Here is a 144,179-nt window from a genome sequence, read left to right as displayed (position 1 = left end):
CAATCTACTTACCACATTTGCACACAATCATTTATATGCCCTGGCAGTATGTGTGTGCCTGTGTGCGTGTGTGTGTGTGTGTGTGTATCCTCTTGCAATTGTTTCCCCACCAGAGATTTCTGCATGTTGGTCCTTGCAAACTGGGATTCCAGTGCCTGCTCCAGTGCAATGCTGCAGTGGCCTCAGGCAAAACCTGTCTCTTCCTCTGGACTCAGTGTTCTTGTTTGTAAAGTAAGAACCAGACGACTCTCAGGCCCCTTGAGCCCTGGAGCCTGTGCCTTGCTGGCCGTCCTGCCCGCCCACGCAGCCACGTGAGCGCCGAGACTCACTCCCCCGCATCACCAGGGAGGGCTGCCCAGTCGTAAGCCTGTCTGGCGTCATAAAGAGTTTCTGGATCAGGATCACAGCCTGAACACATTTCCCCTCAGCCAAAGCGTCCCACCTGAAATTGAAACTGATGTACACAAAATTGAAGGAATGATTGCATCGCTGAGGTTTCGATAAGGAGAGAGAGTGAGAAGTGAAGGAGACAGAGGCTAGGGCCTGGATGAGGAACATCCAGTGATTCACAGCCATCAACGCAGTTTCTAAGGCAGGGCTCGGCACCCTGCTCTGGGCCTCAGCGTCGTCCCCAGAGAAAGGTGGAGGTGCAGTCTCCTGTCATCAGCCAGCCACCTGGCCACCTCTGCTCTGAAACAGGATGAGGCCTGGGGACCACGCATGCTCAGTGCCTGGTGACCACACATGCTCAGTGTCTGGTGAGACAGCAGGAAATGTCCTACCTCACCTGATAAGATACCACCTTCCTGATAAATAACTCCGGGGCCCAGCGGGAGAGGCTCGTGAAGCGTGGGCAGGAGCCGTCCATGAGGAAGGGTAGTCCAGGATAGAAAAGCTAGTTCCCCCTGAGCCCTCTGCACTATACAGAATTCCAGCACGCCACCTCCTTGATGTCCTCCGTCCTGACCCGCAGCTCAGGCCCAGCCCCCGTGGCCCAGGGAGGGGAGCTCAAGGCTCTGCATCAGTAGGTATCTTGCCCTTCATGTGTGCTGTCTCAATTCTGCTGCTCCGTGTTTGTGTACAAGGATTCCCTGAGCAACGTGCCACCCGCTGTGTGCTCTTTACGGTCCTGTCCCCATGGCCACCTTGCCAGCGTCCCTGGTGCCCACCTGCTCTCTTGAGCATCTCTGGCTTGTACATCTTGGCTCGCTCTTGTGTTCTTAGCCTCTGGGCTGTAGACAGCACATGGTTGGTTTGCTTTTTTTCATTGAGTTTGAGCAATGTGTAAAAGGGTATGGGTTCATTTTTTATCTTTATACTTCCTTGCGTCTATTTACATTTACTGACATGACAAGTATGCCTCGTCTTCGTTCTACCATTTTATGGTCTCATTTTTATCTTTGAAGCTTCTATTTTTATGCTTTTGCTACTTGATCTATGTTTGTTTTACGGATGGATGCTGGCCTGTGTCTGATTTTCTGAAAAGCGGGACGTCATCTGTCCACCTCTAGTTCCTCATTTGGTTAACTGACTGCCTTCCTGAGAACGATGGAAGCCTCAGTTTCTTGTTGTAACTCAGGATATGTCTGAGATGTTTCCTGACTCTGTAAAAGATGAGGAAAATTTCTAAGAATTCCACTCCTTTCTCTCCCCATCACTTCTGTGTTTTCGTTAGCTATATGACAATTTTCACCCTCTGCTATTTCACAACATTCGCATTTCCTTCTGTGACCACAGTTCCCATGCAGTTTACTGGAGCCCTGTGGCCCTGTCTTCTTACACGGCTTTCCTGTTCATCTCTTGGTTTTCTGGAGTTCCTCCCCACCACCCAAAAAAAAAAGGTTCCATGCTAGCCAGTATTTGAGTTTCTCTCTGTGTAAAAATTTGATTTGGGTCATTTTGTGTGTGTGAGGTAAATGACAGGTAATCTGGGGGTAATAATCTGGATCAACTCTTTCTTTTCCTAAAACTCCTCTGTCATGTCCATTTCCTTCACTGGAAGTTACTGTGTGGAAAGTGCGGCAGCCTCAGAGCCTCCGTCAGGTGATCCTGTTCTTGTGGGAGGAGGAGGCCTGGGTGCTAATCACATCCTCAGACTCTTTCCTTATATTTAAAAGACTCTTACTATTAACACTTGTGTTCCAGGTTAACCAGTCTGTGTCCACCTTTCCCAGGACATGTCGTGTCCTTTAAATATGCGGATTTAGACGACTTGCGGCAGAGAAAATGTTTTCATTACATCTTTAGTAGCTGTTCTTTTTGGTTCCGTTTTTCTCAGAACACCTAGTATGTGGGTGTCCTCTCTGTCTTCCATATTTTTCCTTTTCGCTGTATATGGTGGGCAGGCTTTCAGTGGCAAGAAAAGAAAAACCAACGGAAAATGATGGAGCGTGATGACACACATGGCTGCCCCCAAGAGCTATGGGAATTCTTCTTCCAGATTGCATTCACCTTGGTGCCCACTCTCCTCCTCCTCCGCTCCTCCTGTGGTAGCTGCTGAGACCCGTCTTGTCCTTTCTACTGCACTCTGGTGCAGGTAGAGCTGTCAGCCGCAGGAGGAGCTAGTCCAGAGGGGAAGGTCTCGGAGAGGGAGGGCTGATCCTGCAGAGGCACAGCTTCCCTCCACCTTCCCTCCACCTACCCCATGTGCCCCCAGCACAGCCCACTGCTCCTCAAACTCATTGTAACTGAGGAGAGAACGGAAGAGAGACCCTCCATTCTTCTCCCAGGGCAAAGGTGGGAAAGATGATTCCAGTAATACCACAAATTCAAATTATTAAATCACTCGTGGTTTTCAAAGCACCCTTTCTCTGGAATCCTCTACTGGAACTCTGCATGTATTAACACTTAGAAACAGCTTGATGAGCATCCTTTATTATGATGTTAGTACATTATGTAAAATATATGAACATATGAGAGCTATTGCTCAGGTACACACTGGTGTGTTGGCCTGGGGGCCTCACCTATTTAGGAATAAACTCTGGTAGCGCAGCTTGGTCAAGTGCTGGACTCACCTGTATCTCCAGATACTCAGACAACTCTGAACATTGGCTTCAGCAACTGATATAGGCACCAGAGTCAAGCAACACGAAACTGGGAGTTGAGGTTGACTTTCCCATCTTCCTAAGCACAGTCATGAAGATAGCCCTTGATTTCTAGACCTCTTTTCCAAGTTGATGCTAAATTTAATAATTATATGTCTGAACACTGTCACAATAGCTGAGATTCCTTGTCACAATCTCTAGAATGTTATTTAAGAAAAATATATTCTGGGGCCAGCCAAGTGGTGTAGTGGTTAAGTTCAGCACACTCCGCTTCAGCAGCCCAGGTTCACAGGTTTGGATCCCGGGCACAGACCTACACCACCCATCAAGCCATGCTGTGGTGGCATCCCACATACAAAATAGAGGAAGATTGACACAGATGTTAGCTCAGGGCCAATCTTCCTCACCAAAATAAAAAGAAAGAAAAATATATTCAGAGAGTAGTGTAGGGAAAACTGATCTTGATTCCAAGCAGCCTTAAATAAGTAACTACTTAATGTTCAATTTTGCTCTCACACTGGTGCCATCCAGTTTTGGAGGTGCTGTCCACTTATAGCTTACACCACACAAAAATCAACTCAAAATGGATTAAAGACTTGAACGTAGATCCTGAAATAGCAAAATTCTTAGAAGAAAATATAGACACTAAGCTCCTTGACATCAGTCTTGGTGATGATTTTTTGGATTTGGCACCAAAAGCAAAGGCAATGAAAACAAAAATAAACAAATGGGACTATATCAAACTAAATAGCTTCTGCACAGCAAAGGAAACCATCAACAAAAGGAAAAGACAGCCTATTGGATGGGAGAAAATATTTGAAAATCATATATCTGATAAGGGGTTAATATCCAAAATATATAAAAAACTCATACAACTCAATAGCAAAAAAAAAAAAAGATTAAAAAACGGGCAGAAGATCTGAATAGACATTTTTCCAAAGAAGACATACAGATGGGCAACAGATACATGAAAAGGTGCTCAACATCCCTAATTATCAGGGAAATGCAACCCAAAGCCACAATGCGGTATCACGTCACATGTGTTAGATTGGCTATTATTGAAAAGACTAGAAATAACAAGTCTTGGTGAGGAGATGGAGAAAAGGAAACCCTTGTGTGCTGTTGGTAGGAGTGTAGATTAGTGCAGCCACTACGGAAAACATTACGCAGGTTCCTCAAGAAATTAAAAATAGAATTACTCTATGATCCAGCAATTCTATTTCCTGGTATTTATCTGAAGAAAATAAAAACACTGACTCAAAAAGATATATACACCCCATGTTCATTGCAGCAATTCCAACTTTATGCCATTCCGGAAAAGACAAAACTGTGGAGACAGTGAAAAGTTCAGTGGCTGCCAGGGCTTGGGGGGAGGTGGGGGGAAAGAATAGACTGAGCACAAGGTAGTACTAGAGCAGTGAAAATCCTCTGTATGATACTATAATGACGGATACATGCTGTAAATTTGTCCAAAGTTGTAGAATGGACAACACCAACAGTGAACCCTAAGATAAACTATGGACTTCAGGGGATTACAATGTGTCAATGTATGTTCATCAATTGTAACAAACAAAGCACTCTGGTGAGGGATGTTGATAATGGAGGAAGGAGTGTATGTGTGAGGGCATGGTGTATATGAGAAATCTCTGAACCTTCTGCTCAATTTTGCTGTGAACCTAAAACTGCCTTAAAAAATTAAAGTCTTAAAAAAAAGCCAATCTCAAAAGTTATAACAGTTGTATATGTTTCCATTAAATATCATTCTTGAAATCACAAAATTACAGGAATAGAGCACAGATCAGTGGTTGCCAGGTGTTAAGGACGGACTGGGAGCAAGAGAGGAGTGTGTGTGTGGCTATCAAACTTCAACACAAAGAAAACTTGTGGTGATGCAAATATTCTGTATTTGTCTACATCAATGTCAATATCCTGATTGTGATATTGCACAATAGTTTGGCAAGACGTCACCATTGAGGAAACCAGGTAAAGGGTACTCAAGGTCTCTCTATATTATTTCTTACAATTGCATGTGAATATACAACGATCTTAAAATAAAAAGTTTGATTAAAAAAATCTGTCTCCTGAATTTTTATGTTACTATTTGTGTCAAGGATGATATTTTCTTTTCTTCTCTGTTTAATTTCAAATTTTGAGTTTTTCACCATACCACATCTTTTCTCGTGAGTATGTTAGTCAGTGGCTTTGCCTTTTTCCCACGTAGAACCAAGCCTTAGAATTAGTTATAATTTCATTCTTCTAGTTTCTATTTTATTAATTTTCCATTTTTAATTTTTTTTTAGTATTTCCTTCTTTAGGGGGATTTGTTTCCTTTTCTAACTTCTTAAATTAGAAGTTTAATTTATTTATTTTCATTATTTTTCTCCTTAGCTTTAGCTCAGAATTTTTATTATGCAGAATTTTGTCAACATTGTTTTCTAAATGTTCTATAATTTAGGTTTTTGTTTTTTTGACACAAAAATTATTTGACAGTTTTTTAATTTCCATGTAAATGAGGTTATTTTGCTTCTATTATTGTTCATTCTAGTTTACTGGATTGTGTTCAGAGATTATGGTTTGTGGGTCTTTTTAATATTTTACAATGTATTAAGATATTTTTGCCCCAAAATAGGGTAACCTTTATAAAATTCCATGAACACTTGAAAACAAAGTGTATTCTCTTTTATGAGGTATGGAGTTAAACATACATTTATAATTTCATTCCCCTTGTTAATTATATTATTTGTATTGCTATTTCCTTTACTTACTTGAGTCAGTCAGTAGTCAAGTAATAAAGAAAACTTGATCTTAATATTATGTTCAGTTAGGTTCCTCCTTGTATTTCCTGCTATTTTTGCTTTGTTGATTTTGGTGCTGTATTGTTTGGTGCATAATGATTTACATTACCAACAGTATAAAAGTTTGTCATTCTGAAATACTGTTTTTTCTCTTCTTTAACAATTTTTCCTTGAATTCAAACTCGTCAAATAGGATTATCAAGATCTCAGGTCTCCTTCTCCTTCTATTTCTTCCTCCTCCTTTTCCTCTTCCTCTTCCTCGTCCTCTTCTTCCTCCTCTCCTTCCTCCTCCTCCTCTTCTTCCTCTCCTCCTCCCCCTCCTCCTCCTTCTCCTCCTCCTCCCCCTCCCCCTCTGATTTTTTTTCTCTGTTTTTCTTTCTTTAGCATTTCTTTGGAATGTTGTTTTTCACCTTTTCAATGGTTAATGTTTTTGCATACCCCTTTTCTTTTATAAATTTTTTCTCTATAAAATAAATAGTAGGGCTTTTTTTTTAACCCAATCTGAGATATTGTCTTTAACTGTGGTTTATCCCAATTATGTGATTTTGATACGACCTTAATTCACTCCCTTATTTTACTTTATACTATAACTGCATCTTTGTTTTGATATGTATTTGGCTCCTTTTATTATGATCACGCATGTGGGTATGAGTGCATGTGTACACCCATATAAATTTGGTGTGTGTGTCTTCTGTGAATTTAAAGCTTTATAACCTTGTCTCTTTTTTTTCCTATTAATTATCTTTACAACTTTGTATAGTGTACATAAACTTCTGAAAATTTAGTAAGGTTTGAGGCTACTGCCTCTCTAGGAAAGATGAAAAAATTAGCACAACCATATCTTTTCTTTTCTTCTTTACTTTGCAATTTCATTTTTAATATTATCATTTTTAGCTTTAGTAGTTGCTTTTAGAATACTAAGATACTTAATGTTCTTCCATTTTTATCCTCTGTTAACATAGACAAGTAAAATAATGTATTGATACTTAGACATCTTCCTTCCCTGCCTCCTGGCTTTTGTTTATACTGTCAAATATTTAACACGTTTTCTTTTCAAGAATTTTCTTCATACATTTTTGGTTTTTACTTCTTTATCTAAATGAATGTTGGGGGACTATTCTCTATGATTCCCTCACATTTATGCTTATCTTATGAGCAAGGCACTGACTATCCCTTTTCTTGAACTATTTTTTCCAAGAACATTTGTGTAGCAAACAGCCTTAGAAGATAAAGGCTGGCTAGGGACATCAGGACCCAAGGAACAACCCAACAGTGAGTTCCTTGGGTTTTCTTTTTGGCCTCATGTGTCTCAGATTAAATGCTGAAGAAACCAGCAATCAGAAACAGTAATAGTGCAAGCAAAATCCTACCAAGAAGTTTGTAGTCTCTAGCTAAATGTCCAGAAAAGAGGAAGCCTAGCAATACAGAAAACTTTCAGATAATAACCACTCTACTCCAGCCAAACACCACAGAAAAAATCTGCTCTCCCATGTCCAAAGTTATCGGCAAAGTCTACCAGGAAGCCTAGATGTCAACTCTCACCTGCTGTAATGAAGAGTCTCTCTCACCTTCACCCTTCCTACCAGGGTGTGGTCAGAGGAGGCCAAGTGCAGAGCCTAGACTTCCACCCCTACCTAGTGATAATGAGGCACCTCTCTCTTCAGTGTCAGTGGAGGATACATCAGGAGCAGCAACAAGGCAACCTAGTCCTCTCAGTCAGAGTGATATCATCAGAGACCTAATTCAGAGCCTGCGCTCCAGCCCCTGTCCACAGTAGTGAGGCACTCCATCCCCAATCGGGGCATCAGTGGAGAGCAGTAGGGAACTTGGACTGTCACTTCCAGCTGGCTGAACAAGGCAATGTCTTTCTCCCACTGCTGGTACAGTATTAGAGAAGACCAGCTAAAAGAGAAGATTTAAATAAGATCCAGAGTCTTATAATATAATGCCCTAAATGTTCACAATTTAATTAAGAAATCACTCGTCATACCAAGAACCAGAAATATCTCAACTTGAATGAGAAAAGACAATCAACAGACACCAATACCAAGACAACATAAATGATAGCATTCTCTGATAAGGATTTTAAGGAAGACATCATAAAAATGTTTCAATAAGCAATTATGACCATTCTTGAAATAAATGAAAAAAAGAAGGAATACCTCAAAAAAGAGATAAAAGATATGAAGATGAACCAAGTAGACATTTTATAAATGAAAAATATAGTAATCTAAATAAAAAACTCAATGGATGGGCTCAACAGCAGAATGGAGATGAAAAAATAAAGAAAATAAAGTGAGAAAACAAAAACCAGAGGCTTAAAGATCTGTCAGACTTTTTCAAAAAGGCCTAACATTAATGTCATTGGAGTCCTAGAAGGAGAGGAGAAAGAGAGTGGTGCTGGAAAAGTATTCAAAGAAATAGTTTCTGAAAACTTTCCAAATTCAATAAAAGACACAAATCTACAGATTCAAGAAGCTGATCAAATTCCAAGCATGATAAACCTAAAGAAATCCACACCAAGACACATCATAATTAAACTTTTGAAACTAAAGAAAAAGAAAACGTTGTAAAACCACCTTACCTATAGGGTAAAACAATTCCAATGAAAGCAGAAAACAAAGAGGTCTGAAGGAAGTGTCACTCATTTTTCAAGAGCTGAAAGAAAAGAACTGTCAACCCACACTTCTATATCCAGCAAAAATATCCTCCAAAATGAAGGGGAAATCAAGACATTCTCAGATGATGAAAGACTGGGAAAATTTGTCTCCAGTAGACCTACTCTTTAAAAATGGATAAAAGCAGTTGTTTAAAGAACTGCTACCGTCTGGCTAAAGGAAATGATAGAATTAGGAAATTTGGAATATCAGGAAGGAAGGAAGAACAAGAGAAAGAGTAAAAATATGGTTGAATGCAATAGACTTTCCTTCTCTTAAATTTTCTAAATTATGTTTAATAGTTGAAGCAAGAATTAGAACACTGTCTGAAGAGGTTCTCAATATATGTAGAGGAAATATTTAACATCATTATAATATAAATGGAGGAAAATAAAGAGACCTCATGCCAATGAGAAGATGAATGCAGAAATTAGGGGAAAGCCACTCAGCTTTGTAGGGTAGACCCTGATGGTGTCTGCTTTATTCACTTGGTTAGGGTGAGACCCCCAAGGCATGGCTGATGTCAATATTGCAGTCTGACATCATCCTTCTATTTAGAGTCCTATTAATGGTAGCCTTGACTAAATGTTGTATGAGAAAAGAAATAAGTGGATTGGGTTCCAGCCTCTATCAATCAGATAAATCAGAGTGGTTAAAGGAGTAGACTACTAGTGGAAAAATTATCTGAAAGTCAATCCAATGTGGAAATAAGAGGTGGATATTCCTGGGAGAAACTCCTCTGTGTGTCTCTCACCTTTGTGCATATCCTGCAGGTGATGTTATAATTACCCTTTGTTCCAGACTATCTTTTCAAGGATGTTTGCATAGCAAACAGTCTTAGAATATAAGGATCACATCTCCTTCCAGAGCAATGAGCATGCATGCTTATTGCATATTATGAAAGATTTGAGTTCCCTAAGTTCAGAGTTCCTCAGTTATAATGCAACCCACTATGTTGGCAGGTGTCACCAGACCCTCTTCATGTCACCCTGTGGATTTGGAGCTCAGTGAATGGGCACAAATGCCAATACTCTGGCTACTGCTCTTGATGAAGTAATAAACTGTCTTTTGTCTCTGATTTGGAGTCTCGTATCTTCTGCTAGCACCCACGAAATTTTGAAAATCTAACTTGTTAGCTTGCAAGGAGGGTAAAATCTCAGAGCTTAACAACCCCTTCTGCCTTTATAATCAACTTTTCTTTTTCATTTAAAGTAGTTAAAGTTGGTTTCTATTATTTGCAACCAAAAGGTTGTAAGGAACCAAATTTGACTCCAAAGCTTCTCATCTAAACATTATGAATGACCTGTCAAGAATATCAATATACCACTTTGCATGGCTTATTCTTAGAGGTGGAATGTATCTACTCTCTGGCTAAGGAAAGACTGAAATCCATTGAAGTGGATGCAAATAATATTGGAATAGAACTCAAAAAGTGATATGTTACAGCTGAATGTGAGGGGGAAGTTGTTACATTTTTATTGAGAACATAGAAGTAAACTTAGCCTAGACATACTTGTGATAGGGTAGTGATAGTTCTCAAGGAAGTGAGGAGGCAAATTCAGAGCATGAAAGGAGTGGAGAAAATCAGTAGGGCTGGTCCAATTGTAATTGCAGATAACATATATGCATGCAGTTAAAATACGGTTCTGGATATTGATAAAAGCCAAATTGTAGAGACATTTCAGTACCTGGTGAAGAAATTTGAATTATACCCGGTAGGTACGAGTATGGAGAATCACTGATGAGATTTTTTAAAATGGAGTAACATCATGAATGTGATGACCAGGAGAATAAATATGATTCAAGTATAGAGAATTTATTAAGATGGAGTGAAGGAAGACAAGGAGATCACAAGTAGTCATTTAACAATTCTAACATGAGATGTCTTGGGCTAGAAGTTAAAAGAAAGGGACAAATTGTATTACATAGGAGTATTTCAAAAACAAATGCACTTTTCAAAGATACTTACATATCAGTGTCACTTAAAGTTCCAACATTTGTGCACTTGAAGGAATATTTCAAACACAAATGCAGTTTTAAGAATCAGGCTTTGCAAAAGAATTGCATTTTGCATTTCTAAGACAGATACACTTCAAAGACACAATGGTGTGTTTCAAGATAGGTGTATTTAACAGACAAGCAACTTTAAAAAGAAATTATTTCAATACTCTACAATTTGTAAACTGCATATTTCAAATACATGTCTTGATGTCAAAGATACATGCTCTTGAGAGGAACATACATATTTCAAAGGCAGAATATTTCAAGAAAATCTGCATTTGAAAGGCACGAACATTACATACACACGTGCATTTCAAAAACAGTTGCATTTGTTCACATGAATCTTAGAAGGAAGTCAAATAAATGTGACTGATGAACCCAGAGTTGCTCTCGTATAAGTGGGTGTGGCAGCCTCGGAACCTAGTCCTTCGAGTCCCACTATCTTTTCTCCATCAACAGCCCCAGTGGTCTTTCGTAGAACACTGATGATTCTATCTAGAAGTCTGAGAGCTATAAATCTACTCCAGGCTCTTCCTTCTCCACTGGTGAGTTTCTTTCTCAAAGTCCCCCGTTGAGCTACACCTTAGAGCCCTGACGAGGACTAGAGTCTTTTGATTGCTAGTTCAGTTTTCCTTTGTGGAGTTGGGTCTTTCAGACTTCTTGTGTTTAAAAAGTCATGGGATATCTAGATGGAAATTTCAAGCATGGCTGAAGAGATGCTTAGGAGAGAGGTAAGGGCTGAAGGGCAGGTTGAAAGTCAACATTGTAAATGTGCCAGTTGAAGTCATGGAGATGGTGAATTCTGCTAAGGAGAGTGTGAGAAGCATGAGGTCTGAATTTTGAATCACCCTCACTCTTAGTGTTGCAATCGTGGTATTAGGAGAAAGGTCATTGTAGAGAAGGATCACAGGAACCAAGGATGATTTTTTTTCATAGAAAATGGTCGGCAATATCCAAAGGGTGTTAGCAGTCAATAGATGAACTCTAATTCCCGGAAACTGAGCTAAGCCACGCTTGGTGGGATAACAGATTCCCTAAAGATGGGTATCATAAATGTGTAAAACTCGTATGGCCCACTTTACCAGATTGGGATACAAATATAAACATTTCTCATTATTTATGCAATTGTTTTCTTAATACCCACATGTTGCCATTAGCAAGAAACTCAGTAGCTCCCTTTCAGGCTTTTCTCTTGCACTATCCCTACTAGTCCAAAAACTCCAAGGACAGATTAGATTTGGACCTACTCAGTTCAAAAAGGAGAGAGACCTACCTCAAATTCCAAGTGTAGAGGGAGAACTAAGAAGTCCAATCTACCCACGAGCCCTGCAGCTGCCGTCACTGCAAGCGGGTTGCCTTGCAGAGACCCACAACACTTGCTCGCTGCTGTGGGGTCCTTGTTATTCCAGATCCCTGAGGGGCCCCATGCTTAGACTTCAAGGCTATAACTCCTCTAAGCCCCACTTGTGTGCTCAGCATTCTACCAAAGCTTGATAGCACAGTAGGGTGGGTGGTGCTAAAAATTCACACAGTGGGTAGTAGCCTGCCCCTCAGGGTCCAGTGCCTGATATCATTCCAGAAACTTCTTTTCTTCCTAGAGCTCCATGTGGGGCATTTCACTCCACTCACAAGGGAGTGTTTCAAACTTCTTATCTCCCAGGAGCGTGGGTTAGTCTTGGACTTGTTACACTCTTTACGTGTCATATGCGGTAGGCAGAATAGTGGCCACCCAAAGACGACCACATTCTAATCCCCAAAACCTGTGAATATGTTATGTTACATGGCAAGGGAGAATTAAGTTTGCTAATCAGCTGAAATTAAGATAAGTGAAAAAGTGGAAGAGAGAGGCAGTAGGGTCAGTGTCAGAGTGATTTGATGTGAGAAAGATTCATCCAGTTATTTTCAGATTTGAAGATGGAGATAAGGGCCGTGAACCAAGGAATGCAGGCAGCCTCTAGAGGCTGAAGAAAGCAAGGAAATGGATTCTCCCCCCTAAAGACTCCAGAAAGGAATGTAGTCCTGCCAATACCTTGATTTTATCCTCGTGAAACTCTCGTCAGACTTCTGACCCACAGAACTGTAAGAAAATAAATTTGTGCTTTTTAAGTCGCTAAGTTTGTGATAATTTGTTGCAGCAGCAATAAAAAACTAATATAGATTTTGATACCTGGATATAGGGCGCTGCTGTAACAAATACCCAAAAATGTGGAAGTGGCTTTAGGATTGGGCAATGGGCAGAGATTAGAAGAATTTTGAGGAACAGGATAGAAAAAGCTTAGATTCCATTGAACAGTCTTGTAGAAATACAAATGTTAATGACTGCTAGTGAGCACTCAGAAGTAAGTGAGAAGTATGGTAGAGAAAACATAAATCATCATAGAGAATACCTAATGATGATAAATAGATGGTTAGTAGAAATATGGATGTTAAAGGTGCTGCTGGAGAGGGCTCAGGAGAAAATGAGGAACACCTTATTGGAAACTGGAGGAAAAGGAGTTCTTGTTGTATAGTGGCAGAAAGATCAGCTAAATGTGTCCTGCAGTTATGCGGAAAACAAAACTTGTAAGCAGTGAACTTGGACAGTTAGTTGAGTTTCTAAGCAAAGTGTTGAAGATGCAGCCTGGTTTCTTCTTGCTGCTTACAGTAAAATGTAGGAGGAAAGAAATAAATTGAAGGAAGAACTGGAAAAAAAAAAAACATCCATAGTATGATGGTTTGTGAAATTCTTAGCTTTTCAAAATTGCAAATGATGCTAAAATTAAGTGATTCACTCTTGGGAAATAACTATAAAGTGCTAGAGCAAAAGCCAGAGGTGTCGCTGGACAACATTTTGCTGGTACCTGAGAAAGAGCAAAAGATCAGAATATTTAATCACACAAAAGACGCTTTGAAGAGATTAAGAGAATGACTGCTAGATCCCCTTAGTCATCTGAGCAGAAGCCAAAAATAGAGAAGAGATTACCTAGGAATTAGCTGCAGAGGAACCTCTGTTTAAGGGAGTGAATCACCATGACATACATGAGAGACCCATGAAGTTCTTGAGAATTTTATATCAGTAGAAACACAGCCATCTTAGACCCAAAAGTACAGAGAGAAAGCAAAATAAAGAGTTGATGGACTCTTAAAATTCTACAGGCAGGAAACAGGCTGATAAAACCACTGAACTGCCAACACGTGCTACTTTTCATGACAAAGACGGAAAGACGCAGAGGGCAGACCAGCAAGCCCGAGGGCGCAGCTGTGAGCCCAGAAGGAGGAGCCGGGAACTGCAGGTGATTATTCCCAGGTCTTGAGACGGAATGGAGTTTGCCGGGCTGGATTTTGAAATTGCTTAGGACCGGTTACTCATGTTTCCTTCCATTTCTCCCTCTTGGAATGAGCATGTATATAATTGCTATCCTATGTCTATCCCATCACCACATTTTAGGAGAAGATAACTTTTTTTTCTTTAGTTTCAAAGGTCCACAGTAGGAGAGGAATTTTGCCTCAGGATGACTTATAAACAGAGTCTCACCCATACCTAATTTAGATGATGAAATTCGGGATTTTTGAGCTAATGAGACTTAGATGAGATTTTGGACTTTGAGTTGAGTTTGTACTGGTTTGAAAATGTGGGGGAACTTGAGATGGGGTGAGTATATTTTGTACATAGATGTGCATCTAAAGGGGCCAGCAGGCAAACTGTCATAAGTAGAACAATGGCTCCCCCCAAAGTTGGCCATGTCTTAGTCACTGAAATATGTAAATATGTTGATACCAAATCTCTTAATCTCAAACTCTGTGCCCATGTGCAGTAAGCCAATCACTGAGACATCAGTGCTTGGAGGTGGAGAAAGGTTTATTTGAATTGGCCAAAATGAGAAGGTGGGAGGATAGATTCTCTCAAATTCTCCTTAACAAGAGAAGAGAGCAGGGGGTTTATAGAGCTAAGGGGCTTGGCAGGAGGAGTTTTGGAGAAACAAAGGGGTAATCCGAGTTTCTTTCACTCCAGATAAGCCCTTGGGCAATCTGACTTCTGGGCAGCTGGGGGCTGATTATCTGGTGATCGTAACTTCCTCAAAGTCATTCTTTTTCTTCTGTAAAAAAACTCATAAATCCCTGTGACCCCTGAGTCATCCCTCAGCTTAAACAAGAAAATAGCAAATTGGCAAGGTTAACTTCTTTTCATCTATGTCTGTGTAGGGAACAAGGTCAAAATGTAATCTTATTGAATATTTACGATAACCCTCAGGTACCCAGCTTCAGTGTTACGTCAAATGGCAGAGGATGGCTAAGTTTGCTAATCAGGTGAATTTAACAATAGGGAGAGTATCCTGGGTTACCCAGGTAGGATCAATGTCATCGGTATTGTCCTTAGAGTGGAAGAAGGAGGCAGAATTCAGAGTCAGAGTGATGCGATGTGAGAAGGATTCCACCGGCCATTGCTGACTTTGGAAATGCAGGAAAGGGGCCAAGGAATGCAGGCAGCCTCTGGAGGCTGGGGAAGGGAATGAAACAGATTCTCACCTTAGAGACTCTGAAAAGGAATCAGTCCTGCCCACACCTAGTCAGAGTTCTGAACTGTGAGACAATAAATCTGTGCTCTTTCAAGTCACTAGGTTTGTGGTAATTTGTTGCAGCAGCAATGGAGAACTAACACGCCTTATCTTTGCATAGTTGAGAGGCCGCAGAGTGCCTCCTTGCAGAGCAGAGAGGACTCCCACAGTGCCTTGCCACCTCTGCCTACAGAGAGGCAGCCGGCAGATAATTTACACTGAAAAGGGACCCCTTGGTTTAAATGTGGTAGTAAAGTGATTATTTTTGCCTGTGAGCACAGCTTCTGGCTTCCCTACATGTGCATGCATGCTTATGTTGGCGTGATGCAGACTCTTTTTAGACTAAGCCTTGAAAAAAGAAAACAAAAACTTTGGAGTTAAAGTCCCAAGTTTCACCTTCCTAAAAAACACTAAAATTGAATTTTTCTTCTCGGGATCCTGTGATCCTGTTGGACCTACTTCCACGTGACAGCTGCTAAACCACTTAGGACGGGTTATCGTTTTATTCTGAAAACTTCTTCATAAGAGTCTTCAGCTGAAGCAACCAGAGCAGCCAGTTCTCACCGCCCTGTATCTTTGTTATTCAAATCATCCCAGTGGGCAGAGAGGAAGTATTTACCCAGCCAAAATGCAAAAAAATTGCATGGTAAAAGGATGGCAGCCTTGTTATTACCATAATAATATAGAATTGTTCTGCAAATATAAGTGGAGTTGTGAATCTAGCAGGATTCTCAGTCTGGAAGGGTCACTGTAGACACCCAATTAGCATAGGAATTCCTGGGACTTCTGGGAAAAACTGAGAAGTTCCTTCTTACAAGAAATGTAGTTTACCAGAGAAATCAAGGGACTTTTTTTTTCAAAAGTTTTGTATACAAAAGCATAATTGACAGCCATGAACCTCTCCCTGGATTAGAATGCAAAATGTGAGAAATATTAGGAAAAAACTAGTGGCTGCAAGCAACACTAGAAGTTATCAGTTTTTGGTTTTTTCTTGATTGGAATAGTTAGGAGCTCCTTGTAAATGAGCGTAAGATGAGTAAAGAGGGGTGAGATGTGAGGTCTGGAGCAGCTCAGAGCTTCTTCATAAGAGCATGCTCCACCCAACCATTTCAGAGGAGACCCAGGGGGAGGAAGAGTTACAGAAGCAGGGAGCTGTAGGAGGGATATTTCAGAGAGGAATTGTAAGCAGATGAAAAGGCCAATGTTGACTCAGAGCAAAGGAGGAAGAAATGGAGAGAGAAAGAAGGAGGAGATGAGCTGCAAAAAGCAAGGAGGAAACTGGCAGCCATCTCATCTCCACCCTGCAGACCCCCTCTCAGGGCGGTGACCCCCTCTCCCAGCCCGGCCTCCTGTCCAGCAAGGCTACGAAGGACTGTCCAGCAATGTTTGCTGTCCTGTTGCTCAGATTGAGGGGGGTCTGAAATATGCTAAGAGCAGCCCCAACAGGATGGGGGTAGGACCATAGGCCCCCTCTTCAGGGAGACGTTAACCTGGAAGAAAACATTAATAATCAGGGGTTCAAAGCAAGTTGCAATTTATTGCGTCCAGTTACAGTCTGCAGGCTGGGGAAGCACTGACCCAAGGAGGTCCTGAGTGGGGGTTCCAAAGGCAAGGGTGGGACGAGGATGGTCTAGGCTGGAACCACAGGCTGTTGGCGTCAGTTCAAATTCCATAGTGACCGTTGGCGAAAAACAAAGTCTGCAGATGTGGTCTGGTGGTCTGACCACTGGCGTTAGTCTGTCTTCATCTTTATTTTAATCAAAATACCAGGAACACTGCTAAAAGGCCAGCCGTAAAATGACACGTCACAAGTCAGGGATCAATGGTTACATGGACATTGCTCGCGTTTCCATTTCTCTTGAGAAACTGACCTGGGGTCAACAGAAAAGACTTTAGGCCTCAGTTAGCAAGAGAGAGCCTATTTTCTTTTATCACATTTAACAGAGAGATCTAGGTCTCTGCATCTCTCAAAACCAGTAAAATTTGCGGAGGGAGGAGACGTCGCAGCCTGTGCCTCTCTGGCCTCTGAGAGAGAGCGTCCTTCGTACCCCATCTCGGTTACCTCTCTGTGGATACTTGGGATTTCCTCAGAACTTGTGCGCCTGAACAGGAAGGTATAATGAGGTCCCAGGTCTGGGGTCATCAACAAGGGACCATGTGACCACAGAGCACCAACAAACAACACCCTTCCCTTGGAGAGGTTGGAAATTTCGTCTTTTTCTTCTTTTCTCCAGCTCTGAATCTCTCTTCTTGTGGGTTGTAAGCCCTTAGGGGATCTTTTTCCCCTTCCATCCAGAGCCAACAGGATGTAAAGCCTCAGGACTTGGCCACCAGTCGGCCGTGGGTGAGGCCCAGACCCCCATTCTTTGCTTGGGGGACATTTACTAAAGTCCCAAAACCTCGCATTTCAGGTCCCTCGTCTCTAAAATGGAAGTCACGGGGGTTGAGAGGATTAAATGAGAGAACATATGTAAACCCCCCAGACACAAGAGCATATGGCCTACGGACAAAACATCAGAGGCTTGGTGACGGCGCTGTATGGGTTTCCTGCTGTTGCCGTAACAAACTTAGTGGCTTAAGACCACACAAAATTTATCATCTTGTAGTTCTGGAGGTCAGAATTCTGAGAGGGGCTCTCTGGACTAAAATCGAGATGGTAGCAGGGCTGTGCTCCTTCTGGAGCCTCTAGGCGAGAATCTGTTTCCTTGGCTTTCTGGCTTCTCGAGGCCGCCTGAGTTCCTGGGCTCATGGCCCCACACCACTCTGACCTCTGCTTCATCACAACATCTCCCTCTCTGATTCTGACTCGCCTGCCTCCCTCCTTCCCTTATAAGGACCCTTGTGCTGACATTGGGCCACCAGGATAATCCAGGATAGTCTCCCCAACTCAAGATCCCCATCTGCAAAGTCCCTTTGCCGTAGAGGGTGACATACTCACAGGTTCTGAGAACTGACACGGACCTTGCTGGGGACCATTCTTCTGTCTACAACACGTAAGAAAACAAAATGTGAATGTGATGAGGCTTGATAAAGCAGGTGCAAAGACATGGTTGGAGGAAATGAGCAAGCCCCTCATCTACCTGGGAGGGGGCATGTGAGGCATGTCTGGAAATACGTCTAAATGGACCAAACAAGAAACAGAGTCTGGGGGCCAGCCCAGTGGCGTAGTGGGTAAGTTTGAGTGCTCCACTTTGGCGGCCCGGGGTTCAAGGATTCAGATCCTGGGGGTGGACCTACGCCATGCTGTGGTGGCGTCCCACGTACAAAATGGAGGAAGATTGGCACAGATGTTAGCTCAGGGCCAATCTTCCTTAGCAAAAAAAAAAAAAAGAATGTGTAGTCAATGCATGAAATCTAAAGGAACAAAAGGAAGAACTCAAGAAACAGGGCAAAACTACAAATACTCTTGCGTCACATTATTCCCTCTCTTCCTCGCTCCCTCTCTCTCTCTCTCATTTTTTCGTTTGCTTGTTTGCACTTACGTTTTGCTGGAGTAAAACGTCCAGAGAGAGGAGGCATCTCTTGGGATTCCTGCTTAGTGAAATTTCCCCTTTGTTTGGCTCTCACAGAGCAAAGTTGCATCTTCTGGAAATCGAAGAAGCTTGAGTCTGCCGACGATGCTCTTCCAGAGGCCTCTGCCATCGTGTATGGTTCCCTCTCTTCACATCGTCATTAGCGGGGTCTTTGGAGGGGGGGCGTTAAGCACATGTGCTCGGCCAGCTGCAGTGGAGCAGACTTCCTGGAGGTGATCTGTGCAGGCCTGCAACGCTCTGCCGGAACCAGGGGCACACACCTCGAAGACGGCAGTCATGTGAGTCACTGCTCTGGCACCTCCGTGTGCTGTGCTCTGGGGGTGCACCTCTAGTGAGGGAGTAGCTCCTGAGGCTGCACTTTTTAAACATTTCTACTATTGGTATGCATTGATTTGATTTTTAAAACCTATGAGCCCAGGTGTTTTGCTGGGGAAAGAACTACATAAAGGACATTGTCAGGCAGGTTACTGGAAAGAGGCTGAGCATGAATGAGAAAAAGAAAAAGTAGGGAATTTCTGCCCCTAGTTACATTCCTGCTGCTGGAAACTGAAGCAAAAGGTGGTGGAGAAGTGGTGACAGCCCTGGGATCTGACACAGGCAGCCTGGGTGTGAGGCCCAGCGGTACCACTCGCACCATCATGGATGGAAGCAAAACACTTGTGTCAATGCCTGGCCCAGAGCAAGCCATCAGTCAGTGCCATTAGAGGGACACGGTGCAGAAAATCGGTGGATTAACCACGACCGTAAACAACGTGGCCTCCCCCGGGCAGAAAAGTGGTCATTAAAGGGTGCAGTCTTTTCAGTTGTGAATGCAAGCAGAAGATCCTATCCCCCATCCAGCATCGTCCGTCAACTGCATCCCGGTCCAGGAAGGCGGGCCGCAGAGGCGAGAATAGGGACCACGTGTGCGGAGCAGGGCGACGGCTGCCGCAGCAAGCAGCCATTCCCCCGGCCACAGCACAGACAGAGGTGGTTCCAAGATCCAGAATCAGGCGCAGACGAGGGAGGGGGCGAGCCCAGCAAATGACCACAAAGGCCCTTAGGACATGAGGAAGAGGGTCCAAGTGAAGTGACCCACCCCCACGCCCCTAACCACTGGGACGGGGGAAAGCACCCACTTCCTGCAGAGGATCCAGAGACCCTGACAACCTTCACCAGATTGTCTTTTTGTGTGTGTGTGTGTGTGAGGGAGATTAGCCCTGAGCTAACATTGTTGCCAATCCTACTCCTTTTTTTGCCGAGGAAGATTGGCCCTGGGCTAACATCCGTGCCCTCTGCTTTCTATGGGATGCCTGCTGCAGCATGGCCTGACAAGCTGTGCATATGTCCAAGCCCGGGATCTGAACCTGTGAACCCTGGGCCACCAAAGCGGAGAGCACTGACTTAACCACTACCCTGCTGGGCCAGCCCCCAGACTGTCATTTTTAGTAGTGTTTGTTTAACTGATGCTAGCTCTCATTCCAGAATGTGAATTCAGTCATTCCAACAAATCCTTTGATATCTTCAGAAAGTCCCAAGTTACTGTTAGATGTGGACACTCAAAACAGCCCTTACATCTTCTTTCTCCCGGAAGGAGAGATGAGACCCCAGAGGAAGACACTTATCCAGCAGGTGCAGGGCACCCCAGGCAGAAGCAGGGACCTGAGACAGGGAAGGAAGGGCCTAGAAGGAGCAGCTGAGGGGGCATAGTGAGGCCAGCATCCTTGCAGACCGCTGGCACTCCCACCCACCAGGAAACTGGAGCCCACAACTCGGAGGGGCGGGGAAGCTGGGCGTCTACACACCAGCCTGTCAGTCGTGTGGAGGCCCTGCCACGGCTACTAATTCTTGGCCCTCAGACCACGTGGACATGAACAGGGAGGCCTCTGGAGGTTTAGGAGATGGCTCTCAGGCAAAGAGGAGATGCAGATAGAACCAGGGCAGAGCCCACAAGCCAGACAGGTGTGTTGGTGACCCACCAACAGCTTCTGCAACATTTATGTTCAGGGAGAAGATTCTGGAACCCCCCACAGACAGATCCAGGTAGACACCATCCCTCCAGAAGGTGGCCTGGATGTAAACCTCACAAGCCTTGCTGGTGCTGACCTCCATGGCAGGAGACACAGGAACCAGGAGCACAGCTCTGCAGGCAGACTGTCTGGGGCTGAATCCCCACCCTGCCGCCCATCAGCTCTGTGATCTTGAGCAAGTCACTTAGCCTCTCTGTGCCTCAGTTTCCCCTCTGTAAAGTGGGGATGATGCTAAGCCTTCCCTGATAGGGTCATTGTGAGGATTTAATGTGTTCATATAAAGTATTTAAAAAGTGCCGGGCCATAATAAGTGCTCAAACGTTTTTTATTCTCTATGTTTTGTGAATTGCTTTTGTTTATAAATGCTCTGACATAGTGGGCACGCAAAGGTTTTAACAATAATTTACTCACTATAACTAACCCAGAATTGATGGAGGTGTTGCTGTGAAAATGAAAACGAAGCATCTACTCTATCAGTAGCTGGTCTCCAGAGAACCTGGGGAAGGAGTGTGGGCAATGGGTGGGCTGTGGAAGTCACCTGTAGAGTAGCTTTATCACCCGAAGAAACCCCTACTAGTTTATTATGATAATCTGAATTCAGTTTCATAGCTTGTAGATAGAAAATAATCTAGAAAAAAAAAATAAGGTTTTAAAAACAACCTGTGACATATACACAATTCTTTAAATATGTAATTTTTGAGACATTTGACCCATCTAATGCTTGGCAACAGGCACCCCTGAGCTCTGTCATTTAGCATCACCGTCAGTTCCAGCAAAGCTGAAATGGCTTCTATCACAGGCACGGTAATAACTTCCATAAATAGAGGTGAGAAAAAGCACAAAGCCTTTATCACTGTTTTTCATGCATGGAATAAAACGAGAACTCGCTCTATTTTTTAACGTCTTTCTATCACCTTCCGAGGAGAAATGCTCAAATTGTACCTCCTAATGAGACAGGATCTCATTAGACTTTATTGCTATGCACTCTTCAAAGTCCTCTCCAGGTAGATTCGGCCCTTTCCAGCTGAGACTGGTTTTTGCTAGAAGCGGTTAGATGTCCACAGTTCCACCCAGGGGAAGGAAGGGCGCTGGCCTGAGACCACATTGCCATCTGCTGGATGATAGAGGCCAAGACCGGCAGGGAAATTTTCAGAAGAGTTATTCTTCATTCTTAATAAAGTTTATGAGGGAGCTTTGCATGGAAAGCAAAGTGAAGCTGATACAGTTGCAAAGTCTCGCACTGTTGAGAGGCAAGTTTAGGAGGTCAGTGGTGTATTTTGAGCTGGAGGGACCACAGGGGTTGCAAGGACGGCTGGGTCCCAGCTCTGTGGTCCCAGCTGTGCCATCTTGAGCAAGTTGGCCAAGCTCTCTCAGTCTCAGTGTTCTCATCTGTGAAATGGGAGGATCCACAAGGATACCCAAAGGTTACAGAAGAAAATGTATGCAAAGTCGTTTGTTAGCGGAGTGTGTGACACTTAGTTTATCTATTATCATTCTTACCTCAACCTCCTCCTTAAAGATGAAGAATCCACAAACTTGACCAAGGGTCCCAAAGTCATATGTCTGCTTAGGGATGGAGGAGGGGATAATCCCAGGCCAGAACCTCCCCTCCTTCCCCCAAGTGTCCTGGGCTCCAATGAGCTCCTTGAACTCCCCCACTTAGTTGCCCCCAGCTAGTTAGTTGCTGCCCTGGCAGATGCCTGGCCTTGAGCCCTTGCCTGACCAGCCCCATCACCCCACACAAGGGAATGCTGCCTTCTCCCTCAGTGGGGCAGTTCACCAGGAGGTACTACAGGCCCTGTTCTGCAGAGGGCAAAGGGAGCCTCACCCAATTCCCCAAGTGGGGATGGAATTCCACATGTGGTGAGCAATTGGGTTGGGGCACTGGGGTCCCAGAGCAGGGACCATCAACTGACTGAACTTACTGAGCCATAGGAAAGTTCATTAGCTCTTTTCATATTCATTTATTCGCAAGTATTTACTAACACCACTTGCCAAGCAAGTCTTCTCAGCACTCATGTTGAAGAAAACAACAGAGTGTGACGATGGGGCTCCAGATGGCCCTGCAACGCCCTTGAGCACCTGGTGGGTGGACTGGTTCCCCTTTCTTGTGGTTTGTCACTCCCCCAGGACTGCGACTGAAACCCCTACTAGGGCATTACCATAAGATCCTCCTGATGACCAGTAAACAAGTTTGAGCAGGTGAGGGTTCATTGTGGCTTAAAATCTTATACCACCAAAATAACATATGGTCTGGCAGGGGCCATCCGTGCATCGTCTCAACACCATTGCTGTCCTTTTAGTAGGTCCCACAGGCATAGCTGCCACCGAGCATCGGGCCCTCAGAGCACCCCGGGTTCATTGCACAAGGATGGATCTGAATCACCACTGCTAATGGGTTTGGGTTGGAATTCCAGAAATAATTCCAACTGGGCCGTCTTCAGTAGAGTGTTTAACCTTTCCTGTCTCCAACTTCTCATCGGATCATGGGAATGATGATATTCATCTTGAACACTGCTGTAAGAATTAGAGACAGTAAGTGTCAAGCCCCTGGTTGCCTACCTGGGAAGGAGACAGGAATGTCCACTTTCACAATTCTATTCACCGCTGTATTAGAGGTCTTATTAAGCATTGCAATAAGGCAAGAAAAAAATTTTTTTAAAAACCATAAAGATAGGAAAGGAAAAAATAAAACTGCCTCTATTTGCACATAATGTATCGTTTACATCAAAAATCCTAAAGAACCTGAGAAACTACCATAACACACAAGTGAATTTACTAAGTTCTCAGGACACAAAGTAAATCTATAAATTTCAACTGTATACCTATGTATTGTCAACAAAAATTGGGAAATAAAATTTACAAAAACCTGTACCATTTTACAATAGTATAAAATGCTTAGAAATACATAAATAAAGTTGTGCAAGTCCTGTTTGCTGAAAACTACAAAACACTGCTGAGAGAAGTAAAAGAGAACCTAAACTAATGGAGACATACTCTACATTCATGGATTGGGAGATTCAATATTGTTAAGGTGTCATTTCTTCCCAGACTGATCTATAGAGTCAATTCAATACCAATCAAAAACCAAGGAGGAATTTTTGTAGGAAATAATAAGCTAAATTCTTATATTTATATGGAAATGAAAAGGACCTAAAATAGCCCAAGTAGTCTTAAAAAAAGAAAAAACAAAATCAAGGGATTACAATACATGATTTGTCTCACTGCATGTAATACAGTAAGCATGCAGCATGGGATTTGTGTAAAGATAAATAGATCATTAAAACCAAAGAGAAAGTCCAGACATATACAGTTAAGCAATTTTTGACCAAGTCATCAAAGCAATTCTAAGAGGAAAAGGAAAATCCTTTCAAGAAATGATGTTCAAACAACGGGATATTTGTACAGACGAAAAAAAGAACACCTCAACTCCTATCTTACAGCATACATGAAAATTAATGTAAGATGGATCAGAGTTTTATGAAGCCTAAAAGCTATGAATTTTCATAAAAAAATAAGAGAATATCTCATGGAGTAGGCAGAGTTCTTAGACTGGTCAAAAACAGCACTCATCTTAAAATAAGAAAATTGATCAATCTGACTTAATCAAAATTAACATCTTCCATTCATTAAAAGACAACAATAAGAAAATGAAAAGGGAGAAAAAGTTTGCACGTGTATATCTGACAAAGGACTTGAATTCAGAATATATTTTTGAAAGTCCCATAAATTAATAATCAAAAGATGAATAGTCTAATATATTTTAATGGGCAAAACATTGGACAAGTCTTTATAAAACAATAGTGGAAGGGTCAATAAGCACATAAAATATGTCCAACAATCATTGGCCTTCAGAGTAACTAAAATCACCGTGAGATATCACCACATCCTCACAAGAACAGTTGAAAGATAGTCAGGAAACATCAAGTGTTGGATGTGAAGCACCTGGAACTCTGCGCAAATCTTGTACATAAAATGGTATAACCACTTTGAACTTTTTTGGTAGTTTCCCTTAAAGTTAAACAGAACCCATAATTCAACAATTCCACTCTAGATCCTAGGAATGTACTCAAGATGAATAAAAACATAAATCCACAAAAAAGACTCACAAGATGTTCATAGCAGCTTTATTCAGAACAGCCAAAACCTGGAAGCAGCTCAAATATCCATCAACAGGAAAATGGACAAATAAATATATATCCAATACAAATAAATGAGCAATATGAATGAATCTTAAGAGCATGATGTTGAGGAAATAAAACCAGACACACAAAGAGTACACGAGTGCATGATTTCATTTAAATAAAGTTCAAGAACAGGGAGAACTAACCTAAGGTGATAGAAATAAGAACTGTAGTTGACTCTGGGAGAGCAGAGATTTGCTGCAAGGGGGCAATTTTGTGGTGATGGGAATTCTCTGTATCTCCATAGTGGTGGTGGTTACCTAGGTACGTACATTGAGATACATTTGTCAAAACCAATCAAAACACACACATGAGATTTGTGCATTTATTGTATGTGAATGATGCCTTAATTTTATAAATAGATCAGGGTCAACCCAGTGAAATTAAAATTTTACAGTATCATAGTTTTCTATGCCCAATAATTTAAAAAATATTGATCAGATGAAGTCCTTCCCTTCATCAAAATCTTCTCATGGCTTTTCCTTGACTGTATAACAAAATCAAAGTATTCACTGTGATTTACCAGGTAGACCTGGTCTGGCCTCTGTCCTCTCCACATTCGTCTCTATCACTCACCCTCAAGTTCACTCCATCCCGTGCACCCTGGCTTGAACATTCCAGATCCTTGGCACTTCCCTTTCTCTCTCTTTAGAACAATCTTGCTCCACCTCTTCCCATGGATCATTAATTCATGAGTCTTTACGTTCATTCACATTCCAGATGTCTTTGCTTCAGAGACACCTTCTCCAACACTCTCTCTCTTCCTTCCCACTGTCTACAATGCCTCATAGCACTAATTCTACCTGAAATTAAACTGCATATTCATCAGCTTACTTGTTGATAGTCTATATGCCTGCTGAACTGTTAGCTTCTGGAGACAGAGACCTTGCCTGTCTCATATCCCCATGGCTAGAAGTGCCTGGTGCAGAGTAGTCGTGGCATACATACATATATGTTGAATAAGGAGCGTGGGCAGAGCCGTGTAATGACCACTCCTCACTGGTTTGTCAACATAAAGTACTTAACGTTTTCTACTAGAAAGCTGAGATCTTGTGAAACTATATATACATCTCTGCAGGTAAACCTCTTTCTCCATATGGGACTTCCACTTTTCACATCACAGAAATATGCTAAGCTAGATTACACAGTGTTTTGAGGATAAAGAAATGTGCCAAGTTCATATGAAAGTTCAGCTGCTGTCAACCTCAACTGGGAATAAAAATATTTATTGGCTAAGAAACATTTGACTTGGGTCATTTTCCTTGAAAAATAAAAAGATTGTTTCAATTATACCTCATTTTAAAAATAAATAAATAAAAGGAAAAAAAGGATGGTTTAATTTGTAAGAATTCATCTAGGAAAATTAGACAGTAAGTTGTAAAGATGCCAAATGACATGTTAATTGGCCTGTGGGCTAGTTGATCCAGAGTTCAATCAGTAAGTCTTATCAACCCTACATTAGTAATAATACCCCTTGTCAGGAATACCCAGGACATTTTCCAAGGCCGAAGTTATTGGATTTCACAAAGAAATAGCATGCTGTCAAATAATACTCCCAGGGCTTGATAAGAATATAAGAAAATTTAGTTCCCAGGCACATTTCCAGATAGATGGGAAAATAGCTACAGAATGTGAACCATGAATGTGGCCATCATTCTGATTTGGGGGTGTTTCTCTGATCCCACAAGAAGAATGATAATAAGCTCTCTTCCCCTTAGCTCCTCTTACCCCACCCAACACGTCCCCTGGCCCTCAAGAACCATTTCTGGCTCCTGCATCCAGATGGAGGAAGTACAATCCCCGTGTCTGGTGTGCTCAGGACAAGGTGTCTTCCCCAAGGTGAGAGGGTCAGCCTGCGTGAGTGAATGAGTACCGCGGTGACATGTCTTTCCTCGTTTTGCTGGGATTACAATAACATCCTTATTATTTGTTGAACTAATACAAAGTGGTTAGTCTGTGTTTTGAACTGTGAAAATACACGACATGTTCTGAAGCAATTGTACGCTTACTCTCGAAAACTGTTCTCTGGGTTGGTACGAACACGCTCTTGGGTCCCTGGAATGTTAGAGAACAAAATTCGGAGAGCTGGATTCAAATCCCAGCTCTACAGCTTCCTGCCTGTGTGACCTTGGGCACGTTGTGCACCTCGTCTTCCTCCCTGTCTTCATTTATAAAATGGACATAACAGTGGTACCCACTTCACAGGCCATGTTAAAGAAAGAATTAGATAATACATGTAAAGAATTTAGCAAAGTGCCTGGAGCTTTCGTAAATATTTATTTAATATCTCTTATAACCAAAGGGCCGTGATAGGTGCTCTAAGAACACTGAAAAGAGAGAAGTGCCCCGTCTTGAGTAAAAGAAGCTCTAGAAGTTGTTATGTGTGCTAGAAAAAAAAGAACTGGCATCTAGTGAGGTAGAAATAGAATAAACTAATATTCACTGACATCAGGGATCTTCCACAAGCTATCCCTCTTAGTTTTCACAATAACAGAATATAGTCGCACACTGTTCAGGATACTTTCAACTGCTAGAGGTGTAAACCTAACTCAAAATGAGTTAAGACAAAAAGAAGAAAGAAAGAAAGAGTGAGGAATGGGGGGAGAAAGTGAAAGACAGAGCCAGAGAGGAAGGATGTGTTGGCTTCCACAACTGGAACACCAAGGAGGAGATGGAGTTTTAGACACAGCTAGAAGACCCACAGGCTAAATGATGTGTGAATGTTTTTCTGTCTCTTTCGTGTTTTATTCTCCCAGATACATCCTTCTCTCTTTCTCCTTATTTGTTGACTTCATCCCCTGCTACTTTAGACAGGTTTTCTCTGTGAGACAGAAATATGGCGTTGGAAGCCCCAGGGCTATATTCTTACAGCACAATCCAACAGGGGGACAGAGCTTCCCTTTCCATGATTCCCAAGTCAAATCTCAAAGAAGCATCTAAGTGGCCCTAGTTGAGCACCATGCCGAGTATTTGCCCAGTTATTGGGCTTAAGGGCATGGGGTGCCCTGATTGGCACTAGAAAAAGAAGAATAAACCAAACCCAAAGTTAGCAAAAGAGAGGAAATAATAAAAATAAAAGCAGAAACAAACTACATAGAGGATAGAAAAAAACCAACAAAACTAAGGGCTGATTTTTTGGAAAAAAATCAACAAAATTGACAAACCTGTATCTAGACTAAGAAAAAAGAGAGAAAACTCAAATAAAATCAGGAATGAAAGCAGAGACATGACAACCAATGCCACAGGGGGAAAAAAAGGATTATAAGAAACTACTATAAACAATTATATGCCAACACATTGGAAAACCTAGAAGAAATGGATAAATTCCTAGAAGAATACAACCTACCAAGATTGAATCATGAAGAAATAGAAGATGTGAACTGACCAGTAATGAGTAAAGAGATTGCATCAGTAATCAAAAGCCTCTTGAAAAGAAAAGCCCAAGACCAAAGGGTTTCACTGGTGAATTCAACCAAACATGTAAAGAGCTAATGCCAATCTTTCTCAAGCTCTTCCAAAAAATTGAAGAGGAGGGGACACTTCCTAACTCATTTTACAGGTCTGGCATTACACTGATACCAAAACCAGAAAAAGACACTACAAGAAAAGAAAACTACAGACCAGTATCCCTGATGACGTAGATGCAAAAATCCTCAACAAAATACTAGCAGACTGAATTCAACAGCACATCAAAAGGATCACACACCATGATCAAGCGGGATTTACCCCCGGGATGCAAGGGTTGTTCAACATACACAAATCAATCAATGTGACGCACCACATTAATGAAATGAAGAATAAAAATCACATGATCATCTCAACAAATGCAAAAAAAGCATTTGACAAAATTCAACATCCTTTCATGATAAAACCACTCAACATATTAGAAATAGAAAGAAATGATCTCAACCTAATAAAGGCTACATGTGAAAAGCCCACAGCTAACATCATACTCAATCAACAGTGAAAAACTGAGAGCTTTTCCTCTAAGATCAGGAAGAAGACAAGGGTGCCCACTCTCACCACTTCTATTCCACACCATACTGAAAGTCCTAGCCCGAGAAATCCAGAGTCTATGCTCTTGACTTCACCACTATGCTGGTGACAGCAGTCTCCAAACCAGACTGTTGTGACAATAGCGGGTTAAGTCTTAGCTCCAGAAGGCAGCCTTAACACCAAGGAGAGAAGTCTTAGGAAGTGAAAGTGTTCATCAATATGAGAAAGAACTTTATAAAAATCGGAGTTCTCAAAAAATGGAACGGAGATTCTGGGACTGCTCTGATCCTAGAGGCAGCCCCCTAGGAACAAAATCGCTGGATGCACCTCTGCCTCCATGGATGGAGCAAACAGGCCCCAGAGCAGAGCTGAGTTCTCAAGGGGACCCCACATGCATCCATGTGGACACACAAGCTGGGATGCAGAGTGTCCACCACCAGGCAGAGCTCAGAGGCGATCCTGCCCCACTCTCTAGGTAGAAGCACAAATGCTCCAACACAAGCCAGCTTATGGTGGGCTGGGCTTGGAGTTCCCACAGGGAAGTGGTGTCTCCAGCTAAGCCCAGGCCCTGGGAGACTGGTTTGGAGGCAGAGATGAGGCTCCATTTTGCTCCCCTGACCTGGCACACTGGCATTTTCCTGGAAGCAGAACCAACATCCTAATGGAGTGTGAGTGAGTTCAACTGTCTCTCCCCACGGACATCGACAGAATGGTATGTCTGAAGAAACATGTGGTTTCTTCAAACCAAGTTTCCCCCACTGTTTTAAAAAGGGAAACAATTTTAAATACAAAAGCGCACGCTCACTGTGAAGGCTCAGCCGGCTCGAGGAAGCTGGTGAGCTCCCTGTGGTTTAACTGCCACTTTTTCTGAGAGGTTTTTTGGGAGATTTTTGACAAGTTTTTAGGTTTTTGGCTCCTGACTTCAATTTCCAGGCATCTGCAACTAAACAAACTCGGGTGCTTTACTCACCCTCCCAAGACTGTGCTGAAGGGGAGACGCTGCCAGCCACGCAACGGTCTTGGCGAAGCCAGGGGCCAGCAGCCTCTGGGGTCTCACCCCACGCTCACAAGGTGAAAAGAGAGGGTGTCCTGGCAGAGCCAGTAGCCTTGCCCGCAGGTGCCCGCCTGCCTCTCCTGACACAGCTCTTGCCTTTGTCTCTCTTCTCCGATGGCCACCAAGCCCCTGCCGGGTCCCTGATTCTCAGGACAAGTTAAACCAAACAACCAGTGATTATATTTTTAACAATTACAATAATAAGCTGTTTGTCATTTCTGCTGAATTCGACTACCATGGAAGGGATTTAATTTGGAATTTAGGAAGAACTTTCTAATTATGAGAGTTTTGAGCGTCTAAGAAAAATTACTAAAGGTTTCCCTCTGCCAGAATGGGCTGGGCGTCCATCCAGAGATCCTTGGTGATTTAAAAGCACTTCAGTGTAAGCAGGGGAATTTTTCATCTCCTGCTCTCATGTGGTTTTTCTGTTGTAGAATCAAAGAAAGCCAGATCTGAAAGGAAGCTGCAGAAGCAGAAGGTCCAGTCTTCTCGCTATAGAAGCCCGCGACGGGATGGGCTGTTGTCGGTAGTGAGGTTTAAACACGAAAGGACACTGAGTGTGGCTGGCACGGGGTCCTGGGCTGGATCTCGAGACAGAAACAGGACACTAGTGGAGGAGCTGGTGACGTCTGAACAGAGCCTGCGGGTCAGGGAACCGTATGGTACTGGTGATAACCGTTCCGTCTTGATGAATGCATCGTGCTTATATAAGACGTTAACATCGGGAAGCTGGGAGAAGGATACACGGCTGCTATCTGTACCATCTTTGCAACTTTTCTGTAAATCTAAAATTATTCCAAAACTAGAAGTTTATTAAAAAATAAAGGACAGATTTCCATTTGTTAATATACTTCTTTGAATCAAATGTGCTTTCTATATTGAGTAATAATACATTTTTAATCCTTTAATGTGCATTTAAGTCAGGATCTACATTCCAGATTTCCAAAGACTAAACAAATCAACAAACGTCTTTCTCAGTATCATCCATGAAATAAAGTGAAAAAGTTTAAAACAATTAAAACCTTTATCTAAGTTATTAAAGTGAACACCACATATAGATATAAAAAATAACATTTGAACCCGATACTCCTATGTAAATAAACATACACCATAATTTTTTGAACATAAGCATCCTTTTAAAAAGTTTACATAGTAGCAATACCTCCAATGAAAGAAAGCAGGACTGTCTGCTTGCCTTTGATATTTTTACGTTTCCTTTCTTTCATTATCATACGTGAAAGAGCAAGAGTGGGCAAGCCTACCACAAATATTTCGTGTTTAAGATAAGATTTAATGTAACCCAAGACATAACCTCTGGCTTCTGAGGGGTGGCGGGTGGGGAGGACCAGGTCCCTAGAAGGACCACGTGGCAGAAGAGGCAGGGACAGCAGACTTGTGACCAGAGGCAGCCTCGGTGGGCTCGCAGGGCAAAGAGACCCGAGTTTCTTCTTCCTTACTGTGACCAGGGTGACCCAGCTCAGGCCCTGTCTCTGACTTTGGGTGAGGAGTGCACGCACTGAATGGAACGATCATGATACTCTTACTTGATAAGCCCCTTGAGTAATTTAGATTACCTACGTCAGAGGTGGGCACACCTGTTCAGTAGAGACCCAGATAGTAAAAATGTTAGGGTTTGTGGGCCACGCAGAATCTCCAGAGCATAGTCTACTTTGTTTAGTTTTTGTGTGTGTTTTAACAACCCTTTAAAACTATAAAAACCATGAGAGGGCATATAAAAGAGGCCACTGGCCAGATTTGGCCATGGCACTGGTTTGCCAATCCCTGATCTCTGTTGACAATATCTTTAAATTTTTATTAAAATGTCTCAAAGGAAATAAAGAATTAAAACCCTTCCCTGAGATGGCAAAACATCCTTAGATTGGCAGGGCTATTTCATGGGCCAGGGCTTGTTCAGACAGCGGGCCTCTGCAGGGCCCAGGCGGGAGGGTTGTGGGTTTGTGGGATCTGTGCAGGGAGCCAGAGGCTCACACAACAACTGCTCAAGGATCTTCCTCATGGGCACCGAGGGTCCCGAGAGCTCACCGGGTTCTGAGGCTCCAGTCCCCAGAGCCTGGAGGACCAGTCACCTCCTGTCTCAGGTGTGACTCTGAGTCTGGAGGCACTCACCTAACGCTCACTCACTTGAGCTTAATGGCCAGCCCCCTCCCTTGCCTCCCCTCCCCAGCCTTTTATGCCCCCCCTCCACCAACCAGCTTGGACAGCACATCCAGGAAGGGCCTTCTGGCTCTAGTTCCTGCTTCTCCTCTGAGACCCACCTACGCGGATGTGAGACCAGGTGGACAGCAGAGGACCATCCAGCCCTGATGGACCATCGTCGGCTCCTCACTGATCATGAGTCACCCTAATGCTCTGCTTGCTCGGGATGGTCTCAGCCCTCAGTGCAGCCCCTGACGAGGGAGCAGGATGCAGAATGAGGGACGTGTTTTGGGAGGCCCCAAACATACTTTCCAGGTTACCAAGGTTGATGCCCTCCATCGCTGAGAGCTCCAGGGAGCTCCCAGTCACACGGCAAGAACGTAGGACACTGACATGTCCCCTGCTCCCGCTGCTTCAAGCTGCCCATCACTGATGGTGACCACAGACACAGCCCCTCAAGGGTCCCAGCCATATTCTAAAATTTACCTTCTCTAATACAGAAAGTTCGAGGAGGGAATGTGTCTATATGTTGCCTTGCAAGCTGTAGTCCTCTTAACTGCAGGAGAAATAAACAGCAGAAGCTGGTAAGTACTTAGTTTCTGTGTAGTTCGTGTGTCTGTTTTATTTTACAGAAAGGTGACTCCAATGTATACTTCCTATTAAGGAGTCTCTTCATATTGTCAAACAAAAGGAGGGAAAGTTAGTTAAATCAGTTACTCAAAAAGATGCAGACAACAGATCAGCCTCGGAATGATAACGCGAGCTAACATGAACACATTCTACATCATACAGTTGAAGGAATTCATAATGAATATGTACGTGTCCAGCTGTATCTGTGAAAGGTGACAGAGCCCAGAGGGATCTGCATTAGTTTTTCAGCTGTTCATCCTGCCGCAGGTCACCATCAACGTCAGAAAAATGTGACACTCAAAATGGATCCCTATTAGAGAACTGTGGGGTGTCACCACATCAGACTCCCTTGCCTGCTCAACAGCTGTGAACTGGAGGACAACGTCCCTCTGTCTTCCTCCTTTATCTCCTCAAAACTGAATCAGAGAATCTGTGATCTAAGAATCCACACATACAGATGTTTTCTCAGTCTACTGATAATAAAAGTAAAAATCCTATCATGTTGGGGGAGGGGCTTTTCCCATCAAAGAAGAGTTTTTCAAATTCTGAAAAAGAATTATAATGAAGCAAAATTACAAAGCTATAGCAGTTAAAGCTATAGCAAATTAGAGAGATAAATGAAACAGAAGAGAAAAGCCAGGGATAGACCCAAGTGTTTATGCAATTCAGTATTTGATAAAGTTTAATTACCAATCGGGGGAAGACGGACTGTTGAATGGACAGACTAACCATTTGGGGAAGAGATTGAATATCTATCTCACTCCTTAGGACCAAATAAATTCCAAATGGATTATACAGCTTTAAATGCAAAAATATGGGAGCATTCTTATATATTTGGGGATAACAGAGTCCTTACAGCTACATGTCATAAGTAATTTTTCTATATAAGAAAATGAAATCTTATTTTTGGCATAAATAAACAAATGAACTACAGAAAGTTGAGCAACAAAGAACGAATTGGAGAAAATATTTACAACATAATTAAACATAGATAGGAACAAGATTTATGATCCACTAAAACTTTTTATAGATCAATAAAGAAAAATTAGCATCTGGTGAAAATATTGGGAAATGTGGTGAAAGGCATTTCACAAAAGAAGTAAATATGAACAGTCAATGAACATATAAAGTGATATTCAGTCTCCCCAGTTAAAATGACACAGACTAGGAACAAAAACGAGATTGCCTTCTCCTCTCATGCTACATGAGACTCAAGCATCCATAGTGCTTGGAGTTAATTACTGCAGGGAGCAGGAGAGGGCACCCTTACAAACTGCTGGCCGGCACCAGGGCCTTGTTTGCCCATGTGTAGGGAAGGATCAGGCACCCTTCCTCTGGGCAGACACAGCTCCCTGCCATTCCAGCAGAATGTGGTCCAGACTGCAGCCATGCCTGACTCATGCTGAGCACCACCCGTGCAAGGTGGAGGTATGAATCAGAATCACGTCTTTCCAGAGTGCAATTCAACAACAAGCATCACAGATAAAGCTGCATCCCCTTTCATCCTCTAAGTCAGCTTCTAGGAACTGATCCAAGAAAGATCCATCAAGGATCAAAGATGTATAAACAGGGGTGTTTGTTGCAAGGTTGTTCCTAATAGCAAAACCCTGGAAACAATTAACTGTGTATCAGTCAGAGATTGGTTATAAATTATGGTTCAGCATTCAAGAGAATACTATGTAGCCAGTAAGAAGAGAGTATAAAAGCATTTCCACAGAACACTGTCTAATCCAGTACTCAGGTGACACAACAACATATACAACCACGTTTACATGTTTATATGTCTCTGTGTGCAGACAGATGACTGAAACCACACGAAGAGTAGTTTAAGAGTAGTTGCCTCTAGGGTTGTGATTTGGGGTGACTTTTATATTTTACCCTCTTTATTAAATTTCCTATTAGATATGTATTATCTTTGGAAAACCAGAATTCTTTATTGAGCCAGTTCTATTTATAAACTCTGTCCTCATTTATCCCCACCCATCTAGCGGCTCCAGACTTTTGTTGTAATCTATTTTGTATTTGACTCAAATTAAAGAGCCCCCATTTGGAGAGGAGGGACCTGAGACTTGAGGACCCACAGACTCAAAGGTCAAAGTGTGTAAATAACTTAGGTTAATAACTCCTTTCTTCAATTTCTACTCGGCAATCAAATTTTACAGCAAACTGTATTAATAATAACAAAAGATACATTAATTTGAAGATACATTAATTGGATATACAAAAGATATATTAATTTGATTTAATTTTAAAAATAAATACAACTTATTTAAACCAAAAACAACCACTAAAAACAGTTCACCCATTCCCCACCCCACCTACCACCTCTGGCAACCACCAATCTGTTCTCTGTTATCTAAAAGTTTGGTGTATATATATTTTAGATTCCACATATAGGAGAGATTATATGGTATTTGTCTTTCTCTGTCTGACTTATTTCACTTAGCATAATGCCCTCAAGTTCCTTCCATGTTTTTGCAAATGGCAAGATATCATTCGTTTTTATGGCTGAATAACATTCCATTGTATGTATATATCACAATTTCTTTATCCATTCATCCATCGATGGACACTTAGGTTGCTTCCATGTCTTGGCTATTGTAAATAATGCAGCAATGAACATGGGGGTGTAGATATCTTTTTGAGTTAGTGTTTTTGTTTTCTTTGGATAAATACCCAGAAGTGGAATAGCTGGATCATATGGTAGTTCTATTTTAATTTTTTGAGGACCCTCCTTACTGTTTTCCATAGTGGCTGCATCATTTTACATTCCCACCAACAGTGCACAAGGGTTTCCTTTTCTCCACATTCTTGCCAACACTTGTTATTTCTAGTCCCTTTGATAACAGCCATTCTAACAGGTGTGAGGTAGTATCTCATTGTGGTATTGATTTGCATTTTCCTGATGATTAGCAATGTAGAGCATCTTTTCAGGTACCTGTTGGCCATTTGTACGTCTTCATGTACCCGTTGGCCATCTGTATGAATGAAAAGAATGAAAATTTTTCATTCTTAACTGAGTTTCAAGATGGTGACCTCAACCCCAGAGCAAATCTGAAAATTCAAATCAGCCTAGGTTTTCAAACACTATCAATGGAAAGATGTATGGGCAAGCAGGAAGTGCCCATTCATGGAACTGAAACATATTTTGAGTCAGAAAGTATCATTTCTGTTCTTTGTTTCTAAGTGAAATTTTTTCTGGGTACACTTAAAATAGATTATGATTCCCAGGGTAGTAACATGTAATAGGATTTCATACCAACACAGTTAATGCTCTGCATTAGAAGACTCTCCTAAAATAATGTTATATTGCTCATCAAGTTGGTTACTTTATATTTAACTTAATTTCCTCCATGAATCATTCACCATCCCCTTAAGACCACATGTAGACTTAAAGAAGCAAAATCCATGTGAGTACATTTAAAAGAACAACACCAGCGATTTGTCCACACCGTTAACTCTGTAAGTTTGATTTCCGCTGTCCCGATGGGCATTTACAGCCTCTAGGGCATGTCCTGAGGAGGCACATAGATTACCTGTCTCGTTGGGCATGAGTAGGTTGCTGCTAATACTTCAGCTCCAAGAACACCATAAACAGGTGGCCTGTGGCCTTGGCCCTCTTCCCGCCTCTGGCTCCCTGTCCCTGGAGTCCTTGAAATCTGACCAGCCAAGGCCCTCCTCCCAGCATCCTCCTGCCCTGTCCGCCCTTCTGCAGAGAGGCACATGCTGCTCGCTCCACCCCCAACCTCTTCAATAAAAAGCCTCTACCTTCAGGGCCTTAGGGAAGAAAGGAAGAGTCAGATTTCTGGAATGAGGAGTAGGAGGAATTCGGCGGAAACTCTCTCCAGTGAAACTATTATTTAAAGTGGTGAAAATTATATATACAAACCAAAAAACCCAAAAATTTCAAATCTCTGGAAATTGTCCTAAAGATATACAGCAAATAGAAAAATATTTATTCAAAAAAACTACGAAATCTTGGTAAGAACAGGAGAGTCTGCGTCATTTGAGCCATGACCTGCTCCCATCTCCCACCCCACAAGCCCAGCAGAACTCAGAAGCCCCAGCACCCAGAAGCCCTACTCTGGGTGGTTGCAGCCAAGAGGGTGGGCTCTCTCTCCCCAGCTCTCAGTCAACAGCTGTGGTTTCACCCAGAAGGGACAGGCCACTGGCATCTCTCACCCTTCCCACCCCCAGCTCCGTGTTGAAGAAGTTTCCCTCCAGGCAAGTGCATCCAAGAGAACTGGGCTTCCTTCCCCCACCCAGCCCCGACTCGTAGGGCAGAAGTTTCACACGGAGAAGACCAAGGCTATGATCCCCACCCAATGCCCTGCTAAGAGAACATGTCACTCTGGGAGAAGCAGGCCACCATCTTCAACCCCAGCTCCAGTGCAGGAACACAGGTTCCTCCCAGGGGGAGGTAGGTTGTAAGAACAGGGGGCTCCCCAGCTCTCCCTATGGGAGCTTATGTTAGTTTGCTGGAATAGAACATAAGGAAGCTCACACTTAAGAATGGTGTTAAAAATAGAGGTCCTGGAGTGTGCAATCACAAGGAGGCTGGTAACTTGATGATACTAGTAGCAACAAGCAAAACATAGACCAGGTGGAAGATTAACAGAGAGAACCAGGACAAGTGGCAGCTAACAGGAACCCTCCTGAGTGGGAGCCAGCCTCAAAGACTGGCAACATCTGTCCCACAGAGGACCAACTTCTACTGGATCAGACAGTGGAGCAATTTATACCCACGTGTTGTTGAAAGCAACAGAGAAATCAGTAGGCAATTAAAAGAGGCTAAAATCTTAGCATGATACCAATAGCACACCAGCCAGAAGCTCCTCAGGGAGATCAGAGAAAGATAGAGTCACAGAGAGCCCCACTCAGACCACAGTCATTCCCAGTGTCAGAGATACTGTCCCACACCCAAAGTTGCACCCTCGGAGGAGCAACATCACGGGCTGCCCGCAGCAGGGAAAGAGTCCAGCCAAGACACTAGACTGATGCACAAGAAAACAGGCGAACATCAACGAGCCCTGGGGGAGGGGATCAGTCTCCAAACTTGCTATATATATTACCTAAAATGTCCAGTTTTCAACGAAAAAAGAAAATGAGACATGCATAGAATCAGGAAACCATCACAGAGCACAGGAATAGAAACGGTCTTTGTAGGGACCCAGATGGTGGACCTCGTGGACAAAGACTTCAGAGGAATTACTATAAATATGTTCAAAGAAGTAAAGGAAAAACGCTAAAAAAAAAAAAAGAAAGAAGAAAATTAAAGAACATTTAAAAACATCTAAAAAAAAATGGACCATGTTCATGGATGAGAATATCCAATATTGTTAAGACAGCAATACTCCCAAGTAGATCTACAGAGTCAATACAATCCCTATCAAAATCCCAACTTCTGTTTTTGCATAAATTGGCAAGCTGATCCTAAAATTCTTATAATAATGCAAAGGAATCATAATAGCCAAAAACAATCTTGAAAAAAAAAACAACATAGTTGGAAGACTCAAAATTCTCAATTTCCAAGGTTACTACAAAACTACGGTAATCAAGACTCAATAGTTCTGGTGTAAGGATAGATACATAGATCATTGCGATGGAATTGAGAGTCCAGAAACAAACCTTTACACTCATCTTCCACAAAGATGTCAGGATAGTTAATTGTGGACAGAATAGATGTTTCAACAACTACTGCTGTTTGGGGCAACTGTATATGTGCATCAAAAAACTGAAGCTGGACCTCTGCCCCAAACTATGCACAAAAATTAACACAAAATTGGTCTGAGAGATAAATGTAAGGGCTAAAACTATAAATCTCTTAGAGAAAAATATAGAAGTACATACTCATGACCTTGGGTTAGCTGATGGCTTCTTAGATCGAACGCCAAGAGCACAAGCAACACAAGAAAAACTGGATGAATTGAACTTCATCAAAATTAGAAACTTTTGTTCTGCAAATGATACCATCAAGAAAGTGAAAAGCCAACCTTCAAAATGGGAGAAAATATTTGCAAATCCTGTATCTAATAAGGGACTTGTATGCAAAATACGTAAAGAACTGTTACAACTCAATAATAAAAAGATAAGTGAGTCCATTGAAAAGTGGGTAAAGGATCTGAATAGACATTTCTCTAAAAAGGATATGCAAATGGCCAATAAGCACATCAAAAGATTCTCAGCATTGTGTCATAAAGAAAATGCAAATCAAAATCACAATAAGATACCACTTCACATGCACGAGGATGGCTATACTCAAAGTGACAATAATACGAGTTGGCCAGGATGTGGAGAATTGGAATCCTCCCAAACTGCCAGTGGGAATCTGAAAATGGTGCAGCTATCAAGAACAACAGTCTGGCAGTTCCTCAGAACGTTAAATAGAGGGCCCCGCCCAGTGGCGCAAGCGGTTAAGTGCACGTGATCCCCTACGGCGGCCCGGGGTTCGCTGGCCCGGATCCCGGGCGCGCACTGACGCACCGCTTGGCAAGCCATGCTGTGGCGGCATCCCATATAAAGTCAAGGAAGATGGGCACAGATGTTAGCTCAGGGCCAGTCTCCCTCAGCAAAAATGAGAAGGATTGGCAGATGTTAGCAGAGGGCTGACGTCCTCACAAAAAAAAAAAAAATGTTAAATATAGAGTTATCATATAACTGAGCAATTCCACTCCTACTTGTATATCCAAGAAAAATGAAGCATACATCCACACAACAACTTGTATACAAATGTTCATGGCAGGGTTATTCATAATAGCCAGAGTAGACATGAATGAGTGGATAAATAAAAGAGGGTATAGCCATACAAAGGAACATCATTGGGCAATAAAAAGGGATGAAATACTGATACATGCTGTATGAATGAACCTTGAAAACATAATAAATGAAAAAAGTGAGTCACAAAGAGCAAATATTGTATGATTCTATTTATATGTAATGTCCAGACTAGACATATCTATACAGACAGAAGGTAGATGAGTGCTTTCCTAGGGGTATGTGTGTATTGAGGGGATGGGTTGTGTGGGAGGGGGGAGAAGGGAGAGTGACTACTAATTGGTACAGGATTTCTTTTTGTGGTAAAAAAAAAAAAGTTCTAATATTGATTGTGGTGATGGTTGCACGACTTTGTGAATATACCTAAAATAACTGAATGGCACACTTTAAATGGGTAAGTCATATAACATGTAAATCATATCAAAAAAAAGATGTTAAAATTGAAATGTACTTTTGAAAAAAGAATTAGAAGATCTTGGTGTGCAAAAAGCCATTTGCTTGAAGTGATTTTCATTAAGGCAAAAATAACAGCTTGAACTACCTTCCAATGAAGTAAGTATATTTTTAAGGAGGAGTCTGCTGGGCAAATGCATGGTCACCTGCTGAGATATGAGAAGGGGGAGTGACTTTTGAGCATAGATTTTCCCAACCTTTTTCATCAATCTCCAGTGCTTAGAATTGTGTCTGGCAATGAGAGACACAATAATTGTTAGCTGGCTTGAATTTCACAAAAAATAAGCAATCAGAGGTGCACACAGGAGACCTGACTTGCTCAGAGCCCCGCGCCCAGGAAAGGGCAGCATTTGGAGGATAGCCCACGTTTTCCGACCCCCGGTCCGTGTTCTTACCCCGGGGTTTAGACGCATATGGTCTAAGTTCAAATGCCATCCTTTGTCCTCAAGTAACTTTTCTGTCTTTCTGCTCAAAACCTCGCTGACAGCAGAAAAGGAAGGAAGTCTGCCATTTGTAAGTGAAAGGTCACTTTTATATCCCAGTTGAATTGGTGAGGGAAGCCAGCGTTCTGTGGCATTATGGCAGATAGACAGATGTGACCAGGCGTTGGGAAGCACTGAGATAAAGTAATTCATCTTATGATTCTGTCAGCAATGCCGGTCTATCAAGATTAACTTGCCTTCATAAGACAAGATAGGGTTGAGTCGTTACATTTTGTAAAAGGTACAACTACATTTTAAAATGGTTACAATGGTGAATTTTGTGTTGTGCGAATTTTATCTCAACTTAAAATAATTTGTATAAAAGTACACGTGATGCTGTCCTAACTCTGGAGCTTCCTCCTTTTTGTGCCAATAAAATGTTATGAATTCAATAGTTGGAGTTGAGTATTCTTTTACTTGCAACCTAAAGCATCCTATTGGATATCATGTGTACCCTGTGTATTTTTAATTTGAAAGAGATGAAAACTGAGGACCTTGCACTCTAAATATTAAAATGTACGATATATATTCTATAGGAAAAAAAATGGTGTGGCATTAAATTCTGGATAAAGTGGTGAAATATTCAGGAACTATCTAGAAAAAAAAGAACCTTCCCTCCCCAAGGAAAAAAGGGAAGGGGGAGAAAACAAAAATGTAAAAGTTACCAATAGTAACCAAAAGGAGAAGCACTTAAGGAGGTAAACTTCAAAAAGTGCTGGCTCATATAAAAACCGGAAGTTTGAGAGAATCACGGTGGGGTCATGAGCCCACCTCCCGGAAAACACATCTTGTGAGTCCACGAAATCCTGACAATTCTCACTCAGATCTCAAGAGAAGAAAAAGGAGTAATTGCTAATCCTTAGCTTTTCCCCTTTTTGATGATGGGGTAGTAAAAATGGCTGCGGTGGAGATGAGGGGAAAAAGAGAAATGGCAGCAATCTGGCAATACTCTGTCACGAGTGTGAGGGCTCCAGGGGCCCACAGGAATTGGGAGACTGAGCTGATGTGCAAAGGTCCCCCCAAAAGAGTGTGGTAAGCTCTTCCCTCTCCCTCTGCCATGAGGGGTGAGCCCTCCTAGGTTCAACCCAGTCTCCTGTGGAAGGAGGAGGAGCCCAGTTAGCACAGCAGGACTCCAGCTAAGCCCCGCCTGCTCGAAGGCTGTAGAAAATCAGGCATAGAAGGAGTCATAAGCCCTCAAACTGTAACCCAAAAAGGGAAAAGAAAAAGGATCTGATATAAGGATCCAGGAGCTGTCTCCCACAGAGGAGCAGAGCAAAAAGAAGGTCTGGAGAGAGCTGCCAAGCATGGGAAGGTCAGACAATGAACTTGTAACTATGCTGAAAGGGATAAAGCATCAGCATAAAAAGATAGAGGATAAAGATTCAGAAGGGTTTGTATTTCTCAACAGCAGCACTTGCAGCAAGAAAACAATAGAAAAATGACTTAAAAATTGTGCAGAAAAATAATTTCTGAATTAGAATTCTATACCATCCAAACCATCAATCAAAGTGGAGAGTAGGGGGCCAGCCCGGTGGCTTAGTGGTAAAGTGCGTGCACTCCGCTGCTGGCCAGGGTTCAGATCCTGGCTGCGCACTGACGAACCACCTCTCCGGCCATGCTGGGGCCGCGTCCCACGTACAGCAACTAGAAGGATGTGCAGCTATGACATACAACTATCTACTGGGGCTTTGGGGGAAAAAAAGGAGGAAGATTGGCAATAGATGTTAGCTCAGAGCCGGTCTTCCTCAGCAAAAAAAAAAAAAAGAGGAGGATTAGCACGGATGTTAGCTCAGGGCTGGTCTTCCTCACCAAAAAAAAAGTGAAGAGTAGAACCTTTTTAGATATGGAAGGTCTTTAAAATATCTACTTCCATTTCTCAGGAAACTCCTCGAAATTGTGCTCCACTGAAATGATGGAATAAACTGAGGAAGAGAAAGGCATGGAATACAGGAAACATGGACTCCTAGATACAAGAAAAATGAAAGGAAGGCCAGAGCAGAAGCAGAAGAAATGAATCCTTGAGAAACTGTAACCACAGGTTGACCAAAATTGTCCCCAAATTTCCAGCCCAAATTTGTATCACCTTGATGGTCCAAAAAAACATAAGCTGAGAATCCACCTTAAATTGTCCAAACACTAGTTGCACCCTAGGCTTCTGCCAGAAAACAAAGGCAAATTTCCTCTGAAAGAAAATACCTTTTTCCTAGGCCTCAACGAATCTCCACAAATAATTTTTCAAGGAGGATGAGCGGCTCACAGTTGAATGTAACCAAGAACACAAGGAAGCCAGGCACCATGAACCAGAGCCAGTGGAACACTTGACAACGTAAGCAGACACCAGAGACTTCATATGGTGGAATTAATACAGCAAACCCAGAAAACAAATATATTTATTATTTTTTAAGAAATAATGAATCTACAGGAATGGGAGACTTTAAAAAGTGACTGTGTCAGGAGTCTCCAAGACCATCTGGGTGTGAGGTGCCAGGACTCAGCAGAGTCACAGCTGAGATTTCTTACAGTGAAAGACAAAAAGCAAAGTCTGCAAAGGGAAGCGGCACATGGGCCCAGGAAGAAAGACTGGGAGAAATGTGATGACTTTTAGGAAGATTTTTGTCTAGGTATTTGCGTGATGATTTTAACATTTTTATTTAAAAAATTCATTCCAAGAATACTAATTCACTTTTAAGTGAATTAGTGAGAAGGACCACAGCAGTGCTAGAGGGGGGCTTGGAGATGGATTTAGAACTTCACCTCCTCTCATTAGCCTCCCCTGAGAAACAAGCAATCTTAGCAAACACAGGACGGTCCCCAGGCTCCTACTTCCAACGACACCGCCAGCTCTCAAGGCCTCCGGAATAGAGACATCCGCAGCCTCCGTTCAGAGAACAGTGGCTATTTCGTTGTTGGTTTGAGGCAAAGTCAAGTCCAGTGGTTAACAAATGTAATCATAATAAAAATCCTTCACTTGGGTTAAAAATTTGACGGCAAAATGGCATGGAAGAGAATGTCCAAGTGGGAAAGTGTCAACACTTCTGATGACCTTATTTTTCTCCATGGCAATTATACTAACACACTATACATTTGATTTCGGTTATTGTATTTTGGCTCAGGGTATAGCTTTTTAAAATAGGCACTGCCAACTACTGTTACCAAGAATGTGAGGGTCTAGAAGCTGTTTTATGGGAACATTTTGCAACAGAGCTGTCCAACAGAAAAAAGCGGGAAGGGAAGCAGGTAGGTGTTTTTAAACCATTTTAAGGACTACAGAAAAGGATTAAACTTCATTTATGAGCCCCAGACGTCAGAACCGGTTGTGGGTAGAAGGAAGCACGTTAAACTCACTGTCAAGAGCCTTGTAATCATGAAAGCCCTCAGAACACGGCCGCCTCAGACATTGCTGGGCCCGCCCTGACGTGCCCCGTGAAGTCTGCCGTTCACCTAAGGGAGAGGCCACCTGGCGGATTCCTGGGGCCTCCTGGTCACCGGCCGGCAGGAGCGTCTTGGGTTGGTGACTGGGAATACACAGCACAGTGAACAGGATTCTGTTCCTGGGCAACTACACAGCGAAATGGGCGTGCCCCTGAGTGGCTGTCGGTCCTTAGAAGGATCAGGCTGCAGGCGAGGTGGCGAGAGGTTCCTGTTGGTGACAGGGCCCCTTCCTTGTACAGGACCAGCCTTCTGCACCTGGGAGGAAATCGGAGCGCCCACCAGCTCCTCTCCCCTCTGCACTCGCGCCTCCCGCTTCCCAGGCCCACCCCACGGACCGGGTCCCCGCGCGCTCCGGCCGCCGCTGCCCTGCCCGGGGCGCACGGGACGCTGGGGCACTGGGGGCGCACAGGGCGCTGGGGCCGCTGGGGGCGCTGGGACCATCTGGGCGCTGGGGCGCACGGCGGCGGGGCGGGCCCGGGGCGGCGGGGCGCGGCGGCCGGGAGGAAGTGCGGGGCCTGCCCGGGCGCGTTAAGGAAGTTGCCCAAAATGAGGAAGCGCCGCGCGCTGGGCGGCTGAGGCGACTCCGGCGGCGAGAGAGCGAAGAGGAGCGGACGGCCCCGCGCTGCGCCCCGAGCTGTCCCCGCGGACGCACAGCCCGCCGACCCCGGAGTCCCGCGCCCCGCCCTCGCCACACCTGGCACAGGTAGGAGTGGCCGCGCGCTCCCTCCGCCCGTGAGAACCTGGAGGACCTTTGGGCTGGGGCGGGCGGCGAGGGAGGAGGCGGCGGTCCTCCTCCTGGGCGGGTTTCTGTGCGCCCAGCACACGGGGCAGGTACGCTCAGGGCCTTCGGCCTCTGAAATCAGGGAAATTTTGATGAGATCATTCGGATAAAACGATAGGCTGTGCCAGCTTTTCTCCTAAGCCTAGTGCCTCTCGGGGTTCGGCTCCGGCGCGGGGCGCGGCGGCTGGGGCTGGCCCGCGGACTGTGCGGGCCGGGACTGCGGGAGCCCGGCGAGCGCGCCCAGTGCGGAAGCGGCGGGTCCCGGGAAACGCGAGCGGGCATCCGCGGGCGCAAGAAACTCGTCCCCGAAAGAGCACATTTTCGTTTGGCCGTGCTTTACATAAATCCACTGGAAAACTCCACTGTATTTAGCGAAGTGACTCAATGTAGAAATGTTCGTATGCCTGCAAAGGTTTTTATATACATTTCTTTTCCTACAGAAAAAAAGAGCGGTTGCATAAAAACGTGCAACTCTCTGAACCACTACTAAAATTTACCATGATTCCTCTTTTTTCGGCGCATTTTCATGGTAAAGTAACTTAATTAGCCAGTGAGTGGCTCGGAGAGCAGGAAAGTTTCATGTAGTAAAATGAAAATTTGAGTTAAATATTTTTTTAGCAATATGGCTCCAAAACCTGAAACCCACCTAAATAATCGTACAAATGCTATTCATTTTTTTGGTCGTTTGAATGTTCTAGAACGAGAAAGACAATCATTGGAGAAGTTAGAGTTTGAGTCTTTTTAAGTTGGAAACGGTGTTGCAAATTATTTTCATGAGTTTGCCTGACTCGCCAAAGGTTCCATTGCACCTGGTAAAACTGTTCACTGGAGCAGTCATTCTTTTTCTTAAATCCCCGAAGCATTTCAGCGTGTAGTTTAAAGAGCTGGAGATGTCCCACATCTGAATCTTCACATTAAAAAAAATTAATTATGTGGTGACTGAGAATTTCTGGAAGAAATGGAATTGATTCTAGTATCTGATTTCTTTGTTTTAGTAAGAACAAATTTATTGTTATTACACGGGCAGCATTTTAATTAAATGCAGTTAAATTTATCGATGTGCCCCCACCCCCCAAAAGCCCAGATGGTGCATGGATATACTTGTATTTGAGCTAAAAGATTTTAATACTTGTAGAATATTAGATGTTTTAAGTAAGAAATCTCGGTTGAAATTATTTTATCAAATCATTTTGTTCTATCTATACATTTGATGTATTTAGAGAAATTTTGCAGTAAAATAGAAATTGATTTGTATTATTCTCTGTATTGGGAGTGCTTCGATATGTAAGATTTTATGAATAGTCTTAATAACTAGAATGTTTTTAATGTTTTAATCTGGGATAAAAATGAAGTGTATACTTTAGGTCTTTACCTTTCCTGAAGGATGAAATTGGCAGAAAGATCATTTTGCTAGATTTGCATTTCAGAAATAACTCACCACAGCCTTCTCTAGGCTCATATTTAATATTCCAAGTGTAGGTCTGATTTCTCCGTTTTTAAACCAAAGACTTCTTAGTAGGATACCACTTATGCAGCACATAGCATGTCCATGACCATTATCCAAAATCCTTGTGCTAAGATATGTTTTGGAATTCGGGATTTTTCAGACTTTAGGATTCAAATTTAGAATCTAAATTTCAGCGTTGAGAGGGACGTTTCTCAGAATGCAGAGAGGTGCGCATGCGTCCTGACACCATGTGCGCCATCCGTCTTCAGCGCGGTCTCAGCAGTGCCCTGCCGTCTCACCCGTTAGTGTTTCTGCGCTGACCGTGTGAGTGGTCTCGCTAAGGGGAATAAAGACAGCCTACAAATAGCTGCGTGTCAGCCTAGGGCAAGTGTGGTCACTAAATGAGCTTCCCTAAAACTTACCCCCAAACCCTGTTTTTCAGAGCTTTTTGGAGTTAGGGCCCAGGGACTGAGCCTATTAGATCCCATCGAGCTGCCGTTTGCTTTTGAAAGCGAGTTGCATTTCTGTTGCCAGAAAGTCACACTGTCCAGGGATTAGATGAGCAGTTGCCGCCTTTTCAGGAGCCCTGAAATGGCGAGACCTTCCTGACTTTTCAATGATAGTGGCCCACATGGAGATCCTCCGAGTGAGGATGGATGTCTCATCCTTAAGGAGGTGCTTTCAAACAGGAACCGTACTCACAGGGGGTCTCGTCCCCCCTTACAGCTGCCGTGTGTCCTTGGGAGAAGTACTGTTTCAGAGCCCTGCGGTGGCTCTGTCTGTCAACTGTGCCTGAGGGATGGCGGGCTCTTTTATAATCTGAGCTCATTTTTGCTTCCTCAACTTTCACTGTATAGATTATTTCAATTATCTGCAAACTCACCTCTTCTCTCCCCGTTTGCAAGTTTTAACATTTTCCTCCACTTCTGGATTGGGTTAGCTGTAAATGAGTGGAGAAAAAAATTAGGAATTTTGGCCTTTGGGGAGAATTTTTTTAAAAACAAATGGACATTTGTTTTTCTTTTGAAGCAATTGAAATCAAAAGGCAGAGTCTTAAAGAGAGATTGGAGTTAAACTGACTGACTTAAATTACGTCTGGTCATCTCACTCTTCTACTTTGGATTTGAACAAGTTAGTTCTTTTTCACTTGGAAAAGGAGGTGTTTGTTTTTTGTTTTTTTACTGAGCAATTGTGGGAAGATAAGAAAAAACTAGGCTGATTGGACTTTAAAGGAAGAGTTCATTTCTTCATTTTGATATAATGGCAGAGAAGCTTTCTATTAGCTTATAATTGTGTCTGACCAAATGTTAGCTTGCGTCAATTTGAAATTTTTTTGCCTTTAAGAATTCTGTATGGGGCCGCCCCGGGGCTTAGCGGTTAAGTGCGCGCGCCCCACTACTGGCGGCCCCGGTTCGGATCCTGGGCGGGCACCGCCGCACCGCTTCTCCGGCCATGCTGAGGCCGCGTCCCACGCACAGCAACTAGAAGGACGTGTAACTATGCCATATGCGTATCTACTGGGGCTTTGGGGGAAAAAAGGAGGAGGATTGGCAATAGATGTTAGCTCAGAGCCGGTCTTCCTCAGCAAAAAGAGGAGGATTCGCATGGATGTTAGCTCAGGGCTGATCTTCCTCACACACACAAAAAAAAGAATTGTGTAAAGCTTGCCCTATGAATCTTGGAAGGCGGTTGAATTGGAATCTTAAGTACAGTCAAATTTAGCCACGGCCAAAGTTACCAGTAGAAAGAAGAATATTTAGTTTATTACAGTAAGTTTAGTGAATCGACTCTTGATTCTTTTATTTCTGGGAAACCACGTGTTTATTTTTGAAGGCTGCCAAAGGCTGATGGTGGGAGGAGGAAGGTGAGGATGATTTAGAATATCTGCCATACCTTGATTACTGAGGGGGGTGTACTGGAAGCTGTCATGATGAATTGTATGTGGTGTGTAGCATCCTCTGTCCTGGGGGTACCTAGCTCTGGCACTGGGGTCCTGGCTCCTGAAGCTGGTGGCAGCACCCCTCACTGCTGTGCTGGAGCACTGGAGGGGAGCACAGATGTGGGAGAGTGCTGGGCATCCATGCTGAATGTGAGATGCCTTGATCTGAGTGGAGGCTGAGCAGACAGCAGGATCCACAAGCAGAGTCCCGGGCTGGTGTCGGGGTAAGTACAGGCCAGGCCTAGATGCGGTCAGTGGGAGAGTGCAGAAGGATGGAGGAGGGCCTAGGGCAGTGTGTTAGGAAAAGCCACATTTGTATGTTGGTTTGTTTCGTTATATTCCACATGGCTACAAGGAGCCTTGGAATGTCCAACGTGTGACCGTGTCCTTTCTCTCTCCATCTGTCTGTCTTAGTTGATGAATCTGCATTCTGTCCTGGTCATCCTGACAATTTATTAAATCTATCCATTTTGGTTGAATTGTCATGGAAATGTTTGGTGCAACCAAGGTTAATTTTTCTTTTTATTTAATTTTACTTTATAACAATACTTTCCTGTCCTCTAGTACTGCTCCCTAAAAGCAATCTTTTAAAATTTTTTTAGCTATTTCTTCTAGAATTCTCCTCCTTACTTCCTGATAATATGCTCATTTGCTTATTTTTTTTTTTGCTGTATCAATTTTAGACAGCGTCTGCCGACTTCCTACTCTGAGAGAGGAGCACTTGGCAGTCCTAGCCTCCCACACTCAGGGTGACCCTTCTATAATTGGGGTTAAGACGCCGTTTGGTGTCTCCTCTGCTGTGATCACATTTGCTTCCGCAGCAAGGCGGATATTACAGTTCCCTCTTCTTCCTTGTACCCCGTTGCTTTTCCTAGGGTAAACTCTTGTTTCTGTGTTTGTTCAGGTGGTCTTCTGCCTGTTATGATTGTCTCCTGACTCTCTGACTCTCTTAATAGCTAAAACCCCCCTTGACTCAAACCCCACTGAGTCAATATACCAAGCGATCTATCAGTTTCATTTTTCTCTCTTTTTTTCTGGAAGCCTCCATCTTCTTGCTGCGGTCTGACAGTTTCTCTTCAGTCCCACTACACACGTATTAATAACTGAAGTGTGCTTTAGGGAGTTGGCTGACAAAGTACATCTTCTGGGGTCTTAACATCTCTTCTCAACACTCATATACCTTGTACATCCATTGTCGTGATCGTTGAAACCTCACCTCCAAGCTTTTTATTTCTATGTTATTTATTTGTTTCTACATTTATTATTTTTTGTAGCATAGGACTTTTATAATTTCTTCCATCAGGACATATTCTGTGTCATGCTTAGTGAAAGATTATTTTTAACTCTCGTTTAGCAGTTGGCATCTACATTTTAATCTATCTCAGTGTCCCCTCTGTATTTGCTCTGACACTGACATTTTATTATCTGATTGATGGGAATGTGTGTTTTCCCGGGAATGAGGAGTCCCCAGGCCTTTAATCAGACCGCTGGCCTGGATTCCCTTGATTCCTGAAGCAGGGGCTGTGCGATTTTAAATGGTGTTCCCAGGGAGGCTTTCCTTGCTCTCACCTTGCTCAAGGTGAGAAATTCTGGACAGACGGAATAAGGTGAGTAAGCTGGATGATGGTTGTGGGTTTCTTCAGGACCGCCGTGCCCATGATGTTCACGGAGAGAGCATGTTAGTGCGTTCTCACACCTCCGTGGCCATGGGATGCATTAATTCTTGGAGCTTCTTGGGGACTGGGGCTCCTGAGTCCGCCAGGTGACCTCCTGCTGCTCTTTACAAGATCCTTAGGCTTGGCTTGGGTGGAGGCAGAATGCTGTGGTTCTTTTCGTCTTAAATGCTCAGACTATTTGAATCATTTGATTGCTATAATGCCTCAAAGTCACATTTACTGAATATTTTTATTGACAGTGTTGAGAGTAGGGGGCTGAGGTCCCATTGGGTTCAAATCCCACCCTGTGTTTTTAAGCTACTCTTTTAGTCTTTGTCACTGGAGCAATCATGAGGTGTTCATTGGTATGCACAATGGAGACCACGACCACGAGTGCAGTGCGGTACCTGGCCTGTGGTTAGAACTGACGTGTCACAGCCTCTCCCAGGTGGGGGGCCCTGGGAATCCGCCCCCACCATCTTGGATGGAGGCTAATGACAGCACTCCCAAATGGGCCAGGGATGACTAAGGACCATTTCTAAAGTTAGTTTCTCTGACCTCCAAGGTGGAGAACTTTCTATCATTTTCTTTTTGAAAGTGTTCAAGTGCATAACTGATGCACAGGTACATATCCATTAGTGAAGAATTCAGACAGGCCAGGCAATATCGAAACCCTCCTTGACACCCCCCTCACTGTGGGAGGGCAATTTGGTGTGTTTTCTTCCCATCTTTCATCCTCCGCATTCACAAGTGTGTATGTGTGTGTATTTTCAGAAGGTACAGTGTTGGCATATGGGCGTGTGTGTATGTCTTCCTAATACTGATAACATTCTGCAACTTTTTTTTTTAATCCACAACATGCCAGGGTTGTGGGAGCTCTTCTTATCAGTGATCATTGCATTTTATTCTACAGAGTGGAAAATTTGATCGTTTATTGATAGACATTTGGGATTATTCTCCTAATCTTTAATATTATAAACACAGCTGCAGTAAATGCACTTTTTCTGTCATTCTTTCCCTCTTTTACCCTTTGCATTGTGTTTCATGAAAGTGTCAGGTTAATCTTAATCTCAAAGAAGATCTTCAGCCCTATCCATCCTGTTGTTCAGTCCGTCTATTGAGTCTTTTAGATTTTAGCAAGCAGATGGTTAATTTCCAAGGAATGTAGTAAATTCTTTATTTTGTAATGACCCATTAGGCTCCTGCATTTTTATTACTGGTCCCAGTGTGGACATTCTCTTACTTGCTCCGGGACCTCTGTCTCCTTTGGCATCGGCTCATCTGTTTGCTCATTTGGTGCCTTCCTGCATGGGGTGGCTTTCTTGATGTGCTGGTATTTCTGGGAGGTGTGCAGGTCTTTTTTTTGAAGTGTCCTAAGAGTTAGTCTTTCAAGGCGCATTTGCTGTGTGGCCCTGTCCCCCATGAGATAGGTGGAGGGTGAGATGCAGGATGAGCCAGTGTGACCAGTGTGTCGGGTGCAGGGGCTCCCTGTTTTTTGGGGACACGGCCTGCGCTGCCTCTCTGAACGCGTGTCTTTTCTGCAGAGGGCCTGCTGTTGCTCTTAGGGATGTGGGCAGCTGAGGAGTTGGAGAGGCTTGGCTGCCTGGCTGTTCCTCCCCCATGCCACCCAGGATCTCTCATTTCCAAGGCACCACACCCTTGGGGCTTCTCCCACCTTCCCAGCCAGCCCCTGCCGCCTGCACTTGGGCTGCGGTTTCCCTCTTCAGTTTGAGCCCATCTTCTATGCAGCTTTCCAGAAGAGTGATAGTCTCCAGTCCACTGGTGGTATGCCTCCTGTGCTCCCCAGCGTGGTTATGGATTTATATTCCATGTTATTGTTTTTAACGCTCTTTCTTTCCTTTCTCTGCATTTATAGCGGCTGCGTATGCTTGAAGCGGAAGTCCACCACTTCCTTTATTTTTTTTAGCAACACCAATCAGCTGATGGTCATAGCTGTGAAGGAGGTGACAGCGAGGAGGAAGGAGAGGAGCTCACTAGAGCAGGGTGGGTCGCAGGCTTGGGGCTTCTTTGGTCTGCACTGTGGCCCTGGGTGCTGGGCCGGCTGGCCTGTAGCTGAGGCAGGAAGTATGCTAAGGAGAGGGCTGCGTTGTCAGCTTAATACTGATTACTAGGAAATTACCAGTCCAAAAGCATAAAATTCTTAGAAGCATTTTAAGGATGCGTAGGATGCTAAAGGCGGAAGGGATCTTAGGGACCATCTAATTCAACCCACTGAGAAGCAGTGAGGCCCACAATGGTGAGGTGACTTGTCCAAACACAGAGTGATGGTCCTGGGATTGGAAGCCTCAGACCTAGGTGTTTCTAATCCAGGACCAGAATTCTCATCTGCTACTCTGATAAGGAGTTTAAAAGGATCTGCTGTCGTGCTAGTGATGAGAAGATTTAAAGTCCCATCAATGGACACCAGGAAGCCTGAGAAGGCAGAGGCATGAGCTCAGTGTGACGTGTCGATTTCACTCTTTTACCAGTCGTTACAGAAAACTTATTATGTTTAATGGTTTTGTGTTGAAAAATTAAGCTAATTCCATAGGAATTGGTAAAAAAATCTGAATCAATGAGAGGTTAATAAGAGAACATCTGATGCTTTTGCACGTCTCCTTTCAACGCAGATTGAGCGTACTTCCAAATTCACCATCTGCAGTGGGAAGCTGGTTTGAAAGGATGCACCAAGCCATCGTTTACACATCAGGCCTTCACATCTGAGGCTGTCCCCACACAGGGCAGAATTGCTTCTTTCTGCATGTGTTACTGTCTCGAGAGTTGGGAGGGGAAGTACAGGGTGTCCTGATGGGCTGGAATAGAGCAGGGGGAGAAGGAAAATTTCAAACTCAGTTCCATTCCACTGTGGAAACAGTTGTGATAAAGGGGGGATTTCAAATGTTCAAAGAAAGACAGCTTGACAACTGCGGAGAAAGGATGCTTTCTAGAAAGAAGACAGAAAAGTCATGTACGATTTCCCCAAAGGAGCCACCAATGTCTGCAGAGATATGTGCAAGATATTTCTTCTAGCTTATCTCCTCTAAAAACACTCTGGAAACTATGTCAGTAACCATTCATAGAGGAATGGTGTGGTAGTTTGCAAGAGTCACTGGAACAAAGTACCAAAGACTGGGAGGCTTAAACAAGACACATTTGTATTTTCTCACGGTTCTGGAGGCTGCAAGTTCAGATCAAGGTGTCAGCAGGGTTGGTTTTTTCTGAGGACTCTCTCTCTTTGGCTTGTGATGGCGTCTTCTCCCTGTGTCCTCATGTCACCTTCCCTCTGTGTGTCTGTGTCCCAATTTCCCCTTTTATAAGTCATATGGGGTTAGGGCCCACCCTAATGACCTCATTTTAACTTAATTACCTCTGCAAAGACTCTATTTCCAAATAAAGTCCCATTCTGAGGTCTTGGGGGTCAGCACTCCAACATACGAATTTGGGGGACACAACAACTCAGCCCATAACAGGCGGTTAAGTGAAGTCTGACCTCTCCTCACGGTGTCTGTGCTGTGCTGCCATCAGGAGCACGAGGGAGCTCTCTGGGGCATCCTGATGGAGAGATGTCTAAGATGAGGTGAGCATCGTGCACAGGTGGTGATGGAACATCGTGTGCATAAGCGCCAAACAAAACTAAGCAACTTAAGATACTTCAGATACAGTTTTTCTTCCGCCTTAGTTGGGCAAAAAAGTTTTTGAAAAGAAACATATGAGAAGACTCAGAGAAAAAATGAAAAATAAAGATGATGAGAAGAGACAAAGTCTACAAGATCTTAAGGCAAAGCTTCAATGGAGAGGGAGCAACAGACCCAAATGCTGCGTGGAAAATCAGTGCAAGGCACAGACGGCATCTCCCAGCAGCCAGAGGAGGGCACGTGGCTTCTTAATCAATGGTCTTGAGAAAACTGGCTAATAATTTGGGAAAAATAAAACTTTGCTTTTTATACCAAAATAAGTTCCAGGTTGACCAAAGAATAAAAATATAACAGTGAAATTATACCAGTACTAAAAGAGAACTCGGGTGGGTTTTTAAATAATTGTGGAGTGAAAAAGGCTTTTCTGAATATGATAGAAAATATGAAACCATAATAGAAAGAGTGCTGAGTGTGATTTCCTAAAATTTTAAGAAGTCCCTGTGCAAATGAAAAATATATGTGAATAAGTGAGGAAAAACCCAGTAAGATATATTTATTTTCAAAGCCTGTGGGAAAGGACCAATAGCCTTAATATGCAGTGAGTTCTTTCAAATCAATGAGAAAAATAAACACAGTCCAATAGAAAGATCAGTTAAGGACAGAAGCAGGCAGTTAAAAATGCAAATGAACCAAAAGGGCAGGATATGCTCTGCCTGTCTGTGATTGAGCATCGATTCACGGGTTTGCTGGGGGACGGGGTGTAGGAAGGGGGACACTCCCACAGGTGGGCACTGGCAGGGCTGTTGGGCAACAGCTTCTGAAATTTAAACACATGTGCATTGACTCAACGATTTCCCTTTTAGGAACTTATTACACACGAAAATTGACAAAAGTGGGGAAATGTATATGCATACGGTAACTCATTGCAACATTTTATTTTGTAATAGCAAAACAAAAGAAAGGAAAAAAGAAATACATATCAGGAGGGAGACTTGTTAAATGAATTATGGTGTATCTATGCACTGGAATCCTATGTGGTCTTTTTAAAAATGTAGAATCTTTGTGGACCAAAATATAAAGATGTCCAAGTTATATTCAGTGAAAAAGCAAGATACATTACTATGTATGTTTTAAAAACACATACATGCACATAATGGTGTAGGCCACATTGCATTGCTGTTTACTACATAGAGATGCAGGTCGGCCTATACAGGTGTGTGTGTGTGTGTAAATATGCAGAGCCATCTGGAAGCAAAGTCACCAAACTGAGCAGCAGTTACCTGGGGAGGGCAGTAGAATCAATTTGGAGAAAAAAGTGAAATGTACATTTTCATTCTGCATACAGAAGCTTGCAGTGATCCTAATAAAATAAGAAGGTTTGCTTGGGTTGGGGGAGTAAGTAGGGTGAGACCAGGAAGAGAATTAATTCAGAAGCAAAGCATCCATCATGGCTGTTGGGCCCCTTCTGTCTCCTAACAAAGAGTTGGGCCTCAAGAAGTCAGGTGGCTTGCCCAAAGTTGTACACCCGAGGTTCTCAACCGTGCCTGCACACGGCCGTCCCCTGAGCTTGCCCTTGCCTCACCCACTGATGCCCCTGCCACCTCCAAAGATTCTGATGTGGTCTGGCGTGTGGCCTGCCTTTGACTGTTCATTGTTAAGGCCTCCCACCCTTCCCCCACCAAGTGCAGGAGCTAAGGCTGAAAACCACTGGTTTAGAACGAGTTAGTAGGATTTTATAGCACATGAGCACATCTTTAAAGTGTGTGTGCTGGGTGTGGTGACAGCTCTTTGTGCCTTTGATTTTGGAGATTCTGGGCATGTTAGATGTTAGAGTGATGCGTCCTCGTGTGTGTGTGTGTGTGTGTGTGTGCGTGTGTGTGTGTGTGTTGGGGGGGTGAGAGAGAGAGACAGGGAGAACTCACGTGCCTTTGTGTTGTGAACACCCCGTTCCTTGGAAGCCTGGTGCATAAGGTCTGAGGTCTGTGGGAGTTCAGGAGGAGGGCGTTGGGTGAGAATGCTCAAGTGTGCGCCCACACTGTGAGCCTCGTAGGAGATGAACGCACATAAAATGATCCTCAGGGGAGGAAGGCGGGCACTGGTCTGGTAGAAAAACCCACCGTAACAGTTTCTATGCAAGATGTCGAAGTTTGGATGGTTTCCATCTTTAGGATTCGTTTTTAGCATTGTTCCCAGTCCACTGTACTTATTTTCTGCTGGATAGTTTGTCATCTGCCTGTGTCCTGTGAGATGGTTTTTTCTCACGAGAAGGACGTGAACAGTGTCGCTCTGGGTTGACAACTGGGGCCATGGTTTCTTGGTGTCTGTGGCTTGGCTTCTGGGCCCCAGGGGCTGCAGCAGATGGTGACGTGGGGACTGCTCTCTGTGGGCCATTTTAGGACGGTCTGTGCTGTGCCCGCCCCTGCGCTGACTGCCCGTCTGCACTCACACGGGGAGCCCTAGGGGCTCATTCTGTGCATCCGTGTGTATACTTTGTCATCAAACTTCTAGGACGGGGCTTTAAACGTCCAGTTCCAAGAAGTGGCTCTAGAGCTCTCTCTGGGGCAGCATGGTTGGTGGAAGCAGACCAGGCACCAGGTGTGGATTCGGTCACTCCTTGAAACTGCTTAGACCCCCGCTGCCTCATCTGCGAGAGGTGGCTTCCATACCCCCCCCGGGTGGTTGTGGGGCTCCGAGATGCTCTGTGCAAAGTGGCAGGCCGACTGGCATGCAGAGAACAGGCGCCTGCAAAGTGGAGGGGAGTGGGTTCAAGACACCAAGGAGCTCATAGTCTCTGGTTACCTGGGGATTGAAAAAAGCCATCTTTTATGGGCAAAATGGTTTCAGAAGACATTATGCGAGGGTCACAGAAACAACAGTGTCATATGACGGAAACAAGCCGTCTGTTCCTTACTGACACATTTGGGAGCCCCGCTAGGTTTTAGCCAGCGAGACTTAGGGAGTGTGTTTTCCTCAGTGGTCTCCTGTCCCCAGTCATTGGACAAGGACACTCCCCCCAGGAGTTCATGGCATCACTCTTACCCTGAAGCACTAAAACATTTTGGGACACTATTTTGGTCCTTGTCATGCACTTTTAAAATGTCTAGTTGGGGACCACGCCGTAGACCTTTCCATATGCTCCGTGCTCCCAGCATGGCACCTTCTTGCCCCTTCTTGCACCTTCAAGTTCCTTCCTCACGTTGCGGTGTGTCAGATATGACTTGGATACAGTAAACCGGGTATGTGGAGTAAAAGGTGTCTCTCCTAAACAAAAAGAAAACCTAGAGCCCCAGGTTTGGCCCAAGTAGGAGAAACGTCTAGAGAGGAGAGGTGTCTGGACCACACAGCCTGCCCCTTGGGATGAATTGATGAGATTCCCTTTGTCAGCCTGCTGTCCCGTTGGGTTGGTCCCGGGGGTTGCTGCAGGCTGCTCCACCTCTGACACCTGGCCCAGGTGAGGACAGACGGCCTTTCCCCAGCTTCCCGCCAAGAATCTAGAACTGTGCTGTTCAATACGTTGCCACCAGCCACATGTGACCATTTACATTTCAAATACTTAAAATTAAGTAAAATTTAAAATTCAGTTCTTGGTAGCCACATTTCAATGGCAGTAGCCACACGCGGCTCATGGCTCTGTGTGCGGCAGAGCAGAACAAGCATCTCCATCATCCCAGCACCATCTGTGGGACAGGTCTAGAACATCATGTTATACCCAAGCCCCACGCTGTCCTTCCTGGGGAGGCGTGGGGGATACCAGCTTCTGTCCCCTCCCACCTTTTCTAGCCCTGATGCTGCTGTTTGGAGAGTGCATTGGAACACTCGCCGTTTTTCCACGTGTGGACCCCAGGTGCCTCTTGGTTCCTTAAGGGGCTCTGACCTTGAGAAGTGATGGTGGCACCAGGACGCCCTCACCCTTCACATGAGACCTTGAGTCTTGTCCACAGATCTGACCTGGCCCTTTTGTCCTCAACACACCGACAATCTCCTACTCAACACAGCAGCCTCCCCCGACACACACACACACACACACACACAGATGCACACATGCATGCACACACATGCATGTGCACAGTACACACAAGCATGCAGCCACACAGCCACGTATCACATACGCACAAGCACACGTGCAGGCCTGCACACATGCACACATACCGACCACGTGCATACAGCAGGCGCACACATATGCACGACACATACACACAGCATACACACACCACGAAGGGCTAGCTTGGTGACAAGTTAGTAATGGGTCACAGAGGGACTGAAATAGTTCCCATTGTGGCCTTAGAGCAGTCTGATGGGAGCCCAGCCTTGGAGAAAGTCACTGATTGATGTGTCCTTGGGTAAGGCACACTTGGTTCCATGTAGTTTCTGAAAGAATAAACTAGTTTTTTGTTCAAGAGGACTTTGAGGTAATGGAGAAAACCTTAGTACTTGTTGATTTCTCTGCAGTTAAAATAAAACCAGTATCATTTTCTCAAAATATTTGGTATCTGAGGTTCTGTCCACTTAGAAAGGAAGATTTGAAGAGGGAAGGTGGTCCTTGTTAAGGCATAATGAAGACAATGTAATGCTGATCGCGTGACCTGTTCTGTTTTCTCAAATACAAGAGAAGAAGACTTTTATTTCTGGGAATGTGCATCCTGGGCTCATCTGAGGACTCAGAGAGCAGTGGAAGGACTGGGCAGGCTGAGAGGCAGGTGCATCCTGTGGAAGCCCTGCCAGCGGGCATGTGAGGGTGAAGGTGACGCCGGGTGGGACCTGCCCCAGCTGGGCGCCTGCGCTGTCCCCGAGGCCGGAGCTTGGGTGGTGGGTGACGGCCGTGCAGTGGGCTGTCTCTGGAATTCCTGTGCTGCTTAATTTGAGGAGAGATAAAATACCGCAAGAGAAGCCATTTGGAAGCGTTTGTGAATTATAGAACTTCCTTTCATGATTCAGCCTGTCATCAGGAAGTGTAGCAACGCGCTCCTCCTAAAGTCACCCTCGCACCCCGGCTAGCACTTAAGCGCCCTTGACGAGAAGGGACACGGGCAAGGTTCTTTCACCTGAATTACCGTGTTAGCAAGATCCTTAGGTCTGATAATTAGTGTCTGTGCGGAGGGGATTTGTTTAACTCAAAGCATTCTCCCGAATGATGCCTTCAGTAGTACTTCCGTAGGGTTCTGGGTACAACTTCGAATTCTTTGCTCCACTCTGTACATTTTCCCCTCAGTTCCGGAGCCCGTGTTGCTGCTCACTTCAGTCCTCAGCTCTGTCTGGATCAGTTTAGAGGCCCAGAACCTTCCATAGAGGCAATGATTCTAGAGCAGTGATTCTCCGTCCTGGATGCACCGAGACTCACCTGGAGAGCTGTAAAAAATGCTCATGTTGGGGTGGCGTAGTGGTTACGTTTGCCCGCTCTGCTTCGAGGGCCCGGGGTTTGCAGGTTCGGATCCTGGGCACGGATCTATGTGCTCGTTAAGCCATGCTGTGTCAGTGTCCCATATAAACTAGAGGAAGATGGGTATGGATGTTAGCTCAAGGCCAATCTTCCTCAGCAAAAAAAAAAAAAAAAAGAGGAGGATTGGCAACAGATGTTAGCTCAGAGCTAATCTTCCTCACCAAAAAAAGAAAAAATGCTGATGTCTGGGCCCCACCCCTGGAGGTTCTGAGTAAGTTTGGCTAGAACCTTAGCACCTGCATAGTACTTTAAACAAAAGGGTCATTCTAACCTGCACCTGGGATGGAGAATCACTGCTCTGGTCTAGAATGTTACATGGTTTTGTTGTTAATTGAGCTTGCTCATGAAAGCAGTTGCTTTTAGGATTTAATGTGCCTGAGGAACACCTGGGGCAGCACATTGGCCCTTAGGCGCTGACTGGTAGGCTGCGGTGGGCAGGGGTCTGCATGTTTAAGAAGCATCTGGGGGCCGACCCAGTGGCTTAGCAGTTAAGTGCGTGCGCTCTGCTGTTGGTGGCCCGGGCTCGGATCCCAAGCGTGCACCGACGCACCACTTCTCCGGCCATGCTGAGGCCACGTCCCACATACAGCAACTAGAAGGATGTGCAGCTATGACATACAACTATCTACTGGGGCTTTGGGGGAAAAAAAAGGAGGAGGATTGGCAATAGATGTTAGCCCAGAGCCGGTCTTCCTCAGCAAAAAGAGGAGGATTAGCACGGATGTTAGCTCAAGGCTGATCTTCCTCACAAAAAAAAAAAAAAAAAGCATCTGGAGTGATTTTGAAGCAGGTGTCTAGAAGGTGTGATGGCCCTGCTCTGACATTCTGCTTCTTGGTCAAGGCCTCTGAACCTTCTCATCCTGCATAGTCATGTCAGTCCCTGTGCTGAAATTGCCCTGCCCACCGCCAGCCCTGAGCCCTGCTGGATCGTTTGTCTCTGGGCTGGACACGTTTGCCCCTCGGGACGGTGCTCCTCCTCTGCTGCCTTGGAGTATGGCCAAGGAGAAGTCTGAGGCCCAGTAATTTACTTTCCTTTATAGGCCTCTAGATAAGAGAATCCAGGAGAAAAGTCCTCTTTTAGTCCTGGAAATTAATATAATTATAACTCTAAATATCTGTTCTACTCCTTTATTTAAATTCTCTACCTCAGGGAAAACGATCTTGCGTATTTTGGATCCCCTTTGCCCTTCTAGTATTTTTTTTGTTGAATTCTTTCACTCTTTGTTAATTTCCATTTCATTTTTCTCTAGTGCTCCATCCCGTCCAGCCTGTTCTCTACAATGTTAATATCTGTTCTCTTTTTGCCGTTTGAAATAACAGCCATCATTTCTCTCCCACTTTTCCCCTTCACCTCCGGCTTATTTCTGATGACTTTTCTTGCCTCCCCATGTCCTCCACTAACTTGTCTATCTCTAGTATGAGCTGCTGTTTAATGAAGTGACTATACTGTAAGTTCTTTGATTCCGTGGCTATATGTGTGGTCCTGATTTCATCTGCTCCTTGGGACAACTTGCTGGTGACGGCTCTTTGTGTGCTGTTTGTTTCTTCTATTGCTCCTCTCCTTTTATTCCTTTAGTGTAATTGTGTGGACCCGTAATAGGTTCCTCAACTTGGAAGTGAATCGTGTTAGGGAGTGGCCCAGGATGTGTTCCAGCCTAACAGAATATTTTCCTCATTTTCAGTAATGCTCTGTGTGTGTGTGTGTGTATGTGTGTGTGTATGTATGTATGAGAGAGAGAAAGAATTGGTTTAATATTTGTCTCTTCTCAAGGAGGCTGCGAGCCATTCAGAATCTTGGCTCCACTCTCAAGAAATGGTTAGCATCCCGGCTTGGTTCTACCGAGAAACGATAGATCCTGCAGCTCTGCAGGCTGTCTGAAGTCTGCAGCTGCCCCCTTCCTTGACCGTCTTCCCTAAGGGGCTTCATGCTCCCAGAGCGAGCCTTTTCAGCATTCAGCTCTGCTCCCCTCAGCTTGTTGTTCAGTAAGAGGTGTCCACTAGCTCCATGGCGTTTCTCGTTCTCGTTCTTGTTGTTGGGGTGATTTCAGAGAAAAGGGGCTCGTGACATCTTTACTCTGTCAACACCCAGCCTGTCCGATATTTTGATATTTATCTTACAGAACAACTTAGAGTGTTTTGCATTTTCATTGAATAATTGAGTTTCTGCAGGAACAGTTAAGACAAAACAAACAGAATATAGCTTCAGAATCACTAAAAAAGTTCATGTGGCACTCGGCGCTTCTGCCAGCCTCTCTGATCTACCTGGCCAACCAGGGCCGTTTTGCTGGTTCTTTGATCCGTTCATCACGTTGGTTTATTGGCCACCTCCTACCAGCCAGAAACAGTGCTGGGTGCTGGGGCCATTGCAGTAGCCAAGATCCTTCCCTCCACTCAAGTTGTTTGCAGTCAAGTTGAAAGAAAGAGCAGAACCCAGCACCAGGCTTTGATCAGATGTAACTTCATTTGTTCTTCCCAGCAACCACTTTTTTGGGGGAAAATTTAAAAATACAGAAAAGTGCAACAGCACTTAGAATTAACAAGTGTTGCCATTTTACCATTTTCGCTTTTATTTATCCTAAAGGAAGAGCATTCCACATAAAGTGGAGGCTACACCCTTTTTGTGGAGAGTGATTTGCCCAGGGCCACAGAGCTGGTGCGCAGCAGGGCTGAAGCTCAAGCTCAGGCCCCTCTGGGCACAAAGGCCCTTCGTTCTCTTACGTCCTTTGCTGCCTTGCTCTGTGCGCTAATTGATTGTGTGTGGTAGCCGTGCGGCTCATCTGCAGCAGATGCAGTACCTGTGTCAGTAAACCAGACAGATCTTCTCATGTCGTGGGCTGATTGTTGGTATGTGTAAATAAAGTCCATGTTTTTGAGGGTGCTGGGATGCGTTCGTTACAGAGCCAAACAAATACAGGGAGACGTGGTGATCAGGAGCGGAGGCTAATTGATATGAATTTTCCAAACATTAGTATCTCTTCACCCTTGTATTGATTTTTTTACGACAACCTGTAGTTTCCCATCTCATTTGTGACTGTTGAGGCCCCATGTGAATATTCTAGACGTCACTCAAAACTGATAAAGAATGAGTCTGAGACTTACATTTAGCATTCTTATCTAAGACCATGTCCAGTCGATCCTCATTACTCACAGGTTCTGTGTTTGTGAATTCACCTACTCACTAAAATTTATCAGAGACCACAAAATCAACACTCGTGGTGCTTCCGTGGTCCTCTGTGGACACGCACAGAGCGGCGAACATCCGAGTGACCTGACGTGCATGTTCCCGGCCTAGGGTGAACAAGACGTGCTCTGCCCAGGTGTCCTCTATGGGTCAACTGAGTGCCATGTGTTTTGAATTTTTGGGCTTTTTGTTGGTGATTTCACTGCTTTAAACTTGTCTTTAAAGCCCATATTATGTAGCGTGTGTTTTATGCTTTGTTTTTATATTTTTGCATGAAAAAACTTACATTTTTTAGATTGAATATTTTCTAGGATGCAGACACAGAGAGAGAATAGTGTAATAATCATGCGTATACTCACGACTTAGTTGTGGTAGTATTTTGCCATATCTTTTTTTTTGCTGATGTGTTTTGAAAGTAAACTACAGATATCATAAAATTTCACCCCCTAAACACTTCAATATTCTTCTCTGAAAAAAAGACATTATAATAATAGCGTTTTCCCACCGAACACAATCAGCACCAGGAGAACATGTGTAGTTACGGTGTGGTCCCCGAGCCCGCTTGTAGCAGCAGAACCCTAGAGGCTGGTGAAGAGGAACGTGAGAGCATGCTGTCCTGGGGGAATGGGCGAGAAAGTCTATATAGGAGGTCATCTCCCAGATTGAGGGTGCGCACCAAGTCATCACCCTGCCTGCCACTAGGACACCTGTCCTCACTGCCAACTGGGCATTTTCCAGGTGCCAGGCTGTGAGCATTTGAAGGGGATTGGCAGTGGATCCCCAACCTGCTGTTTGAGGCAGGTCTCACCATAATCCTCATTTTGCAGGTGAGGAAACTGAGGCCCAGCTGCATGGCTAAAAGCAGCAGAGCCCTGTTTGGACCAGGGACTCTGCCCTGAGCTGGGACCACGTCACAGACTCTCTCCTACCCCAGAAATTCAGGCTCTCTGTGACTCTACAAGGGGGTTCTGATAAAATAAGGCTCAGAAGACACAACTTGACCTTGTTCCTCAGGTGCAAGAGAAGAGTGAACACTGTCTTCAAAGAACAGCGCCCCTCATTTTGTAGAGATATTGTAGTTTTCTTGATTTAGACCTCAACTTTTGTTCAAGGTTGGGCATAAGGAAAAGAAGGGAATTAAGATGATAAGGGCCACAGTGTCTCCATAATTTGGGACAAAGTTATGGTTTATCAATTAGCCTGGTAGAAAATAACAATAGATAGTATCTAGGTGGGACATATCAAGGCTTGCTAACTGTATTCTATTGGGGAGGAGTGTGAAAAATACATATTCTTCTCCTTCTGCATTCCAGACCTGCACGGAATAACAGAGACCTAATCATTTGAGGCAGAAGTAGTTTAGGACTACTCAGAGCTCCTGGGGAGACACTATGGAGAGGATGTGTGCTGCGTGTCAAAGAAGGAGCACCGGGGGCCCTGAGGTTGTTGGTCTCTAGTGATTTGGAGTGAAATGGGGTGGACTGGTCTAGGGACTGGAGCACCTGTGGGCTGCCTTAGAGTTGAGTTGAGCAATTGGGTCTCCTGTCTGAATAAGACTGTAGTCACGTCTCAGTCACTCACTCGTTCATTTACTATTCATTTGACAAATGTTTGTGGACCAGATAATCGCATCTGAACCATTCATTCATACATTTGACATGGTTATGGACCATCTGTTATAGAATCATCATGTGTGGATTGTTCATTCATTCTTTCATCTGACAAATGCTCATGGACCATCTATTGTAGGATAGGCACCAGGTAAGGGTGAGCGAAGAGAGACACAGTCTTCCAGCTTCAGCTATGACATGTGACAAGCTTAGAAGTTGTCACTTTTATTCTTATAAGAATAAAAAAGAAAAAGCTGGGCTAGTTGAGAATCAGTGACTTTTCTTAGACCATCAGAGAACTGAGGTCTCAGGGCAGATTGCCGCCAGGAAACACATCCAGAGACACCAAAACCTGCTTACCCGAGCAGAAGCTGCCAGAGCCATAAACTGAGAGGAACTCTTAAATGGTCATTGTGGTGAATTTCTGGAGGCTGAATGTTTGAAAGAGAAACTCCAACAGGTCGGTCTCAGGAGGGTCTCCACTTTCTTGGGCTTTTCCTCTAGAAAGCTTGTTTTAAGAGTACCCAGGATATGTTCTATTGGGGTTGTAAGACACGCAGACACAGAAATGACTGGTATGGGGGAAGAAGTTCCTATACTCACAGCACCCTAGAAACAGGAGGCAGGCCACACTGGGCCACACGGGCTGGCACCAGGGTCAGTCAGGAGGCAGAGGTAGAGGGGTGATGTGGACAAGAGCCTTTATTGTCATTTCTGCAGGAAGAAATAAACGAGGCAGGGTGAGCAGGCTTAGGATTGGCAACTTTGAATGATTTCAGTGGGCTCTGCAGCATAGGGACTGTCCTTGGTTGTCTAGTACCTGACCCCAGGGGCAGGGGGAGAGTGGCCTGGAGTGTGAGAGCCGATAGAGGAGGTGGTTGGGGGATTGGTTGGTTTGGATGCGAAAGACACACTGGTAGGAGAGTCCTTTACTCTCTGCAGAAATTGACTAGCCCTGGGAGGGACAGCCTCTCCAAGATCAGCAAGGTCCAGATGTCAAAACAGCAGAAATACAGAAAATTAAAAGGCATGATTCATACAAACCTCAGCAGGTTCTCCTGGTAAAACTCTGAGAAAGCCCCTTGTGACTGGCAGGGTGAGAGGAAGAGTAATAATTATGCGACACACCCACAGCCTTCTCCATAACAACAGGCTCCTCTCCGGGGTAGAGAGCCATATCCCCCCATATCCCAGGGGAATCCTCATGCTCCAGTACCCTCCTGATGTCCTGTGTCACCTAAAGGACAAAAAACCCATAGACTCATAATCAACAGGAGTTGGGTTTCAAGTAAACTGATTGGATCATAGCAGGCAGGGAGGACTTTATGGGGCTGGAGAAAAACTGGAGAAATAATTCTGAAGGTCACAGCTCTGTAGCCCAGGCTTACAAAAAGATTGAGAATTAATCAAAATATCATTGAGTGCTCCCCTTCCCACATACCTTACCACCACACCAATAGGGGTGTAGCCTACTAACGGGATTACAACTGAAAGAGCTACAAGACAAACATGCTCTCTGAGAAGGAGTGTTTGGGGAAGATCAAAGTTGGTAGAGGAGACAAATGAAGGACACAGGAATGTGAAGTCTGGCATCTGTAGCTACAGAGGACGTGAACCCCTAGACAGATTAAGGTAAATCCTCACACTAGAGGCCTGCTTACCTCAGTGCCTATTACGTGATACAAGCTGTCCAGCTTTCAACAAAAAATTACAGGACCAGGGGGCCAGCCCTGTGGCCTAGCAGTTAAGTTCAGCACACTCCACTTCAGCAGCCCACATTCAATTTCCAGGCGTGGACCTACACCACTCATCGGCCGCCATGCTGTGGCCGCGACCTACATACAAAATAGAGGAAGATTGGCACAGGTGTTAGCTCAGGGTGATTCTTCCTCAGCTAAAAAAAAAAAAAAAGTTACAGGATCCAGCCAGAAGGGAAGAAAAATTACAGTCATGCAACACAGATCCAAGAAGCTCACGGAAAGAAAACCAAAGACAAAGGGAAAATCTTGAAAAAAAACAGATGATAAAATAAAAAACTCTTATATACAGAGGAACAAAGATAGGAATTATGGCAGACTTCTCACCACACACAACACAAACCAGAATTGCAATAGTGAAATATTTAAAGTGTTGAAGGAAGAAGAAGAAAAGCACCACCTAGAATCTTATATCCAACTAAATTATCCTTCCAAAGTGAAGGAGAAATAAAGACTTTTTTGACAGATAAAAACAGAAAATTCACCACTAGCTGACTGGCCCTACAAAAGCACTAAATGAAATTCTTCAGGCAGAAAGAAAATGATATAGATCCAAAACAACAGAGAAAATCAACAAAACTCAAAGCTTGTGCTTTGAAAAGATCAATAAAATCAACAAACCTTTAGCCAAGGTAAACAGGATAAAAAGAGAGAAGACACAAATTACCAATATTATAAGTAAAAGAGAGGTCATCACTACTGATCCGATAGACATCAAAATGACAATAATGGAACCCTATGGACAACTCTATACTCACAAATGTGATAACTTAGGTGAAATAGACTAATTCTTGAAAGACACAGAAAGTCACAGAAGGAAAAATAGCCTGAATAGCCCTATGTCTTTTCAATTTAGTTTGATAATTAATAACCTGCCCCCTAAAAAAGAGCACCATGCCCAGATGGTTTCATTGGTGAATTATACCATACATTTGAGGAAGAAATTATACCAATTGTCAACAATTTCCTCTTCCAGATAATAGAAGCAGAGGGATGGGGACATCAGTACGAACTCATGTTTACATTAATATAGATACACATGGATACGTGTAGAAATACCTTAGATATGTGTACATACACAAGTTAAGTATACACATATATATTTCCTTGCTCTGTCATTTGAGAAGGTCTAGAAACAATGACATCCTAGTAGCAATGAGCACACCTAGTGCCCAGATCTTGGTTTCTAATACCACTCTCCAATAAAAGGAAGAGAGAAATGATGGATTCTAGGACTGGAGGAAGAAATATACAGGATAAGCCTGGAGTATCTTGTAGTGCCGGAAGTGAGGAAGTGCAAAAAAATCAAAAACAAAAAAACAGAATGATGGAGGAATGTCAAAGGGATACAGAAGCCAGCTGAAAGTGCTCCCAATAGCCAAGCTGGAACAGTTTGAGTGACAAAATCAAGTAGTATTGGATTATAACCCAATGTATAAAATAAATGTCCTCAAATCCTACTTACATAAATAAATGGGGAAACTAGACAAATCCACTCTGCAGAAGAATTCCAAACAACTGATGTAGCTACCCCACCCTGAAGGAGGTGGAACAGACCTCCCTCTCTTGAAGTGTGGGCGATGGGGTTTCTTCCTTCCAAAGAGGATGGGATGGAAAGCGGATGGGGTGGGGGACCAACTTTACATTGGAGAAATCTGACCTCAGAAACACTACCTCGGGCAGGTGTCAAAATTCACATTAACAGCAATAAGTTGTGTCATAAGATGTGAGAAGAATGGCACTTTACCCCTGTGCGCTTCCTCCCCCAAAACACATAACCCCAGTCTAGTAACTGTGAGAAAAACATCAGACAAAACCCAGTTGAGGAACATTCTAAAAAATACCTGACCAGTACTCTTCAAAGCTGTCAAGGTCGTCAAAAACAAGGAAAGTCTGAGAACCCGTCAGAGCCAACAGGTGCCCAGGAGCATAACAACTAAACATAATGTGGTGTCTTGCGGTGGGGGGGGGGGGGGGGGTCCTGGAAGAGGGAAAAAAAAAGACGTTAGGTAAAAACTAAGGCAATCCAAAGAAAGTAATAAAGTATGGGCTTTAGTTGATAACGATGGGTCACTATGGGTTCACTAATGGTGAGAAACATACCATAGTCATGTAAGGAGTTAAGAAGAGGGGAAACTGGGTGTGGGGTATATGAAAACTCTGTACTACTTTTGCAATTTTTCTGTAAATCTAAATACATTCTAAAATTAAAAGTTTATTTAAAAAGTAAAAGAGAGAGAGAATTACAATCGCTGCCCTCATGGGGGAAACAGGCATTCATGAGTTAATCACACACATCTACATAAAGGTGAATTAAAATTAAGTCAGAACTGTGGTCAGTACTACAAGAGAAATGCACAGGGTACCATGAGGGGATTGGATGGTCTGGGAGCATCCGAGAAGGCTGAACAGAGAGTGAGATCTGAGGGTAGGCTGAGGCTGATGCTGGGGACAGGGTGGCAGATAAGCAGGGGGACGGTGGTGGATCTTAAGCAGAGAAGTGGCATGATCAGGTTTTGTTTGAAGAGAGGACAAGGTTGGGAGGCTGGAAGGTAAGAGGGGTGGATTGGTCATGCGTTATTTCCAGGAATGAGGAGAAGGGAACTAAGAGCACTCACGATTTTTGTCTTCAGCAGTTACATGGATGACTTTCTTGGGCTGAGGTTCTCAAAGGTGAGCTTGTGAAAACACAGATCGCTGGGCCCCCCCCTTGAGCTTCTGATTCTGCAAGTCAAGGTCGGGCCCTGAGCATTTCCATTTCTCACGATTTCCTGGTGATGCTGATGTTGCTGGTCCTGGGGCCACACGTTGAGAGGCACTGCTGTATACAAGGTGACAAGAAAGGAGCTCCAGATTTGGTGGAAAGCCCTGAGCTTGCATGTGGATGTGCTGGTGGAGGTACCTTTTCACGTGCACCTGAGGGTCTCTAGAAGCTATAGCTAAGAGCAGAGGCTGGCTTCCAGCATTGGCTCTACCAGCTACTGCTCGCGTGTTCTTCGGGAGGTAACTGACCTTCCTGAGCCTGATGTCTAGCTCTGTGAATTGGGGGTAACAGCAGCCGCTACCTGTAGGGATGGTGTGCAGGTCAGCTGACGCCCTGTGAGCAAGTGCTAACGGAATAGCTGCTACTTGTTTCCATCCTTGTCCTCTTGGTCATCATCATTCTCAGGGACATCCTGGCCGCACTAACGATGTGTACCTAACCTCTTTGTAACTCAAGTTTCTCGTCTGTAAAATGGTAATGCTTTTTGCATAGAGCTATCGTTTTTGCAGGTTTGGGGTGCAGGTCGGCTACTGTTACTTTTCTGAACACATCCTTGCAAGTCTCCTAGCCTCACCCCAGTAAACTCATCCCCCAGGCTGCTTCCAGCTTCAGGTACTGGAGAGGGTGTCTCTCCACCTTGAATCTCCAGTGATGTTTCGGAGTGAAGCCTGGCTGGACTTCTCCCAGCTCTTTTTCCAAGTGTGGAAGACGACAGCCTGGAATGATAAATTCAAAAGCCTGCTTACTTCACAGAGTACCTAAATGTTTAGTAGATGCTTGAAAAGCATCTCTGATCTCAACTTAAGGCGCCTCACCAGAGGCCCTCTCTAAGTTGTGTCTCCTGCTGGGACCACAAGTAGCTATTTGCCGGGAGATCTGGGATCACGGTCAGGGAGAGCTGGCACATCTGCTCTGACCCTGCACGTCAGCCTTCCTGCCATCAAGACCACGACTGCTCAAGCATGCCAGTCCCTGGTCCTGAATTAGCATCTTGAGGTCTCTGATAAGGCCTTTTCTAGGATTTCTCTCCTAGGCAGTCCAGTCTTCTGGTGGAATTTGATACTTATAACATCCTAGGGTTTATTATCTTTTTAATATAAAACAACCAAGAAAATTTTGGTATACCCTACCTAGCAATTCATGACCGAATTCACTTAGTAATGTCTCTTGGGAGAGTGCATTTGCTGCCTGGCACTCGTAGACACAAGTCTGTTTTGGTGGGACTCATGTCTTTGGGGTTTTGCTTCATTTGAATGGGCAATTAGAAGAGACCCGTTCCGCGGGGACCTGCACTTCTGCTTTCTGGCTGGTTTTGCATGCTTACGCTGGAGGAAAAGCCCGCTTTCCTAATTACAGACATCGCGCACAGAGGAAGTGCTCCAGCCCGTAGGGGATTGTCTTCTGCTTTCTCTCCATTTCCACTCTTCTCTTTTCCAAATACTTCTCTCCGTTTTTGTGGGCTTTGTTCCTTCCCACACTCTTTGCTGTCCTGGGCTTCTGATTCCAGGCCAGTATTTGAATCTAGGAAAGGAAAGTAGATGAAATGTATAGGAATCAAGTAAATTCAGAAACCATGACCTCAGATCGCTCTACCCGCTGTGAGTGAGTTTATGTCTGCTTGTGTGTCTTTTTGCCTCTGCAGCCAGCACTCTCCCGCCGAACACACTCTGATAAGAGCTGGGGAGTCAGCCATTTGCCATCCCACTTTTTTCCTGCAATTACCGTGTGGCCAAATCATCTTTGCCCCTTCAGCCACCTACTTTATGCATTGGGTATATTTGTGTCACAGGTTTATGAAATCTAAGAACACTATCATAAGCTTCTGTAATATTTTGCGATCATGAGTCCCTCACAATTATTCTTTAACTGACTTGAAAAAAATGATGGTGATTTTTTATACATATTCAGTAAAACTTGCTGTAAATTTCTTTCTTTATTTTATTTTATTTTATTTTTTTTGGTGAGGAAGATTCACCCTGAGCTAACATCCGTTGCCAATCTTCCTCTTTTTTTTCCTTGAGGAAGATTAGCCCTGAGCTAACATCTGTGCCCATCTTTCTCCACTTTGTATGTGGGACACCTCCACAGCATGGCTTGTTGAGTGGAGTAGGTCTGCGCCTGGGATCCAAGTCTGAAAACCTAGGCCGCCGAAGCCGAGCACTGGGAACCTTGACCACCCGGCCACGGGGCCAGCCCCTCTGTAGATTTCTCAACCCCTGTTCAGCACGTCCTTTTTGTTTAAATCAGGTGCTTCGGTTCCTTCAGCAGCTGCGGGGTCCCTGTAAAGGCCGTGTGGCTGAGGTGGAGGGATGGGGACGTAAAGCAGTGCCTGGAAGCTGAAAACTCTAGCAAAGCACCCACAGACCAGGAGGAGAAGCAGAGTCTCTGTGAGGTGACCCAGGCCCTCCCTGGAACCTCAGTTTTCTGCAGAGGAAAGGGTCTTGGAGAGTCATCTGGAGCAGGACCCAGGAGCTCGGTGACCTTGCTGCCTGTCTAGCTTCCCTGTGTGGTCTGCCCTGGAAGAGAAGGCCACTGAGAGTTATCAGCCACTTTCAGTGTGAGTTCTCCTGTGTTGCTTTGTCCAGAGGAGAGTGAGTGATGAGATGGCTTTTGGGACACAGTGGATGGGTGAGATTTGCTGGGGACACGTCCTGGGACCCACTCAAGGTTGACTCGGCCTCAGCCCACTGGCTGCAACCCCACCCTTCCTCCTCTGCTCAAGAGAGCAAGAGGGACCTTACCCAGTGACACCTCGAGTGGGATCCTGTCTTCACTGGTTCCTCACCACGCCTAGCTCTCTTTTTAATTATCACTCCCTTGTGCGTCCCTCCTGCTCATCGTGAGCATGTCTTTGTGAGGGACACAGGGCCCTGGGGGAGAAGTAGGACAGGGGTAGCTGTCTCCTCGATGGGCCTGCTTTTGGCTCACCTCCTGACTCCTCTCCTCCCTAGAACCTGGAAGAGGATGTGGTCAACTTGCTTTACTCTCTGCCAGTCTCACTTGGAGAGTGAAATATTGGATTAGGGCAGAGGTCCTCAAATGTTGGGGTGCTGGACAATTGCCGGGGAAGCTGTTTAAAATCTAGACTTCTCGTCTCTGCACTGTACCTGCCAGGCCTGAGCTGGGCCGGGAGCCCCATTTCCAGGGCTGAGTCTGGGGCGGGGCCCTGCGGTCCACACTCAGGAAGCACCGGGCTTGGTGAGCGAGAGCCCCCGCCGAGACGCTGAACTGCAGGTGGCTCTGGCCAGTCACGCTGAGAGGCAAGGAGAGGTGTAGACAGTAGAGACTATCAGTGACTCCATCTCACTCTGGTGAGACTATCAGGAGGTTCCAACATTGCCGGGGAAGAGATCGGGGCACATGGAGCAGAGCCCTCCTCCCGTGAGCCACTGCTGCCTGCATGCTGTTGGGGAGGCAGGGAGTTCACTTTCTGTCGTCCCACGCGGCTCCCAACAAAGTGACTTCTCTTGGTAGACACTCAACGCACGTACTGAATGAATAAACAATTTGTATTTTAAAGTTAAATTCACTTACTGGCCTGGTTGCTTATTTGTAACCAAATATGTTGAGGGTTGCCATTGATGTTGACATCAAGGCATAGTGTCTGTGATTTGTGTTAATTATGTTGAAGGAGAAGTATTAGATGGACAGAGAAAAGAGATTCTTGAATATCTCTTGTGGAGCCTGAAAGTATCCCGATGTTGGCTGAGATACGTTAGTCTACTGGTGGCTTTTCAAGACTCAAGTTCTGAAGGCACAGTGAGAGAACTCAGTTTTGAAAGTTTGAATGATGTTTCCAAGTATTCGAACTTCCCCTCTATTTCTAAATATTAGTAAAATCGTGTTCTTCAGCCTCAGATTTACTTTTTGCTTCTGAAATGCGTGTCTCTGTATTCTAAGGGACTCCCTGTGCTTTCCCACAAATGGGGCCGGGGGTTCTGTTTCTCCATGTTTCGGCCACAGGTCTGGGTTCACGAGTTTTCTTTGGCTCAGGGAGATCCTGCTGCAGAAGGCGGCGCCCACGGCCCTTTGCAGACTCATCGAGGGTGGGCTGGTGCTGTTAGGGATGGTCCCACTGCATCCCCCTAGGCCTGGTCATTTCTCTAACCACCCAGCCAATCCCTGACCAGTCCAGGAAGATCCATTCTCCCTCTAAGCTGGGCTCTTTCCTCTTTCTTATGAAAATTAACCGAACCCACAGATGACCTTTTTCATTTTACTCAAGTTCTGACACTTAATTTTCTCAGCTTCAAGCTGCGAAGGAAATACCCAGCAAATCTTAACAGGGCTGCTTTGCATTGAGGTGGCCGTGTGGCTGTGCGGCTTAGAGCGTGATAAGCCGAGATACCTTTTTGCATCTTCCTGATTTTGTTCCCCTACATGGTAGGGCTAGGGCAGAAGTTGTCCCCACATGTCGTTTCCCCAGAGTGCTATTTACTTCTGCCGCCACCACCTCAGTCCGTACCATGTGAGGAGGCTCTGTGGCCCAGTGATGCGAGATCGGCCACCTTAACGTGCTGTGCACTGTTGGAACTGTTCACCACAGAAAGCTGGAGGGGCTGCACCCTGTGCCGGGGGGCAGCACCTGCAGGAGCCATGGTTCGATGGGTCTGAAGAAAAGCAGAAGCCTTGACTCACAAGTCTGGGCCGCCGATAACCAGGACAGATAGGGTTTAAAAAAAGAGCTACAAGGGCGTAAGCTACCTCTTCTGGTTCCTTGCCAAGTTTAAAAACACTGAAATGCACACAGATTTAGGGAACAAGGGTAATACATTTAAGAACAGTCTTATACTAAACAAGATTGTGTCTCTTTCTCCATGCAGTTGGTGGGGAGCGGAGGAAAAGCACGTACAGTCGATCCTCATTGTTCACAGATTCCGTATTTATGAATTTACCTTCTCGATAAAATGTATTTGCAACCCCCCTAAATCAATGCCCACTGCTGTTGTGTGGTCATTTGTGGACATGGGCAAAGTGGTGAAAAATACAAGTCGCCCAGCACGTCCATTCCCGGCTGAGGTCAAACGGGCGATGCTCTGCCTTCTTGTTTCAGCTCATGCTGCAGATAAGGGTCCTCCCCATGGTCTATGCAGTGCCACAGTTTTCACATTTTATGTTTTTTGTTGTTTAAAATGGCCCCCAAGCGTAGTGCTGCAATGCTGTCTAGTGTTCCTAAGGCCAGGAGGGCCTTCGGATGGGCCTCACGGAGAAAACACGTGTGTTAGATGAGCTCTGTTCAGGCCTGAGTTACAGTGCTGTTGGCCGTGAACTCAGTGTTAATCAGTCAACAATATATACGAAGTAAGTTTCTTTAAACAGAAACAGACATAAAAAAAGGTTATACATTGATCAGTTGACAAAAATGTCATGGCCAGAGGCTTGCCGGAAGATAACTGTCTTTCCCCAGGCACCACGGTTCAGTATTCGAAAAGTCGGTGTTCATGGTGACTGTGTGGAACATAACTACTGGGAATAACGAGAATCGGCTATCCTTTTTTCATGCATAAGATGACGAGGACAGAGCCAACGGTAGTAATATTGATGAAGTGGAGGGAGGAGAAAGAAACGACACCGTGAAGGTTGATGAGTTGCGATGGTGCAATGTGAGTGACAGTAAATTAATCTGAACTTGGGGATGTGCATCTGATCCTGGTTCCCAGGCTCAGATGTTGTGGCCCTTGCAGGGTTTGGGGGCCAGTGCCTCTGTGCATCTCGCACAGGTAGAAGGGAAGATGAAGGAAGACAGTGGGTGGCAGTGTCTAGGAGCACCCTGGGCATATATAGCCCAGCTCCTCCTTCCTGCCCTTCGAGGTTTACCTCCTAGTCTCTCTTCATACCAGAAAGTTTGATTCTGACTCTGCCAGAGCAAGGCCTCTGGTTACCTCCCTCCCTCCCACCCCAGATGTTGGGGCCTTGTTTGTCAACTAATCATTCAAATATTTATTCATCACGATTGCTTCTCTCACTGGACCCTATTTCGCAAGCTGCATTTGTTATCTGTTGCTACGTAACAGATTAACCTAAACTTAGTGGCTTTAAACAACAATGATCATGTATTATCTCTCATAATGTCTGTGGATCTGGAATTTGAGGTGGCTCTGCTTGGCTCAGGGTCTCCCACGAGGCTGCAATCGGATGTGCTCCATTGTCGGAAGGCTTGATGAGGGCGGGGGGTACCCTCTTCCACGGTGGCTCCCTCCTGTGGCTGGCAAGTTCACGCTGGCTGTTGGCTGGAGGCCTCATTTCCCCAAAAAGCTGCTTGAGCATCCTCACGACATGGCATCTGGCTCCCTCCAGGATAGGCGATCCAGAGACCAGAGCGAAGCTGTAAGGGCTTTTTGGGCTAGCCTCAGGCATCCCACACTGTTCCCGTGCAACTGGCCTCCGTCAGTGTGGGAGGGGTCACACAGGGCATGGGTACCAGGAGGGGAGGACCAGTGGGGCCATCTTAGAGGCTGCCTGCCACATGAGCATTCTAACTCTCCACCAAACTTTGCAGGGTCAGACCTGTTCTTAGAGTAGCCTGTGGTCTAGGCAGCAGGGAACAAAATGGTAGATATGCTTATCCTAATGCAGCATCTGTTTTAATGGCTTTGGGGACACAGACAAGGGAAAAATAGAAGGTTATGAAGCTGAGGTGGGCCAGGAGTGGGGTGGGCAGGTGCCAAGTGAGCATGCAGAGCTCAGCCCCCTTCATCATGTTGACTTCACTTTGGTTGTTCTTCTGCAGGTGACCAAATTTCTTTCTACCAGAGTCATGGGGTCCAGACAGCTTTTTCAGCTGCTAGTCTGGTGGGAGCATCTGTACCTAATCTTCCACTCAGCCTGCCCTGAGAAACATGACTTTTTTAAAATTAGCCAAATGCTATCTTAAACATTGTGTTTATGATGGCAAGCATGGGCTATTCCTCTTAATCTATGAAATTGCCTTCTGATAAGATAGAACTACTCTCCATTATGGCTGTGACTTACAGCAATTTCAGTACTACCGTCCCCCCTTTCACAGGTGTAGAACTGTGGTGCTCACATGCGGGTCGCATGAGCTGGGATGAGACGCCAGCCCTTCCAACTCTCGGTCTCTGCACCCCTAGCTCTGCTGCCTCCAGGGCCGGTGCACACTTATCTCCGTGGAGCTCTGTGCCCTTCCACCCTCCCTGTCCTTTGCTCAGAGCAATGATGGTAATGAGTTAGATAAGGGATATTCGTACATCTAATTGATTGGTGAAGATGCTAGAGCAAGGGCAGGAACACAGCAGATTTGTGGGCAGGCCAAAATGGCTAACACAGTGGTTTCCATTCAGGGCACATCTGGGGACCATTGGCAATGTCTGGAGATGGTTTGGGGTTGTCACAATCGAGGGATGGGGGATGCTACTGGCATTAGTGTGGAGGCAGGGATGCTGCTAACCAGCCTATAGTGGACGAGACACCCCCACAGCAGAGAGGGATCCAGCCCAGGTGGTCGAGAGTGCTGAGCTTGAGAGGCCCTGAGCTGACACAGTGATGGGTGATGGGTGGAAACGGGTAAAACCAACATAAGTAGTGTGAGGTGGTAATGCAGCCGGCTTAGTAGGTAAATTAGGGGTGGGGGATGTGTTTTGACTGCGGGTGGAAAGGGAAGCTTTTCATTAGCCAGAAGCCCAGCATGGATGCTGGAGAGCTGAGGCCACCCACGAGCACACACCCAGGAGGGGCCCGTGCACGTGTGTGTCTAGATCTCACCAGTGGTGGCCTCGAAGCTGGCTATACTTTAAGAGGGTCCTGGGCAAAAGGGAATTGTGTGGGGCAAAGTGTCCAGGATAGAGAACGCCCTGGAAATAAAGTTAAGTGAGGGAGGATGCGTGAACTTGGAGCAGAGCTGTGAGCGAGCACTTGAAGATAGTTTTGCAGGAGCAGAACTGGAAGCATCCGTGTGCTATGGGCAGGGGGTCAGCTGAGAAGGTGCTTTTCTACGGGACGCGTCCATCCCACGCTGGAACGGGTCCCCTTAGGCAGCAGTGAGCTCCGTGCGGATGCTGTGCGCCATCGGGGGCTGGGGAATCTAGAAGGAGGCTGGCTGAGTATTCTCCTGGGTTCTTTGACTCCAGCACCATGCTCTCCACCTGGGCAAAACAGCCGCTGCTCACTCCGAGTTATATTATGAAAACAACGTGTTTTCACTATAGAAACTCCAACCAGGACAGACCAGCATGTTTCCCTTTAACAGGGATTCTGTGAGCGCCTGGGAAGCCCCAAAGCATCAGGGATGCAGGTCAACACTTCCAGACCTTAAAGCTTACATCTTAGGGCGAGAGCGGCAGGCTTGTGGTGAACATGGTAAGGGAAATAAGCCCTTTTGTGAGAGAAAGATAAAGGAGGGCACTAAGCCACCTTAGACTCGGCCATCAGCATACACCCCTCTTAGGAGGCAACATGAACTGAGACCACAGGCCTGAGAAGGAGGAAACCAACGGGGGAAAGAGCAGCAGCTGGGACAGGAAAGGTCCCCACACATCAGGACAGGAAGAAGAGCAGTGTGGCTGGGCTCGGAGAGCGCTGGCATCAGTGGGCAAGATGAGGCCAGGGGGCTCCAGCCAAACCAAGCAGACCTGGAAGGCTGAGGAAGAGGGTTTGGGATGTGACGGGGACAGGGAGATGGCTTGCCAACATCCCTCTGCCTGCTGTGTAGGCAGTGGACCACGAGGAGGGTCAGGTGGACAGGAGAACTGGATAAAATGCCCATCCGAGAGGTGGCAGGGCTTCCACCAGGGTAGCATCAGGGGAGACGGTGAGAAGCCATGGATTTGGGATATACTTAGAGGAAAATTGATGAGAGATCTCTGGAGACCAGCTGGCCCAACCTTCTTCCAGATTCCCCAGCCCCGGGTGGAGCTGGGACCCTGCACAGAACTCACTGCTTCCTAAGGGAACCAGTTCCGGTGTGGGATGGACACGTCTGATAGAAAACACGTTCTCTTCTGACTCAGTGGATTGGACATGTGGGATGAGTGAGAGGGAGGAATCCCGAGAGTCTCTAGGATCTCGTCCCTTAGAGTCGGTGTCATTTCCTCAGTTAGGGGGTGCTGAGGGAGGAATGTGCATGCACAATCAAAAGCCCCATTTTGGGCCCCTGAAGAGTGAGTTGCCTGTTAGACATTTAGGTGGAAACGTCAGGGAAGCAGCGTTCAGGTCAGGAGCTCAGTGGAGGGAGGTGAACGTGAGATCCATTGTTGGTCGTGGGGGCCGTGTGGAGGGAGAAGGTGCAGCTGAACACCCAGCGCTGGGTTAGAAAGTAAGTGAAGGAAGGAGCCAGGGAGGGGAGAGGGGTCAACAAGGAACAGAGATTGACCCACCAACATGGGGATGCTGGGCTACGTCCAGTGCTGCCAGGAGGTCAAGCAAGACGGCCAGAGGGGTGACCTGGGGTAATGACCTCCAGCCCTTCCACTCTACCCCCGTCCTTTCAGACTGTCTCTCCTTTCTGACTCTACGTGTGTATATTTTTACCTATGTGCGTACATGTAACCTTTGTAAACAAAACTGGATTGCTCTGTGCACAGTATTCTGAAGTCTGCTTTCACTTAACCATACCTATTAATCCACAGATATTTTTGACCCTATGCTGTACACCAGGAACTGTTCTGGGCTCCGAGATAGGGCAGCGAACAAAGGCACCCCTTTTCACCTGCCAGAGCTGGCACTCCAGTGGGGGGACCGAGACGAGAATCAAGTTCAGCAGTAAGTTACAGTGTGTTAGAGAGTCGTCACCTGTGGAGACATGCTATGCAGAAAAATTAACGAGGGAACAGGGATCTGCTGCCCAGGCATCACACAACGTTGCTTAGCGTCATAAGTCACTTTCCTATTACGAAGTGCATGTTTAACCTGTGTCATGCAGAGCCCCCAAAGAGCAGGTGATGCTGCAGTGTTCTGAGGAGCTCACCCGGCAGCCACCTGAAGCCTCACCTCACTGAAGAGCTACCTGTGCAGATGTGCGAGGCTGAGGGACTGGTGGAGCTTGGGAGGAGCTTGGGGGCCTGGTCCGTGGGGACCAAAACTGGTGGAGCTTGGGAGGAGCTTGGGGGCCTGGTTGGTGGAGACCAAAGGCCGCTTTTGGTTCTCAGTTTTGAGCTTTGGAATAAAATGGTTTCACACATGGAGAAAAATGACTGGCAATGTTGAAATGGACAAAAAAATAGGTAGCGAGTTCTAGTCACAGGAGGAGAAAATTGATCCCAGTGGGTGTTAGAGTCTGAGCTGCAGACTTTCCCTGGGGCCCGAGGGAAAGGCAGATGTAAGCAGAGCCTAAGCACGTGCGGGGGTGGCCGAGTCGATGGGCGTGGAGGAAAGTGCACAGCGGGGGAGCCGCTGTCTGCACCTGTCTCAGCAGCGCTAGGAGCTTCAGGACAGCGGCTGTGGCCCAGACTAAGGCCAAGTGCAAGGGCAGAACTCGAGATTGCCACAGTGAGTGAGAGCTAACCTCTGAGAAACAGGGCTGGGAACAGCAGTGTGGTGAAGAGGCTCCTGTGGACGGTGGTTGGAGCGGAGGTGACTGTCCTGTCACCATGGCCTGTGTGGTGGAGAGGAGGTTGGAGGCCAGGAGAAGGCCCTGGGTGGGCGCCACTGGGAGCCAGTCCTGAGAAGGCACAAACAGGGCATCACAGATGTTGTTCGTCCCCAAGTCAAATAGCTCGAGAATGTGCCCTTAACTGTCCTTGCAATAAACCATCTCTGCTGTCAAAACCACCACCACCACCAACAGCCAAATGCATCTTCCTCAGGCCTGCGCCCTGTGTCACGTCAGCACAGGAAATCACACCCTCAGAAAAGGGTCTCGGCCATGGCGCTGCTGACACCGAACAGCTAGGCCTTCTGCCTCCCAGGGAAGCCAAACGTGCCACCTGCTTGCGGACGAGTCTAAATGTACGGCCAGAGCCGTACAGGAGCATCCCGGCCTGTGCCTGGGGAGCGGGCCCCATACGCTGCCTCCTCACGGCCGGTCTGGTCTCAGGTCCGCTTCAATGTGGGACTCACAGCAGAGGCCCAGCCTCGATGTAAATATTGCTGGCAAACTGGTGAGTTTTAAATATGATAGTTGTGTTGTTAAGATTTATATAACTTAAAAAATATTTGTTAACATTGAAAATATTGTCCTTGAACACTTAGACGGTTTTAGTTGAGGCCAAAGGTGGGCGGCAGCTATGTAAGGGGCCCCGAGCAGTGGGGCCAGCTGACAGTGAGGTGCATCTGAGGCAGGCCTGCAGGACAGAGCACCCCCCAAGCAGAGAGAGTGTGAGCAAGGAGACAGGAGAGGGACAGCTGGGGCCCCCTGGGTGAGGTCCAGCAAGCCTGCCATGAGTAAAGCTGACAGGCAGAGAGGGACAGGACCATACTGCAGGGAACTGTGGGGCTACGGGGCAGGGCGGGCAGAGGAGGAATAGGAGGGGATGCAACCAGCAGGCCAGCGGTGCTCACAGCCCTGCAGCTGAGGATGATGCGCTAGAGTGGACAGTGGTAATGGACATGGACAGAGAGGAGCTCACAGCAAAGCCGTCTGGAAAACAAGCCTGAGGGAAAGCGAGGACTCTGGAAGGACTCCCGGGTTCCGGGCTGGGGAGGCGCCTAGACCTGGACAGCAGGCAGGCAGCGCGTGGAGATCTCGGCCTCAAGCGCTAGCTGGAACCCAGCATCAGCATCACTGAGATTGTCGGCACCGCAGGCCACAGGCCCCTGCGTTTAACAGCATCTGGGTGATGTGCACACGCACGAGAAGTGCTGGGCTGCAGCTGGGGCTCACAGAGCATGGCGATGGTTGAGGCCCTAGAAGGCCCCTTGCAGGAACAGAGCAGGGTGTGAGAAAGGAGCCTTAGGGCCCTCCCTGTATGGGGGTGGGGGTGGGGGCCAAAGCTGTGACACGAGCATCGCAGAAGGATTAGCCTGAGAGCAAAAAGCACGAGAGAAATATCCCTTCCCAAAGACACATCGACCCACTGTCTTCCCAGAGAGGTCTTTTTGTTAACAGCGTTCTTAGACTTAAGAGCAAATGTGGAGACTGTACTTAAAAGAAAAAAACAACTTGCTGAGAGATGAATTTATGGAAACTTGGACAAAGATAAATTAATCATCGATAGTCAAATGTTAAGAAGAGCAAACAAAAAACGGTTTGTACCCTAAAATTATAATAGATCTCATGTGTCGTCTGGAGCTCACTCAGAAGAACTTATTTGGCAACATTGTGGAGAGATAATTCTATTGTCTCTATCAGGGAGGTATCCGTATGTTTTACAGCCACTTGTAGGATAATTTATATTGAGAAGAGGCTGTTTCACACAGTCGTGTATGTGTGCGCATGTATGTGGTGTGTGTGTGTGTCTCTGTGTGTGTGTGTGTCTCTGTGTATGTATGTGGTGTGTGTCTGTGTGTTTGTGTCTTTGTGTGTCTATATGTCTCTGTGTCTATGTTTCTGTGTGGGTCTGTGTGTGTGTGTCTCTTGTGTGTCTGTGGGTGTATCTGTGTGTCTGTGTCTGTGTGTGTGTGTCTATGTGTGTCTGTGTGTGTGTGTCTGAGTCTCTGTGTTTCTGCGTCTCTGTGTGTGTTTGGTATGTGTCTGTGTGTGTGTGTCTCTGTATGTCTCTGTGTGTGTGGTGTGTGTCTGTGTTTCTGTGTCTCTGTGTGTATCTGTGTGTGTCTGTGTTTCTGCGTATGTCTGTGTTTTAGTGTGTGTGTGTCTGTGTGTGTGTGTAACATGATGGCGTGTGTTTTCTCCGTAGATGCACAGATGGAGTCATCTAGGTAATTTTCCGTTGATGACAAGCCCCTTTTGGTGGAAATGTACACCTCTTAGGATGCTTTTGGACTGGCAGTATACATCCTTCTCATCTACAGCCGTGACTAAGGGAAAACATTCTGCTCGTTAAAAGTGCACCCGCTGCCTTCACTCTTCCCTTCTGAGTGTACGTGTTTAGTGTCAGAAGTGTCTTTCTCGTGACAGGGGTCCTCACCGAATGTGGAACCTGCACTATTTCTTTAGCAGCGGCTGCGTGGATGGCGCAGGGCGGGTGCCAGGAAGTGGCCTGGAGGAAGCAGGGAGGGGACTGTGTGCTGACCAGGGGCTCTGGGAGGATGTCACTCTTCATGCCTCAGCACAGTGGCTTGTCGGTCCTGTCTCCTGGCCAAAGGTGGAGAGACCATGGGGCCATTGTCCAGTTTTCCGTGGTGTGTTCGCGTGGCTAGCCCGTTGGCTCTCTGGCTCTAACTACAGGTATGAATACACACGGCTGACCCCTGACGTTCGGCACAAGAGCGTTCAGTGACGTCTTCACTGCATGTAACTGATCACAGCCCGTGTTCTTCACAACTGTGTCCACCTGGAGAGAGCGCGGGGTGTAAGCTTGTCTGGGTCCCGCCCTGGGTGCCCACCGACCGTCTGGGCCAGCTCCTGAATCATGGGATTCTCTGTTTAGTGTGTCTCTTGGAATTCTCTGTCCCCACCAAAAAAAAATTGGTTAATTTTGTCCCGTTGGTTGGATGCTGTCTTCTGGGTTCAGTATTGGGAGCGTGTGTTTGGAAATCTAATGATTGTGTGACTGAAGAGGACAACAGGACATTAGTTAGGGCTCCACACCCAGGTCCTGAGACAGAAGAGCATCCCCCTGACAGGAGGACTTGTCTCCACTTCTGGTGGGTCGGTGGTTGAACACCTGTTCTTGCTGCTCAGGTCCTGACCGATGTCCATCTTTGTCTTGCCCAGGTGGACACCGTGCGCCCTGGCCCGTGACGGGGAGACTCAGGCATGGCTGGAGGCACGGCCGATGGCGCCAACCACCTGCCCTTCTTCTTTGGCAACATCACCCGGGAGGAGGCAGAAGACTACCTGGTCCAGGGGGGCATGAGCGATGGGCTCTACCTGCTGCGCCAGAGCCGCAACTACCTGGGCGGCTTCGCCCTGTCAGTGGCGCACGGGAGGAAGGCGCACCACTACACCATCGAGCGGGAGCTGAACGGGACCTACGCCATCGCGGGCGGCAGGACGCACGGCAGCCCCGCCGAGCTCTGCCAGTACCACTCCCAGGAGTCGGATGGCCTCGTCTGCCTCCTCACGAAGCCCTTCAACCGGCCACCCGGGGTGCAGCCCAAGACCGGACCCTTCGAGGACCTGAAGGAGAACCTCATCAGGGAATACGTGAAACAGACGTGGAACCTGCAGGTGGGCAACGGCTGGTCCCCCTGCGGTGCACGGTCTCGTGCGCTCTCGGGCCCTGGAATTCCACAGGCACCCAGTTCCATGCAGAGCCCTGCAGGGTGCCTTAGATAAGCAGCCATCTCCCCAGTCACTCACTTGGGCAAAAAAATGCCTCCCTCCAAGACAGGCTTTCCTCCTCTGTGGTCACACTTGAGAGGGTGGGCCTCTTCATGCCAGCGATGTGGGTTTCTCCACCGCAGGAAACCACTGTCCCCAGCTCATGCCGGGCCCTTTCAGAGAGGCATCCAGGCGTCTACTGTTTTATATTTACCTAAGGGGTCAAACTATACATGCTAATTGGCACTGGATTTCATAGCTTCATAACATCTCTTGCAGAACTTCCCGTGTCAGCACACACATAGCTGCACCAGCCCGTTATTGGCTGCCTGATACACCTCCCCATGCACCATAGTTTATTTTACTAGTACCCATTGAGGGACACTTTCATTGTTTACAAATAATGCTGCTAGTAACATCCCTCTCTACTGCCCTTCTAAGCTTTTATGCAGTATCTGCTGGATGACCCTCAGCAGGTAGGTTTGCCACAGCGAAGGATGTGTGTGTTTAATTTGGACCTATCAACAAGTTGTCATGCAGGAAGGTCCCAAATGTTGTGACGACTTACCTTCCTGCCACACTCTCCACAGCACTTGATGTCATGGGCCACCAGCGTGGGGGACAGTCTCCTGTTCGGATTTATGTGTTCAACCATTTCTCTTGCCTTTCCTGGATGTTTGCCCCGTGCATTTTTCTGTGTTATTTGATATTTACAGATATAAGACAATACAAGCTTTTTGAGGATTACATACAGCGACTTCATTAACTCCTTTAATATGTTCTACACTAAATTCAACCTTGCAGACAGATATTAATACTATGTGCTCAGTATTTTTCATTAGAGTTTATTGGCTATGTCTTAGACTATCCTTTTACTCTTTTTAAAGTCAGATAAATCAGATTTATTGAGGCGGAATTGACATACCATACAATTCATCCTTCTTAGTGTACAGTGCTATGATTTTTGACAAGCACGTAGCATCCTGTGGCCCCCACACCAATCAAGACATGCAGCTGATCCATCACTCATAAAGCACCCACATGCCTGCCCCCCCGCCCCTGGCAACCCCTCATCTGTCTTCTGTCCCTATAGTTTTGCCTCTTCAGGATGTCATGTATAAATGGACTCACACAGCATGTAGCCTTTTGAGACTGGCTTCTTTACTCAGAGTGATGTGTTTGTGACTCAGCAGTGTCTCTGCGGTGTCCCCAGTCCACTCTTTGTTATAACCGAGTAGTATTCCACACCCGTTCACTTTTGACCCCTGCTGGCTTCATTTTGGATGTCTCTCTGGTGTGTGACCTGTCCCTGCTTCTGTTTTTCATGCCATCTGTGAAGAAGACAGAATTCCCGTACTCACCTTCCCTTCCATCTTCCCTCCTCCCTTCCACCTCCTACTGTGGTTGGTTATAGTTTTATTTTTACTTCTTCTGATTCATTTTATAACTTCAAATAACCAGACACTGGGGCTTCATTTACTACTGTAGGAAACACCTCTTCCCACTGGGCCCGAGGAGGACGTGAACTCACCCAGCTGTCCACCCCTGTCGCCATTTTGTTTTCGATGTTGTCATTTCTGCGTTGTCAGGGTTCCCCTCCTCCGCCTTCTGTGTTCACGTCTCCTGCAGCTACAGGCAGCAGCGCATGTGAGGACTCAGAGCGAGGCCTTGGAGGGGCAGATGGGAAACGCATGTCTCCTTGATTGCACACGTCTTAAGTCTTCTTAATTGTTATTAAATGATCAGATTCTAATACAGAACAATCAGTTCTAGCAGACAACTGCTCTGAAGAGCAGGAGGCTGGCTCTTTAGACCTCACGGATTATGCTGGATGGTTTCTGAAGTCCTGTCCAACTTTAAGGCCCATCTCTCTATTCTAAAATCAATTTTGTTATTTATACACTTGAAGGTACTTAAATAATATATAAGCTCTTATTGGCTTTATTCATTGAATGAAAGAATGAGTGAACGAACCAACCAACTAACCAACACATAAATAAATTTGGTTGTATTTTACCATGTCAGGACTTAGGACAGATTGGAAATAACTTTTGCATCATTCCTTCATTTTTACGTAGTGTTGCTCTGCTCTCCTCGTGGCAGGGTCAAGCTCTGGAGCAGGCCATTATCAGCCAGAAACCTCAGCTGGAGAAGCTGATCGCCACCACGGCCCACGAAAAAATGCCCTGGTTCCACGGAAAAATCTCTCGGGATGAATCAGAGCAAGTCGTCATGATAGGATCCAAGACAAACGGGAAATTTCTGTAAGTATTGTGTCTTTCCCTTCACCTCCTACCACCAGGCCTGCTGGACCATTCGGGGCGACAGAGCCTCCCCATTCCTGGACGACCCAGGACCCTGGGGAGGGGTCACATGCTATCACCTGACAATTCGCGTGTTGGCCTGCCGTAAAGACGTTTTGAATTGAATCAATCACTTGTAATTCAGTGTTTGTTTTGCCCAGTCTGACCCCAAAGTGAACGCTCTCCTTGGGCACTGAGGGATGTAATTTAAAGGAAATGTTATTCAGCCACATATTCTGCTTTTAATGGCAAATAGAGGAAGTGTAACAGTATCTGTGACTAACCATCTGAACTGAAAACACCGCAGCGTGCTCGCTCACAGTTCCCATGAGGTCTCAGACTTTACTTCTGTTTTTATTTGGAACTAAGTGCCCTTGGGTGGATGTTAAGGAAAATTTGCTGAGAGCAGCCCATCTGAGAGGTCAGTGCAGGCTTTTGACCACGAGCAGGTTTGGGCCTTATCGTCTCAGAAATGAGATGTGCGTCCTGGGTGCTGATCACTCTTACCCTTAGTGGTCACTGTGCCCCAGGACTAGAGGTCCCAGGATGCAGGCCGCCTCGGGTGGGGTCAGTGGTCAGGAGAAGGTAAGGAGCCATCATGGGCAGGGGTCAACCTTATTTCCCCGAGGTGCTGTGGCCAAGGGGACACAGCGGTGCTCAGCGGGGGCACACTCACCCGTTGTCACTGCTCACTGACCCTCCAGAGACGCCGACTGGTGCCTCAGAGGACAATGCTGCATTCTCACCTTGGACGCCTACAGACAGCAGCGCAGCCCTACGATCGGGCCCACAGTCATTCTCGGCTGACTTTGTCAGCTATTGCTAGAAATAGAAGTGTTTTCTCTGAGTATCCATCTATTGAAAGAATTTTCCTCAGACTTTACCATAACACCTATTATTTAAGAAATGATCTTAAACACAATACTCTTTTTTAGGAAGTGGTCCTGAAAACAAGTACAGAGCAGCAGGGTTGGCACAGCGGTGACCGGAGCGATGGTGTAGTGGACGCAGTAGTGGCCACGGGCAGAAATCCCGTGGGGGCAGACGGTTTTTCCTCGGTGTGGCACCTGTCAGCTCATTTTCCCCTGAGGTTTGAAGTTTTACCATCTTCCGAGGAACGATTTCTGACACAAATGTCATGGGACGGCCCACGTAGCACCTTGTTGTGTTAAGTCAGCCCAGATTGCATAATCCCGACAGCGAGGCCTCCCGCCTTCCCCTGCGTCGGATGCCTGCTCTCCGGCTTGCTGGGGCACAGCCGCCCGCTCCCCACTTAGACAGACAAGGGGTGCTGCAGGGAGCGCCCGCCCTGGGCGGCTGAGGGCCCCGCCAGCTGTGGGTTCCTTCCCCACTAGATCTTCTCAGACCTCATTCAGGTTTCCCCAAAGAATGTGCCCCCTGCCTACTTCCAGTCGTTTAAATCGACTTGTCCACCCATGGACCAACATTTACTGGTGTCCACGGTTGTGCGAGGCACCAAACGCCAACACTGTTCTTGGCATTGGAGATGGATGCCTGAGCCACACAAGCATCTGCCTCATGTGCCCACGTCTCCGTGAGAGAATAGACACTACAGCTGAGCAAGAACTCATAGTCGGTCGGTGCACATAAGGAAGGAATAAGCAGGCCGTGGTTGGGGTGGGGGGTTCTGTTTCATGCCTGGTGGTGAGGAAGGGCCTCACTGGGAAGGAGACATTCAAGCAGAGACCTGAGGGCCGTGGGGAGCCATCCTGGCGAGGAAACCACGTGTGTGGGTGCCCTGACGTGGGAGTGCGCTCTGAGGGTCCGGCCTTGGGGGGCTCGTGGGCACTGGGGGACTTTGCTTTGGGCGAGTCGGTCCGTCCACCTTCGGGGAGGTGTTAGGGCAGATCCAACTGAAGTTCAGTGGGACCCGCCTGGCTGCCTGTAGAAAAGAGATGGTCAGAGAGCAGGAGTGAGCATGTGCAGAGGCCACACTGTGCGCGTCCGTGTATAGGAACCAACGTGCAGTGTTCCTTCTCCTGTGGTGATCTGGGGGCCCTCTGCTCTCGTGCCTGAGAACAGGAACTCTTGTCTGCTTGGTGGAGGAGGGTGGCGGGGGAGCTGGTGTGCGGCCCTGACGTGGAGGCGGGCTCGGTGTCGCTCCTGTGCAGACACCCCCTTACTGTTGGGAGTGGGGTTCCGTCTGTGTCCTCTGCTGTCCTGGCACACGCTGCAGGGAGCAGGAAGGCAGAGTTTCGGGGTGCGTGGTGTGTACTTGGTGAACGGCTTCACCAACCCTCTCTTGTCCCCGTGTTTACGGCTGCTTGGGCAGCCTCGCCTTAGTGCTTGATTTTCCCCACCGGAGCTGACAACCCCGCTCCTCAGTGCGTACCGGTTCCCATCCCGGTCCGTTCCCAGCCCCTCCTGGACTCGGTTTGGCTCCCAGCGGCCAGCCGCCCACCCCATGCCTCTCACGCCTCTGCTCCCCTGCCCCTGCGTGCTCAGGAACTTGTTTCCTGCATGACCTGGGACCTCCCTGCAGACAGTAAGAACCTGGGGAGGCTCTCAGATCCAGAAGCGGAACCTAATCTTTGTGATTCCTCATGCCGGGCTTCATTAACTTGATTTAAAATAAGTTAATGCGTGTGAACGTGCCTTGCATAATGTCGAGCACTTTGTAGAAGGTTAATAAATTTAGGCCGATTTTGAGTAGTTAGTGAACACAGGAGTAAAGGCCAAGGGCGCCCACAGGGCATGTTGACTGCCTGCAGCTCCCATCTCGGGGACAGCACACAGATCAAGTGTGGAAACACCAGAGTTCATTCTGGAATGTCTGGTCTACATTACGGTTCGGTGTAGCAAGACCCCTCTCTTGGGAAAATGCTCTCTTGCTGCCCACAGAAAATACTGATGGAAAGGCAGCATATTTCAAAAAGTTTGAGACTCAGGTGAGATGATAAATCCTCACTAATGCAGTTTAAAGTGCAGAAGATACACCCCAGAGACGCCTAACCATCAGGATGGATTGTATCTGGGGGACAGTGGCCAACTTGGCTTCCAGTTCTCTCTCTTCATGAATTATGGTGTGAAATCCAGAACACCTGAACCAGAAGGGACCTTTCTGCTCGTGGGTCTAAATCCCTTTGTTTTCAGGCAAGGACTTAGGCACAGGGGGCTTGTCCAAGGCTGTCAGGCACGTGGGAGATGAGGGCTGGGATCCAGGGTCCCTGGCGTGTCAGGATCAGGGGAGGCAGCAGCTTAAGCCATGTCCAGGGACTCCACTACCACTGGCCCCCACCCCGCTCCCCATGCAAGGCGTGGCACCAGGCTGGGTCCATGCAGAATGTCAGCTTCCCCCCTTCTGTCTCCTGTCCACATTGCTTGGCCAGGAAAGTCAGGGGGTGACTTTGTGAAGGCAGCGGTCAGGGACTTGCACTGTGCTTGGGGAATAGAACCTGTGGGCATCAAGGCTCTTGACGGAGGACGTAGACAGTGGGGTCTGCCCTCTCTCACAGCCGTCTGCGGCGTTTCTGGAGATGGCTATTCACCACCTGGTGTTATGGGCTGAATGTTTGTGTCCCCTCACCCCGCTCCTAGTTCATATGTTGAAGCCCTAGGCTCCAGGGTAATGGTATTTGGAGGTGAGGCCTTTGGGAGGTGATTAGGTTTAGATGAGGTCATGAGGGTGGGCCCCCATGATGGGATTATGGCCCTTATAAGAAAATGAGGAGACCAGAGCTCTCTCTCTGCATGCACAGACAGAGGCAAGGCCATGAGATCACACAGCCAGATGGTGGCCATGTAGGAGCCAGGAAGCGGGCTCTCACTAGATACCGAATCTACCAGCATCTTGATCTCAGACCTCCAGCCTCCAGAACTGTGAGAAAGAAATGCCTGTTGTGTAAGCCCCTCTGCCTGTGGTGTTCTAAGACACCTGTCCGTGTCTGGGGTCTGGCCGGCCAGATGGGAACACTGGATGGACAAGGATCCCCCAGCCCAGGTCTTGAGAGTGGGGGTCAGAGCTCTGCCTCATTAGCCACACCAGGGACCAAGGCAAAGTGGACGCGTTGCACAGGGTGCAAGTCCCTTCAGCTCCTCGAGGCCTCACAAGACAGCACAGTTTGCCATCTTGAGAAATTAGTTACAGCTCAGGCTGTGACTGAAAAATGAATTTGTTAGAAAAGAGACAAACTTATTTTCCAAAAATTATGTGGCCCCTCTCCCAAAGGAAGGATCCAAGATTGGAGAGGTCCAAAGCATATACAATTTGGAGACCTTCTTCAAAAAAGAATACAAAATTAGGTACAAAATATATTTTTTTAGAATAAGAAAATCACAATAAATTATAGTTTTTTAAAGCTGGTAAATACTACAAATGTGGCAAGTTTTTAAAATATAACATAAATTTTTACTTAACTGCCTGACACTTCTCAGTAGCACCTTTTATTTTCTGCATTTTTGGACTGCATAGTGTTTGCCTCTTCATTTGACAGTAATTTGCTGATATTATTTTCTATGTATGGAAAAAAGAAAACCCAGTCCTTCCTCTAGGTTTACAATCCGTTCTTGGTACTGCAGGCACATTTTGGGAATATTGTCAAATTTGGGAAAGGAGGTGGAGGGAGAAAGAGCCGTCTTCTCTGATGGTGATTAAATGTCTTTGACCAGTCGTGCAAAAGCCAAGGCCATGTGGCCATGTTGCTGGGCCCTGCTTGGGCTGGACGAGGCCATGGGGACAGGCTGTGGTCAACAGGTTCTAGCTATCCCGTGCAGAAATGCCTCCCCTCGTGGTTCGTGTGGGTGGCTTCGAGCCTTGTGCACGGATGCCTCTCCAAGTGCACATCAGGCCTGCTGAGATGTAATGGGCCGTGCCCTTCATTTCATCATGTAAAGTATCTTAGAATGAAAATGCTCCAAAAGTTCCATGTCCTGTAAAAGAAAAGGAGTAGAATGGTTGCTTTCTTTATATTAGTACCCAGGTAAATATTTTATCGTTTTTGGCTAAAAGTCCTTGCAAATCTCACAGAGCCAAGAGTAAGTTCAAGGTGACCTTTTAAATACCCAGATGGTGGCTCTCCAAATAGCTGAATTAATGTTGCAAAGAAAAGGTGGTATTTCAGAGTTGTTGAAGGAGTCATCAAACCAGTAAGTCACCAATGCTGTTTTCACTGTAGTTTCTACCTTCTAACTTTAGAAGTATGCCACTTGAAAAAAGAAGCTACAAAAATAGTCATTCATTCCACAAAATATTCATACATTCCACCAGATATGTGGCAGGCATTGTGATAGGAGCCGTGGAGACTGTGACAACAAGATAGATGTTGGCCCCTGCCCTTGCCTTGCTTACAATCTGGGGGGAAGACATCAAGTTCAGAGGGACATACGGCAAAGTGTGTGACATGTGACGATGTGCCCCGTTCCATCCATCACGGGCATCCATCTAACTTAATGACACTGTTGACTATCCAGTATTATCTTTATTTTATTTCTGTTCACTTGTTTATGGTCCATTAGCCCCATTTGTTCTGAATGCCCTGCACACAGGGACGGGCCACGATCTTCGTGGGTGGAACCACAGTGCTCAGAGCCGTGTCTCAGTGGGAGAAATCATTCTGGGAATAGGGACATTTAAACTGTGCTCTGAGCAGTGAGAATAAGAAAGCAGAGAAGAGAAGGAAAGTCTCCTGGGCAGCAGGAAGTTGGTGCATAGTCGTAGGGACCAACACTGCGACCCGAGCAGGTCCTGGCCAGGAGCGGGGGCTGGAGTGACGAGCTGTGTGATGGAGAGGCAGTCAGATTAGACAGGAAGTCCCTTCTAATCCTAAGGGGTGGACCAAGTCATTGACTGTCCACTGGGGACACTGTGAGAGTCAAAGTGGGCACTGACGGGATGGAAGGAGGGACAGCAGGGGGCAACAGGACTGTCTCAAGACCATCTGGCTTGATGCACCCATTGGCATTTATGCACCCATTGTAGGATTTGCCAAATGATCCTTAGAGTAAACTGGCCAATTAGACTTAGCTGAGGTTGAGCTCTTGCCAGCAGCTGTGACAGGAGAATGGAGGAGGGGAACTGAGGAGGTGGCAAGAGGTGGTGGGAGGGCAGGCCTGGACTCATCAGGAGGGAGGAAATGCCAGAGCGGGAGGCCTGCCAGGCGCGGGTGTGCCTGGAGCCCTTGGGTGAGAATGGTGGAAGAGGTGGTGGTCGTGTGGTGCTGACAGCATGTATTATGTATTGTTTGGGAAATGCCGGGGAGTGCCAAGCCAGCGTTACCATGGAGATAGGAGGTGAAGGGGTTGAAGGAGGACACTGTGGGAGAGCGGGGTCTCCTGGGTGGTGGCAGATCGTCAGGGTGGGGAGGAGGTGCTGCCATGCCCAGCCTCCTGGGCCAAACCACTGGGCAGTCACCTCTTGGAGATATGTTAGGTCCTGGGGAAGACCCTGAGCTCTTGGCTGGCCCCGAGAGTGGATAGTGTGGGGAAAGGCAGCCGCTCTGCAGGTTCTGCAGGGGTGAGGTGGCTGAGAGGCAGGTCTTAGATCAGGCACAGCAGTTTGCAGAAGTCTAGAGAGAGTGTTGCCCGTGCAAGAGCTAAGTCGTGTGGACAGGGCAGGGAGGGTGAGAAACCGAGGCAGAGAGGAGGCCCAGGAGGTCTTCACTTCAATGACCTGAGAGGCACACGTGTTGGGGAGTGAACGAGGAGGATGGGAGCTGTGGCCTGTGGGCTTCGCTGGTCCTGAGGTCGCAAGAGCGTTCCAGCCCTCGCAGCTCATTGCGCTGGCCTGTGGTTGTCGCACACAATGGGTGGGACCCCTAGGCAAGCTCCTTTCCCATGGCAGCTCGTTGATATGTTAGTTCAAGTCATCCCCAGGTAGCCCCTGTTCCCCGTATGCAGAGAGGCAAGACCGCAGAGGCCCTGAAGCAGGTACCAGGGAGGAGGGGGTTTGCCCCTCGGGCCCTCAGCAGTCAACCACTTTCCCAGCCCCTGTGGAACAATTTGTTCTCCTGCGTGGCAGGCTCTTACATGCTCTACATCTGAATTCAGGTGCCCCCCTGACCATCCTTCCCTTGGCTCTTTCAAGGAGAAGTAAACACTTTAATCTTTGAGTTATCCTTTCTTTATTAGCCATTTCCAGGTAGAGCATGACGCTCTCATTATTTCCTCCCTTCCCCTCCCTTCACACTATATCCTTTTGCATCGTATCCCTACAGCCCTCGCATCCTCTCCCTCCTTCACACACACACACACACTTTCACTCACTCATTCATGGCTCTTTCACTGAGGGCCCTGTGGGAGGCCCTGCGGGTAAAGCAGTGAGGAACAGGCAGAGACGGTCCATGGAAGGGTACACTATTCTCTACACAGCTGGGGACTAGAAGATTTAATGACTCTGGCTCTCCAAGGAAAAGGGTTGTGTCCACCCAGAATCAGGGTATGCAAATCAGAGCTGTGTCGTCCTTGTCTAGGGGCAGGCCTGGGTGGACCTGGCTTGGGGGCGCCAGATGGCATACCTGTCACCCTTGACTGTTAGAACAGTACCTTCCACCAGCGCCCCATACCCGCCCTCTCCAGGTGGACTGGATGGTGGATGCCTTGCTTTGGAAATAGGTAGTAGCAATCCTTTTCAGTGCAAGTGCAACTCAGTATAAGGTAGCCGTAAAAAAACATGTTCACAATAGGGTAGATTTCTCAGAGACTTTGAAATAGCTTGTAAGAATACACCCTTCTATTCCCTATGAGCAAGGAACAAATGTAAATGAGGAGAAAAGATAAAGAATGAAAGCCGTAACTTCAGTTGGGTTCCATAGGATGATACAAAGTCCAAAGCAAATGCTGCAAGCAGTGGTTCTCAAACTTCTGTGTGTGGGCGAACCACCCGCAGGCTGGTTAAAGCACAGATTGCTGGGTACCCTCCTTTGAGTTTTTAAACTCACTAGGTCTGGGATATGGCTCAAGAATTTGCGTTTCTAACAAGTTCCCAAGTGATGCTGAGGCTGCTGGTCTGGGGACCACATTGGAGCCTATTCAAGATGCCTGGTGTCCACCTAAACTGGATTAAGAACAGTGATGTCCTGAGTCATTGGAGGGTCTGTAACCTTATGTGCAGTAGGAATGTTTGTACAGCACAGCCCAAGTACTGTATTATTTGAGTGGTTGAGATGGAGTTAACCTTAAAACTGCTTCTATTTATAGAAACTTAAGTGAGATAGTAAAGAAACTCAGGCCAGGAAGTCAGACAAGCCCAGCCAGTTAATAGCTCTGTGATCAGACAACGTAAGTCGTCTCTCTGACCCTCAGTTTACTCAGTGATGAAATGGGGAAACTAATGTTCTACCTGAGTTGCTATGGAGATGCAAGAGATAATGTGAGTAAAGCTAAGCCAGTGGTTATCCTGTATCTGTGCTTCCTACAACCGTGGATTCCTTTTCTGCATCAGTTCTGGAAAATACTCAGCTATTTTTTCTTCAAATATTACTCTCCTTCTTTCTTACCATTTCTTCCTTCAGAGGCTCCTATTAAACATATGTTAGACCTTCTCAGCTCATCCTCTATATTCTTTCTTATTTTCTATTACCTTTTCTCTGTGTGTTGCGTTATGGTAATATCTTTAGATTTGTCTTTCAGTTCACTAATTTTCACTTCATCTGTATCTAATCTGCTGTTAACTCATTCACTGATTTTTTTTTCCCGACCAATTGCATTTTTTCAAATTCTGGCTGTCCTATTTGTTGTTATTTTTCAAATATTCCTGAACATTTTTGAGGGTGTCTTATTGCTTGCTAACTTTTGTGATTCCATCTTTTGTTTCTTTGAACATTTCATCCACAGTTAGTCTACATTCTGTGTCTGATGATTCCAGTACAGAAAGTCCTTGGAGGTATAAATCTCTGTCTCTCTACTCTCTTTCCCTTCCTGCTCTCTTTCTCTTAACTCGTGTTTTCTTATGTTTGGGTGATCTTTTTGAGCTCATATTTGATTGATACTCATCTGTGGGATTTCTGAGTGTCCTACATTGGGAATGCTGTCCTCCAGACTTGAAGAGGTTTTCTTCCTCATGGCCCTTGCTTTCGTCCGGGAATCTCAGGTTCCTGTGCCCCCCTTGCTGTTGACCCAGGATGTCCCTCCCATCCACTGCAGTGCTCATGTTGGTATTTTCCCTTAAGACAAACTCATATTTTTTTTGCTTTTATTTGCCACTCACTTTTCCCTGCTCAGATTTCAACTCACTTTTTGTTACATACTTAAATATCAAAATCAAATTGTGGGTTTAGAAAAAACCTTACGCTTGTTTATTAATGAGTGAGACTGCACTTGGCTGTCATGAGCCTCATACACCACAATAAAAGTTAAGTTCTCTCAGCCTCTCAAGTGCTGCCCGCTGCCCTCATCCATCAAAGTGCGCTGTTGTATTTGACATACGTGTTTCTGCGGCCTCAGGTCAGCACAGAGTCACAACCCGTCTGAAGTAAAAAGTTCAAAGGGGGTTGCAGACTGGTGTCTGTATCGGCTCATTGGTCTGATCAAGGTCCCCGTGAGGCTGGAAGAGAAGAAGCATAACCTAGTTCCACTCATGAACTGGAGTAGAGGGAGAGTGTGGGGAATTTGTGATAAAAATTTTTTAAAAGACAGATGTGTGAAAGAACAGCTGGGTATGGCCCCGGATTTGAGCTTGAGGCCCCAGATCTGATCCTGCTTTCACTGTTTGCATGGAACACACGTGTGCCTAAATCTTGCCATGGTGCAAGGCAAAGCACCCAGAGTTGCATTTCCTTTTGTCTTTCGTGGATCGTTAGGACTGGTGCCTCTCCTGAGTAGGGGGCTCTCGGCCTTACGTTGGCAAGCACACTCTTGAGCATGTCACTCCTACAACTTCTCCTTCCCCGATCCCCAGCTCTCCTTCTTGGGAAGCCACTGTTAGGTAGATGGTGCTGAGTAAGGACTGGACTGAGGCCCCATGTGGCAGTATCTAACCACCCCATACAGCATTAGCACTGGACGGGACGGTGAATGCCAGCCATGGGAGCCTCTCCCTGTCTATCTGTATGGCCCACTCAGGCCACAGTGAACATCTATTATATGCACACGGCCCATCTCAGGCACCCTCCTTCCCCTCCAGCCAGCCGTGCTCTGATCTGCCATGGAAAAAAACACACAGGAGAATGAGAATGCCTGGAGGGCTAGGCTGTGCCCCGGCTGTTCTGTTCTGTCTGCAGCAGACATAATGCAAAGTCCCGGGAACGTACGGGGGACCTCCTTGAGGGTCCCCCACCTCCTGAGTCCTCACTTCCCTCCCAGTGTCTGGGCATCACCCCCTCATGTTCTCTCTGATCCAGGAGCGCATAGGAGTTGAGCCCTCCAGGCTGCGCCTGGCAGAACCAATGCTCACCCCATCTCCCCTTTGCCAAGTGTTTTGGTGTCCGTGAGGGGGCGAGGCCTGCTCGTCACACAGCCTAAGGCTGTTCACCCTCCGAGGAGGGTGGTTCTCCTGCCCTCTCGCCAAGAAGAGTCACCATGCCACAGGACATCAAGACGGTCTTAAGTCCAGTTAGGACAACCATGCAGCCTAGCTGCCATTCAAAGCACTGATACCCTACGCTCTGTAATAGCAAAACACAAATCTGCTGTGAGCTGAGTTCTTCCAAGAAACTCGTGGGGGAAAAAATATCCTAGGGCTTCCGTGAACGTGTCTGAGGCCAGTTGACCCCGAGGGCAGAAGGCAGCAACCCTGAGAGGAGCCGGAAGATGATTCTTTGCTCTTCCCCAATGTGGACGTCTGTGTGACAAACCTAGTGGGTGTTCCCAGGCAAAGGGGAGCACTCTGAGGAACAGGAGGGGGCCGAGAGGAGGAGCTACTTCAGCTTCCAAACCAGTATTTCCCATATGTTAGATTAAAAATAGCCCAGCCCAGGATCTGCCTGCAGACACCTCACAGTTACTGGCCGTTAATGTCACCAAGCCTCTGGGCTTTGCTACCTACAGATGTTGGGCCTGTGGGTTTCCCTTCTCTGCCTTCGTTTCCTGCCAGCTGCCTGGGGGGCTGCTCAGGCTGCGTGTCCACGGCCCGTCCCTGTGCCTGCTGGTCCTTGTGTGTGCTCACCGGGTAGCTGTCACCACCGCTGTCCCGAGAGCTGGCACAGGCTGCCTGGCTGGAGCCCCGAGAGAGAGGGACTCTGCTCCAGCGCCTGGGAGACCCTCAAGGAAGTATGTGCCTTTGCAGAAACCACTCGTCCCAAAGCAAGAAACGCTCGATTTCCGCCTTGCACCAGCTCTCTTTTTATCCTATTTTTATTATGAAATATAAAACACACAAAAAGTGCATCACTCTATATGTCCAGCTTAATGAATAATTATAGAGCAAACGCCACCGGAATCAAGAAATGAAACGCCAACTTGGCAGAAGGTCCCCCACTCACAGTCACCCCCCAGAGGACACACTTCCTGGGCTCTTGTGTCCAGCACGTCCTCACTTTCTTCTTCATCTTTTTGTTTGTTTGTTTGTTTAGTTTTACCACCAAGGACCTAAGTGGACGTCTCTAAACAAAACTGTTTGCTTTTGCCTGTTTGGGAACTTAGTGCACGTAGAATCACGGCGTGTGCTTTATGCTCATGAGAGTCGTCTGCTTTGTGTCACTGCCGTTCATTCATTTTGTTGTTCGATGCTATTCCATCGTGTGACTACCCCACGATTCGTTTACTCTCTGTGCCATCAGCGGACTTGCAGGTCATTTACAGCTTCTAGTAATCACAGGTAAAGCTACTGGGCACATCCGGCACACCTTCTGGGTGCCAAATGCACAGATTTTGTATACCTGGAAGGGGGGTGGATTGCTGACTCACAAGGGATGAAAAGGTTCAATTTCAGAAGAGAATTCCCAATTGTTTTCCAAAATGGTCAGATTCACACTCCGGCTTGCAGTATACCAGGACGCCTGTTGCTCACATTCACAGCAACACTTAGCATTATCAGACTTTTTAATTTTTGCCCGTCTGAAGGGTGTGTCATGGTATTTCCATTGTGGTCATAATTTGCATTTCCCAGATTTCTAGTGAAGTGATTACACCACCTCCCTGGGCCACCTGTGATCCTCTGTGTCAGTTTTAACAAGAAAAGGTCAATCAAGGCATAAGGCAAGATGGAGTGGTGGGGACTGGGCATGTATTCAGAAAACCGGAGTTCAGATCCCATTTATTATTTCCAGGACCCTGGGGTCAAAGATGTGAGGGACTCTAAATCAAGGATAATGGTGTTTTGGAAAGGTGTATGACCTCACTCTCCCAAAGTCACCTTTTATAAGCATATGTGTAAATTCTTAATGCTTGGTATGAAGAATTTGTATAGTTCTTTGTACCTCCAAACTATCCTAGTTGTTTGCCACTAATGCTTGTAAAATAAACAAAATATAAATAGTCCCACATTCCACATGATAAAATAGCTTCCTGTGAAGTAGACTCAGCTCTGCCCCATATGAAGATGTGTTTTACCTTTTCTGTGTGCTTATTTTTTAGTTTGACAGCAACCAACTGGCCTTAACGGGGCGTGTGCTCACTTCGGGGCTGGTGACATGGTTGGGTTGGGAGGAGGGAGCTGTTTTCAGGGTGTGGGTTTCAGAAGGGCCCTGTCGAGGCAGAGGGGGGTCTGGGTGTGTCCCAACACCTGCATCAGCTGCCCTGGGCGGGGGGCGAGGAGGGAACCTGTCCATCGTGCACAGCCAAGCACGACTTGAAAAGAAATTTATTTTTAAAACAAGGTCTCGCCCCACACGACACAGCTCAGCGCTCAGGCCTTGGGTTCGATGTTCGAGATGAATCTACAAGGCCGAGGAACATATGACCACATCCCTTTCCCAAGCCCGACTCGTGGAGGTGACCTCCTGTGACCGGGAAGAGAAGTCAGATATTTCCCCAAAACAGCAAAGTCCCCCAGCCGCTTGGCACATTTGAACTCTTCCCAAAATACAGTGCATTTGGGCACCTTGCTCAACTTCCTTATTTTTGAAAATGCCAGGGCCGGTGAGGTTTCCTGGACCTCTGTGACTCACCCTCTCTCAGACCTTGTGATCCAAAGGGCTTGAGTTGCTGAGAGGGGAAAATGGGCTGAGCATGGGGTGACTAAGGAGCTCAATTTGGTGAGGGGTTCATGTCCATTTCATGCCTTTGTAGCCTTGGCCTGGACGGTGCCCTCCCCAAATCCCACAGGCCTCCCCAGCAGCCCCTCTCCTCTCCCTGTGCAGAATCCCCCCATTTGTGCATCACAGAGGCTATCTTGTCTGTTTATTATGGGACCGGCAAGTCTCATTCACCAGGATGAGGGAGGAGGGCCGCACCCCAGAGAACTCGCAAGCACGATAGGGGCAGAGCCTCGATGGTCGGCACAGCCCGGCGCAGCCCCAATTCTGCTTGGCGTTCCTCACTCCACGGTGGATGACGTTTTCTTCTCCCGGTGACTTCATCTGACGGTATCAGATGGAACAACATTAAATCCTGGCTCTGCCCTCCCCTCCCTACAAGGGGAGAGTGTGAGGGGAGTGAAGAGGGCCCTGGAGATGGGAGCCTTCACCTGCTCCACCTGTGGTCCAGAAGGTCCTAGTTAAAATGCCCCCCAAACACCCCCCGTGGGTGTTTGCCACACTCTGGGCCAGGTGGTGGTGGAGCTGCACTGGCTGGAATCTGAGCCCAAGCAGAGCTCAGTGAAGAGAGATGAGTGCAGAGGCTCCAAGGAGCCCCTGCTTCCCGCCCCACTCGGGAGTCCCGTAGGTCCCGTGTGCTGGTGCCCTGAGTGGCGTTGCTGCTCCAGGTGAACCAAGACTCGCATGTGGAGCCCAGGCCCCTCCTGCTGCCCACCCAGGGCTCCCAGGCCCGCTGGGCCTTGCCCGAAGCCCATCCCCAACCCGTAGCCTTTCCTGTGGTGCACACGCCACCATCACTGAGCTGTGAGCGGGGCCTCCCTGGGTGTGCTGGGCAGAGCCCGTGACCCCAAGGTGGGGACGCTGCTGCAGGTGCCCTCCCAGGGCGCGTCTTCCTGCAGGACCCGTGGGCCTGGGTGATACGCCGTTTCCTGTCTTCCAGGATCAGGGCCAGGGACAACAACGGGTCTTACGCCCTGTGCCTGCTGCACGAGGGGAAGGTGCTGCACTACCGAATCGATAAGGACAAAACGGGGAAGCTGTCCATCCCGGAAGGAAAGAAGTTCGACACGCTCTGGCAGGTACACGCATCCTCAGAAACCAGAGGAACCGGGCCCTGGAGATGGTTAGCAATGCCCACTCGGGTCCCTGCCCCAGACCTTCCCAATCAGAGCCTGCTTGTCAGCCTCCAGGTGCCTCTACAAATGTCCAAGGGTGAGAAGCGCCAGACTAGGGGTCATCACGTTTGGTGAACAAGGCTCTGGAATGTTCCGTAGCTTGTCCAGGGCCACTCAGCTCAGGCCCCACGGGGCAGTGCCCACTAAGGACTGTGCTCAGTTTAACGGGAGGGCCTGCCTTGGGGGCCAGAACACATTTCTTTCTAAGACATTCTACCTGGAACCCAGAGCAGCCTCTCAGACAAATACACACAAAATAAAGGGGTGGCTGCTGGGAAAGTAGGCACGGAGGCGGCTAATGGGACCATTCTTTGAGTTGTGAGAGGCTGAATTGAATCTACAATGTTGGGTGCCACTCCCACTGCAAAATGAGTCTCTGTGGAAAGTAAGGCAGTTGAGACAGTAAGTCAGCACTCCACGCTGCAGCCGCTGCTTGGGCAGCATGGTTCAGCCCTGGTCTACAAGGGCTTATTTTTGACCCAACTGTTAGTAAGCCCTGAGTCAGCTCACCCCTGGGGAGTTACTTAGGTACTAAGGAGCCCTAAAATGCTGCTCGTCACTGCTTCCCATCGGCTGTTGTGGGCGCAAACAGCTTGTCTTAATCTTAAGTCATGGCTACAGGAGGAAATGTCAATGGCCGTACTGCAGCATCATTTCACAAAGATCCTATAAACCTGGGGAGTCCAGAGACAGAGAAACCAAGAGACTCTGCCGGCCCTGAGAGCAACAACCACGTGAGCTTTTGTGAGTGAGGGACGTCATCTGGGACATGTTCCAGTGTCCTCACCTGGCTGGCCAGGAATCTCACGTGTGGGAATAGCAGGAAGGGACTCACCTCAAAATCCTGTCCCTTTTTTAAAAACTGAGACCAGGGATCCTCACTACCTTTAAGGCACTTAGGGGACCCACCCCTAAGGTATGTTGGTTCCTAATGCTGTAGTTGAAAACAATAGTACTTCTCTCTGAACGTTGGGTATTGTAATGTTTATCCAGATTAGTCATAACACTAACATCGCCTTTTGGTTTGTGGCTCATTAGCATGTGACTCATTATCAACCACAGGCTTTGCTTTATTTCAATGGTACCGATTTGAAAGAGTATGTAGCCTATCGGGGACTAGTGCCCAATGCAAATCAGAGATGAGTCAGGAATGCTGCCTTCCTGTATTAATTTCCCGTCCAAGCCCCTGGCCTCCTACAAGAATGGTTGACAGTCCCTTTGATGGAAGGCCCCGGCTCCATCACTGGGACGCAGCCACTGGGCTTCTCCTGCGTGGCCGTTTTCTTCCTGTGAGTCTATCACAGTATCAGTCTGTGCACTCCCTATGGTGCTAAACATCTCTGACTGTTGGAAAGTTCCTTCCCAAGACTCTTTCCCGTGGTCATTGATGCCTCCAGCATATCATAGCATTCAGCCCTAATTAAATCTTTCCCATTGTATATTTTCTAGCCACTGTGTTTAAGAAAGAGCATCAAAAATGCCAGCAGTGCCTTCAATCTTTACAGGTGTGATTTCACTGGTTTTTCTTGACGGTGGTGTAAGGTACCTCCGTGCCAATCCCCATCAGGAGTCTGGTGCTCTTTGCCTGAGAGTTGGTAATTACTAGACTACCCCAGTATTCCTTACTTTGGAGCAGGGGTCGGCAAACCCACGGGCAAAATCTGGCCCCCGGCCTGTTTTTGTGTAGTCCTTGAAGAAAATGGTTGTTATACTCTAAAGAGTGGTTTAAAAAAATAAAATACCATGTGACAGAGATGGTATGTGGCCTAAAAAAGCCTAAAATATCACCATCTGGCCCTTTACAGAAAAAGTTTGCAGACCCCTGCCCAAGAGGGAAACTCTTACAAGTGTGCCCACCTCCCCATCCACTCTGGTGGGGTAGATTGTCTGAAAGCAGAAGCATTTAAGGAGATGTTTAAATGACAGTTGGAGAGGGTGATGGGGTGTATTGACTGCTTTAGGGCCTCAACACTGTTGGCCTGAGAACACAGCACTGCATTTAACACAACAGGGAGAGCTTGGTGTCCATTTCAGAGCCTGTTAGGGCTGGTCAGATTGAGACACTTGTTAGGACGGTAGATCTCACGTTAAGTGTTCTTACCACCATGTAATAAAATTAAAAAAAAAAAAAAAAAGAATGCTACCTGGAAGGGTTAAATATATTGATTCAACAGACATTCCTCTGAGCAGGTAAGTTTGGAGAGGAAAGATTCAGGAGCAAAGAGTCTTTAACTGGGAAAAAGTACCCGTAAACAGATGAGGAAGAGAGAGCAGTATGAAGATTTTAGGTTGTCTGAAGAGGAAATGTCTGCATGAGAAAAGAAAATGTAAGATACCAAGATTGCCTTCCTATTGCACAATTTTGATTAGATATAAATAGACCTACTAGCGATTAACTTATCATGTACAAATTGGACGTCGTGATTCAGTTTTCTGGGAGCCATTAGCCAAGGATGCCCATGTTCTGTCAACATAAGGCCATTCTCCAAAAGGTCACCTTTCCCCATGTCCCAGCTCCTATGTCACCTGTGCTGTGATGTCTTCTCTCTGAAACTTTGGGGCTGAGCTATTGGGTCCCTCCAGAGTCTTTGTCCACAGCACTATGACGCATTAATCCCTCTACATTGTCATTTGTTTATCTGTCTCTCCACCAAGAATGTAAACATTTCAAGGGCAGGAGCTGTGTCTCATTCACTTTAGTTTACCTTTGTCCTGTCTCAGGGCCTAGCACACGGCAGAATGGTTGTTGAACAACTGAGTAAATGAACAAATCTTAGCATGCTGAATTTGCTTTTATAACATCACATGGATGTAGGAAAATATAAACAATAAATGCAACTTGCTACAAAAAGAAAGAAAGAAAAAGGAAGGAAGGAAGGAAGGAAGGAAGGAAGGAAGGGAGGGAGGGAGGGAGGGAGGGAGGAAGGGAGGGAGGAAGGAAGGAAGGGAGAAAGAAACAGAGAAAGAAAGAGAGAGAGAAAGGGAGGGAGGGAGGGAGGGAGGGAGGGAGGAAGGAAGGAAGGGAGAAAGAAACAGAGAAAGAAAGAGAGAGAGAAAGAGAGGAAAGGAGGAAGGGAGGAAGGAAAGAAGAGCGGTAGGGAGGGAGAGAGAAGAGAGGGAGGGAGGAAGGGAGGGCATGAGCCAGGAGTGCAGTAGGGTCCAGACGGGGCATGTGGACCTCTGTCCAGAGTCTGAGGCCGGAGGAGAGAGATGTGGGGAAGGATCAGGAAGACCAGCCAAGGCAGCACGTGTTGTTGTTAAGGGTTGTCCTTGGATCACTTTTAAGCCGAAAGCGGAGTCAGCTGCTCCGGGTCAGATTTCTCCATTTCCTGCCCCGGTATTTATCGCACTTTCTTACCTTCTTCTCTTCCAGCTCGTCGAGCATTATTCTTATAAAGCAGATGGTTTGTTAAGAGTCCTTACAGTTCCATGTCAAAAAATTGGCGGGCAGACAGGTGAGTCACTGAGACACTGGAGTCTTGGTCTTTCAGATATTGATAATCATCAGCCTTGGTTTAGACTGGGTCTGTTGCAAATTCAAGCGGGACCAGGCCTTGTTTTTACTGGTTGGTTAAAAATGATGTCAGATTGCTCCAATTTTAAATATATACTTACTCAAAAAATAACAGATAATTTTAACTTTAAAAAACCAGCTAGTTTTAATTGCATATGTGAGAAAGTTGAGTGAAAGAAGATGAAGAGAAATGTATGCAGACGACAGGTATCTACTTCTTAAGCTGTAATATTTTATAATCAGTGATTGATCTGCTGGGGGTGGGTGGGTAAATTGGTGGTTTTCGCTGATATAGCAGTAATTGTCCACGCTCTTTCTAACCAGGAAATATTAATTTTGGAGCTCGTCCACAGCTTCCAAGTTCCCATCCTGCGGTAAGTGTTGTTAGACGTCCTGATGAAGGGGAGGCGGTTGTATATTAGCACAGTGAAGAGCAGGTTTTAGCTGCGAGGAGTAGCGGTAATTGTTTTTATCACACTTGATAGACTGGGATTGCTGGTGAGTGTCAGCTAGAATCAGCCTATTTTCAGTTCTAAGCCAGCCAAGTTAATTTCTTTGGTAGGTTAAATTCTCTCCATTTTCTAAAAGTATCCAAAATGACCGTGAAACTCAATGTTAAATCGGAAATATGCCTCCTGGCAGATTTGGGATATGGTGACATATTGTTCAGGCTCAGTCTGGAACCACCTGTGTGGACCCCTGTGCACGATCCATGTGACCACGTGCCTGATCAGTGTCACGAGTCTGGTCTATCAGATATATTCCTGAGGTGGTCTGCCCGACTATTTTCGCTAAATCAACCAAGACATTGTCATCAGAAGACTCAACCTTTCCTGGAGAGCTGGTTTGACAATAGCTTAGCAGAGGGAGGCTTGGGAGGGGGGTGCTCGGTGGCATCGGAAGAGGTAAACCACTAGAGAAGTTTGGAGTCGGGAGCTTGGTCGGAACCCACCTCCCCCTCCACGTCAACAGGAGATGAGAACGTGGCCCATCCACACCTCTCCATGTGGGTTTGCCCGACGCGTGCCTGATGCCCCTAAGAGAGAATCCCGCCCCCCTCCTCCCTCCAGTCTGTTAGGAGCTGACGCACAGATTTAAACTCAAAGCTGAGTTGGGGACCTCACCGTGGACCCCACAATGCCCTTCACTGCCACGTGTGCAGTGTAGAAATTCCCCCGTCATAAGCTGTGCACTCTATACGTCACTTTTTGCCTGTTAGCCCTTAAAAACAAAATCCACAGAAAGTGGAATGTACATTCTGCCCCCAGCGGACTATTGATGCTCAGAAGCTGTGCCTACATTAAAACAAGAAGGCTTTCTGGGCAGCACTTGTCACCAGATTGGGGGAACTGGAATTTGCTAAAATACCAGTGAACGTTGGGATCAATATCTAAATATAGCACCTTTATGGAGCATCATTTTATCTTACTCTTCACGTGGCTCATGGGCCTGATGAGTCTACTTGAACATCACATGCTCCAAGAGACAGATCCATTTTCCTCTAATATGGATGAGGGCTTAGGGCTAGAATTCTTAAAAGAATATCAGGCCCTATGTTTAGCCATGCATCATCCAATGGCTTCAAGAACTTAGCTATTTTGGAAAAACATTATTGACTGGTGAAATACGTGCAGAAAATAATGCACGTGCCCTATGTGTCCACCTCAATGAATTTCCACAAACACCCAAAGAAGTAAGAAGATTGAGCAGTCAGACTTACTTTTAGTTTCTTTAGACAAATCATTGTCTTGAGTTTGTGACTTACTCATCCTATATGAAACATGGGTATTAACGTAGCAGCTCTAATTTTATAGCCTTCCATGGAAAATATTACTAAAATATTTCTCCAGATCCTTCTGCTTAGGTGGCGGGCTTTTCCTGAAGCATCCCTAATGATCAAGTGTTGCCCCTAGAGAATCTCATGGGCAGAAATGGAGGGGTTGGCAGTGTAACTGTAAAGCAAGTTAAAAGAACACGTTGTGTAAGCGAGCTGTGTTTGTTTTCTGAAACATTTACTGTTCCTCTTTGCCGTTGTGGTTTCTAGACCTGGTCAGCGGGTGGAATAATCTCAAGAATCAAATCATACTCCTTCCCAAAGCCTGGCCACAGAAAGGTGCTAAAGCGTACCCTGCTCGCTGTCCCTGACTAAGTGGTAGGACTGACCCATACGCAGCACCCACGCTCCGCCCCCGGCTGCCCCTCCGTGTGCCCCGCCGCTGACCCTCCGCTACTCTGGTCTCGGTCTCCTGGCCGCGTGTGGACAGTCCACGCCGGTACTCACTGTGCTTTCCATGTGAGTCCGAGTCACTTTGCTGCCAAGTCCAGCACCGTGAGCCCGCTCGCTCTGCTAAAATGTGCGCTTGAAAGTCATTCGGTCAGTGTGACGGGTGGGAGCTAAGTCTCATACAGGAAAATCTTTTCAAAGGGAGCCAAGTTACTTTTGAGTTGCCAGGATCACATGTTGCAGTGTCATGGTCATTGATTCTATAAATTATGTATCGACGAAGGAAAGCCAAGGTTTTGTGGGTCCTGCACAGCGAATGCTGCAGGCTGTTTATTTTGTAGATATCAGGCGCCACAGTCACTTCATTGTGGCTGTAGATTTCCAACACAGAACCTGAAATAGAGCACGTATACAGACGAGGTGGAATTTGAGGCTTAGAAACATCACGTTTCTTTATGAGGCAGTCAGGTTGACATATGCATTTTTATACTTTACTGTATATATATCAAAATATATATATAATAAGTGTGTGGATTCCTTTTTTTCCTTTCTACTTTTATCATTGGTGGCATAAAATTGATTCTTTTATTATTATTTCCCTTTTCATATCATTTGGTATTTTTCCAAACATTTCAGCTTATAATTGGACATCAAGTCATGAATCAGATTGCCTAATATACTTATTAGAAACAACAGAAATAAAAAGCACAAAATCCCTGAGATTTTATTTAGTAAAAATTTTCCAAGTGGCAGTCATGCTCCAGACCGTCTCAGTCTTGTTGACCATGGAACAGAGAAGTGAGTTTCATCTGTTGTTTGAGGGGCAAGTTATGTGAAAAACCTAAACGGAGTAACTGTCTATTTTCGTGTCATGTTCCCAGTTAGTGTGGATCGGCTCATGGGAAATGTCAGCTATGATGAGGCATGCCTTTTAGGGGGCGACAGTGAGGGCTGCCTGTGCCAGGGGATAGCCTGTTAGGAGGTGGGGACCTGGTTGTCAAGACGATACATTCTCTGTGTCCGTGTCCCTTCTGCCCCATGACTTGGTGTTTGTTCCAAGCCACCAGGGCCAGTAGGCGATTGAGGCATTGGGCTTGAAGAAGTGCACACTCCCCATGAGCCCAGGCAAAGCTCTTCACGGCTGACACCTTCTGGTCCGCCTGGCCCTGGACCCTGTCCTTGGAGAGGGCTCCGCTCGGTTACCAGGATGGCATCTCACAGGACTTTAGCCCAGTGGGAAATAGGACAGCCAGTGCCCTGTCACCGGAGGTGATTCAGAAAGTGTTCTGATTCAGGGTGCTTTTCAATCACGAATTGTCTTTTCAAGGTTATGATTATAAATTTAGTTCCAATTCGTGACTCCACCACCATGGTCTTGCAGTCAGACACAAGAAGCAAGAGTCCTTAACGAACGCTGCATTGACAGAGCTTCATAGAACAACTCAGGGCAGCCCACACAGCATACACAGAGCCCCATCAGTAGGCCCAGGACCCCTCACTTGCCCGGCTTCCTTGGCCCCTCCACACACAGGGTCTGCCTGGCAGCCATGGGGGGGCCCATGGACGTGGGCCACACCCCCAGTTTCCACGGCTTGTGCATTCATCTCTTTATGATGGCTCAAGGCCTGTGTGCCAACGCACAGCCCCCAGCCCGTGAGCAGTCCCAGAGATGAGCGATTTGGCTGTAAACAGTAGACACGGCATTCCACATTTATCTTAATTCTGTGGTTTTCAAGTGCATCATTCAGGGCTCAACCAGGGGAGCATGAGCAGTCGGAGGTTTATGTATAAAACAGACACACACACAGAGGTACATATATGACACACACACACAGACATATTTACACATACACACATCCATATACGCGTCCACATGTAGATCTAGCACAAGGACTTGCCATACACAATTGTAGGTCTGGCTAAGCAAGTCCATGTCCACAGGGCAGGCCGTCAGGAAGGGAAGATTAAGAGCAGGACAGAACCTCTCAGGCAGGCCGAAGCTGTCGTCCAGAGCTAGGGGTCAGTCTCGCTTCCCCCAGCTTGTCTCTCTTGGGAAAGCCTCAACTCTCTTCTAAGGGCTCTTGACTGTTAAGCCAGGCCCACCCAGGGTGATCTTCCTAACTTAAATCAACTAATTAGGGATTTTAATTACATCTGCAATATCCCTCCACAGGGGAACTGAGATCACAGTTTGATTCAATAACAGAGACTAGCCGTGTCTCTGTTAGTTCAGGCTAGCCACGCTGACACATCAAAAAGCCATTACCCAACAAACAGTAACCCAGCATTATGAGAAACCAGCCCCACTCCCACCTCTGTCGTTGTCCCATGCAGGCTGAAGCCAACTCAGGTCACACAAAGTGACTAAAGAAATATCCAGAAAATAAGTTTAGTAGATCTCTAGACTAAAGGAGAACATGTCTAAAGAAAGTTGAAGGGCCGGCCCGGTGGCGCAAGCGGTTGGGTGCGCGCGCTCCGCTGTGGCGGCCCGGGGTTCGCTGGTTCGGATCCCGGGCGTGCACCGACGCACTGCTTGGTAAGCCATGCTGTGGCGGCGTCCCATATAAAGTGGAGGAAGATGGGCACCGATGTTAGCCCAGGGCCGTCTTCCTCAGCAAAAAAGGAGGAGGATTGGTGGATGTTAGCTCAGGGCTGATCTCCTCACAAAAAAAATAAATAAATAAAAAAAAAAAAAAAAAAAAAAAGAAAGTTGAAGAAAATATCAGTCAGCCTACCTAAAAATAAAGAAAAATATGCATGGATAAGAACCAAAAGATCATCAAAAGAGAAATAATAAACCAGGAATAAGTATCAGTAAGGATGCTACACATATAAGGTTAATATCTTTAATACATAAAGAAATTCTATAAATCAATAAGAAAAGTTTTAACTCTCTAACAGGCTAATGGGCAGAGGATGTCAGTTGGTAGTTGATAGTAAAGCAAATATAAATAGCTCTTAAACATAGGAAAAGCTGTTCCATTTCCTAATAAGAGAAATGCAAGTTAAAACTATTGTGCTCTGTTACGTGCACTGTGAAACTGATCCAAATAAAAAAGCTTGGTGACGGTGTGTGGCAAGGGTGCAGTGAATAAGCACTCTCACACCTGTTGGAGAAGTGTGACATGATACCCTCTCTAAGAAAGGCGATTTCACAACATCCATCAAAATTAAAAGCACATATAACTTCTTAACTGCAATTTTATTTCTAGATATTTATCATACAGATATTCTTGCATTTATGTGTATCATGTATATATGAATCATGTATATATGTCATCATGTAACTGACAAAGTCCAGAAATAATTTACAAGTCTATCAATGGGAAATAAATGAAATCAGTTACAATAAAATTCATCGCATGAGAGGCAGCTGAGATCTAGAATTGTTTCCAAAATACAGTGTTAATTACAAACAACAAAGGCATGGCTGTATATGTACTCATATAGTATAGAATATTCTGGAAGAATACAGAAAATACTGGTAACACTAGTTGCCTTGAGGGTAAGAAACAGGGGTGTCAAGGAAGACCCACTTTTTATTGTAAACTCTGTTGTGCCTTTTTAAATTTGCACTCACTAAGATTATTTAATCAATTTTTAAAAGAGAATTAAATATTAGAAAGTAATTAATCTGATTAATACTGTGAAAATACTTTTCTGGCAAGAAACTGCTATTGTCGATTTAAATTTATAACAACTTTGAAGCATGTATTGAATGCTCATAGATGCCAAAATATCAATAGTTAATTGATAGAAGAGTAGGATTGTGTGATTTAAGTTATGGACTAAAAATATTTTAATTACTCATCAGAAATATTCTAGGAGAACTAATATTTATGTTTTCACAAATAGAAGGGGAATTTTCCATTATTTAACCTGTCACATAAGGGTCACATATTCCATCTGTTTAGCTAAAGTGTAAATAACTTTCTTGAATTTGTTAATTTGATCAATATAAATAGTTGTTTTTAATAATTCAGGTACAAAAAGTATATGTTAGAACTTGAATTAACTCTAGTATATAGGTAGTTAATAAAAAGGATGTTTTGATTTGAAGATTATTAATCAGATAATTTGAAATTTCGTAATAAAAACTTAAGGGCAGGTGTATTTAAATTTTTCCTTAGCTATAAGAAACATTTTAATATTAAAAAATATAAATGAATTTGACTAAAGAATGTAAGTGTGATTCACTCTCTCCCCACCCCCTACCATATACTTACCTTAAGGACTGGTTGTCCCTTAAATGAATAAAATTCCTCCTATTAACAGCAGTGGAATATTTTTCTTTGCTACTTTAAGTACATAAATTCAGGCACAAATTTAGGCATAAATTCAAATTCCTTCTATTAAGGAAAACTGGCAGAGTTTGAACAACAACATCCTTAAAGACAGCGCTTCCATTTCATATTTCAAAGGCACATTCTCTAAGACGAGACACAGCATGCACATTTATCTTAGTTGTAGAAAAGTATTTCAGAATTTCAAATTAAAACCCGTTTTTCATGTTTTATTCCAACACATACATTGGTGATTGGAATAATTTAAGATTTATATTTAACTACACAATTCACTAGGGTTCAGCTGGGAGAGAGAACTAAGCAAAATAAGTTCTCAAGCCATACTCTTTTACTTGATAAGGCCTAAGCCACGGGCCAGACCCTTGAGAAAATGTGTTTCCACACCATTGTAAAGGGCCGGATTTTAGATCTCTGCTTCTAAGATGAGGGAAGATTACTTGTGAAGGTCAAGTGTCTATTTTTGTGGATCTGAAGCAAACCTCATATTATCCGATGTCCTGGCCAAGGAGGGTCTGCCCTGGAAGGTGGGACCTTGTTTCCCATTGGACCACGGTCATTCCAGCAGGGACCAGAACCGTGTTTGTTTACGGCAGCCGATAGTTCTGAAGCCTCCTGGCTCTTTTTGTCACTGCAATTGTGACAAGTATGTTGTCATCTTTAATACTGCTCTTGCCTGATTTGAAAATGTATTTCGAGAAATCTAAAAATCAAGGTCTAGAAATGGACGCTGGGACACACAGCAGTACTCCTAAGTCAAGAAACTCTCAACTCACCTGTCAGGCCCACAAGGGCTATATATTTTTTTTCTTTTGTTTGCTTCTGAATCCCCGCTTCTTAAACATACGCATTCAAATAGTATTTGTCAAATACATTTTGTACTTGCAGTTAAGCCTGGCCAGTAAGAGACCAGGGATCATAATTTATAACCTGACCTAATTTTCTTTTTATTATTGTGGAGTGATCTGTTTTTACCTGAATTGATAAAACTTAAAGAAAAATCACAAATTGCCCTTTGGAAGGTAGAAACTAAGGTAGCCAGTGCCATCTAGTGATGGCCTGCAGATCTGACTTCTGCTTTGAAAAATGGGAAAAAAGAAGTCACATTTCATTCACGCCTTTCACTACACCTGTTCTGTGTGCAGAAAAGGTGATTCTATGGATTAGGGCAAAATAAACCCTCAAATACAAAGCAGAAAGAATATTGACAAATGATAGAGTGGACCAGCAGTATGTTTTTCATTGAATTAAAATTTCATTAAATGCTAAATACTAATCAGTATTTCATAATTTATCATTATGCCTTAGAGCATATTCTTTACAAAGTCCTCACATTCTTCTTTCCAACTGATTATTTGATTCCAGAGGATTTCTGTTGTTTTTGTTGTTCTACTAAACGGCGTATTCATCAGCTACTTGGGGAAAGATGCAAGTTGCATTTTGTATCTCCATCCTCATCATCAAGTCGCGCCACCTTTTAACAGACACAGCAGAAAACCTCCCATTTCTTCCAAAGAATGTTCTCCTGAATGTGGTGCCATCCTCTGTCCCAGTGAGGGCGGAGGGCCAAGGGGTCCCGGCAGGGAGCTGACGTGGTTATTGAAACGTGGGGCTCGGCCGTCATGGCGTGGTGGGCTGCCAGGCAGCGTTGAATTGAAGCCCTGAGCCACCTCGGCCGAAAACTTGGGGCCCGACCTTCCAGAGGAGACCCCTGACCTGTTTCCTTATCCACAGCCGAGACTGACCTGGGGGAGAAGCACCCACCAATGGGAGCGTGCGTTAGTCTGTCCAGGGCTTTAGGTTCGCTGTGTCCATCTCTGCTAATACTTACTCCTGATGCCCTGGTATCATTTCCAGAATTTTTACACCCCCACTTTTGTTTAAAATTCTTCCCCATAGGATTCATATGTCAGGTCGTTGCATTCAGGCTTAACTGTATCAGCCTTTATGAAGCCCTCTGCTCTGGGGAACATTCGATAGCGTGGAGAGGCTGCAGCCCCAGGATACGTCCTAAGCGGGCAGAGGGCTGGAGGTGTTATGGTTGAGAAAAAGGGTGCCGTTGCCCTCTCCTTGTCCTTGATGGCTGGTCCTGGTGTCTTGAAGCTTTGTCCTTGGATTAAAAAACTTTCCTACCTGCAGGGAAAATCAGAGAAGTTTAAATGATAGTAAATGTGAACTTAAAAGAGACTTTTTTTAAATTTGAAAACTATTTCATCTTGGAGTTTGATTGCAGGAGGGTACTGGGCAGAGGGAGAGGATGGAAAGCCTTGGGGATTACCTCATTTCTCCAAGGACAGTTCTGTCGAGACGGGGTAATTACATTACAAATGAGAGGTGAGCCCACTGCCCATCCGGGAGTCCTGTAACCACATGTAAGTTGTTAAAAGAGGCAGAGTGTCATTGGGAACTATCCACACCTATCTCCCTCCATTAGGAGAAGACTTGAAAGATAACTCACTGTTAGCTCACATTAGTTTACACTTCACATCTTCTAGTTTTAAGAAGTTTCTCCATTCATTCATTCGTGCATTCATCGTGTGTTTGTTCGACACATTTTCATTGAGTGCCAGTGGAGGGCGTGGCAAAGCTCTAATGCAGTGAACCAATGACTGTGCCCCCAGAACTTATAGTCTGTTTCCATTCTTGATATATCATAGCTACTTCTATTAAACAGTTCAATAAGGATGCTGGGATAGTCATGAGAGGATGGAGCCAACAACATCCCATTGACACATAAGAGCAATGTCCTTTAGCCTGGTCAGATGGGCCTTTGCCAGTGTGCGCAGTGGTTCTCTAGCCCTCGGGAGACAGCCTGAAGAAGGAAGTCGAGGTTTTGGAGACAAGTGGCCCATTGTGACTGCACTGTTGGACTTTTGGTCCCCAGGCTTGTGAGGGCAGGAAGGCAGACGAGGATTCCGTGTGTGCTGGAAGATAAGCGACTGTGTAAAACTAAGCTTAATGTCTCTGTTTCTTTATATTTCTCCAAAATCTGGCAGTATCTCATTTCTTCGTGGCCAGTGTTTGGGCACTGAGAAGGTAAATGTGTATATAAAATTTCTACTCAACTCACATCAAAAAAATGGTTTGAATTGTGGTTTTCCCAGGAATCAAATTTAGTAGCAATAGCTGTTTTAAGTTGGGAGTGAGGGTGGGTCATGAAGACTCAAGATAGAGACTTTCAAAAAGGAAAGGTTTTAGGAATATAAGGAGTAGATTTTTCCCCCATTATTTTATGATACAAATTGATGTATATCCAATAGGGAAGGTTGCCGTTAATAATGGCCAGCAAAGCTTTGTTTTGATACACTTGTTACCTGCTCTGAGTACAAGGAAGAATTACCTTCCTTCAGGTTAGCAAAAAAAAAGTCTTCCCCACCTCACGGGGCCCGTGATGATGATGAAAATTATTGTTATTGTTATTAGCAGCGGTGGCAGCACTGGACCTGGGCTGGTGGCAGCTGCCTTCCTCCGGGGTCCTCTAGCTTGCTGGCCAGTGCTACCCTCTGGCATCACCCACATGTTGCTAGACCTCCAGCGAAGAGAAAGACACAGTGGAAACCAGGAAAGCATGGACACTTTGGTGCTGGGGAGTGGGTGGAAGCAGCTGGTGGATAGTTAATGTTTCTTGTAAAATAACTTCTGTATAACATAGAACGGAAGAGAAAGAGTTAAGGGGGGAAATGAATCTAAGGGGATAATGAGTATCTTTTGGTAGGTGGAGGTAGGATTTGCAAGAGCCTGTAGGTAGGGAGGTAATTCTTCCTAAAGCGGTGCTGAGCATTCTCTCACAGCCCCTCTGAGACCCTGGCAGGCCCCTCCAGTTGTCAGAGCTTGAGCCTTATCGAGCCCTCACAGGAACCAAGCAGTTGCCCGAAGAATGAGATAAGCCATGTGTTTTTCTTCCTGTCTCTCTTCCTAATTCTTTCCTTTGTCTTCCCTGCATACGTTAAAATGTGATTACTTGAAAATAAAAATAATTGTGCAGATCAGCTCCATGGTGTATCGATGAAGAAAAGTGACCTGTTATCATTTGTGTACTTCAGAGCTCTTCATCCCAAGGGAACCGCCCAGAGAGTTCCGCGACGTTCAACCCTTATGAGCCCGATAGAGGGCCCTCGGGCCCGGAAAGAGGTGAGAGATGCACTTTTCGTCTCTGGGCATTCATAGTGCAGAAATGCTTCCCACAGTCCTTGGGAATTGTAGAGTTGGCTCGCCAGTTCACCCCTGGTCGGCAATGGTAGCATAACGATGGTTAGCAATACGTGACACTATTGTCTGGTGGCGGGTAGCAGGTGTCACATGTCCATGAATAGTGGTGTTCTGTTGGGTGAAATGGTCCCTACAGCCTCTCTCACAATAAATTGGCAACACTGAAAATGTTCTTTGGTGCTGCTGCTTCGGAATTTCTCACCTCTTATAATGCTGATACTACTCAAGGTTTGCATTTCTAAGATTGTGTTCTTGGAAAAATGTGTCCACTGATAAGTTTCAGCAGAAGGTGCTGGTAAAAACTGAAGGCATGTCTGAGTTGCTGGAATACTAGACATTCTAGAGGGAATTGTACTGATTCTGTGAGGCTATGAGAGGATACTGTTCCGGAAAATACCTCCTGGTGTTCTCAGAAATGGGGCCTCTGGATGACCTTCTTGGGTTCTCTGTGTGGCCCTAGGTTATTTTTTTTATTGGTAAACTTGGTCTGTTGATTGCTACAAATACCACCTCAGAACTTATTGGCTTTAACCAATAACAATCATTTAATTATCTCTTGTATAATTATCTTGGGCAAGTCAGGAGTTTGAGCAAGGCTCAGCTGGGCGGTCGTGGCTGGGGGACTCTTGTAGTCAGATTGGGGCTGGAGCTGGGCCAGGCCCGTGAGGCTGGGGCACTGGGGGCTGGCCAGCGTCTCCCTGTCTCCACTTGAGTCTGAGGGCCATGTGGTCTCCGAGTCTGTGTAGGCTGGCCTCGGCTTTCTCACAGTGTGGAAGGTGTCAGGGCAGTTGGACACCTTGCATGGCATCTGAAGCGTCAAGAGCCGGGTTTCCAGCCAATGAGGCAGAAGGTGCCTGGGCTTTTATAACCTCGCCTGAGTATATCCCAAAGTCACTTATGATATACTCTATTGGGTGACACAGTTACAAAAGCCACGAAGAGGAGGTGACGTAGACTTGGTCTTTCAATGGAAGGAGTGTCAGAATTTTCACAGTTTAAAGCCACCACAGCCCATTAGGAGGGCCTCATCCATCTTTGCCTCTGGCGTGAAAGACCCTTCCTCGATGCACATTAGTGCAAGAACAGGGGTCGAGTACAATGGAGATGGGGGGCTTTCTGCTGCCTCCTACAAGCTGGGGAGACTGTGCCCTGAGTACTCACTGGCACCATAGCTGCCGAACAGGACCAAGGTCGTGAAAAGTGAAGTGTGACCACAGGAGGTAGGAATGGGAGATGACAGGATTTTCACGAGGGATCCAGCCCAGGGTTGTTTCCTTGACTGTGTTGCAGACACCCAGAGAGAAGCCATGCCCATGGACACCGAGGTGTATGAAAGCCCCTATGCGGACCCCGAGGAGATCAGGCCCAAGGAGGTCTACCTGGATCGAAATCTGCTGACCCTGGAGGAAAACGAGCTGGGGTCTGGTAACTTTGGGACCGTGAAGAAGGGCTACTACCAGATGAAAAAGTAAGTCAGAGCTTTGCACCGTCACACCACACTTGTCCTCATATGAGCTCACATTCTAGAAGCTACTATGTATACAGAAAGTCCCCAACTTACGACGGTTCAACTTACAATTTATCGACTATATGATGGTGCAAAAGCGACACACATTCAGTAGAAACCATACTTCGAATTTTGAATTTTCATCTGTTCCGGGGCTAGTGACATGCAGTACTATCTTCTTTCATGACGCTGGGCAGGGCAGCGAGTGCAGTTCCCAGTCAGCCCCGCCATCACGAGGGTGAACAATCCATACACTGACCCCCATTGGTACCCATCCAACCCTTCTGCTTTTCACTTTCAGTACAGTACATGAGATATTCAGCACTTTATTATAAAACAGGCTTTGTGTGAGATGATTTTGCCCAACTCTAGGCTCATGTAAGTGTTTTGAGCGTGTTGAAGGTAGGCTAGGCTAAGCTACGATGTTTGGTAGGTTAGGTGTATTCAATGAGTTTTCGACTTAACGATATTTTCAACTCATGATAAGTTTCTTGGAACGTGACTGCACCGTTAAGTCGAGGAGGATCTGTGCTACAAGTGTTATGTTCATTTAATCCCAAACACAAAATGTAGCCTAGTGTGGCTAAATCCTTTTTTATTAACAGTATAGTTTTTGTTCATTTTTGGTACAATTACAATGAAAGCATCCATTATGTATATTAACTATGTATATGATAATTATATATATTAGTTTAGGTGTAGTACGTGTGCCTTATAGAGAATTAAAAAATAGAAACAAGCAAAACGTAAGAAAATAAAAACATCATATTTGTACCACCCAAATAGTAGTACCATTAACTAACCTCAGAGTATATATTTTTTGGATCTTTGTATGACACACATACACATATGTACTATTTAATTAAAATGCAAGCATTCAATGATAACAACACAATGTTTTCACTTTCTTTGATTTTTTTAAATTGTGTCTCATTTCTCTTACCCAGAAAATTCCTGATTACAAATATCATTTGTATGTAATGTTAAGTATAATTATTTATTTGCTTTATCCTATAATTTCAAATAACAATACATATTATAAAACAATTAGAATTGCTAAACTACTAAAATCTCTTTGTACTTCATTTGGTCTTTAGAAGGCATCCCGCATAAAATGCTGGTTCTAAAGTCCTTTGAAACAAACCCTCTCTTTGAATATATGTTTAAATTAGTATGTTGCTGATGTGAATGTAGTTGGGCTGAGTTGTTCGATGCTATTTTAAATTTAAGGAATTTTTGTAAATTCTTTTTTTCTTGAGTAGATAATTTGCGTGATTCAAGGGTCAAGAATATAGACAAAAGGATACACAGAAACTCTTTCTATCCTGCTCCTTCCATATTTGTGTGTGTGTCTATACATATACATAAAATTGACTGATGTGCTTCTTTTAAGATATATGTACGTATATCACAGTCATTTTGTAAAATTAATATAAATTATCCTGTATTAAGGCATACATTTTCTCAACTAGTTTGTGATACTTAAATTCTTTGCTTAATCAATTTTGTAAATTAGCATAGACATGACTATAGATACGTAATTTCAGCTAGAGGGTTTGGGGAGAGGAGAGGCCCTACAGGTCAATTTGGGGCAAAATGATGTCTTTACAAAGTTGAGTCTTCCAATCAATAACCATGACCCACCCTCCATTTACTTGGGTCGTCATTAATTTCTCTCATCAGAGCTGTTTAATTTTCTGTGGGAAGTTTTGCACAATTTCTTTTGTTAGATTCATTCATAGGTATTTGGTACTTTTGATGTTAATATATACAGTATAATTTCTAAAATTTTATTTGCTAATCCCTGGTGTTGACTGAATGCAGAAATATAACTGGTTTTGTCTATCGATCTGATACCAGCAACCTTGCTGAATTCACCTGTTATTTCTCACTTATTATTTCTAGTAGTTTATCTATGTATTCTTTGATCCAAAAATGTGTCATCTATGAATAATGACAGTTTTATTTCATCCTGGCTATTCTTTATGCTTTTTATGTTTCCTCCTTGCCTTATCATATTAGCTAGGAACCGTGGTTCAATGTTGAATAAAAGTGGCGGTAGCCTTATCCTTCATTCTTGATTTCAGGGGAAAACTTTCAATACTTCACCATTAGGTTTGTAGCTTCTCTTTATCGTATTAAGAAAGTTTGCTTCTATTTTTATTTTTCTGAGAAATTTGTGTTTAATCGTGAAAGTGTATTACATTTTATTGAATATTTTTTGCCTTTGCTGAGATGACCATGTGGTTTTTCTCCTTTGTTGTGTTTATATGGTGATTGACTTTCAAATGTTAAACCCACGTTGCGTTCCTGGAATAAACCATCTTGTTCATGAATTATATATTCTTTATATCTTTTTCATAAATCACTGAATTTAATTTACTTATATTTCTCTTAGAATTTTTGCATCTATGTTCATGAGGGATATCAGTAAATTATTTTCTAATAATTTCTTTGTCTGGTTTTGACGTCAGGTTAATGCTGACCTTGTGAAATGAGTCGGGAAGTTTCCTTCCTCTTTTATTTTCTAGAAGAGTTTGTGGGTGTTATTTCTTCCTTATACATTGGAAGAATCGAGAGGTTTTTGCTTGTTAATTTTGACCCCTACCTCACACCGTACACAAAACCAGTTCCAGGTGGATGGTAGACTGAAATGTGAAAACAGTAAACTGTCTAGAGGTAGCATAGGAGAATATTTCCATGATCTTGGGAGGAGGATGAGTAGGGCTTCTGGGGTGCTGGTGATATTCTATGCCTCCATCTGTGTAGGACCTACAGCATGCATCCCATGTGTAAACCCTCATTGAGTTCTACACTGAAGTTGTATGTGCTTTTCTGAATGTATGTCAGGCTTACTCTGGTATTCTCTTATTTTACCTGTTTTATTGGATAGTTCTGTTTTTATTCTCTTGTTTTGGAGTTCAACAAAAGAGGTATATTTCCTGCATCTGTGGGGATTGTATCACAGAGAGATGCAGTCTTTCAATCATTTAGAGTTGAGTTCCATTCATTTATTTAAGCCCCACTATATCAGAATATTTTCAAGAGTTCAAACCTCACCTATGTGATGTTTTTATTAGAAAATGAAAAATAATTAATTTTTTGTAAACTTGTTGAGCCTTGCTTAAAATTAACAAAGCTCTGTTTAAAAAGTATTTTGTAAACTATGAGCTTTAACAATGTATGCTTTTAATTCTGCATCCAGAAATTCATTTTTAACATATATTAAAGGGATTTTGTATTCACACACATTACACATAATCTGAGATGATAAATCTCAAGATGTTACAGAAATTCACATATGTCATAGTTTGTAAGATTTACTTGGAAGTTATTTAAATATTCTACAATATGTAGGCTTTCAGCTTGGATGGGGCATTCTTCAGCACTCCCCTATTATTTTTAACTCCCCCTTTGTCTATAAAATGAGACAACATGGTTGGAAAACCAGTCATTTATAACATGGCTTCTTAAGATGCATTTCCATTCTGTTGCTGATATTTCCATAACACCATTTCTAGCATAGAAATTATGCTTCACAGAAGATAATTATCTAGAAGTGCCACTTTGAAAAGTTTCTTATGTGTTATGATTTCTTTTGCAGAGTCGTGAAAACAGTGGCTGTGAAAATCCTGAAAAATGAGGCCAATGACCCCGCCCTTAAAGATGAGTTATTAAGAGAAGCTAATGTGATGCAGCAGCTTGACAATCCTTACATCGTGCGCATGATAGGGATCTGCGAAGCCGAGTCCTGGATGCTGGTTATGGAGATGGCGGAACTGGGTCCACTCAATAAATATTTACAGCAGAACAGGTATCTTTAGGTGCCCCAAAAGCTTATACTGTGAGGGGCAGGGCCCACCTGCCCAACGCACATAGCAGTCTGATTTCTGTGGAAAGCCTTCTCTCCTCCCACACCTTCCTAGTGTTGGTCCACTCTCAGAGACCTTGAGAGAAGACAGAGCTGTAGTCTTTGGATCAAGTCTATTGTGTAAAGAAAAACTCTAATCTAACAATTTGCTCACTCTGTATTGGCCTGACGATAGAATCAGCTGTAGAAGGTCTTGGCAAGCAATCTCCCCTCCCTAGGCAGAACACGCTCTTTTTAAAGAAATTTTTAAATAAACATTTTATAAGGAATAACAGTGATGTCTTACATGTCTGGCTGACCTCTACATTCCCATGAGTAATTACTTCTGAAAATACTCATTGCTATTAATTGACTACAATCGTCGATGGAGTAATCATGCTGTGCTCATCAACAGTCGTTGCTGAGGTGGAGGAACTCATGTGGAATAAATCATAACAATAGCCGCTGATTACTTTGTCCCATTTGCTACATTACATTTGTACTTTACTTAGATTGTGTCTTTAATCTCCATAGAGGGGAAGTGCTGTTAGTCCCACTTCACAGGTGAGAAACTGCGACTCAGGGTAGGTTTTGTTACCTGTCCCTATTGGCACAAGGATTCCAACTGAAGCCTGGCTCTCCATGATCTGGGTCTGACCACCGCATTATACTGCTTTTCATCCAATTCAAAGCTTGCCTTGAAAATTGAACCCGTTGAACACCGGGAGAATGGTGTTCAGTTTTGAACAGCTATTGGTTAACAAGGTTATTTGTCACCACTCGTGACTCTTGCTTAAAAAGAATGGGAAATGAGAAGAATCATCTTTTGTCTCCATGAGGAGCATGGCTGGTTGTTCTGAAATGAACTACTATCCACTATCACTAATGACACATTTGTGACTTTCAGGCATGTCAAGGATAAGAACATCATAGAGCTGGTTCATCAGGTTTCTATGGGAATGAAATATTTGGAGGAGAGCAATTTTGTGCACAGAGATCTGGCTGCAAGAAATGTATTGCTGGTTACTCAACATTATGCCAAGATCAGTGATTTTGGACTTTCCAAAGCACTTAGTGCTGATGAAAGCTACTACAAGGTAGGAACAACTTAGCCAATATTCAGAGCAGCAGGTAGTAAAAATCTGAAATGCAAATATATGTTTTCTTTGTTTTATTATGATAGGGTTTCAAGAAGCAATTTCCCTATCTAAAAATAACTACGTAAAAAAAATGTTCTCATTAAGTTTTGATTCTATTGTTAAAAAAATGGAAATATCTTATATATCACAACTTGAGATTTACTCAGAATAGTATCTTTCAAGCTGTATTCCTTGGAACAATAGGGAATCAAGGTATTAGTTGATGATTTATTTCAAAAAATAGAGTTCCTTCATTAAATTACTTTGGAAAATATGGGTTGAATAGGTTGACTCCTGCAGGATTTCTCAGAACCCCTCTCTGAACCCTCAAATGAGCTGATAGCAACTAAAAGAAGAGAAAAAAATAAGATAGCTCCATCCTCATGTGAACTCAGTCACAGCGTATACATAGAGTCTGTGTTGATCAATTGGCAAATGTACTGGGAACGGGACCCAGATAGTGGAAGAGGGTGCCAAGATCAGATTTCCAACTCTTCAGTTCCCGGGAACGCCCAGCATTCTCAGAAATAGATGACATACCCTGAAGATCTCACAGTGAACAGCAGGGTGGGGGCTGTGAGATTGTCCTCAGTGCCACACCCTGGAGTGGCTGGAGAAGCACACCTACATGACCACACCCACCCGCTCATCCTTTCTCTGAGAGACAGCCACAGGGATGGCGGGTGGCAGGGGATGGTGGATCTCAGTCAGCTAACGGTCAACATGAAGGATGAGTGACAGGAGCAGAGCTTCCATCCCAGCTCCTTCTCACTCCGTTCCTCATAGAGAAGCTAGCCCCAGAGCAGAGCCCCTTCAGAGATGAGCCATCATTAGAAAAGCACCAAATGAGCCTTTTACAGAGAGGCTGTGAAATGGAGCAAAGGAGGCAATAGCCTAGAATGAACCACAGGTAGACACCAGAAAAAGAAGTAGATTTTAAAGCTGGAGGTGCTTTGGAACATGCACTGAATCATGATCATTGAAGAGAGAAGAGAATATAGACTATCTAAAACAAAGACTCAAGGAGAAGATGGAGAACTTGAAATAACAAATCATCCCAAAATTTAGTGCATTAAAACAACGTCATGCATGTATTTACTCACAGTTCTCCAGTGTGGGCAGGGCTTGGTGGGGATGGTGCATCTCTCCTCCACACACTGTCTCAGGAGGTGGTCCCAAGGAGGCGGGAAGATCCACTTCCACTCTGCTCACTCACACAGCTAGTGACTGATTTGACATGGGCTGTGGTCTGGAACTTCCACTGGGCTGTACCGTTAAACAATAACTCACCTACATGTGGCCTCTCTATGCACCCCTGGGCTTCCTCACAGCATGGTGGCTGGGTCCTGACACCAAGTTACCCAAGAGGCAGGAAGTGGAGGCTGCCAGGATCCTAAGACCTGGGCCCAGGGACTGGCTCAGAGTCAAGTCCATGTCATTCTATTGGTCAGAGCAGCCACAGCCCACCCAGATTCAAGAGAGGAGAAGGACAGACCCCACCCTTGGAAGGAGGTATGTCAAAGAATGCAAGGGCCAATTTTTAAAACTGCCACAGATATTAAACAACGTGCCATTGAAAAGTAAACCAGTGAATCTTTAAAATCAATGAAGAAGAGGAAGAAAATAGAGAAGGCACTGTAGAAATAAAAGCCATAGGATCTGGACCAAGATGGCGGAGTAGGAGATCCCAGCCTCTGTCCCCCAACAAAGATCAATAACTAGACAGCTAGCCATGAGTGAAACAGCTCTGGGAGAGCTCTGGAGTCCACTTAAGAAGCTTCAGCAACACAGTGGAACAAAAAAAACCCGAGAATAACTGCACAAAAAGGGTAGGAACAACGGCTTCATTTTGGCCGGCACTGCTCAGCACCAGGCGAGAACCACCCAGCTAGAAAGAGTTCCCCTCATCAGGAAAAGGAGAGTGGGTGAGTAACCAGCTTCCTCAGCCTTCCAGGGCACTGCATGAAGGACCCACTTCAGTTTTACCCCACCCAGAGTCCAGCAAAGCTGAGATGTCGAGAGACAGCTAGGAACAAGGAAGAAGGGCAGGGGGCTGCTGCTATCAGCCACACAGTGGGAGTAAACATGGTTTCCAGTGACCTGCTCTGCAGAGGACCCCAGGAGCCTTCACTGCTAAGGACTTCAACAGCCCTTGCAGATGCTGCAGACCCCCCAGCTCTCATCACTGAGGATCTCATTGTGGACCCCAGCAGACTGCTCCATAGAGGCCCCCAGCAACTTGAACTGCTGAAGAAACCAATGCCAGCACAGCCCCTGCAGACTCCCCGCAGATTTCACTGCTGAGGCTTTCACTCCACAGGTTTTCACATTCACAGATGCCAGCTGCCTAAGTCCTTCTCTGCTCCCTCTGCCCCCTCACCCACCAGAGTACAAGATCTACACTAGCAACCAGCCCCAGCAGATGACCCCCACCACCATGTGCACACACCTGTGGCTGTCTCCTGCAGCTCTGCACCTGCACACCTCCAGCCCAACTCCCATCTCTGGCCTCCACTGCTGTTCATGTGCCTGGGAGGAGCCCCTACAGCCACAGGAGTGCATGCCAACAACCAGGTCCCCTATGGCTCATATGGGCCTGTATGTGGCCTTGTCCCCATCACTGGCCTGCACCACTGATCTCACCAGCAGCTAGCCCCTGCAGCTGTGCACCTCCATGCTACTGACCTGACTCTCATCACCGACCTCCACTTCCATGGGAGTGCATGCCAACAACCAGGGCCCCTGCAGCTGCTAGTGCAACCACAGTTGGCCCCAGTGCCTACTGCTGGACCCATCCCTTGCACTATGTGTGAGTCTGCAGCCAGGCCCTATCACTACATGCACACCTGCAGCCAGCCCCTACAGCTAAGTGTGCGTACACCACTGGCTCTGGCCATGACTACCACCTGCCTGGTCCCTAACTACTGGACTTAGAGGCACTGCTGAGGATTCCAACAACCACTACAGCCACTGCAGACCCCCTGCAGCTATTACCAAGGATCATGCAGTTGTCATTGTGATGGACCCCAGAGACTTGAGCCAATGAGACATCACACACACACACTGGACATGGAGCTATCACACACCTCCATGCTTGGCACCCTGCACCGCTAGACCCAGAGTCAAAGCATGCTCCATCATGTCCTTACCTGCCAATGAAAGTCTTTCTTTACCAAAGTCAGGCCATAAAGCCTGGAAGAGGTGACTGCTGCTTCAAATATGCGGACGACTATGTAAGACTACAAGGAATCACAAAGAATCATGGAAACATGACACCACCAAAGGAACACAGTAAACTTCCAGTAACTGAACACAAAGAAATGGAGATACACAAATTGTCTCACAAAAAATTCAAAATAATTGTTCTAAAAGTGCTCAGAGAGCTACAAAAGGACACAAACAGCTTAACAAAATTAGGAAAGCAATACCAATACAAAATGAGCAGTTCAACAAAGAGATAGGAAACATAAGAACAAACCAAACAGAAATTTTGGAGCTGGAGAATACAATGATTGCACTGAAGAATTCAGGAGAGCTTCAATCACAGAGTGGACCAAGCATAAGAAAGCATTAGTGAGCTTGAAGACAGATCATTTGAAAGTATCCAGTCAGAGGAGCCAAAAGAAAAAGAATGAAGAAAGCTTATGCAACTGTGGGACACCAATAAGAGAAACCATCTACACATTATTTGAGTCCCAGAAGAAGAGGTGGAGAAAGGGGCAGAAAGCTTATTTAAAGAAATAATGGCTGAGACTTTTCAAATCTGGGGAGAAATTTGGACATCCAAGTTCATGAAGCTCATGGGTCCCCAAACAAATTCAATTCAAATAGATCTTCTCCCAGACACGTTATAATAAAACTGTCAAAAATCAGACCAAGAGAGAATCTTAAAAGCAGCAAGAGAAAAGAAACTTGTCGCTTACAAGGGAAGGCCCTTAAGGCCATCAGCAGATTTCTCAGGAGAAACCTCACAGTTCGGGAGATAGTAGGATGAAATATTCCAGGTGCCAAAAGGAAAAAATTGCCAACCAAGGATACTTTATGTGGCGGGGCTGTCCTTCAGAAATGAAGGTGAGATGAAGACTTTCCCAGACAAACAAAAGCTGGCGGAGTTCATCACCACTCAACCTTCTTTACAAGAAATTCTGAAAGGAGTTCTTCAAGCTGAAAAGAAAGGACACTAATTATTAACATGAAAACATATCAAAATATACAACACACTGGCAAATATAAGTATAGAGTCAAATTCAGAACACCTCAATACTGTAATATGGTGGTATGTTAATCACTTAACTCTAGTACAGAGGTTAAAGGACAGAAGTATTAAAAATACCTAGAGCTACAATAATTTGTTAATGGATACACAATCTAAAAAGATGTAAATTGTGACATCAAAAACATAAAATGTGAGGGAAGGAGCAAAAGGGTAGACTGTTTGTATACAATTGAAGTTAAGTTGTTATCATCTTAAAATGGGGTGTTATGTTTGTAAGATGTTTTTTGTAAGTCTCAGGGTAACCACAAAGCAAAAACCTGCAGTATACACACACAAAATAGAGAGAAGAGAATCAAAGTATTCCACTATGGAAAATCGTCAAATCACAAAGGAAGACAGCAAGAGAGGAAGAAAGGAACAAAAGAACTACAAAACAGACAGAAAACAATAAGATGGCGTTAGTTAAGTCCTTACCTATCAATAATTATTTTAATTGTAAATGGATTAAGTTCTCTACCAAAAAGCATAGAGTGGCTGAATGGGTTAAAAAACAAGACCTAACTATATGTTGCCTACAAGAGACTCACTTAAGCTTTAAGGTCACACATAAACTCAAAGTGAAGGGATAGAGGAAGATAGTTCATACAAATGGAAACAAAAAATTAGCAGAGGTAGCTATATTTCTATCAGACAAAATAGACTTTAAGTGAAAAACTGTAGCAAAAGATAAAGAATGTCATCATATTGATAAAGAGGTCAATTCACTAAGAGGATAGAACAGTTATAAGTATGTATGCACCCAACATTGGAGAACTTAAATATATTAAGCAAATACTAACAGATCTGAAGGGGGAAATTAGACAACAATACAGTAATAGTAGGGATCTTCAATACCCTACTTTCAACAGTGGATAGGTCATCCAGACAGAAAATCAATAAGAAAACATTGGACTTGAACTGAACTATACTTTAGACCAAATTGACATAACAGAATTCACAGATGAATTCTGCCAAACGTATAAAGAATTAACGCCAATCCTCCTCAAACTCTTCCAAAAAATTGAAGAGAAACACTCTCAAATTCATTTTACAATACAGGCATTATCCTGATACCAAAGCAAGATAAGGATAGTACAAGAAAAGAAAAGCCAATACCTGTGATGAACATAGATGCAAAAATCCTCAACAAAATACTAGCAAACCAAATTCAACCACACATTAAAAGGATCATAAACCGTGATGAAGTGGGTACAAGGATGGTTCAACATACTGGAATCAATCAATGTGATACACCACATTAATAGAATGAAAGATAAAAATCATATGGTCATCTCAAAAGATGCAGAAAAAGCACTTGACAAAATTCAACATCGTTCCATGATAAATACTCTCAACAAAATAGGTATAGAAGGAATATACCTCAGCATAATAAAGGCCATATATGACGAGCCCACAGCTAACATCAAACTCAATGGAGAAATGTTGAACACTTTTCCTGTAAGATCAGGAATAAGACAAGGATGCCCACTCACACCACTCCCATTCAACATAAGTACTGGAAGTCCTAGCCAGAGCATTTAGGCAAGAAAAAGAAATAAAAGGCACCCATGCCTAAAAGGTTGAAGCAAAATTGTCTCTATTTGCAGATGACATGATCTTATAGAAAACTCTAAAGACTCCATCAAAAAACTGTTAAAACTAATCAATGAATTGAGTAAGGCAGCAAAGTACAAAATCACCATACACAAATCAGTTGCATTTCTATGTAGTAACAATGAACTATTTGAAAAAGAAATAAAGAAAATAATCTTATTTACAATTGCATCAAAACAATAAAATACTTTGGAATAAATTTAACTAAGGAAGTGAAAGATCTATACACTGAAAAACTACAGGACATTGATGAAAGAAATTGAGAAAGACACAAATAAATGGAAAGATATCCTATGTTCATGGATCAGAAGTGTTAGTATTGTTAAAATGTCCGTACTACCCAAAGCCATCTATAGATTCAATGCAAATCCCTATCAGAATTTCAATGGCACTTTTCACAAGATAGAAAAAACAATCCTAAAATTCATATGGAATCACAAAACACCCCAAATAGCCAAAGCAATCTTGAGAAAGAACAAAGCTAGAGGCATCACACTTCCTGATTTCAAACTATATTACAAAGCTCTACTAATCAAAACAGTATAGTACTGGCATAAAAATAGACACATAAACCAATGGAACAGAATCAAGAGCCCAGAAATAAACCCACGCATATATGGTCAAATAATATTTGACAATGGAGCCAAGAATATTCAACAGGGAGAGGAAAGTCTCTTCAATAAATGGGCTTGGAAAAATTGGATATTCATGTGCAAAAGAATAAAATTGGACCCCTAGCTAATTACCACTCACAAAAATTAACTCAAAATGGATTAAAGACTTCAATGTAAGACCTGAAACCATAAAACACCTAAAAGAAAAAATATGGAAAAAGCTCCTTGACTTTGGTCTTGGCAATGATTTTTTTTTTGGCTAAGACACCAAAAGCACAAGCAACAAAGCAGAAATCAACAAGTGGGCCAAAATCAAACTGAAAAGTTTCCACACAGCAAAAGAAACAATCGGGGCCAGCCTGGTGGCATAGCAGATAGGTTCGCGCACTCTGCTGTAGCGACCCGGGGTTCGCAGGTTCAGATCACTGGTGTGGACCGACGCACCGCTTGTCAAGCCGTGCTGGGGCGGCGTCCCATATAAAGTAGAGGAAGATGGGCACAGATGTTAGCCCAGGACCAAGCTTCCTCAGCAAAAAGAGGAGGATTGGCAACAGATGTTAGCTCACGGATAATCTTCCTAAAAAAAAAAAAAAAAAAGGAAAAAGAAACAATCAATAATCAACAGAATGAAAAGGCAGCCTATGGAAGGGGAAAAAATATTTACAAATCATATATCTGAGAAGGGATAAATATCCAAAACGCATAAAGAGCCATGCAACTCGATGGCAAAAAAACCATCAGATTTAAAAGTGGGCAAAGGACCTGAATAGACATTTTTCCAAAGAAGACATGCAAATGGCCAGGAGATACATGTAAAAGTGCTCAACATCACTAGTCATCAGGGAAATGCAAATCAAAGCCACAATGAGATGTCACCTCACACTAAAATGGCTATCATTGAAAAGACAAGCGATAACAAGTGTTGGTGAGGATGTAGAGAAAAGGGAACCCTTGTGCACTGTTGGTGGGAATGTAAATTGGTACAGCCACTATGGAAAACAGTACAGAGGGTCCTCAAAAACTTAAGAGTAGAACTATCATGATCCAAGAATCCCCCTTCTGGACATTTATCTGAAGGAACTGAAATTACTATCTATTAGAGATATCTGCACCCTCATGTTCACTGCAGCATTATTCACAATAGCCAAGACATGGAAACAACCTAAATGTCCATTGATGGATGAATGGCTAAAGAAAATTTGATATTCATATATGTATATAATTTAACCTTTAAAAAAGAAGGAAATCCTGCCATTTGCGACAACGTGGGTGAAGCTATGTAGCTTAAGGGCATTATGCTAAGTGAAATGTCAGACAGAAAAAGACAAACACTCTATAATCTCACGTGTGGAATCCAAAAAAACTCAACTCATCGAAACACAGAGTAGGTTGGTGGGAGAAATGAGTGAAGGTGGTCACAGGGTACAAACTTCCAGTTATAAGATGAGTAAGTTCTTGGGACCTCATGTACCGCATGGTGACTATAGTTAACAGTACTGTATTGTATACTTGGAAGTTGCTAAGAGAGTCGATCTTAAATGTTCTCACCATAACAACAACAACAAAATGGTAATTATATCAGGTGATAGACGTGTTAACTATCCTTATTATTGTAAACATTTTGCAGTATATATGTGTATCAAATCATCGTATTGGACAAAAAATAAAAGCCATGTTAGAAGCAGCAAAAAGAGATTCAACAGTACTGACAAGATGAGGACATCTTGTTTACTTTAAGAAAGCAAAGTGAAATGGAAAAGAATAAAGAGTTAAACAAGATTATAGAGAAATGATAGCGATGGAAGCAAACGAGCTCGCTCTCTAAGATATGTGCGTGGTATAGCTGCGTCTGTGCAGCACCACGATGGTACACCAAATGCCTTGATCCAGCATCTCCTTACACATACCCTACACACAGGGCAAACATGCACTGCCAATAATGTTCATTCTAGCATGATGTGAATAGCAAAAATCGGGGCACGGCTTTATGGCCTCTCAGTGGGAGGCTGATTAAATCAGTCGCAGTAGAATTATACGAAGCATGCAATTAACTCTTCTAAAAGTGACTTTGTTTGCATGTGCTGACATAGAAATATATCAACAACACGTGGGTAAGTAGGAAAAATAAAAGGTGCAAAAAACGTAGGCCCCTAGCTTTATTAGCCCCCCAAAATTATACATTACCTATTTATACTTTTATACAGATTTTTCTGGAAGGATTCTAGAAAAACTGTGAAATGTGGCTGTCTCTGTGGATGGGATTTGGAGTTGGTGGTGCAAAGAGACTAACTTTTTATCATATTTACTAGTTGTCAAAGGTTTATCTCTTCATCGGTTCAAAATTCAGAATAAACTTGAAATAACACAGATGATTATATTATTCATGACTTTTGAAATCAAAATCTAAAAATAATGCATCACATGATTGAGACAGAAGTGTAATCAGTGTGTCATTTAGGGAAGTGTCATGCACCTCTGGTCTCAGATTGCTGTCCCCCATTTGCCCCTGACCCACCATAGGGCAGCTCACCTCCCTCCGCCCCGGTTAGAGTGACATTCACAGGCGGTGGCAAGACGAACACCCTGCGCAGAACCCCAGGCCCCAAAGGATGGGGTTTTGCTAGGCACTATTTGCTCTCTTTACTACCACTGCTTTTTTAAATTAGAAAGTTTAAAACATTTTTTTAAATGATACTAGCAAACAGTCTAGGTCCAAATAATTAGCATTGGCTTGTAAGTGTAGACAAATACACAGAAATGGTTAAATGTCCTTATGGCAGCCCAGTGTTTCTTGGAGCGTAACCGTGAACTAACACCCAGGCTTGACTCTTGCATTGCCAGGACAAGCTCCGTGAAGCTGCAAGCAGCCAAAGGAAGAGGCGAAAAAGAAAGGCTGAAAAATACAAGAAATTCTGTCTGAATCTTTAAGATACAATTGAATCTTAAAATTTTAAGATTTAAATACATATTTTTAAGATTCAGACCAAAAACATACATACACACATGCACAGGGCATTTTGTGAGTCATGATTTTATTCTTTTTTTTTAAATTGTGGTGAAATACACGTAACGTCAATTTTACCGTCTTAACCGTTTGCTAAGCGTACAGTTCAGTAATGTTAAGTACACCCACATGTTTGCGATCAATCTCCAGAATTCTTTCATCTTCACAAACTGAAACTCTGTCCCCATTAAACAACTACTGCCCATTCTTCCCTCCCCACCAGCTCCTGGCACCACTCTCTACTTTCTGTCTCTGTGAATTGGTCCTCAGATGAGTGGAATCATACGGTACTTGTCCTGTAGTGACTTGACTGGCTTATTTCACTCAGCATAATGAAAGGTAACCTCATAGTTCATCCATGTTGTAGCATGTGTCAGGATTCCCTTCCTTCTTAAAGCTGAATGACATTCCATTGTATGGATAGACCCCATTTGGTTTCTCCATTCATCCATCCATGGACACTTGGGCTGCTTCCACCTTTTGGCTGTTGTGAATAGTGCTGCTATGAGCATGGGTGCGCACCATTTTACTCTTAATGGAACGTCTCCATTTGCTTCGCTCCCAGGCGCAGACCCATGGGAAGTGGCCTGTGAAGTGGTACGCTCCAGAATGCATCAACTACTACAAGTTCTCCAGCAAGAGTGACGTCTGGAGCTTCGGAGTGTTGATGTGGGAGGCGTTTTCCTATGGGCAGAAGCCGTACCGGGTGAGCCCCTCCTGTTTCATTTCCTAATGTGGCCATCAGAACAGACAAGCACTGGACTACCTTTACGGGACTCTGAAAATCATAAAATCTGGGCACCCTTACTGAGTCTTTTTGAGGCAGTTAACATGACCTCAGTTTATTCTAAACTGAGGAAGAAATATTTGATGCTAATTGAACAGCGTGTATTTTTCTTCATTGCGTATTACATATATGAATATTGCACATACACATATAAATACCCAAATCAATCAAATTAATTAGAGTTGAAATAGAAATAATGGCTATTTCGAGTATCAAATTTGCAGCTCAGTTACATTTTTTTAGATTTTTTAATCAAAATATACATATGGAAAAGTGCACAAATTCTAGGATACAGCGTGATGAATTCTCACAAACAGGACATGCCCATGTTCCAGCCCCCATGTGAAGAAACAGCAGAATCCCAGGAGCCCCCACTCCCCCTGCACGCACAAGCCTTCCCCCAGGGGTGACCCGTCTGACTTCTAGCGTCCTAGATTAAATGCTCCTGTTTTTGTACTTTATCTCATTGAAATCATACAGCGTGTACTCTTTTGTTTCTTTGGGGCAGGGTGGGATTTATTTTTTGTTTGTTTTGCTGAAGGCTATGTTTAAAGGTTCAGGCATATTTTGCATGTTTTAGGGAATGAAAGGAAGTGAAGTTTCCGCTATGCTGGAGAAAGGAGAGAGGATGGGGTGCCCGGCAGGGTGTCCAAGAGAGATGTACGAGCTGATGAAGCTGTGCTGGACGTACGAGTGAGTACCCAACACTTCCTGAGGTTTATCCAAACACTCTGGAATGGCTGGGCACCACACAAAGCATGAATTCTGTCTTTTCATGAATCAAGGATGTGCTTCCTTCTAAGCAAACCATTGGGGAGATATTGTGCCTCCTGGACCACGAGCTTGTATTCTTTAATCTAAAGAATATGTTTAGACAGCTACAATAATCCAAGGTATCAAAATTTAAGTGTAGATAATACCGGCCCAGGGTGGATGGGTGGTGAAAGGGAAAAGGTGTTGGTAAAAGTCTGCTCTGGTGCTGTGAGCCATTTTTGGTGATGGAGGATGGCAGAGGTACTCAGCAGGGGTATGTTATACTTTTCTAATTCCTGATCACCTTTCGTAGTGGGCGTGACCACGGATATAGGCCAGCTCACAGATGGATTGGCTAAGATAGTGTGTCCCGAGAAGCAATTCAGACTTTGGAACAGTGGCCCTCAGAGTTGACCCTGAGTGCCATCACATGTCTTGCCTGGTGGAGCACACGTAATGTTGTAGGCGGGTGACATTCAGGGCAGCTCAGCCGGCAAGGGAAACATCATACCTGGGACTCAGAGAAGCATCGCACCTGAGACTCAGAGAAGTGGCCTTTGACCTTGCCCAGGTTCAGCAGCCTGTGAGTGCATTGAGGGGAAACCCTGAGCCCAGGTCTCTGTGCCTCTGGCACTGAAGCATGCACGCAGAGCCCTCGAGGCTCGGGAACCATGTGAGACTGGGCTCGGGAGGAGCTCCTATACTTGCCATAGATTTACTACTTTGAGGACCAGGTTTGCTCTCAGATACGACCGCTGATGTTGCAGGAGCATCGTAAGGATGAGGGATATTCCAAGTGCTTTCAAATGCCGCTTGGGATGCCACAACGCCCCGGGGAGCATCACCCACCACCACAATGGGAGTGGAAGTAAAGAACTTCATCATTATCTAGAAGCAGCCCAGGGATCAGCCCCAAAGGGAGAAGGCAGATGGTTTCCTGTCTGCTGCTGACACCATGCAGGGAAGAGCCTTTGGGGGAGCTTCTGTCACTTGAGTCATTAGTGCTAAGGGATATCAGAGTGTCCCCAAGAGAGGAACGCTAGTAATAGATTTGAGGGGGCAGGATGTCCATTCTTTGAAGTCTTGACTGAATTCTCCCTGTGCCCAGACTAGAATCATTAGAACCCATGACAGGCAGGGCCCAGCCATTTCTGACATTGAAATTGAAGGTCTAGGCTAGAGACGAAGGGGACGGGGGTGTATAAGAAACAGAAGCAAACTCCCCCCCTGAGATGGTGTTGTAGATCTCGGTATGAGTCACCGCACACCTGGCCTGAGTCTGGTCCCAGCTGTCTCTCTTCATGGCGCCTCCAGAAGGCAGGGGGAGGGATGAGGGAAGCCCCTGCTGAGATTTTCCAGGAATCCCGTAATTGAGTGCAGGTCAGTTAGCTTTTCCAGGCAACACAAAGGACTTATAAAGCCACTGGGAATAGCACAGGCTTTTCCTGGCTTTTGGTGGGCACCATGCACCGTGCATCCCGCTGGGTTTTGGAGACTGGCGGGCTGTGGGGATTGTCTGGGAGCAGAATAGACTGCCAGGTCTGAGCTCATGGCGTCTTCCTCAGTGCATTTCGTTCCCGGCCTCCCATCTAACTGACCTCTCCTTCCCCAGAAGGACGCTGGGTCAGGTGAGCCCAGCAGCAGTGGGAAGCCACAGTAGGGCAGCCCTGGGGAGGGCACGACCTAGGGGGTGAGTCTGTGAGCATTTAGTAGAAGCATTCTCTGTTCCTGCTTGCGGTCCTTTGGAAGATTTCACTCTCTTGGGGAAAAATGAACTTTAAATCATTCTGAAACAAATGAAAACGCCTGGAATTAAAATGAACTCGCAGGGAGATAAAGTTAGTGTTTTTGCGTTTAACGTTCATATGGACATGTTTATTTCTGTCGGTTGTTCTTTGTGGGGGTGTTTACCAGTGAGGAGTGGGAGGGTGGGCAGGGGAGGGGCTCTTGGTGGGGATAGGGTGTTAGGGGAGAACCGTGGTGGACAGGGTGATGCAGCCAGGGCTCACCCCCGCTGGGCTCAGGGGCACAGTGAGCCAGCTGAATGCCCTTGTGCCTTAGGGAACCAGGACCAGGTCTGCTGCGCGCATCCATCCTCATGGACACACACAGCTCTCTGTGCTGTTATTACCGGGATGATCCACGAGGGGAGGGTGTGAAGGAAAGACAGTTCTCGGTTCTCACTGGAGTCGTAGCTAAGTAGAGTGCTCTTCTTTAAGAAAATGTTATTTTCCATTGTATTTTTCCACCTGGAGATTTAAGTCATAGTCCAAGTGAGGCTTATAGGCAGGGGTGTCTTTCCCATCACTTCCAACCACAGGAACGCTTTCTGGTGAGTTCCATGTCAATATCCAGGAATCAGCCATCAGGTTTAAGTATCAGTCGAGTAGAAATAGTGATGACAGCCCATGCGTAAAATTAGAAATGGTGACTCTTTGCCAACCTTGGATTTTTTCCCAACAAAGCTGTATTTCTGAACGTTACAGTTTCTCTGGTAGTGACCTGAAATGGAGGATGTTCAGAAACTTTGTCTAAACATTGGTAATTAGATGATGTGCAATTGGATGAAAACAACAACAATGTTTCCCCAGGCACGCCAACCAGGAGGCCTCAAATGACCAGGAGCTGGTGGGCAACCCAGGCACTTGCCTGAGACAGTAGGGAAGAGGCCCATCCAGGGCAGCCAGCATCTCCGTGCCCCCGGCCTTCTCATCAGCTCCGGGCGTGTCCTGGAGGGACTTTCAGAGCGAATGACGGAAGCCTGAGGAGCCAGATATCATCCTTGGCCCTCTCGCTTTGCAAAGGGGAACAAGATGCTCAGAGCAGTACCTGTAGAGGTCACCTGGGGTGGGGGGTCATCGTCAAAGCCGAGAAGGAAACACTGGCCCCAAGAAAAACAGGGACCAGCAGGGGGACAGGAAGGGGCTTCACTCATAAGTGTGTTCCAGAGTCAATTCACATCCCATCCCAGTCATTAGAGATGCCTGTGGGAAAAGCCCTTGCAAATCAGGAGAAGTTGAGACTCTTCATCCTGAAAAATGGGGCCTCTGCCTAACCCGGAAAACTCTGGGCCATTCAGGATTCTCCGAGTCGGCAATGATCTGGATGGAGCTCAAAATGCTGTTTAGAGATTGGTGTGCCACACTGTGGCAAGGTCCATCCACGGCTCCCCGCCTGTCCCAGCACCTAGTCCTTTCCCTCCGAGCGCCCCATCCTCTAAGAGCCCAGGCATTCACTTGGCCACACTCACCACCTGAGCCTGCTGTGTCAGAGCGCTTGGGGTGCTGGTCAGCAAACCTCACCCAAGGCCCAGACCCTGCCCTGTGAGAGCCTGCCAGTGAGGGGAGGGCGGGAGGCAGTAAACAACAAGCTAAAGCATAAGGCCTCCTACAGCATGTACTCAGAAGGTGAAAAGTCCAATGGCGACTCAGCACCAAGAAGGGCACAGGCCTGGGTGGGTGCTGTGCATATGCGTGAGGTCCTCCCGTGTGGTGGTAGTTTCTCCGCAGAAGGAAATGAAACGGTTGCCTGGGGCACAGAAGCATACGGAGCTTCCAGAATCTGGTGGATTCAGTGAAGTGAATACAAATGATCACTGTATATTTTCCAACCTTTTTGAAGCTGTTTTCTTTTTTCATTGTTTCCTCCATTGTAACCAGTCAGCCACCTTTGCCAAGAGGGTAGGTAGGTAGGTAGATAGATAGATAGATAGATAGATAGATAGATAGATAGATAGATACAGGTATATAAATGACAAGAGAGATGATATATTGATAGAAGATAGATTGATCAATCAGTACATGGTGGATGGATGGATGGATGGGTGGATAGATGATAGATGATAGATATTTAGACAGACAGACATAGACATACACACTTAGATTTATCACTGACAATCTATTGACTGCCCTCCACGTACTGAGCACCATGATAACCACTAGTTGACACTTTTCTTGTGGAGGTTACAGTTCTGGGCTGGGCTGGGGGGCTGGGTGTTGCTAGCAGACATGAGACAAATTAACCCCCACGTAAATACCTGATTACATATTGTGACAGGTACTATGGAGCAAACCACGGGGAGCCTTGGACAAGAGTAGAGAATTTGGGGGGGTCATTCGTCCATTAGGGGGTCCATACTGACCTCTTTAGGGAGTAGTGTTCCACCTGAGAACCGCAGGATGAGGACCCTGGGTGCAGGAAATGAGAGGAGAGGAAGGGGGCCGCTGGGTGGAGAGGGCCAGCGTTGGAAAACCACCCTAGGCTGGGGGAGGCAGACGCAGGAAGGCCAGGGGTGGACCAGAAGCTGGCGCCTGCCCAGGGTGCTTGGTCCCCCTCCTCTGCCGAAGCTCAGCCTCATCCTGGCTTCCTGGAGGCAGCCTCGCCCATCCTGAAGGAGAGTCCCCAGGAGACCTGACCAGGGGACTTCGCCAAGGCCCAGTCCGTGTTCCTGTTTCTCGACATTAGTTTGCTTGGTGCTTGGCAGGCAGGTGAATGAAACCCTCACAGCAAGATTCAAAGGGGCTCTTTGTACATTTGGATCCCCACGGTTGGAGCAGACGCCTTGTTTTGCAAAGATGATGAAGTTGTGTTCTCTTTGGCTGCAAAAGTTTAAGAGCAGCATGAGGCTGTCCCTCTGGTGGCCGGAGACACGGCCCCACAGTGAGGCCCCAGGAGGCCTGGGTCCCCAGCTGTGACCTCAGATGGCCCATATTTTCAAGCAGTTTTATTTTGGTTTTTCCTTGCTCTCGAAAGCTGTAAGTGCAACCTTTTATTTGGATGCCATTTGACCAAAAAAAAAAAAAATTTTGGTTCCGTAGAAACCTCTTTGGCCTTACGATCGTGAGTGATTCTTGGTCCTCGTGCCTGCTCCCTGGGTGCTCCATTCATGAAACTGCAGCTGTTGTAGGTCAAAGCCGAATGTGAACAGTTCATACAGTTTAACCTCAAGTTCTGTGTCACTTATTGGGCAATTTTATCCACTTGCAATATAGCCAAAAATCTTGCAAAATAAAAATAACTTCCAAGTGAGGATAGATTCTCAGAGTTTTAAGAAATATTTGCTTTGTTGATCCTGTTCAGGACGCCGTTTTAGAGAAAGCAGAGATGTCTGTAAAAGTTTGTTTAGAGATTGCAAATTGTTAAAAACTTTCACCCATCGTTTACTTACATCATCAGCTCACCCACCAACAGTGACAGAGATGCAAGGCCATGTTAAGATTTATGATAGACAATGTCTGCGTCTTTGCTTCTGCCCCGACAAGTTTTGAGTTTGTGATGAGCAGAGCGTCCGTCCGCACCTGGGATCCGAACCTGCGAACCTGGGGCCGCCAAAGCGGAGGGCACAAATTTAACCACTACACCACCCGGCCGGCCCCAAGTTTTGAGTTTTAATAAGAACCCATATCAACAGCACGTGTTCGGAAAATCTAGAGCCATCTGATTGGGGTGTGGGGAGGGAAACTTTAAATTGTGTCCATATTTTTTTTCTTAAGATTATGAGTCAAACCTTTAATATGTCTGCAGCACATTGCTCAGCTAAGTATTTTCAGACACATTCCGTTTTACTAGATCACAAGGAGACGGTCTCTGAACCTGGGGTTGGTAGATCTCGATGTGGAGTGCGAACTCTCTCCATCTTTAGGGTGGACTTGAGTCACCTGGGGATCCTGTCGAGTGCAGATGGGGGGCCTGACACTGTTCCTGCACAGGCTTCTGGTCACCTGGTGAAGACGAGCAGGGACACGCTGTGAACCACGGGCTCCCGAGGAGGCCACCAGGGGGCACAGCCTTTGCACTCGACCTGGAAAGGCCCCAGTTGTGATCAGCGCTTTTTCAGAAGCGTGGTGACAAACAATAATGCATCTCTTCCCTTTTCAGGGTGGAGAACAGGCCCGGGTTCGTCGCGGTGGAGCTGCGGCTGCGCAATTACTACTACGATGTGGTGAACTAAGGCTCCCACGCCTTCTGTGGCTGCCGTGGAACAGATGAGCAGTCACAGGGAAACGGATTCCAGTGCATTGATTCTAAGAGTCTCCATCACCCTCTGTCCTGTGGAACATGCCCCTGACTATATTCCCCAAAGCCTGTCCTGGAACACGCCCTCCCCAGAGCACACAGTCCCAGAAGAGCCTGGGAAGACAGATGGACGGCCAACAGGGTCAAAGGACCCATGGATTCCTTTGTGTTCCTGCCTGTGTGGTTTTCATGGCAGGTTATTTTCAGGATCTGTTTCCAAATTCCCTTTCCGTCTCCCCAGTCCTCTGGCCCCTGGGCTGCATTTGAATGCCCAGCAGCCCGGAGGCATCGCCCTCTGGTGTTGAGGGGTCTCATCCATCTGCGGGTGTTCAGTGGCCTGAGGGTGCAGTTGGCCCATGAGCCTGCAGTGGAGGGAGGGAAGGGAGAGGAGAAGGGGCTTGGCGGCCTCCAGAATATGCTCTGACAGGCCGCAAGACTGTGCCCTGCCGCTGAAAAGCTTTCCCCACGGTAAAAGTGCTTCGAGGCTTAAAAAAAATCAAGCTGGACCAGTGCAGTTTCTAAGTTGTAGCCTCTTAAGGAAAAACAGTCTGGATTCTGCTTCTGCTCTGTGTGTTCCGAGACTGAAGACTCATGCCTCCGTGAAACGTGGGGCCTGCTGGAATGAATCGCTTGGCTTGCTTTCCCTGAGAGCCTCTGTCCCGCAGACTCTCTGAAGACTGTACTTGAATGGAGACCAGTAGTTATGTTGTTCGTGGAGACCCAGAAGGGGGGGATGTCTGTCATCTCAAGTCTGAGTGAGGACAGACCGCAGGGTGCTGCGGGCTGTCGTCTCCTTAGTGTGGTCCACGCTTTCTCTCCCCTAGAGAGAGGATGCGGCCAGAATTCCCCGACTATATTCATAGTGGGGGACAACCTGGTGGCCAAGGCCGTCTAAAGATGAGTTTCTAAAGAAAGTATGAATTCCTAATAAATCCACAGACCCTGACCCTCACCACCAGTGGGCCTTCCTGAGTGTGACTCTGAGTTGAAGACACAAGACCTGAGAGTTCCTTTCTAGACCGCTGGTCTTAGTTAATCCCTAAGTAAGGTCTGACCTTATGCAGCCATGGGCCCGTGGATATCAGTTTTGCTGTGGCCCTTGGAAGTTAGGACACTTAGCCCTCTGGTGGATCTAACCATGTCTCCACCAGGGTCTGGGCTCACTCCGTGTGGGTCATCTCTGGTCCTTGTTTAGCAGGAACAGAAGGACATCACAGACAGACTGCCCTGGCCAGCGCCAACTGACCGCTGATGCCACAAACACTTGTCCCCCCGCAGGCCCAAAGGTTTCTGTAGCAGAAACATAATCCCGTCTGAGGCTAAAATAATGCCGTGTGTTTTTCGTTTGAGCGTGTCCTTCCTCTGCACTTGTTGTCACCAGCCCTGTTTTTATTTGTTGGACAGTGACTTCTCATTCACAGCAGCCCAATGACCGCACCTCATCTGGATCTCCGCGGGCAGGGCTGACGCCGGGTGTTCAGGCCCCCCGCCACCCCAAGAACACACTCAACTGGTGAAGCAGTGTTCTCCATCTGTCTCAGAGGAGCTACCTTTTGTCACTGGACTTTTTTCTAAACTGTGATTTTTAATAAAAATTTAAAATCAGCTTTGTGATGATTTTCATGGACCTTGTTAGAATTTGATAAGTTACACCGTCAAATAAACAATGTTAAACAGCACTGTCAAATGCACAACGTGTTTTTAAAAAAAAAACGTTGAGTCCCCAGCCATGTCCTAAAAAAGTGGATGTGTGCCGGCCCTCAGAGCAGGGCTGTGAGCTTCTGCCGCACACAGAAGGAAAAGGCCGTCAGTGAGGCCGGGCTGGCCGGGAGCCTCTGTGCACAGACAGGGATGTGCCCAGCGAGATCCTGACAGCCCTCGCCATACGCTAATGGAAGGAGGGCTGGCCAGACCCGGCAATCCCGAAAGGGGCCAGAGCGGGGTCGTGGTTATGAGCTTTCTCCTTCTCTGTGAAGACAGCTTTCGGAGCGCTGGGGGAGCGAGGAAAGAATCCCAGAGCCCCCTGCTCCTCCTGTTTTAAAGGGGGTTACACACTCACCCACGCACACTTACATACGTACATACACATCACACAGCACAGGTGTCCACATACATTCACCAAACACACCACACATGTCCACATACAAATACCACATACACACAGCACACACAGGCATACATACACACCACACACATACACACCCCACACACACACCACACACTGAACCTTATGCCAGATGACCACTTAAATGCCAGTGTGGGGCAGCACTGGTAACTGTATGCATCTCTCTTCTGCCCGCTCAGGCCTGGGGTCAAGCTGGCCACCAGCCTCCCTCCCAGCCCCACTGGAGGTCCTGATCCTGGCAGGTAGAGGTTTGGAGGAGACCTGGGTTGGCTGGCCCCATGCTCCCTCGGTGAGCCCTGAGATGGGGCAGCCCCGAGATGGGAATGGCCCAGGCTGCCAAACAGTGCCTTGACCCGTTGCTCCGGAAGCAGTGAGAGAGCATGAAGTTGAAATGGAGAACAACACAGACAGCTGGGTCTCCAGGATCGACCTTGGGCGAGCGAGTCATGCAAACTCAGCCTCCTGATCTGCACAGTTGCAGATGAGGGTTATCCCCCGACCACACGGACACATGCGGAGGCCTGGGGCGGCACTCTAAACATGTCGGTGAGGACTGCAGTCTGTGCTCCCAGGGCCACGGGCTACCTCACGGTGGGGATTCTGCGGGCCAGCAGATGGCGCTGTGTGATGGCTCAGGAGGAGAGCTGACCTTGGGCCCGGAACCTTCCACCCCGGGGAAGGAGCAGAAGCCAGGGTGATGGGTATGTGGCAGTCTTTGGACACAGTGATGTGCCATGGCTTTATCATGAAAGTGGGCGCGGGCAGAGCAGGATTCTCAGACCCCCACTTCTCTTTCCGAGGTCGGGAGGAGCCTTCGGAACTGGCCGATAACACGTTCTCCCTTCAGGGAAGGAAGGAAGCATTTTGAGAGAGCCAGAGGAAGATTCTGCTTTTCCAAATCCTCTGTTAGTTCGGAACAAACAGTGCTGGTGTTTCCCATTTTGGCAGCAGTTTCCTTCTCCTGGAAACTGACTTGTGTCTTCAGGATGGACATTCATCCCTGCTCCAGGGGAAGCAAGTCCCCGTGGACCATGGCATGTCCTCACGTGTCGTGGCCCAGCAGAGGCGAAGCGCTGTCAGGCCTCCAGCCTGCTCCTTCTCCTCCCCCTGCCGTCCCCCCAAAAACCCCAAAGAGCATCTCACAGCGTCTTCCAGGGTGTGAGTCTGGAGGACAGAGCCGTGCCGGACAACCAGCGGCTTCCTCAATCAAATAGCTCCAGACAATATGGCTGAGTGCGTCCCCACTTAAGGATCCCAGCACCCGTTAGCCCACTCAGGGTTCGAGGGGTATTGCAACCAAGACCTTTGTATATGTTTTTCTAGCTCAAAATTTCCCGACGTCTTTGACCACAGAATTGCTCTTGTACTCAATACCTGTTAGCAAGACGGAACGGGTGTTCCTCACACACGTGGGGACATGCCACACTTCCCACACATGATGGAGGGTCTCTAACGTGGGAGACTGAGCGCTCATGGGAAGGTAAGTGTGTCCTTGAGGTCAGGCCAAGGAAGCAGTCATCTGTGCTCTTGTTAGCTGAAGACCAGCCCTGTCCTGCTCTCAAACGTTGGCTGTTTACATCATATACTCTCTCTCTCTCTCTCTCTCTCTCTGTCACACACACACACACACACACACACACACACACACACACCCAAGGACGCATAATCAATTTTCCCTTCAAAGAAAAAGAAAAATGATGGCATTTTGATACAGCAGGAGAGTCCAGGGCACATACTTGGTATTTCAAGAGCTCTTTATATGGTCACTTGCTTTTTATTTTGTAGTTTTACAGAAGTTAACCTAGAGGAAGAAAGAACGCTTTTCCAGAGCTGCCCCCACGAACTCCAGGGAGCATCCAGCTGGACACCTAGCACACCTAAAGCTCTGGTTCAGCTCGCCCCACGTGTGCCTGAACTCACCGTCTCACGGCTGGGGGCTGCGGTCACTGCCACCCAGGGGACATTCGCTGACCAAGTGATGCTCTCAGCCCACGTGCCACTCAGCTGGGGATGTTTCCAGGAGCTATTTTCTTAGCTGAGCGTTCTTTACCAAAGCTGTGAGTCATAAGACTATGTGCAGCCTTTCAGGTCTCTGAATGACTCAGTTTTCCATGAGTGTCACTGAACGGTGGAACAGTGAGTGAAAAATGTACATTGTTCATAAATAGCTCTTCCTCATTCATAAAAATAAAGAGGCAGAGTTCGGCACTGTTTTTTCTGCACAGCTCATATCCAACGACCTCACGAATTTCTCTAAACCTCGAGGGTGACAAAGCCCTTTGGAATCCAGTGCTGTGAACACTCAGGGCTTGTGAACAGCCGCGCCGAGTCCTTTCCTCCCTGACCCGGGGTGGAGCGGAGGCCTCAGCCTCACGGGGAGTGGACAGGTAGGAAAACCCAGGAGCCAGCACCTATCAAGAAAGCTGTTTGCTGAGTTCGAGTTCTTATCCGGTGGGTTGTGCCAGAGACAAGGTGATTTTCACGGGAGGGGGTGAGTCACCTGCACCCACTGCACAGGTGGCAGATGTTCATTTCATGCACCTGGAGATGCCTAGGGACCCTCAGGAGCCGCGTTGCCTCTTGTCCCGAAGGCGCCTGGTGCAGCACGACTTCTGGACCCTGGGTGTGTCCCCAGGGATGACAGTGAGCCTTCTGCTGCCAGGGGCGACCAGTGGGCAAACTGACAAAGCAGCCAGCGTGCTGTCACCCCAGGGATCTGTCCGAATTTAGGGACACGAGCTGCCCAATAAGCCCCCTCCCCACCACCTCCCTCCTCCCTCTTCTTGCTTCTGTCAACACTCAGCCCTGAAGAAGGAAAGAAGACGGATGCACGGTCAAGCCGGGCCCAGTCCCCTCAGCCTGGTGCCTCCTGCGACCATATCAACGGCAGGAAAACCTGAAGAGAAAAGAGGAGACCTAAGCACACAGGGAGCCCAGGGCCCGAGCAGGCCCCGCTTGCCTCAGAGATGGGGCTGACCCCCCGGATGGACAGGGGAAAGTCCTCCGCAGAAAAACACTGTCCGGTTAAAGCAGAGGAGGGGACAAAGAGCCATTTTCATTGACTTTTTTCTGCAATCAAAACATTCAGACATTTGCTCATTCTAGGACACGCTTCCATTAAAGTCAATAAGATCCCCATTCCAGAATGTTCCACCATGAGGTTTTTCTCAGTGTCCCTCCAGAGCATTATTCCTGTGCATGAAGTCACGTCTCCCACAGGCTTTCTCGTTAGTGAGGGCTGTCCTGAGCGTCCGTGAGGCCATTCTGTTCCCAGTCCCTGCTTCTGGACCTTGTCATCTGCAAACACGAGGTCCAGAGTCGGTGGCTGTGGGGCCTGTGTTCTTGTGTGACGTTCCCCCAGGAGTCTGTGTGTGTGTGTGAGTGAGTGTGTGTGTGAGACTCTGTTAAATAGGTGTCTGTCCTTTTTTCTCAGATCTTCTTGTACTTCTAATACTCCTCTTAAGGTGAACGTGACTTTCTCTTATTAACTGACGTGATCTCTGCTTCTCCCTCTTCAGTTCACCGTGTGCAGAGCCCATTTCCCCCATTTCCTGGCCTTCCCAGCAGCTAATCCTCCCCCGTTCCCGTGGGTCTGGACCCGGGTCTGACGCACTTCCACTCCAGTCTTTGTAAGAGCCAAGGGTTTCAGGTCACAGGGAGAGGTCTGCTTCCCTGGTGCTGCTCAGAGCCTGCCCCTGCGTGGTGGGTGACGGGCACGGACAGGGAGAGGCGGGTCCCGAGCGCAGGGGGGCATCCTCTTCAGACCCAGAAAGCACTCAGTGGAGTTGGGACTTTTGCTGTGAGGACCTGTCCTCCTGCCCCTGAGAAACCAGCCTAACCAGTGGAGCAGGCTTTACAATAAACATTTCATCCCTCACATGGTCCCCTGAGAGGTGAGTGGCCTGGAGGAGGGGTGCCAGCCACAGCCCAGGTTGTCCCAGAGACAACTCCACATGGCTGACAGGGCGGGGCACTTCCTAGGCCTCGGCAGATGCTCAGGCCACCGATGGTTCTTGGAGGCTTCACAGGAGAGAAAACAGTGTTAGACTGCTCGTCCACATCACTGGAGAGTGACATTAGCATCCGCAGCTGTCACAGTCTTCCTCTGTCCCCATTCTCAGCCTTTGGAAAGCACCAGGGGAGAAACAATGCCTAAGCGATGCCCCCAGCAGCCAGTTGGCTGCACCCCTGACCACTGGCCAGACCAGCAGGCAAAGGGCTTTAGAGCAAAACCACGGAACATCTTGCGAATGCCCAGGGCGTTGCTCATGCACACAAACAGTTTCCTTTACTTTGGTAGACTAGATATGTGCGGTGTTATTTTTGAGCACTCTGGAATAGAACTTGCATTTGCATAATATTTTGCTTGCAAAGCTTGCAAAGCCTTTTCAGGTATATTTTTCTATTTTAAGTCTAAACGACCAGCTTTTGAGACAGCTGTTATTCTTAACTCCTCATTTTACAAATGAAAATGCCATGACTCAGAAAAGAGGCCGACCTAGATTTCTTTATCTAACACCACTGATTCTTAGCCTGACTGCAGGTTAAAATTAGCTGGAACCTTAAAAATCCTGATGCCCCGCCCCGTGCCAGAGCGTAGTTTCACTGGCCTGGAGAGGGCCCTGGGGGCCCAGGCATGGACAATCTTTAAAAGTGCACCCATCGCCCTTGTGAGGCCTGTCCCTGGTGCTCCTCCTTGTCAGGGCTCCAGCTTGGGGGGCTTGGAACCATTTGGGGAACAGGGACAGGAAGTTGAGGGTCAGAGCTCCAGCAGGGTGGGTTTCTCCATTCAAGGCCAAGCAGTGTTGACCGTACGTTTTCTAGATGGGTCATCGAATGCCCCCCAGTGTAGTTCTCTAAGGGGTCCCTGAAGTTCCAAAATGGCTCAGTGATGAGTGAGGGTCTTGAATTCTCTTGGCTGATAGAAATCTGACTCAGTGGTTTTCACTGCTAAACCTCATCACTTTTCTGTGATTCAGGTTCCAACATCTCATGGAAGAACAGGGGAATCTGTAGCCTGGAGAGGTCAGTGTCGTGACCAGCCCATCAGTGTTGGCTCAGCAGATTGGGGGAACAGACTGGGAACGGGCCGCATCCTTCTCTCCCTTTCTCTCTGCAGAGTCTGACAATAGGGGGATAGGGTGCCGTGGCCCTGAGGAGCCGTGGTCAGCCCAGGATGACGCAGAGGAACCTGTGGGATCCAGGCCTTGCTCAGGAGACGAATCCAGGGGATCCCAGCTTCTAATGCCACGCCCAGCACCTGCATGCCCAGATGGCTTGGTGGGTGCCCAGCAATGGGCCAAATCCGAGGTAACTTCAGCCTGACGTGACTCCCTTACAAACACCCCGTGGAGATCCGATCAGCCGGGTTCAACCAACCCAGGAGACTTGGAGGAATAACTCCCTTGAACAGGGAGACTAAATACCCTTTAAGGCCAACCCAGAGGCCAGAGCAGATTCAGGCTTGTGGAGTCCAAACCTC

General features: G+C 45.8%; 1 protein-coding gene across 3 annotated transcripts; it reads left to right on the top strand.

Annotated features, from left to right (window-relative positions):
* Window positions 1–44,260: 44,260 nt before the first annotated feature.
* SYK (spleen associated tyrosine kinase) lies at window positions 44,261–138,266 on the top strand. Of its 3 annotated transcripts, XM_058566032.1 has the most exons (14): window positions 44,264–44,439; window positions 81,672–82,127; window positions 84,324–84,484; window positions 98,552–98,690; window positions 102,160–102,241; window positions 102,625–102,674; window positions 104,345–104,413; window positions 112,869–112,956; window positions 114,325–114,502; window positions 118,146–118,355; window positions 119,299–119,488; window positions 129,583–129,723; window positions 130,385–130,497; window positions 136,435–138,266. In XM_058566032.1, exons 2-14 carry the CDS (start codon window positions 81,714–81,716, stop codon window positions 136,505–136,507), a joined length of 1,908 nt encoding a protein of 635 aa, XP_058422015.1. In that variant the 5' UTR covers window positions 44,264–44,439; window positions 81,672–81,713; the 3' UTR covers window positions 136,508–138,266. The 3 variants fall into 3 exon arrangements, with proteins under 3 accessions (XP_058422017.1, XP_058422015.1, XP_058422016.1); XM_058566034.1 differs by lacking the exon at window positions 130,385–130,497 and having other exon boundaries at window positions 44,261–44,439; XM_058566033.1 differs by lacking the exon at window positions 104,345–104,413.
* The last annotated feature ends 5,913 nt before the right edge of the window (window positions 138,267–144,179 follow it).

The sequence above is a fragment of the Diceros bicornis genome, chromosome 22, assembly GCF_020826845.1.
Source record: "Diceros bicornis minor isolate mBicDic1 chromosome 22, mDicBic1.mat.cur, whole genome shotgun sequence".
NCBI lineage: Eukaryota > Metazoa > Chordata > Mammalia > Perissodactyla > Rhinocerotidae > Diceros > Diceros bicornis.
The sequence above is the reverse complement of the archived record's forward strand: the minus strand, read 5'-3'. Positions and strand labels throughout refer to the sequence as shown.

What these genes read in the sequence shown, in the direction of transcription:
- SYK (XM_058566032.1), top strand. Translation starts at nt 81,714, where the DNA reads ATGGCTGGAGGCACGGCCGATGGCGCCAACCACCTGCCCTTCTTCTTT. An exon ending in AAGACAAACGGGAAATTTCT is followed by an intron (nt 84,485 to 98,551) that starts GTAAGTATTGTG and finishes CCTGTCTTCCAG; the next exon opens with GATCAGGGCCAGGGACAACA. An exon ending in AAATATTTACAGCAGAACAG is followed by an intron (nt 118,356 to 119,298) that starts GTATCTTTAGGT and finishes TGTGACTTTCAG; the next exon opens with GCATGTCAAGGATAAGAACA.